We start from the raw sequence: 144,179 nt of genomic DNA, 5'->3' as shown, positions 1-144,179 counted from the left end.
GGCAGTTTTTTCACCATGACAGTGCAGTGCAGTAGTGGTTTATTTTGCAGTCTTACGATCTTTTAGCAGTTCAATTGTTTCTCTCACCGAGACGGTGAGCGGTCTTGTTGCGAGCAACCTGTAGAAGACTACAGTGTCACTTTCAGAGGACACACAATTAGTATAGTGGGTCTGGTCTGGTTCACATTGGACGGACTCTTGGGCTGGGCAGTGAACGTGGCAGGGTTACGGACGGTGGTCAAGTAGACATCGTGGCCAGGTCACCACCATCACTCAGTTTGGGGATAGACATTTATGAACCGTTGGTGGCTCTTTATGATTGTACATGTGAGTAGTAGCTGTTGGGTCATGATTATCATCTTCTTCATATATGGTCCAATGTCGTCGTCTAGAGTAGTGAGTGTATATACACAGAGCGTCTGTACTATCCCTACACATCAAAGCCTCGACACCCCATTGTACCTCTGACTTCTGGGTTGGAGCTGAGTATGCTACCACGCTAGAGTCTGTATCGGTTCTTTGAGATAGTCGAGTTTATATGTTCTGGCATGTTGCTATGTTGATCAGTTGTTATCTGTTGTTTCCTTTGTTTTCATTCTGTCTTGAGTGAGATGTCACACACATTGCACTGAGGAGCACCCACTCTAGAGAGCATGACACACTATCCGTGCTACAATTCTAGATAACATATTTTCCATTGGCACTATCCTTCCCTGCCATATGCTTGAACTCTAGATTCAAGGACTTGTGTAAGCTATCCATTGTAGCATTGCAATCTTAAGAGTTGAGGAATTTGTGATCGTTCCAAGAAGAGAGAAGCAATCAGTTTCTACTATGATGGATGCCCCTATCTAGTACTCCTTGTCGCATCAGATTCATAGTCTACCTTCCTCAAGGTTGGTGATGTAAGAAGTGTAATGGAAATGGACATATATTGATTTATTGCAACCAACAAGTGGCAAAAGCATAAGCGGTCAATGGACTATGCAAAAAGATAGCACATCTATGAATATTTTATTATTAAAGTGCTCTTTATGAGCTATGGTCAATGTACATCCGAACGGACAGTCTGTAATCATTTTGAGCATTCAAGAAATCTATAAATCAATACGTGCAAGACAAAAATGCTCACTCTTGCATCGGGGTAGATTGCACCCGGTGTGTGTGTTCATCTTCTCTCCTCTCCTCTCTCGTCATGCAGGTGGTAGTATTGCATTCTAGGAGGCTCCCTCACACTCTCTCATTCTCTTTCTCTCTGAAATCATGTATAGCTTTGATTATGTGCTTATGAGATTTGACAAGTATGTAGATTCAATGGTTTTATCATCTATTGCGTGCTATTTGCGTATTTTTGCAGGCTCTCTGTGCTCCCGCGGCTGTAGCAGTGGTATCAGAGCCTAAGGCTACACTCTTGCTAATAAACAATCAAAGAGATCCACATTAGGAGAAAGTTGGACTCACTTTTGGGCCTTTCAATTCTAGAGAGAGAGTGGCGCTCGACCAATGAGGAAGAGGCTAATGTTACGTTGAGAATCAACATTTTGGAGCCAAGCTCTTTTAGAAGAAAAGGAGAAAATATTATTTTTGTTCATCAAATTGCACAATTTCATGCTTTCAAAGCATAAATGCCATAAGTCGTACTAACTCTGTACCGACGAATTTCAGAACTTTCATTGAAGACTCTATCTAGTATCTATGTTCCCGCCCAAATATGACTTTGAATAGCTCTACTTCCCTCTCAAAACTTCTTCCCTTTTTCATATTTGCGCTAACCTTTCTGTGTATTCTAGTGCACACCATGACTACTGCTCGAAGGCCTAGCACTACTATTGACTCTGTTAGCATTTTTAATAGTCTTACTATAGATGATCAAGCATGGATACCATCTCGAATAACTATCGAAAGTTGGGTTCTATTGCAAACTAGGAAGTGTGTGCACAAAGCAAGCGGGTGAAAGAGGTCCTCACAACATGCTTTCCAGCATGCAGATTGAAGGTTGCAAACATCTCCTCCAAGTTTTCCACCGCATCGACCCAACTGTAAGTTATTTTGAGCATCTCACTTAGTGCATGATTATATTCGAAGGTTAAGTGGTGGATATCATCTTTGGTATGTTTCAGATATTTATCCATTGAATAGGACGGATTGGCAACATGTTAAGAGCATAGTTGGGATTTTTGATGCTTTCCATGCATTTATTGGTGAGCAAATGTACCGAGGAAGACAACACAAGGAACTTGCTGATAATGGAATATTCTTTTATGATATGTCATATTTGGAACTGAGAACTTCCTTTGGTTGGGGTCGTGTAGCTCCTTTGTCACTTCCATCCTTTGACAGCAAGGATTGGTCTCTGTAAGCTTCGCAAACTAGTGAAAGCTTTAGGAATAGGTTGTTTCAGGATATACAAAAGTCCCTCAAAGTATTCAATTGCCACAAAAATAGTTTGGATCGCACTATTTATGCCTCTTGAAGTGTTTGCAGATTTCTTCTTCGATGAGCAAATAAAAACTACAGCAACAATGTTTATTTGCAAATCGGAGAGTTGTTTGGACTTTTTAGATGATAATTGGGATAGGAAACAGTCACAAGGCAAAATTTGTATTTTGCAAAAGAAGTCCAGAATTTGCAAGTTCATTATAAGCTCTCTAAATCTCATAGTGTCGTTTTACTATTTTAGATATCATCTTCTTAGTGGGCAGCTTATTCCACTCGACCAAGAGACAGAGTCTAGCCTCGAGAACAAACCTTTATCAATGGAGCTCTACTTTTGAGACAACCTACTTATTGTGATGGAGACAATGTCAAGCACAACTCTTGCACAACTTAGGGTAGATCTTACATGTGAAGAACTTCCACTTTTGCCGGAATTGTATGCATTCAGTCTCAACAATAGAAAGGTGCTTACTAAATGGATGAATTTTTATTGTCTTTAATACATTAAGACATAGAATCTAACTTTTTCTTCTTCTCAGATTCCAAGACGCAAGGAGAAAACAACATTGTGCAAGGAGTCACTCTCAAATACACTTCACTTAATTGCTTCCATCGGAAGCTAGGTCACATACCTTGTGCACGCAATGAGCTTTGATGCCATGCAAACCATGATGTACTCTTCAAAATGTCTAATATAGAGACATTTTGTGCCACTCAAACAATGTTTAAAAAATGTACACTTTTCATTGTCTCAAAACTTTACAAATTGTGTTGTTTCTGTCAAGATGTATACAAGTTATTGCTCCCTTCCCCTGCTACTGCTCCCCTGTCCTCTCCCCCGGTTGGTGCCATTGGTCCCCTGTCCTCTCCCCCGGTTGCTGCCACTGGTCCCCTGCACTCTCCCCCGGTTTGCTGCCACTGGTCCCCTGCCCTCTTCCCTGGTTGCTGCTACTTCTACCTCGGGGGACACTGGTCTCGGGCATCCTTTCGCGTCGTTCGAAATTATGGGCCTCTTCCATGGCTTCCCATGCATCTTGCACCTGTGAAGCTTCCCTCTGTTCTTGCTCTTGACGGTGACGTGTAGCCCATTCCTCTACTTCTCCGGCGTCCGCATAATATTGATTTATTGCTTCTTGCATATTTCGAACCTCCTCTTGAGTCTAATTGTAGCACTGCATCATTTCTTCAGTGCGAGCTTGTTCGAACTCCTCAGCTCTCGCCCCTTCCTCTCTTGTACGTCTGTTTATCGAGATTGTAATATGCTGGATGGCCATTACAGAAAAATGTCGCACATCGTTTGGGGTGTAGTTATGTAATTGAAGTTCCTGTAGAAGCGTGATAATAGGAAACTAAGTAAAGATGTTGCTTCTTTTAATACAAACGTTGCAAAAAACAAACAATGAAACAACACGATTACTTACGTTTGATACATCCAAAATTTGGTTGAGGAGCAACAAGGCATTCAAACAAGTTCGCCAGCCACAGCTATAGTCATCAACCTGCGTGGGCACGGTGACCTGTTCGTGCCGGATGGTAGTCCCTAGATCATGTTCTAAAAAAACATGCTCTACACAGCATAAAAGTTTTTTTGTGGCACTACATACGTAACCACTTGAGTCAGTAGCATATTACAAAGAGATACTACTTCCAAATGTACCCAGATGTGCCTTACATTTTTACATGACCGTGAAACAACTTGCTTTGCTCGGAGTTTGCATAATAGACAATCTTATCATCAATGTCAAATAACAACAGACTCCAATGATCACTACACCAAAACCATCAAAGATGAGGAGAAAGATCATAAATCCAACATGTTTTTACAAGGTAAGAAGAAAATCATGATTGATTGTATGGAGCGACCAGAAAACATGCTAGATCAAAATTGACTTTGCTAAACCAGCCCATCAAAGCCAAAAAGAAAACTCCGTCGTTCTGTAGCATAGGCGAGATCAACGGATCTATTACGTACATTTTGTTCTGAACCTCAGTGGGCAGAAGCGAGATAGTGTGCTTAACATGAATCAATGGCAGAGATTAGACTTAAGATATTTCAGCGGGCTGTCAATGCCAGAAACCCATGAGTCAATACTGAGCAATTGGGGTAGCTATCAAATTCCATAAGCCACTGATTCGCTTGGTATTGATCCATGTCTTCTAAGCGGTAGTGATCCATCTAATGAACCAAGCGTGACTTATAAATAAAAACTTGAGACGTAACACATAGCAACGTTGACGACTACCGCAAAGACATGGGTCAACACTGAGCGAGTGGTATTACTATCCAAATCCATAAGCCATTGATTCGCTTGGTATTGACCCATGTCTTAGCAAAAGTGAGCCATTTAATGAACCATGCATGAGTTATAAAGAGCTTGAGAAGTACCACAAAGCAATGTTGACGACCGCATCCATTGCGTTGGAGTTGGAGAAACTGCGCATGCACAGGAAGTCTTGTTGATCGAGGTTGAAAATGCAGGCCTCCTCTGACCTTCCAGGCAACAGTATCTGTGCATGCAGAGGTGTTGCGTTGATCAAAACTTGCAACTCCTCTTCGTTCTCTTCATTGATTTGCTCTAAAATAATCAACTCCTCTGATAAAGGTTCCTTGTTGGATGGCCCTTGTGAAGCAGAGCCTTTTCCTTGCCTTTCTTGAGGTTTATCTGTGGCTGCCTCATTCTCCTCCCTTAATGGCACAGGCTCCTTCCTAACAGGCACAGGCTCCTCTCTAACAGGCACATGCTCCTCCCTTACAGGCATAGGATCCTCCCTTACAGGCACAGGCTCCGGATCCTCCATGCCTTGCTCATTTTTCTTCATAACTGTCTCTGTTTCTTCAATGACCGCCTCAGGGTCCACCCTGGCCTGCTCATGCCCCTCATCGGCTGGCTCAACCTGCCCATCTGTGTCATTCCTCTTGACCCGTGACATGTCCTTCTGCTGTTTAATCCAACTCTAGAAGGCTCTGTCTGTCATGCACGAGGATGGAGAGGGGGGATGTTAAGAATATCCATGGTTCTACTATCCTGGATAGGTACTGGCTGAAGCAGCACATTGTAGCAGAAGCGCAGCCTCTGAAGAGTGTCAAAATCTTGCGGCATGATAGGAATGCGGTGTGCATGGGCAGCCATGATATATCCATCGTTGAAGAATTCAACGAGGTAGTCTTCTGCAATTTCTTGCAGGCAGATAAGTGCACTGCTGGCTCATTGCATGCCCACTCTTCAATGCTCGTAAATCTTTTGCACTACTCGTTGGAAAGGAAGACATGGAATAGTTGGTTGCATGTGTTGTTCGATCCTTCGTAGCTCTTGCAGTACACCTTTGTGCGCCTCATATCGGTGTCTTCTTGCTTAAGCATTCAAAGAGTCACCGGTTGCCCTTCTAGGCGTGGCCTTTGCACGAGGCATCTCTACAAATAGCATAACAGAAACGAAATGTCATTTGTTTCACAAGGGACTTAAGATTTCTAGGGTCAACATGAAGCAAATAAGTGCACCAAATACGGTTGTATTGCCTCTACTTGCTTGGTACTGACCTCAGAAAAGTATAATAGCAAACATCATTAATAAAGATGATGGTCAGTACCAAGCGAACAAGTGCAACGAAGAGAGTTTGCCTTCCCTTATTCGCTTGGTACTGACTTCAGAAAAGTGTAATAGCAAAGATCATTAATATTTTCTGAGGTTAGTACCAAGCGAACAGGTGCAACGAACAGAGTTTGCCTTCCCTTATTAGCTTGGTACTGACATTAAAAAAGTGTAATAGCAAAAATCATTAATAATTTTTGAGGTCAGTACCATGCGAACAGGTGCAACGAACAGAGTTTTCCTTCCCTTATTCTCTTGGTCCTAGCATCAGAAAAGTGTAATAGCAAACATCATTAATATTTTTGAGGTCAGTACCAAGCGAACAAGTGTAAAGAACAAAGTTTTCCTTCCCTTATTCGCTTGGTACTGACATCAGAAAAGTGTAATAGCAAACATCATTAATATTTTTTGAGGTCAGTACCAAGCAAACAGGTGCAACGAACAGAGTTTTCCTTCCCTTATTTGCTTGGTACTGAGGCGGTCCGGGGCAGGCAACAAGAAGAGTGGCCTGTAAGCACCCTTGTAGGCTCCCGTGCTACTCAATTGGGTTGGGGTTGGAAAAAATAACAAACACACACACAAACCCGCAACCTAACCCTACACAAATTTGGGGCACCACCTAGTTTTGGATGCGAACTAGGACGCGTAAAGAGAGAGAGAGAGAGAGAGAGAGAGAGAGAGAGAGAGAGAGAGAGAGAGAGAGAGAGAGAGAGAGAGAGAGAGAGAGAGAGAGAGAGAGAGACTGCTCGGGCTGCTTTGAAATGTATTGGCAATGATCAAGAAAACACAATTATATATGTAAGAAAGAGACAGAAGAGGGAGGGGGTGCTTGTTGCATTAATACCTTCTTACAAATCTGTCACGACCGATCAAAGTGAGATTAGTATTTGTTCAACATAGCTTGAGTAAATTTCACAACAACACATCACAAGAAAAGCCACCCCAATCACTGTCTTAAAGCCAGGGGAGTCCTCTCCACCCTGTCGCCCTCTTACAATATGTGGGATTTATGGCTAAATTGATGACAACACCCAGACACAAGCTATCAAGAACTAAAAATATCACCAAGACACTTACACATCATTGCTTTCCATTACTTCACGTTGGAAGAGAGACAAAGTATCCAAGCTTAGTCCAAATCCACCCTCCTTGATTCAGCAAATGTTGGGCTTACACTAGTAGGAGGAATGATAGATTTTCCACTCTCAATTGAATGATCGCTCTCTCTCTTACAATGGCATAGAGTTCCCGTGCTAATCACCCCTATTACAACACATGCACAAGCCTATGACAATGAGCTTCCACTCAAGAGCTCCTTCTAGAGAGGTTGAGCTTGGCTTCTCAAGCTATAGCATAGTGCTCTTGCTTATGGCTCTCTCTTTGTGCTAGCTACACCCTCCTTTTATAGCAATTTTGAAGGCTAGGGTTACTCCTCTAACCATGGTTGGGTTAGATTTTCAACACTTATCTAATTTCTTTTGCTTGGAATTATCAAGAAGTTGGTGTGGATAGATGAAGAAGAGAGACAGGAGAGAAGTGGAGGTGATAGGACTTTTCATAGTAGGTTAGTGTTAGTAAATTAGTAGAGTTAGTTATTTTATTGATTTACAAATGGAATTGGATATTTACAATGGGAGTATCCAAGTAGGATACAAATAAGGAAGAAAAAACTCTTAATAGGTAAGAAAACATGGATTTATTACAATGTCGATGCTCCAAGTGTCTTGAGTAGGGTCAATTTTGACGCTTGTTGACGGTCCACTAGCTTTGACGGTACGTTTTTTTCACTCTTGACCTTCCTTTGGGAGCCAAGGTAATTGAATATGAGTAATCAATCACCATGATGCTGTCTTTCAAGAGAAGAGGCTGAATTTTATGGTTTTTTGATAGATATGGGTAATATGGATGAGGAAAAATGAGACTAGGTGGTCAATTTTGGAATGGAAGTGTGTGTAGGAGACATGAGTTCACCATGGTTTCTCTTATTCTTCAAGGTTGAGAAGAAGGTGAGTAGGGTGCAGAGAGAAGTGTTGAGAGAGGTGGGGATGATGAGTGGAGAGGTGTGTGTGAAAGAGGAAAATGGTAAAGTGGAAGAGGGAGTGTGGCTGCATAGCATGGGCAAACTGGGGTCCACAAATAAAATCATAGCTCACAGCTCGTAGCTCAAAAAAATATGAAAAAAATTGAGGTGCAAGTTCAGCTCACGAGATACAACTTTTGTTTGTATCAGCCTTTCAAATTCGGGGAGCATGTGATCTTTAAAAATTCGACAAAACCGACTTTTTTTTCCACTGCACAAGGTCCTTGTGAAGTCCTTCTTTGGATGATTCTTTTGAATACCTCCAAGAGTGAGCTCCCCATGGTGCATGCATGCATTGCACATACCCTTGACCTTATTTGGTAGGTCTATAATTGAAGATATTGTTGAGATCATGATATAAGTGAATAGTACAACTAAGAAAATCAAATATTGAGGGGTCTAAGAAAATATGTACATGTCAAATATAAATAATATAGGTGGAAAAAATATAAAGGGGTCAAAATAAATCTCTCTCATTATAAGTCTACCATAAAAAGATGAATATTTTTGGTGTTCTAATTTATGAGAGTAAAAGAGAATAGATGTAGGAAGGAAAAATCACAATAGTGAAAAAATATACACATAAGTAAAACTAGTTTTTTTGGATTTTTGTTGGGATGGAGTTACACCAAAAATAAGAGAAGCTTGCATGAAATTATTTTTATATGGAATAAAGAGTATGCAAAATGGTAAGAAAAAATATGGTAATGGTGAGTCAATGTACATAGCATAAATAACACACACCTAAGTATAAATATTTAAATAAATACCAAAATAATTATGAAAAATCCTTCTATTTAGACCCTATATACAATGAAATATTTACACACAAATGGGCCATAATATACTCTTTTTTTTTTTTGGCTCAACTAGCCCAGTGACTAGCTAATTGAGGGTTTTTAAGAAGATATGGAAAAAGTCCCCTAACTCACACACACCTATATATAGTGAAATGGTAGGGATAGCCACAGTGTTTGGATGATTTTGGTAGGGTGGGTTAACTCACTATGGCATTTACGGAGAGACGAAAAACGTCTATCAGTACTGACCACACAAAATACAAGTGCACAAAAGTGTAGTAGCATACCTCTTCACTGTGTGTAGAGTTCTGCGTCACTAAAGCGTTGCAGAACAGGAGTAAGAGGAGGATGTGCAAAAAGGAGGAGCACTAGAGAGTAAGAAAAGATGCACAAAAAGGGTTGGGAGCACAAAAGAGATGGTTTTCTTACTAAGTAGCATTAACGGGGACAAAGTTAAAATGCTGGGCAGTAGAGGATACGAAAAGAGGTAGAAGAGCGCTGGGGGATATTTCTAGGTGAGCAATTTTTGGTGAGCGCTTTTTAGGAATCAGGTGAGCATATTCTTAAAAATATTCTCTCTTCCTCCTTGTCGACTCTTTCGTCTTTTTCATATCCCTATCTCTCTCTCCCTGAGAGAGAGAAAGAGAGAGAGAGAGAGAGAGAGAGAGAGAGAGAGAGAGAGAGGTATTAGGGAGGTTGAGACATAGACAAAGATAGATAGAGAGAGAGAGAGAGAGAGAGAGGTATTAGGGAGGTTGAGACATAGTCAAAGATATGGAAGCTAAACAAATTGTTTAAAAAATAACAGAGACAAGGGTACTTAAAACAAAAACACCCATTAATAATAGAAAGTTACATTTTATTGCACTTGCATTACATAGGCAAGAAGCGTTCATCTTTTGGAAGGCCCGGTTTTAGGAGTTGATGTGCTGCCTTCGAGTGGCAAATGAAGATTCACCACGTTCCCTAGCTACTGCATCATTTCCTCCTCATCCTCCTCTGTGATGAGCCCAATCTTCTTCCAACAAGAGAAAGCAAATTGTCCCTTCTCGTTCAAGTTGAGTAAGCTCCACATATTGAGTTCCTTGCGGCATTGATAGAGGCGATACACAGTGATTGTTGCCTTTAGAGCCTCTCTAAACCAGTTGGCTCCATACAACGCCTCTTCGTTGGGAATGGCTTCCATGGCATCCCATGCAGACTTGATTTTACTCTCAAGATCGTCGGACATCGTGAAAAGAAAGAGAGGTGTGCTAGGAAGCTAGTGGACTCTTTCACAAAAATAATTCAAGCTATGGCAATTTATAGCCATTGTGGAAATATTATATTACTTTATACACGATTTGACACATAAACAACCAGTTCTCAAATATGAAAAAAATTTGCAAATGAATGTACCAAAATGTGGCCATCATAAGATAAAATTAGAAAGTAGTATAGTTGTCCAGGTGAAGCATATTAAGAAAAAGTGAGAATTGATACATCCATGCCTGGATAAGTCCGGCGTCGGCTCAGTGCCTTGAAGATATCAGCATCTGCCAGGCATGTATGTTGAGCTCTTTCACAATCTGCCTCACCACAAAGAAGGATCAGCATCTGCCTCAGCATCCACCACACACTTGGCCCATGCATGTAGGCACCAACCTATCGGAGGATGAGGTGCAAATATTGTATGAAGGGGGGTATCAAGTGGATAAACATGTTCTCATTTTGTCTTAGCCCTAGCACACCAGATAAATAAAATACAAATGTTTACATGCAAGATATGGTTTTTGCTTTGTCACCCGTTCCATGAAGTCTGGACATGTGCACGATGGCTGGTTGCTAATACAAACTTTTTACATCCCGACATGACCATCTTCACTTTTGGTCTCTACTTTGAAGACCTCATTAACACCATCTGCTGCACATATCTCTTCTGCGACCTTCACTCTCAGGGCTAGTGCTAAAGTGATCTTGCGAGCAACATCCTCAGAAATGGAAGTCTGATACCGTACAGGCACACCATCTCGCACTGTGGCTCTTGCACTGCCTTCAGGAGTGGATGTATCTTTTGACTTGAAAGGAGAGTTTGTTATATTTTGTGCAGGAGCAACTGGCATTACATTAGATACTCCTTCTTTGTTGAGCTCCACTTGATACCCCCCTTCATGCAATATTTGCACCTCATCCTCCGATAGGTTGGTGCCCACATGCACGGGCCAAGTGTGTGGTGGATGTTGAGGCTGCGGCTCAATGTTCTGGTCTACTATATGGCAATGCAAGATATGATCTGGACAAAACCATTGACGCACCACACCATTTGGATGTTTTTGATATCCTTCAAAAGATGGGGCTGGTATACCAAGGCTAGAACCTGCTATACTGCATCGACACCAGCGTCCTCCTCTTGGCGTGCTGCTACATGTGACCCTACTACCTTGTGGAGTTTGGCGTATGGCCCACATTGCCTCATTGACCTTGCACTCAACTACATATTTCCCACCAGGACCTATACTTCGTTTTGGGGTTCGTGATATCCCTTCTTCTGCAAAGTTGATCTTACGTGGTCTTCCACACTTCTTGCGATCTTTGGTGACCGAGTTGTACTCAGGCCTATGCGATGCATCATCTTCCACGTTGATAACCTCATTTGGCTTGCGTTTTTGCCTTGATGTCTCCTTATCTCCTGTCAATGGAGTTGGTTGTTTATACATTGGAGTGCCCTCAATAGCCGCATTCACTGCTCTTATCACTTGGCTGGGACGTTTTTCATGGCGTTCCGTAAGCTTTTGTATTGATGGACCCTTCCCAATGTGTTTTCCATGGCTGTATGAAATGGCCTTTGTGCTCTGTAAGATGGAATTCACAAGGTCGGTTGTACATGCATCATATAATGAAATGCGTTTACGAAAACTCTCCCCTACTAGCCAGCTGCCATCCTTGCTCTCCGCAAGGTTAGTGTGTGGAATGTTTGGTCCATCAGAGCTACTGTTTACGCATGTCGTAATTCCATCCCAATGTGCAATACGAATTTCCCACCAACTAAGCCATGAATCCATGTATGGAATGTTACGATCTATGCAATGACCATTACGCCACCATTGGCGTATCAGATGAGCCTCTGCTGCTGCAGCCTCTTTTGTTGGTGCTTGCCTCCACTTCTCACACATTTCTTTGTGTGTGTGTGTGTTGAGAAGCTGCAACACATACTTCATTGTGTGTTGATTCAAGCTTTGCTTCTAATGGAAAAGACAAGAACGCTCTCGACCGCTCATTGTATTGGTCTTGTCACCACCATTGAAAACTATTCGAACTGCATTCCAATTTGCTTGAGCTTCATCTGCCATGAAGCCAAAGAAATTAGCTTTGTCACACCCACACGATATCATTACATCATTGAGGCACTCCCAAAACAAACATTGCGTTTCCATGTCTTCCTGTTTCATTTCACAAGTTGCAATTGTCAAAAGGTCATACATGCTGCAAACAAATTGTTTTAGAGAGAGTCAAAGGCAAGCCACAAAGCTCTTAAGGTACGCCATGTACCTTGGATCATAGACATGACAGGCCATAGTCACTCATTCGTTAACACATCTGGTGTGATCAAACTGGATCCACGCACGTCGAAGATTGCCATCCCGATCTTGTCTCATTCGGTTCACTAGGTCCACACCAGATGCTAGACCAATTGTGGAAATTTTGAAGACATAACATTTCTCCCCCTCCATACCTTGACCAGGAAACCGTCTTCCATGGAAAAACTCATATGTGCAGTCTCGCCTCAGCTTTAGGAGTGCATCAATGCCGAAAGATTCTTTGTCATCCCCTCTACGTAAAATAGATACTGATCTCCGAAACCTGTCAATGTTAAAAGTGTTTAGATAAAAAAAATAATTTAGCATAGAGTTTTGCATCGAAATAAGAATCTAGGAAATGCTCATACCAATTATCTTGCACCAATGGCCCCAACTCCTCAGCAATTGCAAATAGCTGTTGCTCGCCTAAAATTCCTTTGTTGGTGTTGTTGCAAAGAAGTGTTGTACTTATAATTTCTTTTGCCAAACACATTTGAACCTTCCTGGCTCCTACGTGTGGGTCAACAGTCAAAATCGTTTGCACCATCAGCTTGGTGTTGTCCGTTAGTGTTTTGGATGTGCCGTTGCGCACATCGTGTTGATGTGTGCCACGATGAACCATGACTCTAGTGGCAGTCTCATCCGATGGCATGACATAGTATACTACACAATCACGTGTTGCAATACAGAATTGCCTTACAAAAGTGGCATGTGAAGCTCTTATCTCCAATCTTACAATATTGTCCGGGTGCAGTTGCCTTTTGTATGTACCCGTTGAAATGACTTGTACTGGGAATATGATAATTAACCAAGGGGACACATTGTTCATTCATGCACTTGAGAGATCCTATGCAATGACTAAGATGCACTACACCTGGAAAAACAATATTCGACGTTTGTGGCTTCGACCACAAATAAGGATCATACTCCATCGCATCCATATGGTGCAACTTTCCCATGGTAGGTGGAAATTCTAGAACGAGATCACCATTGTAAGACCTTGGAATCTCTATAACTTGTTCCACTTGTTGTATTTGAATTAAAAGCTTTGTCAATGTGCCCTTCTTTTTGGCTTGTAAGAGTTTTTGTCTTGTACTCCTTTTGAAGCTATTTGAGAGCAAAACTCGAGGGGGGCTACATAGATCTATTAACTCCTTTTGACCGAATTGCACCTTTGACGGACTATCCACAATAACAATGGGAGTCATGCTAGGTGAGCCTGCATATTGTGTTTGATGGGATACGTTGACTTTGTATTTATGTGAAAGCTGTTCATCTAATACATAGATGAATTTACCCAAATTGTTGAGCGTCCTCTCAAGAGGCAAATTCATTTCAATATCACCAACTTCGATGACTGCATCTAAAGTTGTAAATTGCATTGGAGAAATTAATTCTAAAAGAAATGATTCAGATATTATAAACCATTGTAAAAAGGATAAGAAATCTCTTTACCCAGGAAAAATAAAGACCAAGCCATAATAATATGCTAAGCAAATAATTAAGCACAAGATCACATTGTATAAACTAACAAATTGTTTATATACTCACGTCTAATAATATAGCCATTATAAATTTAAATTTAATATTATTTTATTATTTTACAAAATTAATGTAAAAAATACAAAATATTTGCTATAAAATATTTGTTTGTGACTGTGTGATCACGTGAATTTTTTTTATTTTTCAATGTTTAGGTGTAAAGGAGATGTGTGAGTAATCGGTTGTGCTAAAGATAGGGGGCAAGATGTTGTAAGTCGAAGTCGAAGGGTTGGGGAGTCAGGTAATGGGGAGGTTTAAGAGATAGTACTCCCCGCCCCTCCCACGCCATTCAGGCGGCGACGAGGGGGGGGGAGGGGAGGGGGGGGGGGGGGGGGGGGGGGGGGGGGGGGGGGACGTGTGTGTTGCCGCTAGCGGGAGCGGAGGCGGGATATGGAGGGGCGGGGCAGGGCGGGGTTTGTGTGCAGGGCCGCCACTTGGGATGGAGGCGGGAGCGGGGCAGGGGCGTTAACCGGGGGGGGGGGGGGGGGGGGGGGGGGGGGACGGGGAGGGGCGCACGTGGGGCAAGGTGGGTGAAGGCGGGCGGGCCGGAGCATTGGCCATGGGCGGCCAAGTGCCCATGGCACGCGCGTTGGCCATGGGCGGGGGCGGGCACTAACGCAAGGGGGGGCAGAGGAGGGCGGGGCGTTGGCCATGGGTGGCTAAGCGTCCATGGCCAGCGCGTTGGCCATGGCGGGCACACGTCCCCACGCAGGGGCTTGTGTCCGCCTCTGGCCAACGCGTGGCTAGAGGTAGAGTACACAAACATAGTCACACGCATGGTAGTCCACGTGGACACGCAGGGCCACACAGGCCGCCGCGTGTCCACGTGGACTTGCCACGTGTACCATCATTAGCCGACGGTACACGTGGCATGCCACGTGGCCACACACACTGCCACGCAAGCAGCATGTCGGCCACGTTTACTGTCAGTGATTGACAATACGCGTGGCATGAGACGTGGTGCCTTATTAGGCACCACGTCGCGTGCCACGTACACTATCGCCCAGCGGCAGTACACGTGGCCTGCGTGCTCAGCAGCCTGCGTGGCAGTGTGCGTGGCCACTTGGCCCACCACGTGTACCATCGGCCATCGAAGGTACACGTGGCAAGTCCACGTGGACACGCGGCGGCATGCGTGGCCCTGCGTGTCCACGTGGTCTTCCACGTGTGTGTGTCCACACACACACACACACACGTTGCAAAAAGCGTGTGTGTGTGTGTGAACACACACACGCACCCACGCAGGCACGTATGTGTGCACACACACAAACACACACACATGCAGGTTCATGTGTGTGTACACACAGACACGCTGGCGTGTGTGCGCCAACGTGTGTGCGTGTGTGTACACCACACACATGCGTCTGCGTGCAGCGCGTGCACACACACACACACACACACACACACACAAACGCCACCACGTACGTGTGTGTGTGCAGACACACATACATGCCCATGATATGTACACACACACACGTGCACACACACACACACACACGTTCACCCTCCTCTCTCTCTCACACACACAAGGACAAAATAATTAAATTAATGAATAAAAATGAAAGCTTTATAAAGGGCATTGACCTTCTCTTTTCACTTTCAATATTTTTATTTTCTTCTGTTGCACAAATCTCTCTCTTTCTCTCTGTTAAGTTTTCTTTTGCTCACATCTCAAACTCTTACCTACAATTTCTCATAAATCATACCTATATCTATCTTCTTTAATTCTTTAGCGCAAGCATGAGAAGAAGAAATCAATCCAAAAATACTAGTGCCGTGGATGAGGTTGATGTTACTACGTCACAAGAAGTACCTCCGCTATGCACACAGGATACCGAATAATCTCAAGCCTTGAGTTCTTTAGATCGCATTGTGTCCATCGTAACTGGAGCGGATGGAACAACACAAGCAAGTGCCGGACCCAGTCATCGTGTGGAAATAAGTACCGCAATTGAAGATGTAAGAGATAAAGCGTTTGGAAACGTTGTCGACAAGCACATTTCATTGGGCTAGGTGGATTCTCATAGAGCACCATACCATGGAAAACTTCTACGCTTGCCTCTATGTTGACTTCTTTCAAACCGCGCCATCCGCACGCATGATGACCACGTGGCCGATTTGCAACTCTCCATTGCAAACAAAAGCTACCAACCAACCATGGCAAGATTTATTGTTAGTGAACGGATTCCTGGGGAGGATCACAAACAATTTTCTCATCGTGGTCACGCTTTGAGGGATCTTGCAATGTCATATGATTTGGATAAGGAGCTTCGTCAAATCCCCGAGCTTAGTCACATGGTCGAGAGGTACTTTGTGGTTTGGGATGGTAATCACCAATTGAAGGCATGGATGCGGTGGATGAACGAGAATGACATCCCAATTGAGAAGGCCCCAAAGGTGGAGTGCGTTCTAGTTGATTTTCAGCCCCATGAGACAGCGGAGTTTCTATTGGTTTTGGGAATGATCAACAAGTAAGCCCAACTTTTTTTTTGTGAATGTAAATGCATCTTATGTTTTAACTATGTAAATTACAATCGAGTGTTAAACAGAGCCACGAGGGTTTCAATGCTTCACACAACTGCTCATGATATTTTCATGATGAGAAAGCTAGGGTTGGCGGACCCTACTTCACTTTTGCAAAAATTCCCCGAAATAGCGTGTTTGGCAGCAGAAAGGGCTTTGAATTTTAGAGGTACAAACAAGTCAAAGTGGCTAAATTTCCAATTGCTGTCCTTGCGCAACTACTTTGGAAGGTATGCTTTAAACCAATGCTAAATGAGAATATGTTTTGATTGAGAAATCTTATTATGTGTATTTTGATTGAGTCCTTGGCAAATGATAGCAAGAGTTCGATCATATGTTTAGTAGTAAAATGGAAGGGCTGCCATCAAAAGGGAGTTTTGACTACGAGTTGGCACCTGACGCATACGAGGAAAGCATCATCTAGCGCTATTTCAAATGGAGCAATATTTTACGTGCAAAGGGCTTGAGATAGCCACCATTGCAAATCCAGAGAATGGCAACGATTTTTCCAAAAATGTATATCATTTACAGGTTGGGGTGAGAAGACCACGAAAATGACACCCTCGAGAGTGGCAAAGGTTGCGGTGCACGCATTAGCCCGAAAGAGTAAGTAAAAGTCATTTAAATCATTCGATATATTTCTCTTTTTATTATGTTGCAGTAAAAAATAAGTCTCGCTTTTCCTTTGCTAGAAAGTGCCGCTTGCTTGATTTTCTCCAAGGCGAGGATGCATCCTTGAAGGAGAATGGCATCGGTTTGACAGAGAAGGCCTGGATCCAGTGGCTTCGATATCACATGTATTGGTGGCAATTGGAAAGGTTAGATTTAGTGATTATGTGCACTAGCTAGCAATTTGTTGATAATGTAACTTGTGACTTATTATTTGCTGCAGGAGAGTGCTTGAGATGGCCGAGAAAATGGAGGCCGAGAATCATGATGTTGCTATCCAACATGAGAAGGCTGAAGGTAGGCATGGTTGCACACTTGCCCACACATTACTGACATACAGATGCAAGCACTTTGAGAAGGCCTTCAAGAAGTGGAGTGCTCGGATCAAGTCCACACAGGATCCCGAAGAGCAACGCCACTTTGCTTGCACGGCACGACGCTTGTTGTACAGATTTGGCATCTTTAATTGACAAATTAAGAATGTAGTAGGACACACTAATCTTGTTCTTGGTGGCTCAAAACATTATGGTCTGTCTTGTAGATGGTGGAGAGATGCTCTTGTCTTTCCCATTCTCGAGCACCCCACTGATGCATGGTGCATGTCGGAGAGAGAGGAGACGGGCTTATATCCTGACGAGTGGATAGATGAATTGCGGCCAAAGGGAGCGTGGCTCAAGTTTCCTTGGTGGCTAGACTACCCGGACAAGGAGTACCCATCCGAAGAGGAAGAGCTATACATAGGTATCATTCTATATAGTTTTTACCTTTGCCATGCAACAATACAACATGGGCTCAATAACTGTTTTTTTTCAATTAATAGCGGAGCATACTGCATCACGGAAGAAAGCGGTTGTGATAGAGGATGCTCTATCTCCAAACACATCAAAGAAACCGGACAAGAAGAAACAGACATCAAAGAAAGACTCGCAAGCACAACCGGCGGACAAGCAACGTGGGAAGAGAAAGAAGAGGGATGTAGTTTCCAGTGATAGTGAGAGCAAGCATGTGGTTGCGGAGTATTCTGTAGAAGTCAGCGATAGTGATCATAGCCTTGGTGCTATGAGCCACAATGTACCGACACTATCCTTCACTCCACGACCAGTGGGGGGCATCCAGGAGTCCCCTCCATGTTCACCTTCACATGGCAGGGCTGCAGAGGACCTATCAGACATGGCCAGAGTTGTGGGAGATAACCATCCAGGTACGCGAAAATGGTTAATGTTGTGTTGTTCTCTTTAGCATTGCTTGAAAGATATATTTGATCTTATGTTGCTACATACAGATATGCATGTAGAGCCACGCCACCTTGCAGTGCGTGCTAGTGCCAAGGAGTTGGCAAAATCTATTCCAGATGTGTTGTGCAATGACAGGTAAGCCAGGCTAATTTACAATCATAGTTATGTGCACAATTTTAGTGCTAACAAAGATTGCATGCAGTTCTATGTAGTCACTACGTAGATCTTGAGGCTCTCTATCAGGAACAGGGCAGATGAACCCCAGCTTGAGATTGGGTAGCGTATGTTTGGTGTACATGGCCTTTCCCTTACACACTAGGCCTCATGCAACTAGCATGGGTGGGGTTCCTTTATGGAACCAATGGGATAGTGAGCTTGTGGATGTTGCATTCCTTCTGGAAACCGATTTTCTTTTGGTTGACGGCATGGTTGTGGTGACATGTCGTGTAGCACATCTGTCCATTGTCACTTCGAAGCAGAGGGAGCTGGTTTCCAATTGTTGAGGATATTGTACATATAGCTGCCGGAGTCTAGTTGTACGACTGTTCAGGACTATTTAGAGGTGGTATGTGTTTTTTTGTTTTGATAATGAATAGTAACTTCAATGTTTGCATTTCATAATATTAATTTTTTACTTCCATTCGTAGGTTGGTACTTTGTTGCTGGTCATTTTTTCACCCCCTAGAACCGGTGGGTGTCGCTTCCGAGGTATGATCGAGCGGATGGAGAGATTGCAGCAAATGTATGTGGCTTCTCTGCAGATGATGACATGTTGTGGGAGAAGCTACCAGAATCAGATTCCACACAGTGGACGCTTGATCGTATGGGCCGGCCTTATCGTACAGGTATTTAGAGGAGTCCAACGTTTGCCAGGTGGTAGAAACTTTTTGGAAGTTTTTCTGATTGTTCCTATAAAATTATAGGTATAATAAATCTAAAGATTACTTTTTTTTTGTAGATGGATACTAGGTACCTTCACAGACATGGGAGATGTTGTGTTGGATTGTTTTGCAGGAGTTGGGACATTGGCAATACAATGTTTACTACTACGTAGGCATTGCATCAGTTGTGAGAAGGATTGGGCAGTTTTCAGTGCTTGTCTGGAGCCAGCTCAGTGCCTACCTTCCGATTTAGGCTCGACATTGATGTTTCATAGGAGTCTCAGAGCCCAGGTAACTGAGCAACCAAAGCAGGTGTCCGAGTAGCTTCATCCGCTCGAGCCACCTTTCCCGACACCACTCAACAGTCAAAGCGGGGCAGTAGCAGCACCGTATCCCACTTTCACGGCCCCAGTTTTGGCATGGCGTGCAACTAGACCGTCTCCCAGTGCATTCATTGCCTCCACATCTAAATCCCCGCCCGGAGTTGATCCATTGCCTCTTTCACTACCTACAACCCCCCCCCCCCACATATAGTTCGTACCCTCTGCCTTTTGGAGGAGTTCCCCCACCATTTGGTGCACTGCCCTCATTGGCACGACCTTTGTTTCCTCCCAGAGCATATGGCCCCCCACCGCCCTTCTTTCATCCACGTCACCCATGATGTATCCCCCCCCATATGTATTTACTTTTGATGTAATGGAACACATAGATTTGGGGTTTGCTATATGAAATAGACCATAACTGTGTGTGAGGAACTTCTATTTCTCTTATTAATAGTGTATTGAATGAATCCATGGTGTTTTTTGTTTGAATGTAAGTTGGTAGTGAAACGACAATCAAATTTTAGTTGGAGAGAGAGAGAGAGAGAGAGATGGGTAGATTGTCCCTTCTTTTGGGAATCCGCTCACCCGATTTTTAAAAAGTGCTCGCCAAAAATTGCTCACCCAAAAATTGCACCCAAGAGCGCTCATCTAGGGCGAGGGTATAGTTAAAATGTTTGGCGAGGGTACTGCCTCTAAACTTAGAATGCTTACCTTGGCGAGTGTGACAACTTCACTTATGCACATGATTACACCCGAGATTGTAGTTGGTAGATCGTACTGCATGGGAATCTGAGCCCGTTTATTACTGGTTGTCCTTGTGAGCACAACCCACGTGCCTTTTTCGAGTGACCGTTTAGAGTCAGACGCCGATCGTCGTTGCAATCGCCATCTCCATCTCCAGGTATAATAAACAGATCGCCCTTGCCTTCACCTTTTCTGCGCTCTTCCCCTTGGCCACCTCTCGTGATCCTGCATTGAGCAACCTCCACTAGTTTGAGTCCTTTGTTTTGCCGCGTCGCCATCGCCCTTGCCTTTGCCTTTTTGTCCTCTTCCTCTAGGCCACCTCTTTGTTCTTGCTCTTAGCAACCTGCGACATCACCATCCAACTTGGCGCCATTGGATATTGCAGAGACAGGTTCTTTCTCCCCCCCCCCCCCCCCCCCCCCCCCCCCTCTCTCTCTCTCTCTCTCTCTCTCTCTCTCTCTCTCTCTCTCTCTCTCTCTCTCTCTCTCTCTCTCTCTCTCCTGTGTGTTGTTAACTGTGTGCGCACCAAAGCCACTGCGTTACGGGGTTAGCGCACAAGGGGAACAACAATCCACGGGCCAAGAGTGGTTGTTAGGGTAAGATTAGAAGTCTCACACCGCATGGTTGGAATAATTACTCCTTATGTGATCGTGCCTGAGTTGTTATTCAATGCTATGTTTGGGCATAGTGAGTGAGTAGGCCTATATATCTTTTAATGATAACATTAAATGCTTTGTTCCAATCCACCTGTTCCGAACAGATGTGGGTACAATGTAAATTCAACTTGGGTCAAAACCAAGCGAATAGGGCCCTTCGAAGATTATTGGGGCCCTTATTCGCGTGGTTCTGACTCTAGTCACATCACCTATTATGATATTAGTGCGTGGGACAGAACCAAGCGAATAGAGACCTTGAGGGATACTCCAGGCCCAATATTTTCTTGGTTATGATACCAAATACATACCAATTTTGAATAGTAGTTTTTGCTTGGCTTTTCTTTCAGACATGGTGATCATAGTCCTGGAGACAGACAATGTGGGCGAGGATACAGAGCATTTATTGATAACATTAAATGCTCTGTTCCAATCTACCTGTTCCCAATGGACACGGGTACAACGTAAATTCAACTTGGGTCAGAACCAAGCAAATAGGAGCCTTCGGAGATTCTTGGGGCCCCTATTCGCCTGGTTCTGACTCAAGTGACATCACCTATTATGACATTAGCGCACGGGATAGAACCAACCGAATAGAGACCTTGAGGGATACTCGAGGCTCAGTATTCGCTTGGTTATGACACCAAATACAGACCAATTTTGAATAGTAGTTTTGGCTTGCTTTTTCTTTCAATCATGGGGATCATAGTCCAAGAGATAGATGATGTGGGCGAGTATACATGTGAAGAAAAACTATTCACGATCTTATACAATGCTCGTGCTCATCACCGTGCACCAGAACTATCATGAATGTTTAATACAAAGTTTTCTATACAGAGGATCATAGATTTCTCATTTGAGTACCTACAACCCATTTGCAACAGTATGAGGTAGTCATTTGTGACAATTCCGTGACAATTGATGGCATGAGATATGTGCACCCAGCTGACCTTGACCCTGACAAGAGTGCGGCAAGGAGACTGAACTGCTGTCTAGAAAAGTGTCCCTCCAATGGACTGGTTGTACAAGACAGGTGTATGAAGCACTTAAAAAAGTGTCTCTTAGTGGAATTCTACCACGGGTTTGTCTGTTACTTGTACTTGCAGACGGATGGTGAGTCAAAGACTTCCCAGTCAACAACTTTTGGTAGTTGTCCATTGGCGCCGGAGGAAGAGGTAGAGGATGTGGAGGTGCACATTGACCCATAAGAAGAGCAGGTAGAGGTATTAAAGGAAACATTTGATGCGGGCTTAACTCTTGCTTCTCTTGCCAATGCAACATTAGGGTGCAAGCAAGAAAGCCCAAATAAGGAAGTGACTTTGCCTCTGAATTGCGCTCCCAGCTTTGCTATGGGTGACACCCACTACGTTCTGCTCAGAGATATCATGCATGAGTTTAATATATGGGAGGACTATTTCCTAGCTGCAATTGTGAATTTTTGTGAGGCAGACATGGGATTTGTGGATGATGATGGAGTGGACCAACATCTTTTTGCTGACACAGCTGTCCACGACTCACAGTTCACTTCAGGGTGGCAACTGATCAAAGATACATTCAATGAAGCAAAGTCCGGAGAGGCCAATTTGCCAACAGATGAGCAGTTTCAATTGACAACAAAACAACTCGGCTTGGAAAACATGGGTAGGCCCGTGGCACCCAGAGCTCAGGTAATGAATATTCAATCTATTCACTTGTGGCGAAGGTCGATGCTGGAAATGGACGAGAATCAGATGGTAATGTTTAAAGGCATTCATATGGTATTGGAGATGGCCCAGTGATAAAATATCATGATCAATCTTTTTGTTGACAGGTGCTAGTGTATGACGATAGTTTCCTTAGAAGAGCGGGAGGCTCACAGCAAGGGCTTGTCACTGGAGTACAAGGCAAGGATGCGGCGTTGTCTATTGTTTTGTAGATCATAATATACCACAAGGAATACTCCGAGGACAATGCAAAGTTCCCAATGTTTGCAATGAAAGTTATTACAAGATTGTGTGGTGGGCACCCCCTCCCACTAAACGCAGAAAGACTAATTCTGATTGAGAAACAGTTTGCTCTACACATCTTTGGTATTTGGTATGGGTGCCAAGCACTCAGAGCCCCCTATTTCATGTCGTACACAGCTCAAGCTCTGGATGTAGGGGTTGCAGACCCGGAGAGCTTAGATCCATATAACAAGCAGCTGTTTTTGAGGGAAAGAAGACGCCTGATGCCCGTGGGGATGCTTTCATCAACCAGAGGAATGGGCTCGTCTACAAAGCTTGCACACCGAAGAGGTACAAAGTGAGGAAGAAGGAGGTGCATCGAAGAGGATAAAAACGACCGGCTCAAGTCCATTTTCTCCCTCATCTCTATCTTCTCCCGATCCTGACTCGTGACTGTCGCCACCTCGCATGGTGCTCCCTCGCATTTGAATTTCCCCAAGCCATCTGAATCTTCTCTTTGCAGATGTGTTGTAAAGAGCGTGTAATTTCTGAACTCTTAAGAATGTCCTTCTGCCTTGCTCTATGAATTATTCGTTTATAAGTCCATTGATGTAACTCTAATAGGCTATTGGCCTTATCCTTTCCTCCCCCATGTCTAGTGTGCTTAAAGTAACCTAATCTTGCCATGTAGTGGGTTTTTTCCAAGCCTTGTGTGGACCATTGTTAGTGAGCCGTATGTCTTGGCAAAATATGGACCATGGTTGAACAGTATGTGCTGCATTGAAATAAAACAAAACGGTGAGTAGAGTATAGTTTAAAATTTTGTTTGTATACGTAGAATGCTAACCCACCATGTAATGTGTGATATGTTGCCCACCCCACCCTGTAAGGTAAGCCTTCTTCCAATCCAGCAAGGCTGCTTGAAATGATGTGAGCTTACTTTGGTCCCAAGAATGCTGCTCAACGTAGTGGAATATTTTATCTAGTGATTTCCACACGTTCACCTTGTGATTTTGGATTGCCCCACCACTAGCATTGTCTTTAACCACTTTATGTAACTGTTTCCATTTGTTGAACAGGTTTCTCCTCTCTTCTCTATCTGAATCTTTGAGGCTAAACCCAAGAAACCTTTTGGCCTTCACGCTACCTATCGATGCTTTCCTAGGTACCTTGTAACGACTTTGAGACATCTTAGGGTCCCCTTCAATTTTGACATTGCCTCCATTGAAACCAATGTCTGAGAGCACTCCCTCTAATGCTTTGATCACTCTTTTCGACTCACTCTCTGGCTTTAATGTCCATGCAAAACATATGTACAAATGAACTACCTTTTCAATTATTCCACAGAGTGCATGAAGTGTACATACATGAACTCTACTCAGAGGAATATCAAGCACTGGCCTAAAAGTTTTATCTTGAAGATGTCTGTTGGGAGCTCTATTCGATTGCACACTCTCAAGAGATTGTGCATTAGCCATGCAATATAAGCATGGATTTGCAACAACTGCTCCGTGTGTTATGTTGTACATACACTTAAGAGTCTTTAAGTCACCTGCCATGTGCCATTCCACTGTATAGTCACCAAATCCTTCCACTGAAAGAACGACTCCGTTTCTTTGTTCACTAATGATGGAAGGAATTTGGATTTGACTAAAAATCCAATCGAGGATTTCAAAATTTTCCTTATCAACCTGCAATGAAAAACGAAAACACAAGATCAACAACCAAATAATCAATATTTTTGTTATTATAGAATGAACTAAGTATACCTGAAATGATCATAGAGTTAGAATGTTGTTTTCGGATTGCACGCTGAAGTATCGTGGATCCTCTTTCGTTATTAATGGATCCAGAGCTCTGTTCATGAGGGTAATGGTGACTCTCTCTAGCTTCTTGTTCTTCAAGACCTCGCACTCATTGAGCTTCAAAACAAACTTGAGAACCCCACCGCACTCCTCTCGACTGATGTCAAAGAAGTGAACTACATACCTTTGCAATGCTTCAAGATCAACAAAGAGGTTCTTGTGCTTGTTAAATTGTACCTCTCTGCTGTCCTTGCCTAAGAAAGTTGCTTCAATATGGAATGGTGACCCAAGTTTCTCAAACACCTCATCATTTACGTGCCGACGAGCAGCCTTTACATGTGATGGCTTTGGCAGCAATGATCCTCTCTGTAGTTTACTTTGATACTTTTTAGCTAATGCTTTGAAGAGTGCCCTGTATCCCATCTGCGGATGCCACTCTTATCAAGTATTGCTTGCACTTCCATTGGTTCCAACTGATTCTCGTTCATGAAGGAGATAAGGAGCCTCCCTTTCAACTTACAAAATTTTTTCTGAGTTATCATCTCTTCAACTACTTCTTTTGGAACTAGACGGATGTAATGCACTCCGACATTGTAGCCTACACCATTCGAGTTTGGATGCAGTAAAGACCTGCCAAAAAAGCACCATGCGTTATGATCATGTATAGGAAAGTGTATCCATTTCTGAGTGAAGCACATTGAAGATACAAAAGCAGAAACAAAATTTGAGTTACCTTAAAGCTCGTATTCGTTTTTTCAGGCCACCACTACCAATCTTCATGTTCTCAATCTTGCACAGATCTCGTTTTCTTTTCCAACTACCAAGCACGGTGTCTTTCTCTCGCAAACTTGTGTCTTCTTCTCAAGAAGGCCTTGGATTGTCTCTTTGTTTGATGAAAATATTTCAAGAGCATGCTTCATTAAGTTTTTTCAGCTACATGTTCTCCATCGCAAGGAGGTTTCTTTGCCTTTCCGCATTCAATCCTCTCATTTCCAAATGTTCGGTGTATCCCAATAGCCCATCCTTGCCATCGCCTGTGAAATGTAAGAGGTTAGTGATATTAGAAAATGGAAGTGGCGCATTTGTCGTAGGATCCTTTGGATAAATAGACCCATCACTCCACAACTCCAAATGATGTTCCTTGTTTGTCCTTCTAAGTTCTTTCTCCCATTGAGATAAGAAAGGCTTCCTCCTATGTTTTTGCAACGGTGCGTACTCTTGCAATACATCAACATGAAGATGATGTGTGTTCTTTCTTTGGTTAAGTGTTAAAGATGAGGGGTTGAGGATTGCAAGTTCAAATTGGTGTTTTCATCATAAAAAGAAGCGTCTCCATTCCTAGAGTTGATAGAGAAATACACAGACACTCGAAACTCATGAAATATCTTAGTTTTGGGAGGGAAGGTCATATTCTCATGTTTAGAGTTGATAGAGTTCGTGTGGCTTATGTTTCTGGAGGGAACTCTTGTAAGTTGGCATTTCAAATCATTAGTCATACGGTTAGTTGGATTCTTGACAAGAGGTTGAAAGATAAGAATGATAAAGGCGACATTTTTTGGCTTTTTGTTGGCGCAAAAAGTATCACATAAAATGCACAATTTAACATTTTCATTTTCTCTCTCTAAGCCGACGTGGAACTTCTTACAGGGTCCAAAAGTGAGTCGAACTTTCTCCTAATGAAAACTTGGCACCTGAGAAAAATTCCATGATTTCCCTGCTAAGAACATAGATCTTTGTGATTCTACGTTAGAGATAAGTGCCATTATATAGTTCTTTTCTATTCCATTTACTTTTGTTGTTTTATCTCTCTTTGATGTTGGCAAAATATTCAAAGATCTTCACGTTAAACTTTCATTAATTTGTAAAGCCAAAAATTTGCTAATATAGTAGTTAGCACTGCCCAAAAAAAAAAAAAAGTCCATATAACTAGTTAATAACATATTAGTAGAGTGCATATGAGGCTTCATATAATTAAGAGAAGAATCCTTAATTAGATGGAGGATGTGTATAGTAGAAGGAGGAGAAGAGGAAGAATGAAAATTAGATAGTGCATTTTTTTAATATGAAGCTATAGAAGAGGGAAAGGAAGAGTCATAGAAGTTTTACTATCATAGGAACTATTCGACGAGTTGTCGTTGTTGACATAGTTGTTGATCATGGGAAAAGATCCTAGGAAACCACCTTACAAGTGCTTCAAGAATAAATAAATAAACATATATAGATAATTTTTGAAAAACAAAATAAACGATCAAGCTGAGCATGAGCAATATCTCTGCTGCAAAACTTCAAAGCCAAGCACATCTCCTCTTGAATCTTCGTACTTTGCTTATTCTTTTCGAGGAGCGGTGCATCAGATGAAGGTCGCAATGAGAATTTGCTTCAGGAAGTCTTACCTCCTCCTTCAGTTTTTTCATCAATTCTTTGCTCGACATGGATTTTAAACAAATGGAACCTATTTTTGTTTTCTGAAGCTTTATGTAAGTCGCTGGCTATAATGAGCATGCTGCGTATTGATGGTGGGCAAGGAAGGGGCCTATATTGGTTGTGGTGTGCTTGATCTCGATCTGTTGCATTAGAACGTGCTACAACTTACTCGTTCTCCAAGCGCCATGAGCATGACACGAGTCTAGAGACTACATGCATAGATCAACGTGGCAGTTAGCTACAAGGGCGGCGGCCAGGGTTCCAGACTTCCCTCAAAGGCTTTGCACATGCTCTCCAAGCTGAGCTGCAACGTTCAAAAGTGCCTATGCGGCTCCAAGATGCTTACCGCCATGGCTTGTGCATGATAGTAGGGCTCGACACACAGTTGCCCGCTACGTTTCCAAAAATTTCGATTTGGGGAGTGTTCTTGCAACCATCTTGTGTGTTCTCAGTCGCTCAGGAGTTGCTTGTAGAGAGAGTGCCATGTGCAACAAGCCTGGCCGGCAGGGTGCGACTTTGAAGGACCTTCAAAAAGTCGACTGAAGTTTCGTCCATATGTGCAACCTTTCAACCACAACATGGTGCCAAATCCATTCCTAGAATCCCCACCATTCGTGGACTTGTGGGTCAACACTTTTCAACCTAGCTCCTCTTTTGGTTGCTCACTTTTCTGGGTTTTTGAAAACCATTCACATTTGCCATTCGCATGCTTGGACGTAGAGCTTACATTAATTAAAGAAAAGTAGAGCCTCACCTTTTCACACGACACTAAAATTCCTTCCATGACTTCTAGTGAAGACCATGTATTGCTTAATAGTGTCTACCACCAACAATGTTGTTTTCTCTTCCCTACACCGGGCGCCACCATGAAAAAGGGTCATCACCAACCTCATTTGGTTACGTGCATGACAAGCAGCCTCACATGGTGTCAAATGCTTACCAGCTCGACTAGGTCTTTTTGGGAGCTAAACACTTAGTTTATATATTAATCTCTGACTCTCCTGGCAAAGCCTCAACCTCTCCCAACCACTTGTAGGTTACGGTTATCATCTTCATGTAGCTTCATAGCCACCCACACCAATCCAACCATCTTTGGCTTGAGTCGAAATATTGTGTGCTCATGTAGTCCACCATGCAGTGCATCCTAACCTGTTTTGACCCCACCTTTTTACCCTCCCTCAAGTAGGCCAATTGCCAACCATTTACCCACCCACCCTCCTCTACTCGTCTCTCCACCTTTGGCTCATACATGTACCTATGTTCACTACAATTTTCCTCATTTGTCTCTCTCCCTCCCCCTATATCTCTCCTTGTGACCAATGGCAAGCCCCAAAAATGAGATAGCAGATATTGTGCACCATTTGGTATGACAACATTCCTTTAAGCGATAAGATAAAGAGTCATGCCGCTTCTATGCACCCAGTGCGTGTCCCCATCACTACACCATTGATGTCTATGCAGGATTGGAGGATGACATTACTATCTATCAATGATCCCATGTATATTTCAATAATCAAGCTCTCACGCTATAGAAATGCCTCTATGTTTGAACATGATCACATGGATCTGGAAGCCCTTATTGTATTGCGACCATGTATATCCCTAGGCTACAACGTTTCCGTGGACCTAATCATTCTTGAGGATTGCCCTCAACCAAATGGCAGCGTGCTAAAATGTAATAAGCTCAAGCGCAATTTATGTATAGCTATGACAATAGATTAGGTTTATGTTGGAATTTCTAGTGGTTAACACATTCAATCATTGTATTTCCTTCTAATTTGACCTTGAAATTGTTGATTGTGAAAGTATTTCCATTTAATTTCGATGATTAATGATCATTGCTATAGAGCCAAGTGATCATTTTTGTGATCCAATTCAACATTCATAATGGTGCATCAAATCTTCATCATATCGCTATGTCTTTGTATTTTTTTTAATAGGAGTTTGCATTTGACCATGTAACATCTCTAGTTTGCAGTAATTAACAAGAGGTGTTATCATTTAACCTTTAGAATCTAATGCAATTTTAGCACTCAATTATACACATAAAAACCTTCTAAGAATTTTCAAAATTAGATAGTATTAATATATAATGGGAATGAAAAATAATTAAAAGCTGCCTCACATAGCTTACGCAATGATTGTGATTGTTTTTTTAAACAAGTATGTTGCACGTATTCAAGACTCTTTTGCTCCCTTTAGCAACCCTTTCAGCATCATATTTACAGTTAGTTAATGCTTTTAACTTGGACAAGTACATACTTTTAGTTGATCATATCTTCAAGTACTTCCATTATAACCTTGATTTTGTGACCTTGTACAATTCCTAATTAATGTGGACCACACTACATGGTTTTTGCATTACTCCTTCATAAATTGATATCATCAAATGTTATGAATGCATTTGTAGGGCTTAAATTTTATAGCACTCACAAGCTTGTGGAGTTTTTCTGTTTAAATGACTCCTTGTTACTATTTTTGTAGTTGTTATATTTAACTTTATTATCATCCTTAGATTTGCACTTGCCATGAGCCCCTAAAGTACCCCCCCCCCCCCCCCCCCCCCCCCCCCCCTCCTCTTTTGTGACACTTGTAGATGTAATCCACATGGTGGACCTTACTTATTGCACATGATGGACTATTCACCTTTCCCTCTTACTACATGGACACCATCAAGAACAAACATCGTCAAAGAGAAGCAGTCGGATAAGTCCTCTCCTCTTTTTGGGTTTCTTTTATTTTGCAAATGTCAATCCAAAAAATTTGAGGTGATAATATTCTAGCGACATTGTATAAGATTTAAAATAAAGTCCTTGTTTGTTACCAAATCAAATATTTAGAATAGTCTATAATTTATAGTACTTAGCTAGTTCGGCATGCTAACTCTCTCATATATCCCATTCTAAGAGACCAATAGAAATATACAAAGTCCAATTATATGGCTTGCTTATTGATTGCTTACTATCTATTTCTTCACATAAACTGCAGGTACATAATTTCTCAATGTATTTCATCGATATACATTTAACGATACCATTTGAGTTTTCTTTGATGGGTTACCTCTCTCTATAGACCCAAATGCCATATATAAATTATATTCCCTTCTTTAGCTTAAAATTCCATATTATACAATATCTTCTTATACAAAAATCCCATAGTCTTCTATACGCATTTAATAAATAATCACTTTAATTATTTCCTTGTAAGTTACTCTCTTTACATATATACCTAAGTGGCTACACTCAAGCAATTTTGCAACAAGAAAATATATAGTGGACACTTTACCTGCATTGACTTATGGGTTGTGTAATAAAGTTTCTCTAACTTTGTGGCTTGTACTTGCACGGATTGAAATAACTCTTGACATGTTTAATCATTAAGCTATAAAGCTACTCACATGAGCTCAGGTGATTTGGGATGATCAACAACACTTTGTATGTACTTCATTATTCCAACCTACACCAATCTGGTGATAGATAATGTTTTGGGTTTTTATGCCTTGCCTAGTCCATCGGGTTAGCTACACACAAATTTCCCAATTTAGGCAGTGTGTAAATACTCATCTTGGTGTAGATTTGCCAATTTTGACAACACCAATTATCTGTGTAGATTCACCGATTAAGGCAACACAAATGCAGATTTGTTGACTTAGGCAACATAACAACAAACAACAGATTCACTATTTTAAACAATATTGAGTGTAGATTCGTTGGTTTAGGTAGCACAAGTACAAGTTTGTCAATTTAGGCAGCACGTCCCATTGGTGTCGATTCGTCGATTCAGACAACACCGATTACAAAATCATGCTGCAATGGGTGGCCACCATTTCCATTAGTATAATTTTGTTATCTGGATATATATATTGGATGTGATTTTGGATTTGCATGGTTTGTGATGATTGATTGTTGACATTATGTATGGAATATGACATAAAATTTATGAGAATTGCTTATTGACTAATGAGTGTGACCAATGATATCTTGATCCATCGGGATATGAAATATAATACTGCTTATTCTCGTGGTATAGGACACTAGAATATGCAATTTATGGATGACAATAGGCATAAGCAAAATTGTTCAAGTCACGACTTCTACTTTGTTCCATGATATTTTTTACACATAATTTTAACCTTTGTTTTTGACAAGCATGATTTGCAGATCCTTAGCTCAACAATTGATTGAGGACAATTGCTTTTCTAGCGGAGAAAAATATAATGGAAATGGAAATATATTTATTTTTTAAATTGACAAGTGGCAAAAGCATAAGCGTTCAATAGACTATGCAAAATGAAAGCAGGTTTATGAATATTTATTTTTAAAGTTCTCTTCATGAGCTATGGTCATTGTACGTTTAGGAGGACAATCTGTAATCATTTTGAGCATTCAAGAAATCTATAAATAAATATGTGCAAGAGGAAAATGCTCACTCTTGCATGTGGGGAGATTGCACCTAGTGTCTGTGTACATCTTCTCTCCTCTGTCTGCAGGCTGATGGTAGCACTCCGCTTAGGAGGTGCATCTGCACATGCTCTCTCTCTCTCTCTCTCTCTCTCTCTCTCTCTCTCTCTCTCTCTCTCTCTCTCTCTCTCTCTCAAATCATGTATAGCTTTGATTATGTGCTTGTGGGATTCATCAAGTATGTAGAGTTAATGGTTTTTTCATCTATTGCGTGCTATTTGCATATTTTTGCAGCTCTCTGCGCTCTCGACTATAGCAAGAAGTAGCTTCTTTAACTTCCTCATGGATTTTCTATGCCCTTCTTGCGTGAATTTTCAAAATTTGTCAAACTTCATTTACAGAATTGTACATGTTTCTTCCATGTTTTGGATTGCATGCACCTACTGTGGACATGGCTTTCTGCCATACGGACCACACATATGCCCCACAATAAGCACTCGTTTGACTCCAAATATAGAATTTTTCCGTGATAGGGTAAGATCAACTTCTTCCAATCTAGACATGATCTTCTCACAATCTGCTATACGGTCTGCAACAAACTTATGATAACTCCTCAAATCTGTAGATACATCTTTATATTTATCTTCACATCCTTCGATAGGTACATCATCAAGAAATGGCATTGTGATTTGCGGTATGAAGTCACGTAGGACCTTGTTCATTTTGTTTATCATGTGTGCAGTTGAATTAGTTGATCCTTGAGGCAAGGTACACATTCTTACCAATCCTAAGGATGTCTTCATGGTTGTCATATCTTTACTTTCAAGAGCTAGCAAAAATTGGTCATAGCCTCTGTAAATTCTTTTACAATTGGTCCTATACCCACGTTCCTAATGGTAACCTTGGTTAACCACCTGTTTGAATATGGTGCACATGAAGGCTCCAATATACCCATGATAAGTTTTTCATTCAATAGCACTATCAACTTTGGAAAATGAGCTTTTGAAATTGGGATTGTCCGTAGATTCCAAGGTACACGAGGGATAGTAAAAATCACGATAGGAGTGACAACACAAGGATTGACACAACCTATTTCATTTGGCTGGAAAGCAAAAGCCCCTCCCAAGCCTTGAAAGCATCTTTGTGAATCACTTTATTTCTTCTTTGGTCAAAAAATCCTCATAGCCAACCTTCATTTCTTTTAGAGATTCCTTTGTAAAGTTGTGCACAATCTTTCCTGGATCCCTGAGATTTGGCAGCAAAGAATCTTGTTCCATTTTCTCTCTACAGTCTAGTGGTAGCGACAAGGCCACTGGTTTTACCTTCTTTGCCACTAACTTGTCCTTGGTATCAATCCGCACTTTTGGCCTTTGATTGCTATAGAACTCTTTTTCTTCTTCAAAAGCTTCCATCTCCTAGAGAACATACTTTAACAATCTCGCTTTGACATGACTCACTGGAATCTAGTATACTCCTAAGCTCATTCATAGTATCTACAGAAGGAAACCTATTCAAAGATACTAGAAATACACTCATTTTCTTCTAGAAATACACTCATCCATCGTATTTGTTGAAATGTCGAGCTCTACATCTTGAGCTGGCATCCACTACGAGTCTTGGCCGCTTACGACGTTTACTCACTGGCGCGTTAGGTGACCGACACGGAGGATCTCTCCCTTGGATGTGAATGCAAAGCTGAGTGTAGAGAAGGGTGATGTTGTTGAGGATGTCAAGATGTACAGGAAGATTGTGGGTAGTCTAATCTACTTGACTATCACGAGGCCAGACTTGAGCTACATAGTAGGCTTGGAGAGTCAGTTCATGCAGCTTCCGAGGAATCCACATTTGGATGGAGTACGACGCACACTTCGGTATGTGCAAGGGACTCTTGACTACGCATTGTTCTATGCAGCAGATGCGCCATTAGCATTGTATGGGTATACAGATGCAGATTGGGTAGGTAGCATTGTTGATAGGAGATCTATGAGTGGCTTCATGTTCTCTTTTGGGAGTGCTGCTGTTACTTGGAGCAGCAAAAAGCAGCCCACGGTTGCTTTATCGAGCACAGAGGCCGAGTACAGAGGTACAGCAGTTGCGGCGTGCGAGGTAGCTTGGCTACGCACATTACTTGAGGACTTGGGAGTGCAGGTGGACCAGCAGATTTTCATCCATTGTGACAACCTCAGCAGCATGCAGTTGGCTAGGAACCAGTGTTCCATGCCAGGACCAAGCACATAGAGGTCCATTACCACTACGTTCGAGAGCGAGTGTTGGCGGGCGACATCAACTTGGTCTACGTTAGCACAGAGGAGCAGATAGCGGATATATTTACCAAGGCCCTCGGAGCTGAGAAGCTTTGACGTTTCCAGACTATGCTTGGACTCTGCGACATGCAGAGCTCGAGGGGGAGTGTTGAGATGTCGAGCTCTACATCTTGAGCTGGCATCCACTACGGGTCTTGGCCGCTTACGACATTTACTCACTGGCGCGTTAGGTGACCGACACGGAGGATCTCTGCCAGTGATTCTACAGCTGGAATACACTTATAGTGCCAGCCTAGTACGCTTCTAGCGAGTTCACACTTAGCACCGCATGTACATATGTGCTACTTTTCAGTTTTAGCACTTAGTCATTTTGTACTCTCTTTTGTGTGAGAAGAAGAAGAAGCTTTCCATCTGTGTGTGCTTTGTGCTTGTCTTGTGTAGCTCTCTTGCATCCTCATTCTTTACAGTATTCACAAAAGAAACATGCTCAAAGATACCAAAAGTACACTCATTTTCTTCTAGAAAACAATTCTTCTTTTTAAAAAAATTGTACATTATGTACGCATTGTCGTTCACTTCTTTTGATGTCCTCAATCTTTGTCAAACACATTGATTCATGCTATGATAACCCTAGAAGACCTATAAAGATAGAATCTTGCCCTTTTCTATTGAGCGAGAACCTTTATCTTGCCATACCATTGCAATCTTTCTTTACAATGGTACTTCCCAAAACCCCTCATCTCCTTGTAATCCTTGAATTCTTTGTATACCTTTAGTAGTGGATGATCCCTAGGACTATTACAATTCCTCTCATGATCCACACAGGCAATGAGAAATTGGATAGCTCGCTTTCAATCACAACTCATTATCCTTGCATAAGCTGAGCCATCATCCATGAACTTTGTCTCCATTCGAGTAGCTATGACATATGGTTGTCCAAGGATAAGAGGATAGTTTGACATCTCCTACATGAAGAAGTTTTTCTCATCTTTTACATTCCCTATTGTCACCTTCACATTTGGACAAGCTCCAAATCTTCCATTAGCTTGCACATACCTCCTTTTCTAGAATTTGTTCCCAACAGAAAACTTGTTTCCTTCAAGTGAATTTTATCATTTTTTAACAATACAAGGTCCTTTCTCAAAGCATCATTAAAGCTTTGACAATCCCTTCTACCATGATTAGTGATATCACACCATATACACATGTGCATGAAACCTTCTTTACTTTGAAACCTTTGTCCCGATGGTTGTCCTTTATCTTCCAATCTTGCAAGTTTGAGTTTCATCTCGCACATACCTTTGAGAAACTCATCTAGAATGGAAGCCTCATCAGCCCTTTGATTCGCAATAGGTGGCTTGGCTACATTCTCTAGACTAGTAGCAGTAGGAGTTCCATTGTTTATTGCCATTGTATTCCATCTACATTTCCTCTTTGCAAGAAGTAAAACTGCATCCTTGACATCCTTCCATTCCGCCTTCAAGCCTTGTCAGTATTCTTGTCTTCCAAAAGTAGCTCTAATTTCTCTTGGATATTTGTACCTATAGCTTATAGAAACAATTCAACCTTCTCAACATCAAAGGTATCCTACTGTGTTGCTGACAATTGTGCATATCGTCGCTTGAACCCCTTTAACATCTCCATAGCAAATAGTCCCTTCCTTTTGAGAGCAACCCATTCCAAGAAAGTGCTCTTTCTTACTTGTTCAGACTCCTCCTCCATAAAATCTTCTTACTTAAGAGCTTTCTTAAAAGCTTCCCACTCTTCACCAGGTGCATCTCTTGTCTCACTTACATGTGCTAGAAGCTCGAGAATGACTACAAGCTCAAAACTTGTCACCATGTCAATTGATTTTGAACCCCCACCTCAATTGATTACATGTCGGTTTCACCAAGAAGTATGTCAAGAAGTTTGTGAGACAAGCGGGAAGGTTTCAAGCCTCTGGCTGTGAGAGTTTGCAGCTTGGCACATGAGAAACACACTTATTTGAAGAAGAAAAACACAGAAAAACACTCAAACTCCATCCATGGAAGCTCTACTCTTAAATGAACACAAGATCAACACAAAACTCAATTCTCTTTCACCGAACTAGGTAGCCTTGGACCCAATAGTACAAGTACATTGTTAGTTTACCATTCGAAAAACTATAGAATATTCCTCTGATTCACCCATCAATGCACAAACATGGAAGCTTAAGACTTTTACACACACTTCAAATCACCTTTATGAGAATATTAAACCCTAATTATGAGCCTCACATGCTTGAAAACAAGAGGGAAGTAGGATAGGACTGCACTAAACCACCATACAAGAACCCTTTGTGTATGATTGAGTAATAAACTAAAAGTGTAGGTTTTTGTCTATATAAGTTTACCCCCAGCTTGGGAAAGGATGGAACTGTCATTGATGTGGAATTTTGAACCATTTTTTATCCATTCTTGTGCATGATCGGGCAATTTTTTGCCATTTTGACACAAAAATGTCCGTTTTGACCTTAAAAATGCTAAATGGGTTGGGAAAATTTCCTAAATTTGTGGAAAATGTCTTCAAAGACAAAATTTATTTTTTTTTCTTTTTAAGAAGTTTGGACACATTTTCATAGTCATGCATACCACGCATACCATTTGCTATTTTTGGACATTTTTGTTCGCATCAAACTTTCTAGATGAGACGAGTACTCGACCACATTGCATTAGGTCCATCAAAATTTCAAAGCATATTAGGAATCATTTACATTAGAAAAACACTTAAGATGCGGTATCCAAGGCCATAACTCCCTGTTAAGGTATGTACATGGTAGTAAACGTTTCCACACATTGCATACTATGTACATGATGCCAATTATTCCCATTGATCCAAAAAGCATAGAAAGTGAGTTTTTAAAACATTTTCATGTTATATATGTGTGCCACGGCATGACAACAATGTCGAGAGTAGCCAACACGCCAAAGAGAGAGTAAAGATGCAATTCAAATTGTGGGCCCTGCAACAACAGAATATCACCAGTGCTTAAGAAGCGACAAAGATCGGTAAGACCCAATGACAAGGCAATGAAAGTAATAAAAACTTTGTTGAGAGCGGGGATTACTCCTATTGTATGCACTTATGGTACCCCCTATAAAGGAAATGGATATTAGAATATTTGTTTATTGATTATTTAGAATTGATTTTATCGATAATGCATTGATAAATGATATGATTGTTATGATTACATGTTATGGTGTTGTCGTTTAGCAGATCAACAAGTAACTAGATGCCAGACATGTTGGTGAGATGACTTCAAGTATCAACGCAAAGGGTGTGCACCAATTATTATTAGAGTATTTATATCTCTAGTGGAATAGTTGAAGGATAGTTTCTATTTTTACCCAAGGTGGATTGTATTTATTTTGGATTGGATTTTTCATTTATAATTTAATTACGTGAAGAAGGAAGAAGCTCACTTTGCATGGGAGAGGTTATACCCAATTTTATGTATCACTTATCTCCTCTCTCCTCTATCTCTCATGTCCATGCGTAGCACTCCAGTTGTGGAGGTGCACATGCCGCATTCTCTATCCCTCGCGCTTGGTTGCTTCAGTTGTTATCACATTCATAGATTTTCAAGGTCTACAGATTCCATTCATCAATTGCATGTTTTATTTATGTGATTTTGCAAGGCGCCACATTTTTTACAGTTCTAGTGGTATCAAAGCATAGATTATTGTCTTGGTGATGCAACAATGTGTACTTCACTAACTTTAGATTTTTTCTTTCTTTCTTGCACTTGATGTTCGATTTCTCAACTAGGTACTTGGTTTTTTGTGCATTGAATTTCAATTCAAGATACTAATTGAATGTTATAGAATTTTAATGTGGCACTACCGTATAGCAAATGAAATGCGTAATAAGATTGGGAGCCATCGTGTTTTAGAACATTTCATGGTAGTAGTATAGTTGATTAGAAAGTGATGAAAGCTTCCTTGATCATAAAGAGGATGAGAAGAAGGAAATCACAGTGTGATGTGGCTTGTTACATGTCTTAGCGTGGGAAAGAGTCAAGCCTCTGGCAAGAGCTACTTAGTGATAGCTCTCTCTAGTATAAGTGACATAAAAAAATGACAAGAAAAGAGCAAGGCCTTATTTTCTTTGACTTCTCTAAATTTGCATATTTTCAGCGCCACACCATAGTACACACATGTTTTGGTTTTGTTTTCGAGCACATTGAGTCTGACTCTTCGCTTTCGCATTGTCAACTTTGACATGGTATCAGAGCAAGGTGGAGAGAACCTGCACCGTTGAGACGACGAGGAATGCGCCATGAGCTAACTTTTGCCAAAAAAAAATTATGGCAAAATTGTGACATAATGTAGTGTCTTTAGCGCCATATTGGTTATCACCGTGTATTTTACTTGGTGGCACTGGGAGTGGCCCATGTTGTATGTTTGGAAGATTTTGTCTTAGTCTGAAAATGAAACACAAAAGGTATATAAAAACATACAAAAGAGACATTGATTTCAAGGATATCTCATGTGTAGATCCTTAGTGGGGGGAGTGAGGGAGTGGGGGTGTTCGACTGGTAATTGTGTGTGTGTGTGTGTGTGTGTGTGTGTGTGTGTGTGTGTGTGTGTGTGTGTGTGTGTGTGTGTGTGTGTGTGTGTGTGTGTGTGTGTGTGAGTGAGAGAGAGAGAGAGAGAGAGAGAGAGAGAGACGAGCTACTGCAGTGTTCGCTATGTATGTGTGTGTGTGTGTGTGTGTGTGTGTGTGTGTGTGTGTGTGTGTGTGTGTGTGTGTGTGTGTGTGTGTGTGTGTGTGAGAGAGAGAGAGAGAGAGAGAGAGAGAGAGAGAGAGAGAGATAGATAGATAGATTGATTGATTGAATTATCGTCCACGGAGGTCATGTATGACCCATGGGACCAAAGCAAAACATTACAACGGTTCCTTCTAAGTGAAGGAAATCATGATACATATCAGTTAGGGACTGAGGGTCCATTTGAGAGGTAGAAATAAAGGGAAAAGAAAAATCTAAGGAGGGTCGGCTGAGAGGAGGGTTGTTTTGGTGGTTTGAAACTCTTGGATGATGGCTTTGCCAGCTCGATATACTACCCCTTTACCTTGCTTGCATGCTTCATGCATCTTCTTGAGCTCACTTGCTTTGCTCTTGAGTTGATTTGTGGTCAGTTCCTCAGCGATCCATAAGCTTTTACCCTTGAGAAGTCGGGATTGGAGTAGCAGCTTCATCCGCATGTCTTTGTCCTTGAAAGTGAGAATGCAATGCTCGGGTGGCACATGCCTATGTGTGTCAATGATCCAAGAGACCGTTTCGAGCTTGATGTGGATAGGTTGAAGAATGTCATTGAGCTTGTTGATTGCTTCTTCGAGGGAGTCCTCGCTAGTGCACCATGGCGGGTGGAGTCCGCCAATCCTGACCTTCAAGCTAAGAGATTCCTGTAGTCGGATTTCTTGTAATACCTCCTATATCTTGGTGTCAACCTTCTCATGTGCTGCCTCATGGTTTTTCTTTTGAGCTGCCAGAACAGTTTTGATGAGGGTAGTTGCAACTTCATGGGATTTTGCAAGTAGATCTTAGCTCTCTACTTCTTGCGCATCTTCAAGCTTGCATAGACATTGTTTGAGTTGCTCATTCTCTCTGATGAGTTCTTGGATATGAACTTCAAGGGCTGTGATTATCGATTCTTGGCGGGCGACGGGATCTTTCCTTGGTGCCGCTGCCACTGCAAGAAAACTCTTGTGGGAAACAGGAGTGCCAAAGGAAGCCATCAATGCCAAAACCTTCTCAAAAACTGTTCTTGTTGGGGTACTTGAGATGAATGCCTATGTAGCTCAACTCTGTGGTGAGATCAAGGGCTTATTGTCAGGCTTCATAAAACGCCCTAATGTAATGCTTGCTACATATCCTCCTTCAAAAATATTTGCATCTTTTGCTTATTGCGAGCAAGAAGGCCGGATGTTGTGCTTATTGTTTACAGCTTACTGCAAGCAGGCATGAGATGATCTGGGCGCCACGGGTAGAGCTTGAGAGAGAGAGAGAGAGAGAGAGAGAGAGAGAGAGAGAGACTTTAACTTAGAGGCGAGAGAGAACGAGAGTGTATGTGGGGATCTAGTGGCAAGAGAGAAAGATGGTGAGAGCACTATGACTGAGAGAGAGAGAGAGAGAGGTTGGTCCCATAGTCGATGATGAACAAAGGTGAGCAACCCAAGCCGAAAAAATCAAAGCGGGCGGGGAGAAAATCTAGGGTGGATTGATGGCAAGCACCATCTTTGGAATGTATCTCAAGTAATGGGGTTGTTTTTAATAAAATAGCTCACTCACTGTTGTTTTGTATCGTGCACTTTTTTTATTTCCTTGAAGTTAAATGGGTATCACACACACAACCCAAATCTGATGATGCATCACCTCAATTAAAATTAAAAAAAAACATGTCATAGCCACATTGAATGCAAGAGGGGAGGATCCCGCCTAAACATGTTGTTATTCACATTCTGGCCAAACCAACACACTACTCAAAATCATCTCCAAACCTCATATGGTATGCGTATGGTGTTGTTAAGCGACATGGAAACGGTATCTAAACATGTTGTTATTCACATTCTGGCCAAACCAACACACTACTCAAAATCATCTCCAAACCTCATATGGTATGCGTATGGTGTTGTTAAGCGACATGGAAACGGTATCTAAATCCATTAACCTGACCTACTAAGGGGGCTAGTAAAGATTAGTTCATTTAGAGGTGAACACACACCACCAAATAACAGCTTTTGCATCACATGCACGGCATTCAAAGCTGAGCATAATTGTACATCTAGATATGCATATACCCTTATATAAATCAAGCTTCACTTCCTGGTCATTCACGCACCACTGACACCCTGCATGCTCAATCCCGTTGTGAAAACCACACACACTCACCCATTGCCTATTGGAAGCTGTAGGGTGATCCCTAATTAGAACCTCATGTCCTACCTTGGAGGGCCATTTCATCCCGCTCTCGACTGCATGAAGTTGTGCTCCCATCTTCCCTCTAAACACACACTTCCACACACACACACGCACCTGCAACCCATACGTTAACATAGGCTACCATAATTCCTCCCTCGCAATAGTCATCTGCCATCTTGGGCCATACATGTAAGAGCTACTCACCATTTGCTGCATTTTTAGAGACACACACACACATTCACTCCCCCATTTAGACACAGGGAACTCACAAATCCAAGCACACTCAATCTCTCAACCACTTACTGGCATACACACGAGGATAGTCATACAAAGGCCTCCACTCACGTGTGAGGTCCCCACCCCGCCGTCTCAAACGACGGATCTGATGGTAAACGTGGTGGCCACTAGATCTATAGCAGAAGCAAACAAAGTGGTTTAGGGTTCATCTAGCGGACGATCTCTCATCACAAAGTGATTCGAGTTCAAGCCTACTAGCAACAAGATCTAGCTCCACCTCACAGGGGAAGCGTACTTAACTTATCTAGCGATCCTAAGACCCACCTTCCACGAGGAGAGAAATCCCGAGTGCCTTTTTTCCTATGTTTCAGAGGCACGTACACTTGAGACTTCGCCACTCTAGGGGCAATGAGTAATACTAGTGTTGATTTATAACACTATGGGGACGGGAGTTCCCGACCAATCGGGACCACCCTTCTCATAGGCATTGGCAACCTGAGCCAAGCCCCCACTTTCCACCCCCACACTCACACTTCTTCGTGTGTCCTAATTACTACCACAATGGTTGTTCAACATATAAGTTCCTCGATTAGATTCCGGTTCACAGGGTTCGTCAAGACAGCCCTTCAACCAGTATTGCAAAGCAGCACCAAGACAGTAACTCTAGTAAAAATTATACTCAAACTTATTCATTAAAATTCCAATGTTCTGGAGGTACAACACCCCCCCTCAAGCGAGAGTTTACTCCTCCTGTTGTCGCCTAGCTTCCCATACAACTAGGTATGTCCACCGCATAGAAAGCACGACATGGACATTCCCACCGCATAGAAAGCAAGACGTGGGTTCCCACCGCATAGAAAGCAAGTCGTGGATAGAGGCCCTAAGTTAGTAACTCTAGCTACTGCGAAATCATCACGAGCCGCCCCCTGTGATCAGTAGGGGGATCAGGACTAATTCAACATTGGAAATAAAATGAACATGCCGAGCTAAATTTTCCCTAACAGACATTCTTTCCTATTTCAAACAGTATATCTATCAACCATTCTTTCCTACTTAGAATTTAATATACAATTGAATTCAAATGTCGAGGTTTCTGTCGGCTTTCTCCAACATGTTTAGGGATATGTTCTTTCCTAACTTATCGTATGCAATGTTAAATTAAACAACTTGAATTTAAAATGTGACCTACCTCCTCCGTTTTCTCGTCATTGGCCCGTGAGATGGCGGGTACTTGGTCATCCATGGGAGCTTTTCCTTTCCCATTCACGTTGCTTGTTTCCGCCTCGCGGTCATGGGTACCACCGAAGCGAGTTCTCTTTACCGGGGCCATTTTATACTCACTACTTAATTGACAAACTCGGAGAAAAAGAACTAATGTCCGAGAGTACCATAACAATCAAGATGACGGATTAGAATCACTGAACAATTCATTCTATACGAGGGGTTAGATTTCCTTCAAGGCATAATAATTTATGGATAGTACCTCACTTGTTCTATCGGAATTGTCTCTAAAGTTAAGCACTTGGCCTAGGTAATTAGAATTTTCAGATTTTACTTGATCAATTTACTAGAGAGTGAATTAGACATACTCAATTCCCTTCCTAGTGTAAGTAGAGAAAATGCAGAATTGCCATATGCATAGGTGAGAAGACTTTTCCCTTCCTAGTGGATTAATGACGGATTAATTTTCCTTAATTACTTATTAATCTATGAACAGATTGAATCTAATTTAGCTAATCAAACATTGTGTGATAATAGGATGAAAATAACCAATTCCACATCATTACCGGATTGACAATTAATTTACTATGAATACTAGCGGGAGATTTCTGCTTACTAATCATGCATTAATCTATGATTAGGAGAGATTAATGGCTTGCATAATTAACTATTGGATGATGATTATGTGATAGAGTAATGATATGGAGAATTAGAGAGCGTCTATTGAGTAATTTAGCTATGATTAAGCATAATAGTAGAGGAATTAAGAGAATGATGGAGAGGTTTGCAGCAAAGCATGGAATAAATTGATATTACCGTGATTAGGGGCTGAAATCCACTTGAATTTCTGATCCAATGGAGTTCTCGAGATGAGAATCGGGTAGCACTTCCCTCCTTTGCTTCTTCTCCAAAAACTATGTGTGCTGGCAGCACCTCCCCAAGGTGTGTGTGTGTGTGTGTGTGTGTGTGAGCACACTCTTAAATAGGCTCCTCCATGCTGAAAATCGATCTGGCTTGCTATTTGCATCTGAGAGCTACTCCACTTATGCATGGCAAGTCCAGTTACATGCCTACCAAGTGTCTAGTTAGCTAGTGTAACTGACTCTCACACTCACTCTCAAGCTTGGAAACTCTCCCACAACTCCCAAAAGAAGAGAGGGTGCCCCCTAGCTGCTAAAGCAAGCTCTGAGTGTCCTGGGACCTGTTCCCACACAGCCTCGAGCCCCGGTGCCTCCCCGCTCAACCTTAGGAAAAATTGGTTTTAAGCTAAAACGGGCCATACGAGTCGGAATTTAATGCCGTAAATTGCTATACTAAGCTCTCACTAAGGTGTATCTGTCCGAGTGACTGCCATATTTAGCAGCCCTCGGGGTTCGAAAATGCATTTTTTTTAAATTCGGGGTATGGGTGCAGTTTTTCGAGACGGTCAAAATTAGACGGGTCGGGTGACCAAAAACTTACTATTTTTGGAAAATTTTCACAAAAATTATTTTAATTCACATTTTGAAGCTTTATAACATTCTAAACATCATGGCACTGACAGAATTTGGAAAACTGCTAAAAATAGTAACTTTTTTCATTATGTTTATTCCAGGGTACAATGGTGCTCTTTTTGGTCGAGGTCAGAGACCTTACAGCACGGCAAAAGATTGGCCTCAATCTGTCAAGAAGTATTACGAGAAGGTTTCCGGGACAAACACATCAAGCACACCGCAAACGAATAGAAATGGAAATGGAATCCGGCTCGAACACCTAGGTAGGCTCCAATGCCTACTAAGATCCATGCTGTTTCAGAATTCTAAGTGTTTAAAAAATCCAATTATAGTTAAATCTATTAATGATTTAGGAACATACACATATCGGTAATCATGAGCACTATGAAGATTAACGAAGGAATATAATCATCATAGTAGGCATTGGTGACACAAATGATGTTGCAATAACTAGGTAGAGTATGGTTGTGGATGTAGCTTCTTTAGGATTATTAAATATATTCATAGAAACCTAGTCATTGAAGCTTCGCTACATTGGCAAATAAATGATGATCGGCATGATGATCAAGATAACGCAATAAAAGGGAAGTCTTATCGCTTAAATATTTTACCTTAATCACACCTCAACATGGGTAATAGGGTCTGATATATGCTTGTTATAATATTGGCTATGTAACATGCGATTGAAACTATTCTCATGGCCAACCTAGGTGGGTATAAGTACCCAATGATAAAGGATATGTTTTGAGCATCTTATACACAATGGAACACTACTGCTGAATACTTGTAACATAGGGTTCTCTAGGACGGTTTCAAATGGCTTTAATTCACAACCTAACTCACATACCAAATACAAGGTTATGGTAGTAAATATGGCTTGGGCATCTCTACATGAGTAAATATCACCTCTATATAGGCTGGTGACAGTAGACACTCATATAACACTCTTTTTGGACAAACATACATAACACATAAATGTGTGCAGAAGTGCTTTGAGTTTATCATACTGGTAAGAATTCAATGATTATGTACCTCTTATATTTTAAACAATCACATGAAACAATATAGTAGGATCACATATGATCTTTTGATGTGCTGATCATACAAGACACGTGACATATCTAACTGAAGTGTGGAATCATCAAGTATGAATGTTTGGATCTGACTAAAAACAGTATACAAGACATGTCTATTTGAGGTTTGAAGGTGTCAATAAAATGATCATGAATGTTGGGAGTTTTTTTAGTCAAACATGGTACACTAACACAGTGTTGGTAATTATGTTTCTTTTGAAAATATACACATAATACGAAGGAAGCTTTGAATTTTTTTTCAGGGATGGTTGTGGATGATGGCATCAAAGGTATCAATAGACCAAGTCCTGTCACACACCCTAGGCATAGGAAACTTGGCACAACTATTTGCCCTTACTTTTTAATGATTGAATCACATATATTGTAGGAAGGGCATCATGTCTGGGTTACTTCTCATATATTGAACAAGTCACTCAGAGCCGTCTAGTAAGAGCACATATATTCATTGAGATACTGGATACATGACAGGCATTTTCAGGGATAATTTTGGTTGGATTCATCTAATTAAAACATGTTATGTAAATGTTGGCTTGTAAGCAGCATAAGCAAATATATGGATATGCATGTCTCATGAATGGTTTTGTTTACAGACTGACTCGACACCTAAAATTGTCAAATACAAGCAAACTGCTAGGATGTCAATGGTTACTTGCTCAGAGAAATGGAAGCTTATAAACCAAAAACTAGCAATTCACTGTTCAATTGCAAAGTATTCCCCATCTAGAACTAGACCCTTTCTGCCTAGGAAAGCTAAAAACCCTGAATTAAGTACACAATGTGAAGGAGTGGGTGAGTGAGTGATAAATCCAAGGTAAGAGATAAAGATAATAAGCGGCTGGGGCTGCATGGTACATGTCTTCCCAATAGGGTCATTCCAAGTTCTAACTTGATGTTGTTTTTGGATGGTGACAGATATAGGTCTCACTCTTCTTCCTCTAGGGGCAATGGCACCTCTCCTTCATCCATTGTATCAGTCTCGCTGCTTTTTTTGGGAATATAATCAAGGCAGGCTTGGTTTGAGAAGTCTTTGTGAAAAAAAAATTGTATACATGATGTCGTTGATAAAGGTTTTTTGATAAGGTCTTTTTTAGTTATGTTAATTATGCAAATCATATTGATGGGGATAATCAATCATAAACACACACACACACACAATCAATGACTAGTTGCACTGCATATTGAGATTCAACTCTATCACAAACACTCATACACACATATAGCTAGCAGCCAATCTCTCTCTCTCTCTCTCTCTCTCTCTCTCTCTCTCTCTCTCTCTCTCTCTCTCTCTCTCTCTAGCCTCATTTGAAGAGCACAACGCCCTCTATGCATTGATGTAAAAATAGAAATTTTTAGAGTTATGGAAGGCTTTTTTGTACCAGCATTTCTGAAGTGAACAGGTTCGAGGAAGTTGACTCTCATCTTTTATTTCACATATAATGTCTTCACGCACTCGCAAGAGTACTTTTTCTTCAACAAGGTCCACCACCATTGTAGAAAATGATCCAAAATCTCCCAAATGCGGAGATAGAAACACAACCACTCAACCAACGACATCATCAAAAACCATCATCATGGCATACTTGGTATCGTTGCAAGAGACCATGAACAAACAAGGTGAAGACTTACGGGCACTTACAATGGAGAATGGCACGCTAAGGTTTCTTGTGGTTGAGAATGAAAATCTCCTGAGGACACTTGAGATGCAAACAACATGTTTGATGCAACTTGAAGAGATAGTCAAGAAATGTAAACACTCTCTTGTGGACTTAAATGCTTTGAAGGAGCACATGAGCAAAGTAGAGCATGATTATGTATTGAAAAAGGAGAAATTCGACACCATCAACCAAGATGTATGCAACATGAAAAATATATGCACAAACAAGCCTTGGCCTGATGTATGAGGTAGCAATGTGGTTTCTAATTACTCCCTCATGCAAGCTATGGCTCCAACAAAGAATGTTGAGGATGTGGACATAGAGGAGTTGAAGGAACGGGAGCGACATTCCAGGAACATTGTTATTCGTGGAATTACCAAATGGAGGTTAGAAACACCTCCTTCTCTTGCCATTGTTATCAAATATCTTCAAAACCCATTTTGGCATGTCAAGAGTTATGGTTTATGGAGCACATAGATTGGGTAAGCAAAGAGCTCCTCACTTAAGAGAATGGCCAATTGTATGCACCATGCTAGATGAGACCAAACGAAAGATTATCCTTGATAATAGTTGGATCTATTTGAGGGATACAAAATGTTTTGTATGTGAATATCACACTATTAAGCAACAAAATATGCATCACAAGGCAAATGAGGAGAGGAATATGAAAAACAAGGAGATCTCTCATGAAGAAAATGTGCCCAAGAAGGAGGCAAGTCCCTCGAGCACATAGGAATGTGCAACCTATGAGGTCCAGCTACAATTGAAAGTATGCTTTTGGGATTGCAATGTATACCCATGGAATACAAGGGTTGGCATTGATGAACTAACAAGAAAAGTTGATGTTGTCTCCTTGTTGAACCTTGGGAGCATGATACAAAAATTATTAACCGGCTAGAGGATTACAATGTACATTCATTGATGTGGTCAAATAATCTCATAGCAAGTATGGTTAAGAAAGGATTGAAAGATTTTGTATCAATTGAGGACTTCTTAACTCCTTGTCTAATGGCACTGAGGTCAACCTAGTCTGTTTTCCATAAATGCAGTGCTCACATAAAGAAAAATCGAAGTAATATAACACGTGGATATAACCAAACCGTACAGTATCTGCATTCTAGTTTGACCCATATGTCCCAATCAGCTATGCCACAACTCTATAGAGGGTAGCTTGGCTACACAAAAAGAATTCTCTTTCACTGTATATAATGAGCTAGATTTTTGGCCTTTAAGCATGACCAGGTTTCCTTTCTTGATTAGCCAAGAACCATATACAAAAATAGTAGTGTAACCCAAATCTTCTAATTTCCTAACGTAGAGTGAATATAATGAGCTAGATTTTTGGCCTTTAAGCATGACCAGGTTTCCTTTCTTGATTATCCAAGAACCATATACAAAAATAGTAGCGTAACCCAAATCTTCTAATTGCCTGACAAACATCAAGACATACATCAAACTCATTGTCAATTTGGGTACATGTCTAACATTCTACAACATGAAATTGGTGCCATTATGCATGCAAAGTTTTATGTCCCTAATACTGCATATATCGAGCTCATAAGAGATTCCCAGTTTCATTGTAGCATATGTAGTAATATATGTGGAGAATCAATCCTTATCAAGAGTCACATGAAAGCTAGCACCTGAGTCCACTATCCAATTCTGGGCATAACACTTGTCAAGAGCTAACAATGCATCACGACTCAAATCTGAGGTGGAGATCAACACATCTGATGACTTTGTCACTCCAAGAATAGTCTCAACAGTTAGAGACTCAACAACATTCAACTCTTCTATCTTCACAGTGCTCTTAGGTCTTCTTCATGTGTCCCTTTTTATGGCAGTGATAACATTCAACATTCTTCATGTCTGTTCCACGACTCTTGCTATGACTATTCTTACAATCCTGAGAATGATCGCGACTACAACCATGTTGTTTTGTCTTGTTATGGCCGTCACTAGCCATGTACTGTTAGATATGTCAAGCCCGTGGGCATTGTCCCCTATAGCATGCAAGTTAGCTTCACTTAGAGCTCAAGTCTTGCATGGAAAGTTTTGGCTATTTTTATACTTGTAAGGTTTTTTACACTTTAAGAAATTCAATCATAGCGTGAGTTTTTCCTGTGTCGAGATCTCTCTCTCTCTCTCTCTCTCTCTCTCTCTCTCTCTCTCTCTCTCTCTCTCTCTCTCTCTCTCTCTCTCTCTCTCTCTCTCTCTCTCTCTCTCTCGCCTTCTGCTGGATCTTCTTCCCTGCACCGCCATGGTTACATAGCTCCAATTGCACCAACAACTGGTATCAGAGCATCAGGCTCTCAGGCGGGCAAGGAAAGGCGTAGCATATCAAGACACTGAGTGCTGCAGTGGCTGCCCTAGGCAAGGTGGACCTCATCACAGGCAGGCGCTTCTGCGGGCATCTCAAAATGCAAGAGAACTCAGCACTTGCAGTGACAACTTAGCACGCCATTGTTGGAGCAGTACGTAGTGTCAGAGACAACCCTAGGCGGTACCTCCAACAGCATATCAAAACGTTGCATCTGGGGGGCTAGGCCAGGTCGCAAGCTCAACTTGTCAGCGAAAATAGCATCTCAAAACGCCACTGTAAAAGGCAGCAATACTCCACAGTTTCGCAAGCATCTCAAAACGCTGTGCTTCTTGCAGCAGTTCTACAAGGCGGTGAGATCCTTGCATCTCAAAAGGCATTGAAGGCTTTAGGACAGTTTTGCAAGCATATTGAGATGCTGTCTATCCAACTGTAGTAGATGCGATCTCTCTTTTACTTGCATATCAAAATGCTGCTGCAAATCATTGAGCCACCGAGAATGCATTTCAAAATGCTACTATCATTTGGCAGTTTGTATTGCAATCCAACATAGTTTTGGTCAAATTTTTTGGCAGTTTTGCGAGCATATCAAAAGGCTGCTAGCCACATGGTCCCTTGTTAGTGTTTTTCACACATAAAGGGATTCTTGTTCGGCTCTGCAATTCAATATCAAACAAACCCCTGACTCGGAGCACAATTCAAACGACGTCAAATCAAAAGCTATAAAGCTTCAAATATGGCTTCGAAGGTGGATAAATTCAACGGATCTGGTTTCCATACCTGGCAAATTAAAGTCAAAGGTTATCTAATGCGGAAAAATCTTTGGAATGTGGTCAAGCCTCTCGCAGCCGACGAGTCCGGCACATCCGTTGCAGTTACAAGGGCACTATCTGCTGAGCTACAGAGGAAAGACGAACAAGCTTTTGGTATTATCCTAACCTCCTTAGAAGATGATTTTATTCATTACTTGGATGATGTCGATTCTTCAAGTGCTGCTTGGATAGAGTTAGAGAAGCTTTTCGGTGCCAAAGCTAAGTATTCAAAAATGAGTTTAAAAATGGAATTATATTCCATCCGCATGCTTGAAGATGAAAATATTGTAGCTTTAGCCAATAGACTGAAGAGTATTAGAACTCAACTTGTTTATGTCGAAGCTTCAGTACCAGAAGAAGATCTCATAGCCATTTTGTTAAAAAGTTTGACTGACAAATTTCATCAAATTGTTACTATTTTAAAAGAGAAAGATCCGTTGCCCTCCTTGGATGGTATCATCAATTCATTGCAGGAAGAAGAACGTAGGGTACCTAGTACCAATTCTACTATTATTCCCAGGGCATATACAGTCTCGAATGCCGTGTCACCCACCAGTTCTTCTGATACTTCCAATGCATATACAGTCACTAAATGTGCTGCTACAGCAGCTTCATCTCGACCATTCAATGGAACCAGAACTTGTGCCATTTGTGGGCGCAACAATCATCAGACGAAAGACTGTTTCAAGAAGAATCCTTGTGTTCACTGTGGTAAAACAAATCATCCATCAAATAAGTGCTTTCAAAAGGGTAAAACTCAAATTCATGTGGTTGAGGGAGACACTGAATCTCCAATATATTCCGTTGATGAGGAAATTTATTAGATCAACTCTTTTCATGTTATTTAGTCAAAATAAATTGTACGGGCTATAGACACTGCCACCCATAAGTGGTAAGACCTCCCAATTTATCAGTTTTTTGTTCTCAAGTACCATTTTGTCCGCTCCTCATGAGGTTACTGGGTACACCTTAAACCCAAGGTTTGGCAGTGAACCAAAAACTCCACTTTTGGTAGCTAATTTTTTTGACCTACACCCTATCTGTTCAAGGGGGGGTTACTGACCTAGCACCAGGTTATGGATAAACCAAAAATCCTTGGTTGTGAGAAAACCTAAAACTCATGGTTGACGAGTATACCAAAAACTCGAGGTATCATGAGTTGCTTGTCCTAGTTCGGGCTTGAGGGGGGGATTGTTAGATATGTCAAGCCCGTGGGCATTGTCCCCTATAGCATGCAAGTTAGCTTCACTTAGAGCTCAAGTCTTGCATGGAAAGTTTTGGCTATTTTTATACTTGTAAGGTTTTTTACACTTTAAGAAATTCAATCATAGCGTGAGTTTTTCCTGTGTCGAGATCTCTCTCTCTCTCTCTCTCTCTCTCTCTCTCTCTCTCTCTCTCGCCTTCTGCTGGATCTTCTTCCCTACACCGCCATGGTTACATAGCTCCAATTGCGCCAACATGTACTGCATTTAATAGAAAGAGATAGAGAAAAACAATGAATGTACAAATCTAGGATAAGATGTCACAAGTTTACAAGACGTGAAATTGTAACTGAAGTTTCTATTCTTTAACAAGCCTTGAATGGATACAATGCTACTTTAAGTCAAAACTACAATGTCTAATGTTGTGAGGGCTAATATTAAGATCGTGCTTCTTCTATAGTGAATATGTTTTTTATTCCACTATGGATGCTTTGTCAAGCTTGCTTGAATTTGTATACATTGGCCATATTGGACATATAATATACACCTTGTGGAATTTCTTTGGAACAAATTTCACACCAAGTACTATTTTGCATTAGTCTAATTAAGTAAATGAGATGGTAATAGTGGCCACACGTCAAGGTGTAGAAACCACTCCATCCATCAATAGTTTTGTAGCAAATTGTCATTAAGAGGATGAAGTCACATCTAAGTCTAATGCAAGGACTAACTCCAGATGGACCACCAAGTGACTTATGTGTGTCCCTTGGATATGCAGGGGATTTAATAGTTGTTTTAAGCTATAAACATCTTGGCTAAGATGATTAAGACTTTGTTCCATTCTTGCTTGTGACGCTAGAGACATTTTTGATACTTGAAGGAGCCGTGTGATTTTTGCATCCTTCTCTGCCAATACCATTAATGCCAACTCCTCTTGCATGAATGTCACACATCTGTCTCTTATATTATGTGTGGCCATGGTGGTCTCCTTTTTGAGGAAAAATATACCAGACGTTGTGGAGAAAATTGTGTATACACCATTTTTACAAAGTAAAGAGCATATTTGGTAATATGCAAGGTATTTCCAACATTTTCAAGTAGGCTTTTTTGGCATTATCTATAATATTTTGATGTTAACACTTTGACACTTTCCACCTCTCTTTCTTCATTTCAAAGTCTTCACATAGCCATATGGTCTTTATCATTTTCTTAGTTATTTTCTTATTGATATCCTTCCAATGCGTATAATTTGGGTTTGCCCATTTGGATAGCCGATGGGTTATACGTCTTGCTTAATGTGCTGACATGCCATGTGCAAGTGATTTCATGCGTTGAACTGCATTAAATACTGCATGGTGATAATCTGTTGGGAAAGGTTGTGCATCTTGTCCTTGGTCTTGCTCAACCATAGTATCTACAGAACTACATTTCATTGGTAGAGAATATTAAACAATGTTGTCCAACATTTTTCTTTCAAACATCTACTCTATAAAGATTGTAACTCTTCTTTTTGTCAAACATCTACTCTTTAACTCTTTAGTGACAATATTTATCAACCAAAATAAGACCATATCAGACCAGTGAAATCGAGCTACTAATATTTAATGAGAGAGTAGACTAAATCATATACACCATTCAAAAATGTAGTATTCAATGCGAGTTAGCCCAGATGAAAAAACATGTACAATAAACATTGGTAATGTTTATGTATCTAAGCCAGATAAAAATTAGAGTAAGTTCAATGATGAGTGGTCATTGAACAGGGCTAGGATCTGTCTTTAATTGCTCTTTAAAAAATAGTAAAATATTATAAGCATTCCTTCTAGCCTCACGCTCCCTCAATTTCATCCATGTATCCACTTTATATTGTATGGCTCTTAGAGTATCATGGTCAGGATGAAAACACACTTCATCTTTGAAGGAGTAGTCTTCTAGCTACATTCCAAAAATCTGTCATCATCTTGCACATTAAACTGAGGGTATATATGTTACTCGCTTTTGTGTATGCAACATTATAGTGTGGATCATAAATTTCTAGTGCAATCCATGGTTGCTTTGATAGTTCCTCTTCTCTTTCACTTTTTGCTTCCAAAACTACTGTCGAAAATTAGGTTTCATCATATACATAGTTATTCACCAGTCGCTTAGTCAGGATTTTGAGCATAGTGCCCCAGTCTCGATAATGCCGATGCAAGGTTGATTTACTCGTGTGAAATATAATATTACATCGTACGGATATAGATCTCAATGTGCAATGCCAGCTGAGTGAACGATTGTCATACCGTCCACCAATGCATGCAAGATTGATGGGATGTGTTGAATCACCATTCTAAGTTACACATGTTCTATCTTTGATTGTCAAAATTTGTTGGGGTCAATTTCTTCCAACTATGTTGGAGTCTGTGCATTTACGTCAAAATGTGCAAGTTGCAAAAAAGGCGCTTGGCACATCAATCTCTCAAAGAGCCTCCATTATATTATGTGATCCATAGGACCTCTATGGTGAAACCAATGTATTTAAAAATTGATGAATGCAATGTTTGCATGCCTTGCTCTGTCTAAAAACTATCAAACTTTGCTTCCACCCCTCCCTTGTAGGATTTGCCAATGTGACTGATGTGCTCTAGAAAGAAAGAAATGCTCTTAATAGTGTCTAAGCTACAAACACCAAATGAATGTGATCCAATTCTGGCACCTTCCACCAAAGCTTTGTGGGGGATGCCAATCAAATGCGCACACTTAGCATTCATAATTGTGTGCATGATCGTTCCCGTGCCACTTGCATCAGACATACCACCAATGGCTTCCTATGCATCTTGTGCCAACTTTACTCGCTTGGGCAAAGTGGACTGGTTTTGTACTTTCACTCTCTTCATCTTTACACTTTGTTCCTCCCACTGCTTGTCCCACAACCCATCCTTGGTCATATTGCATGTGGGAGGAATGTCTTCTTTCAAATCTCTACAACATATCTTAAAGTTATCAAGCACTACTTTGATTTTGTGATGTGGATCAAATTCTTTCATATATGATGGCCCCAATAACTCATGGTGGGCTTCTTCATGTAGCCTGCACTTTGTATTCATCCACACAATGCTAATGAAATCCTTAATAAAAATGTCTCTCTCATTAATTTGCTAGATTTTGACATCCACACACATTGAGATTGCTAGTATGCACTCTTTGCAAATTGCTTGCATGATGATCTTTTTATGTTCAAGCATTATCTACACAAGGATATTGAAAAAAAAAAATCAAATGTTTAGCATAGTGAACCTAGGTTCAAGTCAAATAGAATGCACGCATGTTACACCATCAAAACATTAATCAATTTATGATGACAAGATATATATTAAAGATATCGATGAATCAAATACATTTCATGCATGTCACATAATCAAAGACATTGATCAAGTCATAACAATAAGCCTTATCAAATACATCGATTCACTCTTCCCAACAATATACATTAAAGACATGTCACACTGTGATAAACCATAAGAATGAGATGTTATCAAAGACATTGGTTCACATTTTGATTGTTAACACTAGTTTAATAAAAATATAGCCACTTTTGTGGCTTATAAAGACTTTTATAAAAAATTATCTAACACTATGTTAGTTATCTAAATAGGAAAGCTTTAAGGAAATTACACCCAACACTCAATATGAGTTGATAAAAAATGGTACAAAGCTAAGTTAAAAGGTGCCTTTCCATGGCCATTTTTGGCAACTAATTTGCAGAGGCAGATAAATTTTTGCTAATCTATTTTGAAAGTAAATCAAATCATTGTTAAGTATGCCCAATTTTTTTAAAAAAATCCCTCAATAGATATGTGATGGATATACCAAGCTTTTTTGACCTATATTCAAAAACTATTGATATTTTTTACTCCTCCAAGTTACCTAGTGAAGTTCAATCTCACAAATAATTTACTAATTTGAGAGAAGTAAAATTTTCATTTTTAAGATTTTCTTGTAAATTGTGTATTTGAAAATTTGTATCATATCTTAATTCCATATATAAGAAGTTTCATGAGGTTTTGATGTTATATATAAAAGTTAAGTCTCATTTACTAGAATCCTTATTTGAGGCATTTTTGTGGCTCATTATAAGTTTTGTACCCTTTAGAGAGAGAGAGAGAGAGAGAGAGAGAGAGAGAGGGGACATATGAAGTTTATTTTTGTGATGAGTTGATATTCTTCTTTCAATATGTTTAGGAAAAATAAGCATTATATCGTGAACGATATATGAGGTTTTAATTTTTAATACAAAAGTTTGTCTCATTTACTAGAATCTTGATCTGAGCCATTTTTGTGGCTTCAACCAATTTTGTGGCTCATTACAAGTTTTCTACTCTTTAGAGAGAGAGAGAGAGAGAGAGAGAGAGAGAGAGAGAGAGAGAGGGGGGGGGGGGGGGGGGGGGGGGGGGACAAATGTAGTTTATTTTTGTGATGAATTGATATGCTTCTTTCAATATAATTAGGACAAAAATAAGCATTATATTGTGAAAATATTACTTAGTTTTTCAATGAAATTTGTTAACACTGTTAACCCTCACGGCTCACGGACACCCCATCACCTACGACGGACGTGTATTATGTATGATTTAGAGTCAGGTACCGGGCTTGTCGGACCAATAGGGAAAGGTAGAGTGATCGTCGATGAGAGGCGCACTTTAACTTGGACATTCAAGGGATTAGTTGGTTAAGCATGGGCGCCCAAGTGTGAATGGGGTGAGCTCCTATAAAAGCCAACTAAACCTAATTTTTACTCATTCTCTCATTTGTGCAATTGAAGAGTGCTCTTGCTCCATCTCCATCTTCTTCTTCTTCACCTCCTTCTGTGTGTGTGTGAGAGAGAGAGAGAGAGGGAGAGTGTGTGTGCGATCGAGCATTACGAAGGCACGACGGCGGCGAAGCGGTTGAGCGCGGCACGACTGCAGCTTCTTCTTCATCGCGGCGAGGAACCCACCACGAAGGCGAGCGTAGAGCGGTGAGTGACACACCCTTTGTTTTCTTGAGCTTGCTAGTTTAGGCTTGTTGTGTGCTTGGAGCCGTTTGTGGCTCGCATACGGTGTATTGGCAAGTCCCTTGCTTCGACAGTGCGGCAAGGAGCGCACATTTTTGGCGCCGTTGCCGGGGATATGCCCTACACTAAGCTCGGTTAGCACTTTACGCTTCCTTGTGGTGCAATTTCTATCATAGGAAAGGCAGGGAAGGAGTGTGTGGAGATTTCTGTTTTTTGCGTTTTCTGCATTTGCTGTCAAGTTTCAATTTCTGCTATTGTCTGCGTTTTTTCAATTTCCGTAATTTCTGCATTTTCAAGTTCGGCGTTTTCAATTTCTGCATTTTCTGCAATCTCTGCGTTTTTTCCTGCAATTTCTGCAATTTTCTGCAATTTTTGCGTTTTTTTAATTTTCTGCAATTTCTGCGTTTTCTGCATTTCTGCGTTTTTCTGCTTTTTTGTTTTTTTTTAATTTTCTGCAATTTCTGCATCAACAAAGAAAAAAATTTGGAAAAAAAAAAGTTTTTTATTTTTTCTCCCAAAAAAAAAATTTCAAAAAAAAAATAAAAAATTAAAAAATTCGGAAATCAAAAACGCAAATTCGGAAATCAAAAACGCGAGCGAGCGGCTAAATTTTTAGAAAATAAAAAACGTGACTCTTAAAACGGACGGGTTGGTTTGTATAAAAGATAGATCGGGATCGGGATCATTTTCCCAAGCCCAAGCCCAAGCCCAAGCCCAAGCCCAGGCCTCAGTCCTCAGTCTTATTATATATACTAGACTCACTCTTATATATATACCCTACTCCCTCAACAGAGAATGAGAGCATGTGGGACAAGTCCTCCACTCTCCTCCCTTCTCTTCCCACTTGCACCCTTAGACTTTCTAGTTTGGGCCTAGTTCCCTACTGGAAATTGACAGTTTTAGGGATTCTGAGGGCATAGAGTGACCAAACGGAGGGCTGTAAAGCACGGCACGACCCTCTGACCGATACGATCGTTTCGAGCTATCACACAGCCCATTCCACGACACGCTCTAAAAAATCTAGCAAAAAAACAAACAAAAAACACGCTAAAAACTAGTCACAAGGCCTCCTAGAGCAGCTTTTTGACACCTTAGGGTATCAAAAGCACATGCACTTACGCTCTGGGCGGGTGCTAGAACACGAGCATATTGAGGGTGCCTCTGTTCATACGGACACCCATTACCCATCCACGATAAGCTCTAGACCCTCAGCGGGGACACAAGGTAGCACCACCCAAGACCCTAAAATAGCCGCTAGTGATTCCTCCTCCGACTCAGAAATCATGGAAGCATACCCTACCCAAAACACTGAGAGAGAAGGCCATGCACCTCCCGAAGCTCCACAGCCTAGTACTAGTATGTTTAGCCGTTTCATGGAAACATTAGGTAGAGCTACTCGCTCGGAACCTGATGCAAATGAAGCACACGAAGGGGGTGGGGAAGTGGACTCTCCTTTCACATCGCACGTGGACCCCACACCCCCAAAGAGTGTCCATGTGGATATCCTGCCAACTTCTTACCAAGAAGGCCCTGTTGAGCTGCCTCCTTCAGAAGGTCCCTCTAGAGTACCGTTGGTGACAAGTAAAACCATGGGGAGCAACATTGCTTCTACCTCACAAGAAACCGTTAACACGTCGACTCTAGAAGGATTGTTCATTAATGATCATTGGACATACGACCTCCACACTGAGGTGTTGACGGATCTACACTCTGGCCACGCCTACCATGTAGGATGGATAGAGATTGTACAATCCACCTCTAGTGCCACGAGCATCGAAGATCAACAGAAAATGATCTGTAATGTTATCCATGGCATTATTCAATCAGAAAGGCAAAACCGAGGGGTAAATATACTCTCAACTGGCCCCATGAGATTTCTGGATACGAGCAAGGCTCAACAGCCTACTCTATCACAAATGGAGACTCCTCTAATGAGTCCCATGGACCCATCTTCCGTCATTTCACCTGGGGTCTCTATGCAATCTGAGCCTCCGAGCGAAAACTTTAGCTTCCCTAACTTGGCTCAACCCTCTATTAAGGAAAACACAGTGCTCACTCCAGGGATAAGCCTGACAGAGAATGTACCGATGACATCTACGGTTAGCGCAGTGCCACTACCTAGTGTCGTAGTACCTAATATGGGGCCTCGACCATATGTACCTCTAGCCCCTTATGCACACATGGCCCCCACACCTCCAATTGTACCACTTGCTTATGCTCCTCGAGTGCCGCTCCCTAGCTCTTATCCGAGTGGACCTATGCCCGGTTATGTTCCATATCCTGCATCATCCACACATATGCCAAGACCGGTACCCGTTCCTCTCCCACATATGATTCCAAGAGTACCTCCACCGGCCCTACCTCCTCACATAGGTGACTTGGCAGCGTTTGCTCAAACCATAGGTCGATCTATCGCGGAAAATATGCGTCATGCATCTGATAGAGAGCCTAGAAGTAAGGCAGTACAAATTGCCAAACTCACGCAAAAATTCAATGGGGACGAAGATGCTAGAAAACACATTGAAGTGTTTGAACAAGTATGTGATTCCTTAGGGGAACGCAACGAACTACATAAGTGCAATGCCTTACGCTTGACATTAAGTGGGAAGGCTGGAGATTGGTATAGGACCCTAAGGGTGGACGAGAAAACAATCTACCCTACCCTTCGAAGGTTGTTTCTAAAGGAGTACATACGAGAAGGTGTGCTTTGGGGTGTAGCATCTCAGCTACAGAAGGCCGAACGTAAGGAAGGAGAGTCAGTAAGGGACTTCATTAGTCGTCTAAAGCACTTAAACTCTCGCTGCCCTGTAAATGAGCGCTTCAACAATAACCAACTGCTTGATCGATTCATTCGAGGGTTGAGGAATGAAGGAATCTATAATGGACTAGTGATTAGAGGTATCACAACCTGGGAAGATGTCACTGCCAGTGCAATCCAATTAGAGGACAACTTGATGATAGCAGGCATGAGGGTGTCTACTGACACGAGATCCACTAGCTCACAAGCCATTGAGTATGAACCCATGACTGCAAAGCCCATTGCCAATGAGCCAAAGGTATTTGAGACATTCTTGACAGACCTCACCAAGGCAATCCAAGAGTCTCTTAAGGATAATCGACCCCCTCAAAATAGTCACATGTATCCAAGAAGGGAGCAACAATGGTGTTCCATTTGCTTAGGTCCACATAGCACTAGTGAGTGCCCTACGTTTAGAGTAAAATTTAATGGAACTTGCAACGCATGTGGTAGGTATGGTCACCAAGCTAAGGATTGTTTAATGATCAAACGTATGATGGCAAATAGACCACCTGTAGCCTGGACGGATGCGCCTCGAGCTCCTGTATTGATGCCTGCTCCACCTGTTGAGCAACTACCGCAACACATGGTCCCTAGATCTCAAAATGTTGTACAAGCTACACCGTTACCACCTCCTGTGCTGGGACCGCAGCCCCCGCATCCAAGAGTCGCCCCTATGAACCAAGTGGGTTGCGAGCCATCAAATGCTTATGCAGATGGCTGTGAGGAGGAAATAGACACTAGTATTGCCTACGGACTTGATACATTGGAAGAGTGTCCTATATACTACATGGAAGATTGTTGGGGACAAGTCAAGCCGGTTTATCAAGCTGCTGCTCTCGCATCCAGAGGTCAAAATATCAACACCCAGGCTAGGAGGCCACCTCTTCAATGCTACGAGTGTGGTGGACCACATCGAGTAGCGGAGTGCCCTATTAGGCTGCAAAAGAATGCTGCACAGATGCAAGTGAATCAAGGGAGCACGTCTGCAATGCCAATACTCACATGTAATCGTTGTGGCATAGATCACTTGATTGCCCAATGCCCCTATAACCCAAATGCGCCTAAAATCACACCCCTGAATTTGGTCGAAATTGCTAGTGTGACGTCGCCAATACCACCCGTCGCACCCGCTTATGCGATTACACGGTCCATGCTTCAAGGGCCAGGACATATCCTCGAAGAGAGAGATACCGCGTCAGTTATCCAAGCAAAGAAAAAGAAGACACGAAGGAAGAAGTCGCAGAATACGGAAAATTCAAAGCCAAGTTCCAAAACAAACATAGGAACAGGAGATGACCCCGTGTATATGAATGACCTCGAGGATGATTCAGATTCAGTCGACACAATGGAGACTAGAACCAATACCACAAAGGGAAAGACCGACAAGGAAAACCGTAACATGGGACCAAATGAAAACCGAATAAGAGAAAATCATAAAGAGCCTCTGAAAACACCACAAGTGTTTCCAAATCCAATCCAAGACCCCCAAGATAAACCGCAGGGGCAAAAAGGGAAGAATCGTAAAAAGAAGATTGGGACGTACCCAAACCCTGTAGAAGAGATTAAGCAGGTGAAACATCTAAGAGGTTTAGTGGAGGAGACTCAAAGGAAACTAGAACCAGAACCCATGCATATCAAAATTCATGACACAGTGTTTCCCACGCAAGTTCATCCACATTTGATAAGCTTTTCTAGTTCTTCTTGAATGATCTTTGCGTACTTAGGATTCATCGGGTAGGGTCTTTGTTGTACGGGCTTCGCAGTGCTAATCATAGGGATTGTATGTTGGACCACAGAAGGCGGAACACCTTTCATATCATGGTATGTCCAAGCGAATACGTCCTTGAATTCCTTGAGAAGCTCTTTGAGGACCGCCTCTTCAACTTCTGTGAGGTCTTGGGCAATAAAAACAGGTTTTGATTCTTCACCGGGGTCAGCTAATTCTATTTCTTTAACTATTGCCGGACCATCATAGATTCCATTATTCCCATCGATAGGTATTCTTTGGGCTTTTGTGTACACAACCTTTGCTTCCCCTGTGGTGTAAGATTTGAAATGTTCTGGTGCAGGATGCAAGTCTGTGGATTCTGGTTGTGTGTTGGTTTGTGCTTCCATTTCTGCTTTCTTGTGTTGTCGAGCTAACTCTTGGTTTTGACGCCTCCTTGCATTGCGGCTCAACTTTGGCTTGTCTATGATCTCTAATTGGGCTATGTCATGGGGTCGTGGTCTACACCACATAACATTTTGGAGATATTCACCCCAATTGTCTACCAATTTTCGATGAGCATCACATGCTCCTATATAACTGATCCATTCTGCTGAGGATCTCTTCTTGTTTATCCTAGCACGTACATTGGCTCGATATCGACGCCTCTGAAGGTTTTTCTTTTTCTTATTTGAGACCTGCTTTTGATTTGCATTTAGATCTGGCTCACTAAAGGAGTCCTCGTTGGTGTCCTCTTCACTCTCGGAGGAGCTATCATCGGTTGATGTGCTCGGTCCTTCCGAATGTTTTGACTGTGAACTTGCTCCACTCTCTAATTCATGAGATTCAGAATCCGTTTCACTCTGGGAGTCAGTGTCCAAGTCGTGTTGGTCAAAGTCTTCTATTGAGCTATCGGTGTCACTGTCAGATTGGTCCACAATTGCCTTGCCCTTAGAAGATGCATGTATGGCACTTATCATGTTCAGAGGTGCAATTTGTGGTACCTCTTCCCCCTCTGGTGTGACCCAAGTGGTTCCTCTATTTCCCAGGTATCTATGGTTGCAGCTAGGTGTACCCAATCCACATTGTCCGACTCAGTCATCCCAGGTAGGATATCCATATAAGGAGAATCTTGGCCAATGTCTGTATCCTTCTTACAAGTGTAACAATATTGTAGTGGGGCCGAGTGAACTGTGGTGTCAGAGCGATGATCAATAATGGTTTTACTCCCTAAGGGGTGTACCTTACCAGTCACCAAATCCACTCTAAGGACAGAGTCTTGGAATTGCAAATAGACATGATTTTTAGACCAATCGTGAACCATTTGTGCTTCCCTCATGAATGGTCGTCCTAAAATCATTTCATATGACATAAGGTGTTTAGAGAAATCCATTACAATGAACGTATGTCGTACCTTGTGTCCTAGAACTTTGATCTTAAGATCCTTGAGCATCCCCATAGGTTTGGCTATGGTACCATTTGCCATCTTTACCACAATGTTAGTAACACTGAGGCGGGGTTTTCCCATGGATTCCCAACAATCTTTTGTAACGATGCTAACTCCCGCACCACCATCAAGAATTCCCTTTATAGTTAATCCCTTGGTAGTGATGGGTAGGGTCGCATTAGACTCGTCGCCTTCAAAATACTGCCCTAATTCGTTAATGGGTACCTCGATCACAGACTCGTGTCCATCTAAGTCAAGTGATTGCACATGATTTTCCTCATCAATCATAATCGAGTCAGGCCTATTTGGTTGCGCAAACTGCGGTAATCCCGTTCGTAGCTCTCCGTTAAGGAATGCTCGAAGTGCAAGGAATAACTCAGGATCTCCATACAGCTTTGCTATGATCGTGGTTCGGACCTCAGAAGACATGAAGTCCACTAGTTTGGCAACATTCATTGGCGTTTTGCAGGGTGTAGGTCCTTCACTAAGAACTGGTGAGGATGGAATCTCATATTCCTCAATGGGATCAGGTATTCCTTCGTTAAACTCAGGGTGTGCGTGGACCTCAAAAAAGTTAATGCAGCTACTAGAAGAGACCATTACCCCCTACCATATTCCGAACATGTACTCGAAAGAGTTGCAGGCAAGGAAGCTTATAGCTTTCTAGATGGGTACTCAGGCTACAACCAAATCACGATAGCGCTAGAGGACCAAGCTAAAACTGCCTTCATCACAGAATTTGGCGTGTTTGCATTTCGTGTGATGGCTTTTGGCTTAACAAATGCCCCTGCTACATTCCAACGATTAATAAACACTGCTTTTAAAGAATATTTGAGAGAGTTTTGTGAAGCTTTCTTAGACGACCTTTGTGTTTACTCTTCTTGGAAAGAACATCTATCATGTTTGCGGAAGGTGTTTGAAAAATGTAGGTTATATCGTATCTCATTGAACCCGTTCAAATGCCAATTTTGGGTCAAGCATGGAGTTATTTTAGGGCATATAGTATCCAAGAATGGTATCTCAACCGATGAGAGCAAAATTAAAGTGATTCTAGAGTTACCACCACCAACCAATTACAAGGGAGTTCAAAGGTTCATGGGACACGTGGGTTATTATCGACGGTTTATTTTATTTTTCGTTGAGATAGCACGTCCTTTGTACAAGCTTCTCATTGAATTTAAATGGACTGAAGAGTGTGACCAGGCCTATGAACAATTGAAGAAAACACTAGCAAGTGCTCCGATTTTAAGGACACCTAACTGGGATGTCATTTTCCATGTGCATATTGATGCATCAAACTTTGCTATTGGGTGTGTTCTCACTCAACCAGGAGAACATAAATTGGACTATCCCATTAGCTTTGCAAGCCGTCAATTGAACGATGCTGAAAGGAACTACACCACTACAGAGCGAGAAGGTTTGGCAATGGTTTATGCAGTAAAGAAATTTCGCTACTACCTTCTGGCAAACAAGTTTGTATTTTATGTGGATCATCAAGCGTTGCTGTATCTGGTAAACAAGCCATGCTCCACAGGAAGAATCACACGATGGTTGTTAATTCTTCTTGAGTTTGATTTCACGATTGTAGTGAGACCCGGTAAAAGGCACGTCATGGCTGATCATTTGTCTCGCATACCCAATGGTGAAGCCCCTACAGGAGTTGATGATGAATTACCCGATACTTCCCTATTCATAGTTGAGACTATGCCTGAATGGAGTGAGAACATTGTTAACTTTTTAGTTAATGGTTTTCCACCCAAGGAACTTCGTAAGGATATCGCTCGAAGGCTAGTAAAAGAATGTGAACCCTATTGTTTGATTGCCGGAACCCTGTATAGATTAGGCAAGGACGATATTCTTAGGCGTTGTGCCCGCGAGGATGAATATTTATATATCTTGCAAGGAGCACATATGGGCATAGCAGGAGGACATTTTTCAGGGGACCTGACTGCTAGAAAGGTGCTGCAATCAGGCTATTGGTGGCCAACTTTATTTAAGGATGCATCACTTTTTACAAAAGGGTGTGATGAGTGCCAACGTTACAAGACCACACAACGCAAGGACAGAATGCCCTTACATCCTATTAAAGTAACCCAACCATTTGAAAAATGGGGCTTAGACTTTGTAGGTCCAATTAGTCCCGCAGCTCGCAACACTCAATCTCGATATATTCTAGTTGCTACGGACTATGTAACAAAGTGGGCTGAAGCTAAGGCTTCACAAAAAGCTGACGCGAGGACAACAGCTAAGTTTCTTTTTGAGAACATTATCACAAGATTTGGTTGCCCTTTTGAAATTGTTAGTGATAATGGTACCCATTTTATAAATGAGGTAATAAGAGAGCTTACCACGACCTTTATGATATCCCACCATAAGTCTACACCTTATTACCCGCAAGCTAATGGACAAGCCGAGAGCACCAACAAGACTCTAATCTCTATTTTAACCAAGACGGTGTGAGCGGGATGAAAACACACACAGCGCCTCTATAACGACCCGACACACACTCTTGGGAAGATACACACACACACTATGGGGCACCACTCGGCTTACACAACACACCTGGCCGAGACAGGGAACACACCTCTGGAGTGAGAGGAGAGAGACTATCCACTTGCCCACTCCACACAAACACACACACACACACACACACCCAAAAACTCAGCTCAAAAGAGGAGAATTTCTGATGTTTAGATACAAATGAGCTTGGGCCAACACCAATGGGGCAAACAGCTCACACAATATGGGTAAAATAAGCCAGATACAATCACAAACTGGAGCAGAAACTTCGCTCATAGGAGAAACTTACACAGAAAAACAGCAGGAAAAGAGTGAGGAATTTGGCAAAATGGACAGCGCCATCGCGTCCGGAACGGCCCAAAACCCCAGTCTACAATGTCAAAGTGCTCAAATCCGACCTCGGATGAGCAGTTTACGGCCAAAACAGGCTCCAAAATGAGCAAAAACACACCTGCGGCTGTTCCTCCTCTCTTCTCCACGTTTTTTTTGGTCTTCTCTCAGTTTTTTCAGTTCCCACACTTAGCTTTATTAGTTGGGCACCCTTGGCCTTTTAGATGACCTCCAACGGACCCCGAACAGGCCAAAAACTGACCTCGCAGTGCATAGTTGTCACCTTTTTGCATCATTCGCACACCTGGCACTCAGCTTTTTTCCAATAATGCATCTCGCCACCACGTGAAGTGGCCCCAAAAAAAAGGTCCTCATGATGACCTTTCTGCATAATTCTCACAAGCAAACACCCACGTTGTGTCCGTCCTCATCTGCGTGCAAATATTGACCTCGTTCGCCCTCCTGACGCCACTAGATGCCATCTGACGCACCTGCTGACCTCACGTCGTCGGCCCGCGGATAGCTTCCTCGAGAAGTTTTATGCGCTACCAACTCCTCCTTATTGTAGAAAAAACACACTGGTACTGGTAATAGTGAAAATCGATGCACTATGTACATGCTGTCCTACCTGTACACATGTGGGCCCCACGTAACCACCTGGCTCTGGAAAATGGGCAATACTTTATTTGATGCACCATGCATGGGTATGTACATATGCGCAATCCCTTGCTCCAAAAAACTCCTGACATAATTTGCCCATCCCCTAGCCTGCTAGATCATTCATGATCAGCAGCAGCAAAGAGAGATATGAGACTCGCCGCATCACAAGTCTCCTCATCCTTCACCAACATTTCTTGCTCCACCGACAACTCATCTTGTTCCACCATCATCAATCTAGCATGATACAATTTAAGACGCAATCCATTTACCCTTGACTTATGTAGAACACCATCCAGGTTAGCCAGCTGATATGTGCCATTTGGAAAACACTCTACTACCTTGAAAGGGCCTTCCCACTTAATTTGAAACTTCTTTTGGAAGGTGTTGTCCAGCTTACTGTTGTAGCGCAAAACCAAGTCATGTTGCTTGATACCCTTACTTTTGACCTTTTCATTTAGCTTTGTCAAAGCCTTATCCTGCCTCTGCCCATAATGCTCCAAAGCGCTCATCCTATCCAACTGGACCTCTTGTAACTGCAAGAGCCTCTCTTTGAATGCATCACTAGGCGGCCCAAGCAACTTCTCTAACATCTTGACCGCAGGCAACTCTACCTCCACAGGCAATAGTGCTTCCTTTCCATACACCAAATGAAATGGAGTAAACCCTGTACCTGTCTTCACCGAAGTACGGTAAGCCCATAATGCACTAGGCAATTCCAAATCCCAATTCTTTCCTTGGTGCTCTGTCACTTTCGAAAGAATCTGTACCAACTCACCATTGAATCTTTCATTCAAGCCATTACACTGCGGGTAATAAGGAGTGGTATGCTGGTGCCTAATCTTCATCTTTGCACATAAAAAATCTAGCAGTTTAGCTCTAAAGCCAGGCCCCTTATCTGAAAGTAACTCCAGTGGCACCCCAAACTTGCAACATATTTCATCATACACAAATTTTGCCACATCCTTTGCAGTGATCTGTTTTACTGTTATAGCCTCTGCCCATCTAGAGAGATAGTCCACTGCCGTCAAGATATAGCTTTTGCCCCTGCTTGTGATAGGTAACGGGCCTATTGCATCAATCCCCCACTTTTCAAACACATCAAACGCCATAATGGTTTTTCGTAGCTCTGGCTTCAACACTCTCTTCCCAAATGCTTGACACCTATTGCAAGACCTACACCAATGGTGAACATCCTTGTGCAAACTAGGCCATACATACCCCTCTTGCAAAATCTTATGCAAGGTGATCTTTAGAGCAAAATGGCCACCACATGCGCCTTCGTGATTCTCTTCCAACACTCTGTAAAGCTCCTCCCGCCAAGGTACACGTCTCAACACGAGATCAGCCCCTTTCATGTATAAGACATCACCAATCAATTTGTACCTGTATGCTCTACGCACAAAGCCATACTTCTTAGACTTCTGAATCTCCTTTGGAATGATTCCTGTTAGCAAAAACTCCTCTTCTTGAGCCAAACTTTCCCGGCCATGATAAAGAGGTAAAGTGGTCCTCAACACAAATAGCTCCCCAATCATGCCTTGAGCTGCTTCATGTGCCTCTCCATTTAGAGCACGTTCAATGTGTCTGATACTCCATGCTTCAAACTTTTTTAACAGGCCTTTAATTCTGAAGCACATTTCCTTCAATGAGGTGTTCTTGCTCTTCCACACACCCAACACTTGCTTCACCACTAACAAGGCATCACCTTTTATGCTCAACCTTTGAACCCCATGCTTCAAACAAATGTGTAATCCGGCTTCCAATGTAGCATATTCAGCCTCATTGTTACTATGCGCATCCAATTTGAACCCTCTCTTGCATACTAGCTTCCCCTCTGGATCATAAAGTGCTATACCCCCTGAAGCTGCATCATGGCTCTTTCTGTATGAACCATCAAAGAACAACACATGTGCATTGCTGATCTGTGGCACTTCTTCAACTACCTTTCTCACCACCTCTTCCTTAACAATAAGGGGATTCTCCTTGTAGGTCAACAAATCAGCTAGGGTAGCCCTTGTACTATCTTCCACTAGAAAAGAGAACTCAAACTCTTGCAGCTCAATTACCCATTTCTTCACCACATTTGACATGTTAATACCATTAATTAACTGTGGCAAAAAGGCATAACTCGTCAAGAAAACAAAAGGCCGTGGTAGCAAGTAATGACGAAATCGTCGACAAGCAAATATTACACTAGCCATCACTAGCTCTACTTCCGATAACTTTCTCTCCGCTACCAACTTCACTCGGCTTGCACAATACACTGGCCTCATATAATGGCTGCCCTTCCCCTTTTGCAATAGCATGGCTCCAATGGCATCATCCCCTACTGATGGATTTACATAAAAAACTTTCTCCCAATCAGGAGCCTGCATGGCTGACAACCCCCCTAACACCTCTTTCACCTCTTGAAACACTTCTTCACACTTGTCATCCCATTGCAATGGATCATGCTTTGCCACTTGTTGTAATGGATAAAGAAGCTGCGAAGACAATGGAATAAACCGTGCCATGTACTTCACTTTGTGTATAAAGGTTGCCAATTGCTTCGTACTCATAGGTGATGGAAGAAGAATAATAGACTTCACCTTATCTGGATCAGCCTCAATGCCATTTTCTGACACCATATGGCCCAATAACTTCACCCTTGGCTGTGCTAGATGACATTTCTTTGGATTTAGTTGTCCTCCACATTCATCATATCGAGCGAATACCATCTGCAGCTTCTCATGGTGTTCAGCCCTACTGCTATAGACACAGAAGTCATCCATAAAAGCTTTAACACAACTACCAATGAATGGTTCCAACACCCAATTTGCTCTCTCTTGATAGAAGGAAGGTCCATTTGACAACCCAAATGGCAATACTGTGTAGCAATAGCAGCCCCATGGCGTAATAAAAGTTGTCTTTGTGCGGTCTTTAAGAGCAATCTTCAATTGAAAATAGCCTGAAAAACCATCACACACACTGTACCTCTGATAACCTGCCACTGAATCCAAGATCTGATCGATGAATGGAAGAGGATATGGGTTCTTCTTAGTGGCTGCGTTTAAGGGTTTAAAATCTACACAAATTCTCCACTTCCCATCCTTCTTTGGACTGACTACTACTGGACTCACCCATTCTGTGGTCTCCACTGGAACTATGAACCCTGCCTTCAATAACTTGTCCACCTCTACCCGCAAGGCTTCCATTTGCTCTTGACCCATCCTTCTTAGCCTTTGCCGCACTGGCTTAGCACCTTCATTCAGCTCTATATGCATCTCTTCACCCTTGAACCCTCTGATCTCTTCATATGAAGTAATGAACAAATCAGGAAAACTAGCCAGCATATGCAAATATATATCCTTCTCCATAGCTGAGAGGTCTCCACTAATCATTTGCGTCATTAATTCCTGCTTTTTTGACAACTCAACCTTGGTTTGCATCAGCCCTTCAATCACTTCATAAGGTCCTTCACTTTCATCTTCAACTTCATTCGCAAATGCGACTAAACCACACTCCTGGATTTCTTTATCCATCAAAAGAAATGCAACATCAGCATCCTCATCACTGCTGGTAGTGCTATCACTGTCCTCATCTGTCACCGTGGAAGAGTCTTCATCACTAGACTCATCCTCATCTTCATAAAGCTCCTCTAATCGTTTCCTTGTGTCCATATTATAAAGCTTCTTGGTACCTGTCTTTCCATAGAGGCTAATTGTACCATGTCGCCAATCTTGAACAGCTCCCACTGCACGTAACCATGGTCTGCCCAGTATAATAGGATATGCTCCCAACCCTGCTGGCATCACATGAAAATCAACCACTGCCTTTGCATCATATGCCTCCACTTCTAAGCTCTTTACAACACCCAAGCATTTTACTTTTTGATGGTTTGCCAATCTGATCCGAAAACCTGACACCCCAGCCACTGTGAGACCCATCTTCTCAACGCATGAGTGTGTTATGACGCATATTTGGGCTCCGCCATCCACATAACCTTGTCCCAAATTTTTCCTTTTATGCCACACATCTACTATTGGACAAATGTCTGGTAGCTCGTCCATTGCCAACACCTTCACTGAACCTCTCTCTGGCTCTTTCTCCATTGGGTTAACCATCCTCTTCCACTGTCGCTTTAGCTTAGGCACCATCTCTATAAGCTGCCCAAAAGTAACATCTGCCTTCCTGCTCGTCAGATCCTCCTTCAAGTCATAGCTTAATTGCCCATCCCCTAGTGGAAAATCTGAAACATGAAACTTTCGACGAGCTCTCCTTTTCCTCTTGGCCTTGACATCCTCGCCTTCATGGCTCTTTCCTTTCTTCTTACTAGGACCTGAGGCACTTCTTCCTTCCTTATCCTCTGTGGTCCTCTTCCCAATAGGCATCACTAATGTATCCTCTAGCTTTGATGCCTTCTCCAAGGTGACTACACTTAGCACTTTTGTCTTTCCCTTTTCCTCCTGGGTCAGTCCACTGGTTCCTTCGTCTCCCTTAATTTCGATGCCATAATCATTTGATCTAGTTAGCACCTGTCTTGGCAATGGATACATGTCTCCCCCCATCCTTAGTGGCTTATCACATTGCGGGCTGATGTGACCCAACTCTCCACAATTATAACATGTGGGCGTCTGCCTCCAAAACCTACTATTACTTTGTCCAGCACCATTCCTAGGTCTTTCTTCACCTCCTGGCTGATTTGCAAACCGCCCTCGACCTCGATTATTTCCCACTTGACCTAGCATGTTTAGGCTGAGATTCTTCATCAGATCAACCACTTGCCTCATGTCTTGCCTTAGGCCATCATCTTGCACTGCTGTAGTGACCACTGCTGGCATAACCTGAGTAGTAACAGGAACCACTGGTTCATGATGAACCCCTGACATGCGCCCTTGTAAAGACTCTATAGGCTGAAATTCAGACCTCATTGGCAAAGACTCCACCCCTAACTGGCTCATTTTCCTCAGCTTCCACTCTTTGTTCCTTGCTACCTCTAGTGCATCTTCATATGTCCTAGGCTTCTTTAGCTCCACTCTCCAACGTATATTCTCCCAAAGACCAGCCAAGAACCTGTCCTTCTTCATCATGTCAGGCGGGGGTACCTGTGGTGCTAAAGCCTTGCACATTCGCTCCCATGCCAATGAAAACTTACGTATGTACGCATCTACTGGCTCACCTTCCTTTTGCACCAAAGCCTGTACTTCTTGCCACACTTTGTCAGGGTCTTCTATCTTCACAAACTCCACTTCCAATCCATGCCTTAGATTGTCCCAACTCAATCTTATAGGTGGATCAGCCATACGCAACTCCTCTTCAAATGCTTTGGACCAAGCTCGTGCATCACTCTTCAAACAAATTTGGAGAAGGCGTAACATTTGCGTAGGGTCATGAATCTGGTTGCTAATGCAGGCAACCTCCATCTTTTCCAAAAATTCTTCCACATCTTCATCACTTCTTCCATGAAACTCGGGATAAGAGAAAGCCATGGCTACCCAAATTATGATGCTTTGAGAACCCCTTCGAACACACGTGCAAGAACCCAAAACTTTTCACTTCCCAATCCCCAGAAACTTCAATGGAGCTCAACTTTAGATAAGGACAAACACATGCACATCAAATGAGTTTTCATAGTTGATCATCGGAATGACAACAGGCAAAGGACATTCCAGGATCTCTCTCAATCTTCTTGGCCCAAACATAAAGACTATGCGCTGCTGGAAAAAGATCTTCCTGGACACATGAACATTAATCTGAATTCTTTGCGTTAAATGAAAAGGAGTGAACTGAGGGCCATTTTGATCATCCATTAAAGCCAACCATGAAGCTCCCAAGAAGGCACACCTGACTCAACCTCTGATTTTGCCAAAATTTCAGCAGCATAACAGCATAAATGGCTCAAAATACCAAAAAACCAGCCATCATAACTTGGGAAAATTTCGACAGAGTTTCCCCAGAAGTAGAGCAGTAGGAACCCAAAATATAGACTGTCTATGTATGCATAAACTGTCAACAATAGAACCCGAGCATCAAGTAGGACTCACTAGTACATAGCCTATGGCGAGGTCACGAAAAGGGTGCTCCAGCTACCTGTATCACCGAAAGGATCTCCACATTTGAGAATCCCCCAGCTCAATAAAAACCTCACGCTATCGACCCTCACACGAAAGCTAATGCAAATCGCGTATAGTCAAGTCTCAGAAATGACTATCTTCCAAACCAAATCTCAGAAATGGCTGGGACTGCCAAATAAAACCATATATGGCTCCACAAAGGCGTACAATGGCAGTTTCCACAAGTAACGTACAATCCAACAGACAATGCGCTCAAATAGGCGCCAAGTGATGCATTCCCACAACAACTGCAAGTGACATCACTGTACTCCAGCTACCTGTACCTGTGTGAATCACCTGTACCTGTCCCTGTAACCTGTAACCTGTAACCTGTAACCTGTAATCCCGAAGCTCGAAGCTCGAAGCTCGAAGCTCGAAGCAGAAGGTACTCGAAGAAGATCCTCCGTGGGGGCGCCAAAAGAATGTGAGCGGGATGAAAACACACACAGCGCCTCTATAACGACCCGACACACACTCTTGGGAAGATACACACACACACTATGGGGCACCACTCGGCTTACACAACACACCTGGCCGAGACAGGGAACACACCTCTGGAGTGAGAGGAGAGAGACTATCCACTTGCCCACTCCACACAAACACACACACACACACACACACCCAAAAACTCAGCTCAAAAGAGGAGAATTTCTGATGTTTAGATACAAATGAGCTTGGGCCAACACCAATGGGGCAAACAGCTCACACAATATGGGTAAAATAAGCCAGATACAATCACAAACTGGAGCAGAAACTTCGCTCATAGGAGAAACTTACACAGAAAAACAGCAGGAAAAGAGTGAGGAATTTGGCAAAATGGACAGCGCCATCGCGTCCGGAACGGCCCAAAACCCCAGTCTACAATGTCAAAGTGCTCAAATCCGACCTCGGATGAGCAGTTTACGGCCAAAACAGGCTCCAAAATGAGCAAAAACACACCTGCGGCTGTTCCTCCTCTCTTCTCCACGTTTTTTCTGGTCTTCTCTCAGTTTTTTCAGTTCCCACACTTAGCTTTATTAGTTGGGCACCCTTGGCCTTTTAGATGACCTCAAACGGACCCCGAACAGGCCAAAAACTGACCTCGCAGTGCATAGTTGTCACCTTTTTGCATCATTCGCACACCTGGCACTCAGCTTTTTTCCAATAATGCATCTCGCCACCACGTGAAGTGGCCCCAAAAAAAAGGTCCTCATGATGACCTTTCTGCATAATTCTCACAAGCAAACACCCACGTTGTGTCCGTCCTCATCTGCGTGCAAATATTGACCTCGTTCGCCCTCCTGACACCACTAGATGCCATCTGACGCACCTGCTGACCTCACGTCGTCGGCCCGCGGATAGCTTCCTCGAGAAGTTTTATGCGCTACCAACTCCTCCTTATTGTAGAAAAAACACACTGGTACTGGTAATAGTGAAAATCGATGCACTATGTACATGCTGTCCTACCTGTACACATGTGGGCCCCACGTAACCACCTGGCTCTGGAAAATGGGCAATACTTTATTTGATGCACCATGCATGGGTATGTACATATGCGCAATCCCTTGCTCCAAAAAACTCCTGACAACGGTAGAAGCTCATCTTACTGATTGGGATTTGAAGTTGACATCTGCTCTATGGGCTTATCGTACTGCTTATAAAGTGGCTATTAATTGTACGCCATTCAAAATGGTATACGGCCAAGAAGCGGTTATGCCTTGGGAGTTTGTCATTCCTAGTCTTAGGGTAGCTTCGCAAGAAGGATGGAATGGTAACCCCTTAACCGAGCGTTTGTTTATCTTAGAAAAACTAGACGAAGAGAGACAGTTGGCTGTGCAAAATGCTCTTGTGGAAAGGATAGGAGAAAGAAGTGGTTTGATCGCCATGTGAAGGACAAGGATATCAAAGTTGGTGATAAAGTCCTTATGTATGGAGTACGTAAAGAGAAGAAAAAGTTAAAATATGCTGGTAAAGGACCATATAGAGTATGTGAAATTACCCCACAAGGTACCCTTCGTGTGGAAACTCTTGATGGAGTTGAAACCATTGGATTCCTCAATGGGAGTAAATTCAAAAGATATTATGATCCTTTAAGCCAAGAAGAACTACGGGCCATTCATCAAAAGAAGGCCGCCAAAGCACAAACCGAGTTAAACAAGATACAAGCTCAAGCTGAGGCTAAGGAGCGACAACAACGTATAAGACAAAAACGAGAGGCTAACCTTGGGGTCACAAATGCATTCCACGTGGAAATCGAAGAGGATGGGTTGGACTCTGACACACCTCTACGATACCCCATTGAGTTAAATAGTGCCTATGGAAAAGTGCTATATAACGCCTTATTGGACACGGGTGCTAAATACAATCTGCTATCCTATGGGGTGTGGTGTCAGTTAGGGAAGCCACCTCTATCTGAGAGTATTATCCAAGTCAAGGGTGTCAACAAGAAAAAAACTACGGTTTTTGGAATCTGGCACACTTCTGTCAGTTATGACAATGGGGTGGTAGCTCAAGACTTTTTGGTCATGCCTACTGGAACTATGGAGGGTAATATAAACCTAGGCCGCACGTGGATGATAGCCACCAAATGCACTATTGATTGGGGGACTGGGGGTGTTACAACGCAAAAACCAACTCTTAGCCCTACCACTCAAGCCATAGTCCCTCAGATATTGCCCAAGGAAATAAAACCCAAGACATTGCATGTCCAGGAGGTTGAACCATACATCCCCATAGCCCAACTCTCTAGAGCTTCAACTGATGTAGTTGAAAGAAAGCTTGAGACACACAAGAACCATCCTAATATAACAGAGAAAACATACAAGTGGGTCCCTAAAACCTCTGTAGTGAGCATGGTTGATGCAAAAAAACGAAAACCTAGTAAGAACCGTACCACTCACTCCAAGAAATGTAAAGAAACGCTGCGTTGGATTCCTAAACGACTATTGGAAGCCCAAGGATACTATGAAGGAAATGATCAAATCTGGGTGCCCAAACGTAAAGTATACTCTTACCTGTCACCTGGCCCATGTAAACCCAATCCTGTGGCTCCAAAACAAATTGAAAATCGCGGAAAGGAAAAAATCATGGAATGTTACACACCCGTTCTAGAGCTAGTTTGGGTACCAAAGAAAGAACGATTTGTTCCACCTAGCTCAGGAACAGGGAAATCAAATGAAGCTTCTTGCTCTTCATGTAGTCCCTATATGCAAATAGAAGCTTCGACACAACCTCCACCTAACACTGTACATATCCATCCAAGCACGAAAGAGTTTGCACCTTCCGGGGTAAGTTCACCACCTACAACAACGTTGCAAATAAAATCCTGGGAGAGTACCTTACCACCCTTACAACTTGACGAGGCACCTAGGGTAATAGAAAACTACTGGAAAAAATCCTCACCTATTACCAACTGGAACAATTGGTTTCAAAGGGTGACAAGCTCATTTCAAACGATATGATCTACCCAAGGAAGGGGGGAATGTTTGTGGACATCCATCATTCACTTGCTTCCCTCTCAACCTTTTTCCCTGACCTCTTAATCTCCGATCTTAGGGAATGTATATATATAGCCTTATACTCACAAAAAAACAAAAATAGTAAAGAGCAAGAGTGCCTAGCAATGAGAGAGCACCCTATCAGATCTTACATATAAGTCCAAATTCACTGTGTCAATTCAAGCAACACACAAAAACAACTCTTATGTTTTAATGGCCTAACCAAATCTATCTGTCTTGTCAGAAATGGCTACTTCACCAGAGGCATGCACTTCTATTTTTGATGAAAGGTACCCCTTGTCTTTTCAACAAGTGTTCTACGTATGCTACCCTATACTTTCTTGCGAATGGGATTTGATAGAGAGCCTTGCATGTGAGAGAAATTTTGAGGAGTTAGAATGGCTAATACGTCTATGGCTAACTAGTGATCCCTACCCAGTAGCGAATGTGTCTCCAATGGCACATGCTTATTCTTTTGCACAAGATGAGTATCCACGCATCACGAGGTTCTTGATTAGCATGCTTGCACAAGAGGATGATGAAGAGGAACTAATAGAGACCGAGGAAGACTATGGCCTCACGGACAACGATTTTATTTATCTAGATGATGAGGATAGAGGCCTAGCCTTAGGGTGGCCACCCGGTTTATATAATATCCTCTTTCCTTGATTCTAAAAGGGGTGACAGATAGGTAGGTTAGGGGTCTAGATTGTGTTTTGAGTTTGTTTTTTAGGAGTTTTAATTTTTCCCACTGATGTGCCTCCTGGAGGTATTCCTTTTGTTTCCTAGTGTGTACAGGAGCGTGTTGCTATTGATAGGATTTGGACCTTCATGGAACCTTTCTCTCGTTCACACTTCAAATCAAGCGCGACCATCAACACAAACAGGTGTTTCTTGTCCATTAGCATTGCCCTTATCTTTTTTGCATCCATGTTTGTCTGCTTTGATTGTGATTGGTAGCATACTATTCAGCGCATTGGCTTAGTATCCAACATTTAATTCAATGCAATCTTTTGTCATAATCACTTGTTTAGGGGTAAAAATCAAGCAGTCCGACTAAGCTAGTTTGACCAAGCTAGGTATTAGAGATCTTCTCTTAATACCATGGGGAATGCCTTCCTAATAATCAATGGTTACTTAGGTTCTTAATCCGATTTAGGCAGCATTGTATGAAATGTACTAGGGCTTTCTAGTGGGCTTAACCCTATTGACCTTTAGCTTAAGTATTATAAAGGGAGTTTACTAATGTGATGAGCCTGGGGAGGGTAACAGTGTTATATGACCCCCCAAAGTTACAAAATTAAAATGTTGAAAATGAACAAACAAAAAATCAAAGTGCCACAATGTAAAATTTTAAGCTGGAAGAGAAATCTCAGCTTGATTTGGTACTTCACTCACATGTATCGCCTATGGTACTAGAGCCCTAGAGGTTCCCAGTGTGGGCGCTTTTCCTTGAGAAGCAAAAAACCCAAGGCATACAAAATAAGCACACACATCATAATTGAATCAATGTGAAAAGACTTTGGGGGGTCAAAGAAAAAGTAATCAGTCAGGTGATGATTTCATGAGAAATTCCTTTTATGGTAGCTTAACTACAAGGTTTTCTAGATATAGCCTCTAGTCAGCCCTTGAACATGAATACTTGGCTCTCGCGATTAAACAACTTAATTGACCACAGAAAATTAAGAAGCTTACCCATGGTATTAATATTTGATCTCTAGTGCCTTTCGATCGTCAAATTAGCGACCCCAGACTTGTTTAATTTTTTGCCTTTACATCTGTTTATGCATTTGATTACATTGCAATTTAATGTTCATTGCTAACAAATTGTTTGAAATTCTTTTACCAATCAATGTGTCTACCTAAAACTGCATATGCTTTTTAAGAGAATGCAATTACTGTGCCAATGTTGTTTGATTTTGCAGTGACTGAAGAAGGCTAAGGACATTCATCTCAAATGCTCTTCCACCTCGACGATCCAGCTTCAACTCAATAGCTTCCGAGGACGGAATCTACATCAGGAAGGGGGGCATGTTAACCCTCACGGCTCACGGACACCCCATCACCTACGACGGACGTGTATTATGTATGATTTAGAGTCAGGTACCGGGCTTGTCGGACCAATAGGGAAAGGTAGAGTGATCGTCGATGAGAGGCGCACTTTAACTTGGACATTCAAGGGATTAGTTGGTTAAGCATGGGCGCCCAAGTGTGAATGGGGTGAGCTCCTATAAAAGCCAACTAAACCTAATTTTTACTCATTCTCTCATTTGTGCAATTGAAGAGTGCTCTTGCTCCATCTCCATCTTCTTCTTCTTCACCTCCTTGTGTGTGTGTGTGTGTGAGAGAGAGAGAGAGGGAGAGTGTGTGTGCGATCGAGCATTACGAAGGCACGACGGCGGCGAAGCGGTTGAGCGCGGCACGACTGCAGCTTCTTCTTCATCGCGGCGAGGAATCCACCACGAAGGCGAGCGTAGAGCGGTGAGTGACACACCCTTTGTTTTCTTGAGCTTGCTAGTTTAGGCTTGTTGTGTGCTTGGAGCCGTTTGTGGCTCGCATACGGTGTATTGGCAAGTCCCTTGCTTCGACAGTGCGGCAAGGAGCGCACATTTTTGGTGCCGTTGCCGGGGATATGCCCTACACTAAGCTCGGTTAGCACTTTACGCTTCCTTGTGGTGCAATTTCTATCATAGGAAAGGCAGGGAAGGAGTGTGTGGAGATTTCTGTTTTTTGCGTTTTCTGCATTTGCTGTCAAGTTTCAATTTCTGCTATTGTCTGCGTTTTTTCAATTTCCGTAATTTCTGCATTTTCAAGTTCGGCGTTTTCAATTTCTGCATTTTCTGCAATCTCTGCGTTTTTTCCTGCAATTTCTGCAATTTTCTGCAATTTCTGCGTTTTTTTAATTTTCTGCAATTTCTGCATTTTCTGCAATTTCTGCGTTTTCTGCATTTCTGCGTTTTTCTGCTTTTTTGTTTTTTTTTAATTTTCTGCAATTTCTGCATCAACAAAGAAAAATATTTGGAAAAAAAAAGTTTTTTATTTTTTCTCCCAAAAAAAAAAAAATCGAAAAAAAAAATAAAAAATAAAAAAATTCGGAAATCAAAAACGCAAATTCGGAAATCAAAAACGCGAGCGAGCGGCTAAATTTTTAGAAAATAAAAAACGTGACTCTTAAAACGGACGGGTTGGTTTGTATAAAAGATAGATCGGGATCATTTTCCCAAGCCCAAGCCCAAGCCCAAGCCCAAGCCCAAGCCTCAGTCCTCAGTCTTATTATATATACTAGACTCACTCTTATATATATACCCTACTCCCTCAAGAGAGAATGAGAGCATATGGGACAAGTCCTCCACTCTCCTCCTTTCTCTTCCCACTTGCACCCTTAGACTTTCTAGTTTGGGCCTAGTTCCCTACTGGAAATTGACAGTTTTAGGGATTCCGAGGGCATAGAGTGACCAAACGGAGGGCTGTAAAGCACGGCACGACCCTCTGACCGATACGATCGTTTCGAGCTATCACACAGCCCATTCCACGACACGCTCTAAAAAATCTAGCAAAAAAACAAACAAAAAACACGCTAAAAACTAGTCACAAGGCCTCCTAGAGCAGCTTTTTGACACCTTAGGGTATCAAAAGCACATGCACTTACGCTCTGGGCGGGTGCTAGAACACGAGCATATTGAGGGTGCCTCTGTTCATACGGACACCCATTACCCATCCACGATAAGCTCTAGACCCTCAGCGGGGACACAAGGTAGCACCACCCAAGACCCTAAAATAGCCGCTAGTGATTCCTCCTCCGACTCAGAAATCATGGAAGCATACCCTACCCAAAACACTGAGAGAGAAGGCCATGCACCTCCCGAAGCTCCACAGCCTAGTACTAGTATGTTTAGCCGTTTCATGGAAACATTAGGTAGAGCTACTCGCTCGGAACCTGATGCAAATGAAGCACACGAAGGGGGTGGGGAAGTGGACTCTCCTTTCACATCGCACGTGGACCCCACACCCCCAAAGAGTGTCCATGTGGATATCCTGCCAACTTCTTACCAAGAAGGCCCTGTTGAGCTGCCTCCTTCAGAAGGTCCCTCTAGAGTACCGTTGGTGACAAGTAAAACCATGGGGAGCAACATTGCTTCTACCTCACAAGAAACCGTTAACACGTCGACTCTAGAAGGATTGTTCATTAATGATCATTGGACATACGACCTCCACACTGAGGTGTTGACGGATCTACACTGAGGAGTTGCATTTCAAGAAGATTGGATTTAATAGATTCCTCATCTCTCTGGTTGTTGTTGACCATTGTGTCGCACTGTAGGGAGGGGTTTAGGGTTTTTAAATCCTTTGTTCTTGGTTGTTGCTGACCATCGCATCACACTGGATTTAATAAATTCTCCATATCTGGTTGTTGTTGACCACCGGGTCGCACTACAAGGAGGGGATAGATATCTTACATCATTCGTCCCTGGCTAATGCTCACCATCGTGTTTCACTGTAGGTTGAGTTGGTTTAATAAATGTCTCATCTCTAGCTATTGTTGACCATCGTGTCGCGAGCATGTCGCACTGTAGAGAGGGGATATGTATTTTAAATCCTTCATCCCTCACTACTGCTGAGTACCACGTTGCACTACAGGGAGATTGGTTTTAATAGATTTTTCATCTCTGGCTATTGTTGACCACCATGTCGCACTGCAGAGAGGAGTTATATATGTTTAGATCTTTTTGTTGCCGGTTGTTATTATTGTCCACAAAATGTTTTTGTTTTTTTCTGTTTACAATCATATATGTTAAATTTATATCTATTCTAGATCTACCTTACTTATATTTGCTTCATGTATTTTTAGGCTTCAGTCATGGTAGAGACAGAGTTAATGCGTCAGCATCACAAAATCATTTGTGATGCTCTAGTTTTATGTCTCTATGGAGCTTCAGACGATCTTTGCACCAGGCATTTGATCCTTTGCAGGAAAATTTTGATGATTTTGTGATTGAACTTGTGGAGAAGGGATGGCTGAAACTGTGTAGTGCATTCCCTGTTTCATTTGACCCAGCTCTACACACTAATGGAGTAATGCATAACATAGTAAAGAAATTATTGGGCCAGGTCACTAGAAGCTTTGAGAGTATGGTTCATTCAGCAATCAAATCCAAACCTTGAATCAAAGAATGAATGCAGCTTGTGGCACATCTACATTCAAAACTGAAGAGCAAGGGGAGGTCGAAGTCTCTTCTAAACGTCCTAGGACAAAAGAGGATGTGCCTCATCCTTCAGGTGCTGAGCCCTTAGCTATACACTTGGATGGTACTACATGTCCTCCTATCCTATACTTACTTGGGGATCATTCTATCTTTAACTTGCAAGCACCCCAATTAGGTGAAGGACATTTTGCAACAAATATGAAACAAGTTTCAGTGGTCCATCCTCTCTTCAAAGATCTTGTCTATGCGGCAAAGATCTACAAGGACCAGATAGGAAGTAAGCCGACTTTACAAATAGTGCTAGAGGAAGCAACTGCTACTACTGTTCAACATCGTGGCATGATATTGCCCCGTACTCTTGTTCATTATAGCAAAAGGCCTATTTTGATCTTCAAGGTTTGGAATGGAGGTCATCTTGAGCAGTGGATTCAGGCATGTCATCATGATGGAAGCAAACCCGCAATCAGAGAGTTTCAGCACACATCTGGAACTGTATAACAGTTCATAGACAACATTTTGCCGATCTGCAATGCTCTTCTACAGACGATGAAATTCATGCAAACTTCATTCACAACGATCTACACACTAGAAATATTCTACTAAATTTTGGTGAGCGAGGAGTGTATGTTGGGATCACGGACTGGGGACAAAGTACACCATCAAACACTTAGGCAACATTTCCCAAGCTTCCAAATCTCAACCCTCAAACTAGTGCTCAGCTCAAGCAAGATTATCTATGGACTACCCCTAAAAATATTAGCACCAATCCTCCTCCTTTCACCAAAGCATCTGATATATATACTCTCTCATATATTCTTAAATGCTTGGATGTGCGTATTTCAGAGCCCTCTGAGGTTCTCAAGCGTGAATTTTTATGAAATGTAAACAAAGATCTTGCCAGTGGAAAATTCTCCAAACCCTTAAATAGGCCTAAAATATGGGATCTAAGCCTTTGTTTGAATGGAGCCCATAATGTTGGCTATCGTGTTGTAACCGAATCTGGCTTAAGGCCTGTTGATGATTAGACCGGTAACAATATTTTTTGCCATTAAGGGTGTGCAATGTGTGGTGATATTTCAAACTAGACCTTTAATTGTATTTTCAATTACGTCTTTAAAGTTCTTCAAGTTAGGGTTTTAAAGTATTTCAATTTGGATCGCCAAAGTCCTCAAAACCATCTCTCTTTTCTAAGTGCTAAGGCTTCGCTCCTTAAAGTTTATTGTTTTGCAATTTAGATATGGAAGATATTGCTCCCAACCAGAATGCACAATAGCCTAATGATCATTTGCTTAATCACGCATTGGCACAACAAATTTACAAAGAGAAAGAGATTCGGGTGGCTCAAGGAGATCTTAGTGCTTTGGCTGTGTCCCAAGAGGACAAATCAGAACTTCAAGGGAAGCCACAAAATTTTAGGCAAGGCAGATAGTTGTGCCCAAATTATTTTGTACACAATACATTATTTTGAGTTAGTGGAAATGCTAAGTCTTCCGCTCCCTTGAAAGTTTCATATTTGCAACACACTGTCCTCGCGAGAAATATCCTTTCAAGATTTATCCAAGTATATAGATCGCCACCAAATAATAATCAAGTGGCAATTTACTTTGTGCAACAATGCTATTGTTATTATGTATTGCGGCTCAAAGTAGATTGGAATGATCGTCCCACTATAGGAGGCATCGAAAAAGGACGCCTGATTGAGAAGATTCATGCACGGGAAGCCAATCAAGAAGACCCTCTTCGCAAAAGAGGTTACACATATTTGCTCAAAGAAACCGTAGTCATTGAGCAGCTCGCAACCCAAGGTGTGGATTTGGAAAGTCAAGGATAAACCCCAGCCATGCTACGTGCTCGTATAGCAGAGCTAGAAAGAAAGTTGGCATGGTACGAGGCAACATATGGGCATGTAATCAAAGAAGAGATAGACAATGCGGCTCCAAGTGATTCATTCGACAATTCATAATTTTGCATATCTGATCTTTTAGGGGATCCATCCCATGATTTATGTTAAATATGCCAAACAATAATGAGCTCTTTTTGTATCTTAAATCTCAAGATAAACATCTTTTTGATATGTAAATCTCTATTTGTTGGAACAAATGAACATTTCGGATGTTGTTGCAATTGTGTAAGTTTTATTCTCTCTCCCTCCCTCTTTTCAACAATAATAGAAAGAAGATGGAGAGAAAGAGAGACAATGAGAGAGAGAGAGAGAGAGATTGTGAAGCTAAACTCCACACAGCTTTTTCATTACAAAATTAATTGAGAACATAGTACAAAATTTATAGCTCATCCTTCCCCTCAATCACAGGTACCATGTTATCAATTTCTTCGACATCTGAACATTTCGGATCAATATCTTTCGGGTTCTATTCCATTTCATCATCGGAGTTGAGCTCATTTGCGATTGCTTCGTGTGTTTGAAAGTGTCCGAAGATTTCTTCAGTGGCATGTGTGGCTAACTTTGCTCGCTTATGCATAAGTTGCATGTTACAAAATACATACACCAAGTCCGTAACTCGTTTAGGACTTAATCAATTTTGTTTTTTAGTATGCATGAAAGAAAATCAAGACCAATTTCTTTCACAGCTATCGCTTGAGGCGGCAGCAGACAATACTCTCATAGCCACATGTTGAAGTTTCACTTTTTCTCCACCATACTCTTTCCACCAAACTGATGTACTCATCGTCTTGATAGCATCTATATGCCAAGGATCCCCAAATGTTCCTTCTCTGCTAGTATAGCCCGTCTTCTGTGTGTATGCCACCTGTCCATCCACATTGCCTAATAATTGGACACACACTTTCTTGAAATCACTGATCACTTCATTGTTTGAAGATTGATCATGCATCTAGAACTTGGGATCTAAGACAAACCCTGCTCCATGTAAAGGAGTATGCAACTGCTCCCATCATCTTTTAACAAATGACATCATCATGGCTTTCTCTTTTCCTGCATAAGATGTACATTATTTTAACTTGAGAGAGGCTTCATGCATGTACCAATAAACCCGTCCAAAGATAGAGGCTTCTTTGTCCACTAATCATATCAAATGAGTGAAGGGTTCTGTGATAGTAACAGTTTTGTCTACATTTCTCCAAAAAATAGGAGAGTTTACAAGCTGATAGCATTTGGAAGCAGCAGGTTCATACTTGGGATATTTATCAAGCCAAATGTCCCATCTTCTATCTGGCACTGTTTCAACAAGGGCTGCTTTAACTTGCTATAGTGTAGAGAGAACGTAATACACTGTCGCAAAACAGGTCACACAAAAAATCTGTAAATTTTTTGTTGGGGACTTTGTTCTTAATAGTATAAGAAAATGAATGCTCTCTTATAAACTTCACCAAGTGGTTTGCATCTAGAAGAGTTTGCTTAATAGAAGGAACTTTTCCAAAGTCCTTTAAGCAGATTCAAAGTGTGAGCAGCACATGAAACCCATATAATCTCTGGATATTTTGCTTCGGTTGCTTTTCCAGCTGCTTTGTAGTTAGATGCATTATCTGTGCATTATCTGTGACAATGGCTGTCAGATTTTTAGGTCCCCCCTACTCTTCTAATCGAACGCTCATATACACCAGCAAGATATCCACTAGTTTTCTCTTTTAGGGATGTGTCGATCGCTTCAAGAAAGATGGAATCTCTTGGACAAATCAACATCACATTAATCATTGGTTTCTTTTAACAATTTGTCCAACCATCTAGAGCGATTGTGCATCCATATTGTGGCACATAATCAAGATTTGTGCGCTTTAAAATATCCTTTGATGTAGTTATCACTTTATCTAGATATTTTGTACACATCTTATTATAATTAAGTACCCAAAAACCCTTCTTCGATGTGCTCATTAAAGAATCTTTGAAGATAGGATTTTGAATGACATTAAAAGGAATTCCACATGCAACAAATGCTTGCGTCCACTTAAGATAGAGTTCAAGGAGCCATTGTTTATCAAATGCTTGATGCAAAGTAGAACAACTTGGTGCAGGTTCTTCTCCAGTCCATGCTTCACTTCGGCTTATGTTAGTAGAGCTTGCGGTAGGATTAGAGCTACAAGCCCCAGCAAAGGATGAATGACACCCTCCTTGACCTTAAGTAGGGGTTGAGGGAGGGTTTTGATCATTTTCGAGTGTCATCTCCACGTCCCTAGTCATAGATGGAGCTATCATTTTGGGACCTCCCTTTTTTTTTCCCTCAAGGTGTGCTCTCTTTGCCCTGAGCGCCCACTCATGAAATTTTTCTTCAATACCTCTTGGGGAGGTTTTGCAAGCTGTCACATTTCCAGGAATTTTGAACATATGTTCTTTTATCCTGTGAGCATTTTTGCTAAAATTATGGCCGCAAGTCTTACACCTCAATTTTGATGTAGTCTTTCCACTGGCCAATTCATCTACGTAGTTCCACTCATATCCTTTCACCATCTTCTTAAGATCTTCAAACTCAAACAGGACTAATTAGTAAATACACACATTATTATTTAATCTACTTAAATTGTCTGTAGTGTGAGTATTACTCTACACATGGCAGACAGATAATAAAATCTTTCTCTCTCTCTCTCTCTCTCTCTCTCTCTCTCTCTCTCTGTGGCCTCACCACTAGTGTACGTGCATGCACATGCATGTCCATGCACACACACACACACACACACACACACACACAAAAAAAAAACTTGTTTTGAAGTCCATATAAAATGAATTAATCAAGTGAATAATACAATGAAAAGTTGCAAATATTGACCGGGAGAAAAAAAGAATGGAAGAAAATGTCTTCATCATCAAATTTCTACAATTAATGTGTAATTTTAATAGCATAAATCTCAATGAAAATAATCTTAAAAGAAATCCAACTATTTTATTAGAGACAAATATGGTAAAGTTAGGATCAATGTACAATGACACAAAGATGGCGGGATGTTGCTTTGCCATTTTCATGACTTCTTTCATGGTCATTTTGATGGAGTCATTTGTTCCCATCATGAATTCCATCATAGTAACCTATCAGACCCTTCTTTCTAGTAGCCCACTTAGAGTGTGCACCTACCTCCCACATCTTTTGCCTATTTTGTTTTCCAATATGTGACATTCTCTATGAACCAACTTCAACAAGAGGAATTTTCACAAGCTTGCCGGTGTGAGGTACAAGATGCAAAAAGTTGTGTTTTACCCAACAAAAAAAGCAAGAAACCATCAACTTGAGCATGTGCCACACTTATTGTCTTATCTTCACCCTCCACTTGGTCATTTTCTTGAGTCTACTTTCACTCATATTACACATTCAAGGGTAGCACTAGTTGCTAGGTACCTCTGGATGTAGTTTGGATCATTGCTTAAACTCTATACTAGGTTGGGTGTTGAGGACTCCTTCCCAATGCAAACGATTTTGCAACTTTGATGTATATTAAAATTGTATAAGAGTGTTAACTGTATAATTCTTGCACAGACCCCTAGGGAGGAGAGATAACTCTCAATACCATATTTCTTGCTTGAGATTTCAGAATTTGTTTAAAAAGAGAAAATTTGGTACAACAAACATATGGGAAAGATGGATGAAGATTGTGTTCGATGTTTAGATGGTTCTCCAAATCTGGTCCAGGGTTTTGATTTATATGATGTTCAAATCTCGTCATCCCATATGTCTCTATATTCCTAGGAGCTGTCACTAGCCTTAAGTAGAATTGGTAGCCTGGGTTTAGCAAACCTATGAAAAAGATGATGGTCTTTGAAGCGTGGTTTTGATATTGTTTGCATTAAAGGGTTGACATGCAAAAAGTTGTCCAAATGGTTGAGATAAGTCTCTAAGATTTGGACAACCATCCAATGCTCAACAAAAGCATAGATTTTGTTTGGGGCTAGTAGCTTGCAAGATAGAATATGGTAGCTTGGACATAGCAAACATATGGGAAAGATGGTATTTTAAGATTGCGTTTGAAGTTTGGATGATTACCCAAATATGGTATGGGATTGAGATTTAAACAATTACTGAAATCATGATCATCACATACGTTTCTGTATTCCTTAGAGATGTTTGTAATAATAAGTAGAATTGGAAAACTATTTGCACTAAATTTATGGTAAATATAATGGCCTTTGAATCTTGGCTCCATGGCCTACATCCCTAATTGAGGTAAGTCTCTGATATTTGGACAACCATCCAAATCTCAATCAGCAACATATTTGTTGCTTGGGGTTTGAGCTTTGGACGGTTGTCCAAATCTGGTTTGGGATTCAATTTGGGATCGAGCATTAAGGAAAAAATAATTTGGTAGCTTGGATACAGTGGAATGATGGCATTTGAATGTGGGGTCTCTAAATAAGCCTAATAACCCTACTCCCAATGCAAAGAATTGAAACAGTGGAAAGATGTCAAAATCATCAAATGAACCTTTAATGCACTTTTTGACTCGGTGAATGTCGCTCTCTCTATTCCCACAATGCAATGTGCACATATATTCACCCTCCACTTACATATTCAGGGGTAGCACTAGTTGTTGCTATGTACCTCTAGATACAATCCATCGGCTCGTAGATTAAACTCTATGCTAGCTTGGGCATTTAGAACTCCTCCCTTGTGTTATCATTTTTGCAGCTCTAATGTATATTGAATTTGTATAAAAGTGTAAATTGTATAATTCTCGCATAGACCCTTGGGGAGAAGTATCTCTCACCTTGAGGGGTCACTATATGTAAAACCTATATATCACATGCATTCAAGGACTATTTGAAAAATCCCTTAGCCGTGAATTTTTCACCAATGAAAGGAACCCTTTTCCCATTCAATTTGTAAACCTTTTTCAGAGAATGTAATTTAAAAAAAGTCCTATTAATGTGATATGCATTTTTTAACTATAGAGATCCTCTCAAGTCTCTCACCTGGTATCAGAGCCAAAGGTTATGGGGATAGCATGAAGCTTGATACTAGCCGGGCTAGTCATGCATCATGCAAGCATCCATGAGTTCTATTTGGAAAAGAGTATTGTATTCATGAGTGTGTATGAGTGACATCGATCGGTGATAATACTTGCTTGAGTCGTTTTGTTGTGCATATTTGAGTGGAATTGGGTTACAATGAATTAATTGGAGTATTAGATAATTGTATACGGTTTTTGATTGCTTTTTTGTAGTTCATAATGGCTCATAAAGATACTTTTGAATGGTTTTGCGAGGGAAGCAAAGTCTTGGCCATAGTATTCAACAATATGGTGAGACAGATACCAAGGGATGCAAGGGAACTCTTCTACCTTGAGATAGAAACCAAAGTCTTCTCAATACCAAGGATGACGACTTGTTAACAGTGTTGACCATAGTTACCTTGCTCATCATCAAGATACTTTTCATTAGTTATTTATCTACATTGAGATGATAACCCAAAGGATTGGTATGTTGATGTAAGACTACTCTAACTTAAGATGTGGTTGGGCCTAGGAGATATGTACTATTACCTAGCAATGCATATAGAGATGCTTAGGATTTCTGAAGTTGCCAAGAAATTCATACCACTTGCAACCGTTATATGGAAGGAAAGATTAAAAAATAATCATAGACCCAAGTGTCAATTTTGATTAGGATAGTCTTCATGGTTTTTTTTGCTACTTTCAACCTATCCATTGCATCTAGGATAATAAGGAGTTGATTTTCAATGCTTGATGAAAAATATTTCAATCAAGAGAGATGTTACTCTTCACAAATTCCAAGGTCATAGAGAACAATAACTTTTGAAGGATTGCATATAAAGTTATGGAATGAAAACTTGTTTCTCCACGAATAACAAGATTTCTTGTAATAGCGTTCAATTTTTAGAGTTTTGGTTAAACCAAAAAGGCTAGACAACACTATACGATCTTGCCCTTTGGGCAAGCCTAAACAAGGAATTTTTAGAGTTTTAGTTAAACCAAAAAGGCTAAACAACACTATATGATCTTGCCCTTTGGGCAAGCCTAAACAAGGACAATTCTCAAATTTTCTTGTAGAAACTGTCCTTTTTCTAGTCCCCAACCTTCCTTGGTTCACCATTTTTACCTTAAACTATGTGGATTCTAGCTTCACGTTCATAAAGCGCTTTTGAGAGAATATGGAGGTTTCATCCTTCCACCAATGCGTACTATCACGGTCCCTCCATAAGGAGGATCCTTATGATGTAAAGCCCTCTATTTTGATAGTCACTCGTAGCCCATAAGATTATATTTAGACTCATGAAGAAAACATCCCGAGTAAGGAGGTGGAAGCCTAATGGCTCAAGTAGGTCCCCATTAAATGAGGGCACTCCACTAGGCACCCGACTCATTTTTTTCTCAGGTAAAATAGCACTCAAGTGCTTACAAAACATGCCCTTAATTTGAATTTTTATCTAACATGGTATTAGAAATTTGGGTGAAAGATGAACCTTTTCCTTGTTCTCTACTGGCCAAAATACTAGATGTCCTTTCAACACCAGTTTTTTTAATCAAACTATGCCCTTTTTTAAAGATGTAATTAATAACATCATGAGTAGATACTATACACTCTGTAAAATAATGAGGGGAATATCCGCCTCGTTGCCACCCCACCTTTCGCCTGTCCATCACCCTCGCCCCCCATCTTGCCAAACCTCCCCCCCGGTCACTAGATGGCATGGCTCTGGTCCAGAGGGGATCTAGGGCCCAAATTTGGGGACGTGAGGCAGCTTTAATCTCAACCATCGGATCACGCAGTGAACTAGGGGTGAACTAGGGATGGATGAACTGGGGGTGAACTAAGGGTGAACTAGGGGCGCCTAAACTAGGGTATGATCATGTGCCATGCTAACATGGACACCGATGCGCGCTAGCGTGGTGGTAAGGCATTCGTGTGGCAACCGAGATGTCTCGGGTTCGCGATCCACACCCTGCGAGGCGGGTGAACTAGGGGTGAACTAGGAGTGAACTCGGGGCGCCATTTTTGCCCCGAGTTCACCCTTAGTTCACTCCTAGTTGACCCCCATTTCACTACGTGATCCGACGGTTGAGATTAAAGCCACCTCGCCCCCGCCCCCCCCCCCCCCTTCTTTCTCTTCTCTCTGTGCCCTTCTTGGTCTTGTGCCTCTCTGGCTGCGCACCTTTCCCTCGTACGCTTGACCCGAATGCTAATATAAGGGCCCTCGACACTTAGCGCAGACACATGCTTGTTGTGTGTGAGAGAGAGAGAGAGAGTGAGAGTGTGATTTCCCAACCTCTCGACCTCCTACAAGCAGAGCTGGTGCGTGCAAGAGAAAGAAAGAGAGATTTTTAATCTCTTTGCCCTTTACTTGCCATAGCCTCTGCCTTTGTCCTGGCTGCCATATCGACCAAGCAGACTCTTTTCTCAAACAACCCTTAATAACAATTCTGAATTCTTCGCGGTCAGGCCACATGCTTTGATGAGAAGGCATGTGAAGAACGGCCTTTCCTTTGCATGCGGATTCTCTTTCTTGAACAGCAAAATGATTCTCTTTGCTGCATGGCTGCATTCATCACTCTTGACTGCTGCTTACCTGCCTGTCAAGATTTTTGGCAATGACGTTTAGAGAGAGAGAGAGAGAGCCTTGCCGTTGTCAAAAAACGTCGCCCACCTTTCTTTTATAAGCACCAGAACATGTGGACGAGAGAGAGAGAGAGAGAGAGAGAGAGAGAGAGAACTTCCATGCAATCCTGGTTGTTGTTCAAAAGGATCCCCCAAGATTCTTCTTTATGTTTTCCAAAAACACGTTGTTCATTTTAATTTTTTTGAAAAGAACACTTCTAATATCAAAACTTGGGTCTTTATGCACCAAAACCTGTTACACTGGTTGGCCAACATTGTGCAAGCTCAAAAGAGGTTCAAATCATTATGTATTGCAAGAGATATCTTATCACTAAACAATCATTTTCTTTTTCTAAAATAAGTAAACGGAGAGCTTTGATTTATTGTCTTTATTGTCCGATTGAAAAGAAGTCTGAACCAGTCATCTCTTAGAGTTGATACGAAAGAATCTTTTTGTGAGCCTTCAAAAACAATTGAAATCGCTTCAAACCAAGGTGAAGAATCACGGTGGCATTAGTGTAAGGCAAAAAGGAAAGAATTAGGTTTCAAATATCAATTTTTACTTAACGAAGCGATTGTTGAGCTCGCAGTGGAAGCCAATGGCTTCTCTCACAGACATGGAGAGGAGAGCGAGCATGGGAGTAAGAAGGAGAGAAGATAAGGAGATAAGGTTGCACGACTGTACAAATGCAAAGAGAAATTTAAATTAGGTTTTAGTGAGTCTTTTAAAGGCTTTACAAAGAGATTCACACATAGGTGGCCGTCCAAGTTGAGATGACCCCAACAATCACCCCCTTCAACAAAGACTTGGCACAATCTTTCTCGCAACACCCCCTAGAACTAGACTCACACTCTCATGACACACAGAGGTTTACTCGGCAACCACGAGTTTTTGGTATACTCGTAAACCGTGAGTTTTAGGCTTTCTCATAACCTGGTGCTACTACCAAGCTACCATCATGCGCCGGCTTTTGGTTTGCGCCCAAACCCTAGAGTTTTTGGTATACTCTAGTTTCAGGTTTAGGTATACCCGTTAACCTCATGAGAATGGGATACAAAGACATGGGGCTTTACATTTGGGAAGATCTTACCGCTTTTACACAATGCGACAATGTCTACTCTTGAAATACAATTCTTGATGGTCATTGTGATAAACATGTGGACGAATGTGGGGTTTTGGCATAATACCGATTGCCGAGAAGACACCGATGGGATGCTTGATGTCGAATCGTGAAATCGAATAGGAATCCCTATGTGTTCGCAGGTCAAAATCACAATCCCTACTTCTGTTTTCTTCCTCTTCGATGTTGTGTGAAGTACGCGTGCGCACACAACCATCCACATCCTTCTCCCCCAAACCAACTGAAAATTGCTAATATGAACCACGGCTAATCCGGAGAGGTAAAACAAGGCTCAAGGCCTGTTGTCTCCCATGTGGCTGGCACTTCCAGCATGAGGGCTCAGGACCACATTGTTCATACTTAAAAGTTTCTTGGGAACATGGGCTAGATGTGGATTTTGGACCTGCAAATCACTTCTCCACAGGACACTTCCACAATATAACGTAATTTTTGTGCAAGTTTTGAATAAAACGTAAGCTTTTTTCGTGAATTTGCAATATAACGTAATTTTTGTGTAAGTTTTTAATGTCATAGAAATAATAGTCAGATATCACAATACTAGAACTTTTAGTTAATAGGTGGCATTTTCCCACGTGGCACATGTACAAGTCTTCCCAATTCCCCTGTAAAGACTTTTGAGACGTTTGTATATGTTCTCCCATACTAGAGATGTTACATCACTATTTTGTTCATAATTGTATCTAATTCCCCACGATGATATATAGATTTTACAAAGAAATTTAGGCACAAAAGGTCTATAAATATGTCATAACTTATGCTACAATTTGAGTTGTAATCCATTTATAAAGTTCTTAATTGCTAGGTAAATTGGTCCAATTTTTAGGCCAAACTCCCCAATGTTTCCATATGATCCATGCTTTGACGCATCTTCATCATACCTATTTAATGAACTTGCTCATTATGATATTAATCTTACATTACAATCCACCTTCACCTTCTCCATATGTCATCATTACCTTTACTTTATGTAGTCCCACATTGTCATACTTTGCCAATTCTACATTTTTTGGATATATAATTTTAAAATTTTATCCGCTTGAATTAGCCAACGGCCACAAGGTAGTGCTCTCTCTCTCTCTCTCTCTCTCTCTCTCTCTCTCTCTCTCTCTCTCTCTCTCTGGTTTTGTCACCACTTTTTTGCTGTTTTTAGGGTTGACATTATTTTTAGGGTTTTGTCATTGTTTTTTGCTGCTTTTTAGAGTTTTGACATTGATGTTTTTCTATTTTTAAGGTTTTGTCAATGGTTTTTGTTGTTTTTAGGATTTTGAAACTGTTTTTTTCTTCTTTTAGGATTTTGTTACTGTTTCTTGTTGTTTTTTTTGTTTTGAAAATCTTTTTTGTTGCTTTTTAGGGTTATGGTGTTTAACACCACCCCACAGTGGGCCAGGAGATGAGCACCCACATTCACATATTGGCATGAGACAGTGAAGTATACAGATGCTTACACTTACCTTGGGGTGGTCTTTAGTGGACCAAAGAGAGCAACACACACTAGACTGACTAGAGCACATGCAGCATTGGGTGGATTAGAGATGATGTGTTCAAAGATTCAGTTTCAGGAGCCTTGGACAAACTTCTGGCTTTTTGACACTCTGGTGGTTTCCGCATTGCTCTATGAAGTTCAAATATGGGGGCCTTCATTGGACCATCACGGGAGGTCGAGTCGCACTGATGGATGGGGAGACATGGAGAAGCCTCTAGTCTCTATGATCTTGTGGCTTATTAGAGTCAAGGCTTCAATACCACATGACATTATTCGAGCAGAGCTAGTTGTCCCCCCCACTAGTGGTTGAGGCGCTTATCACATCAGTCTCCTTTTTACACCACTTGTGGGACCTCCCCAAAGACAGATATGCCCGCCCAACACTTGCGTCCTCTTGATAGTTAAGCTTTGCAGGGAGACACAACATGTTGGTATGGGGAGATGACATCATGGTTTCAAGTACATGAGTTCAGCATGGACAGATTGCCCCCCTTCCAGTACTCATTGGATACACCATCTCTGACTCTTACACAGTTCGAGATCACCAAGCTCATCCGCCAAATGGGGTATGAGGACCAGAGATGTATGGGTATGTTTTTGCTCAAGCTGCGTAGGCACAGAAAGAGCCTGATGAGAGGCGAGGCTAGCCAGTCTCAGAGACGGATCAGAGACTTCTTTAGAGTGGAATGGGTAGCCAGAGGAGCAACTACCACAACAAAGCTCACATTCTCCTCTCACCAGAGGCACGTTGCTCGATTGAGCAACCGAGCTAAGGAGATCTAGACACCCACGACTACAGAGGACTACACAACAACGATGGAGGCTGCATCAAAGGATTCGGATCACTTTGGCCGAACATGCACGACGCTCGGTCAAACTATTGACCATGGAGGAGATTGATGAGATCTGCCAGCAACCAATGACGGATCGCCTATGATTTAGCTCTTTTGAGGATTGTATACCCTGCTCATCTTGTATCAGCCTTTGTATCAACTCTTTTGACGTAGATGCTTGGACTCCTGAACCCTGCATTTGGCACCCCCTCTCTCAAGGCCAAAAATTCAGTGTCGTTGAAATTTGGTGGGCATGAGTGCTTGTGCGACCTTCAGAGAAAAGCATGCATAGGATGAAGATGTAGGAGGAAACAGCAAGAGAGAGAGTCGACAAGAGAGTAACGGGCCAACATCAAGCTTTCCTCATTTCCCATTCTAATCTGCTCAAAGCTCCATGCAACCAAAGATGGTCAAGAAAGGCAACATTAGTCCCTCCATTGTGTATCAACTCCAGCCAATCAATCTCTGGTTCAGTCTTCATATTCTGTCGAAGGCATGAAGTAGCTCCAGAACAACATTCACAAATACACTTCAATTTAGTAAAGGCACAGAGGACAGGAAGAAAGCTTTCTTGATTGGAACCCACTATAGTAGATATGCACCTTCCTTGATTAGGTGATTAGGACATAGCAATCTGATAAACAGGATTAAAAACTCTAATTCGTTCTTGAATTTGTAACATTCAGGGAAAAATCTTATTGAAGCTCATGTATGCCATTTGAGACACAAGCACATTCAACCAAGTGGCATGTTACACTTTCTAGCCATAGAAAGTTGATACGAGTATCTTGCTGCGGGTAGTATGCATGGACCAACATACCGGGATTAGAGGAAAAGGTGTTTCTGAAAAAGGAAGTAAAGACCTGTCGCTGCAGGATGGGAGTTTTGAAGTCTCAATCAAGGTGCACGCGGTAATTCTCCTATTCCATGTGTAATGGAACTGAACATGACATTGATCTTCACGAAGTGTAATCTTGGGGTTCTCTCAAGCTGTTCGTTTGAAGAAAATCGCATCAAACTTCTGAATATATAGAACTGTGGAGAAGTTTTATGCACATTTGAGTCTCTAGTACCTGGACTAGATGGGTTGATGATAAAAGCTTCGCTTCTCCAATAGGATCTAAAAACAAAAGCTTGTTTTTTTACGAACTCGAAAATAGCACAGCTTAGAAAATGGATTTGTTACTGTTCCTTTAAGTTGATCCTTGCATGGCTACATACAATTGTTCGATTGCAACCTTGAATGTCTGCTCAACTACTAAAGATGAAATATAATTATTTTGAGAAAATGCCGCCCAAATTTTCTCATCCACTGCCTGTCCATGAAACACTTGTTTTGAGATCAGAGCATGGCCAGGCTATAATCCAACACATCAACTAAATAATCTGCAAAGTAGATCCAGCATAGCAAAGTGTTCAGTAAAGATGGATCGTCGGATGATGGTGCTAAAATGTAAAGATCAGGATGTAGAAACATGAGCATTGACGAGGCTCACCTGCATCTTGCTTTGTGAAGCACATGGGAGGCTTAATTCTGAAGACATTGCCATGTAAACCACCTTTGCCCGCAAGAACTCCAAGGTCTGTGACATGGATATATGATCACGTTGGGCTGGAAATATGAAAACTAGTAATAGCCATACAAACAAGGCACAAGAACCAAATTGTTACTTACCTTTCATCTTTTCAAGAACTTCAGCAGTCTCAGCCTTTGCAGGCACCTTCGTGCCTCTATCTGTCACTAGCTCAACCCCAATCATGAGCCCTTTCCCTCTGACATCTCCAATGACTACAGAAAATTGTTTAAAAGAATTATTCCTATTAACTCGCATATTAGGAAGAACGAATTCCAAGGCTTGCTGTAAGCAAGACGATTCAAGCCTTACTTGGATGTTTTTCTTGCAACTGTCGAAGCCGTTCTAGCAGATGGCCACCTACAACTGCGCAGTTTTCTTGCCTTCTCTCTTTGTCTATTACTTTTATGACTGCGTGCCCGCCAGCAGAACAGACTGGATTACCTCCAAAAGTATTGAAGTGCAAACACTTGGTCAAAGTGCTTGCAATCTCTGGGGTTGTGACAACTGCAGCCAAAGGAAGGCCATTGCCAATGCCCTATGCATGACCAAAGCTGCAATTTAGCTTGCAGGCATGAGATGGAAACCTGTCAAAAGCATTTTTTCACTAATTAAGTCAGTCATCACTCAACCTTGGCCATTGTTACAATGTCAGGTATAACACCCTGTGTCTCAAATCCCCAGTAGTGGCTGCCCGTCCGCCCAAACCCAGTCTGTACTTCATCGGCAATGCAAACACCACCTGCATTCCTTACATGCTCATACACAGCTGGTAAATACCCAGGAGCAAGCTCCACTGCTCCTCCTGCCCCCTGCCAATAGGGCAAGAACCACAGGTAAGGATACTAAATAAGTATACTCTCAAGGTCTACTATATGCTTCACTTGAATTGAACATTCAGCCACTTGGCCCTACTCTCAAATGCAATCTCCATGGCTTTTGAGAGTGATAGGTCTGACTGGAAGTGACGTGCTAACAATGTCTAGAGTTATACACCTCATCCAAAACTTGGAACATGCATTACACATCATAAAACCTTACTTGAATTGTTTCTGCTATAAACCCAGCCACTTTGCCAGGTGTAGCTGAGCTTATCAAATCTGCGACATCTTCCGCATAGAGCTTCCCATCTGATCCGTGAACTCCTCTGTAAGGGTTTGGATTTAGCGCGTGGTGCACACCAAAGCCCTACAAAAATGATAATCTATCAGTTACTCACTAATAACTAAGGGTGCTTACCACTGGCCTCCTGTACAGCAAAATTACCTGTGCAACTCCATGCTTCCACGTGTGCAATCCAGCAGCCCCCATGGTTGCAGCACTTAATCCATGATAAGCATTTCGCAAAGCAACTATGTCAAAACTACCCGTGTAGAGCCTAGCCATCATCAATGCCATGTCATTTGCTTCAGAGCCTGAATTTACCAGGTAGACCACCTGTGCAAAATTAATCTCTCTCTCTCTCTCTCTCTCTCTCTCTCTCAACTGTTTTTGACTTGATAGACAGCAGTTCACTCTTTCGATCATAACTTCTTCATCCGAACTCCGTTTTGGGTGATCTATAGGCGGAAATCAATTAGGTTATGGCCAGACTTGAAGTCCGTACATGACATTTGAAGCCTTCTAGGCTTACGTTCCTACTACAAGAGGTTCATTCGAAATTTTGCTGAGATTGCTTCTCCACTCCATGCACTAAAAGGGAAAGGAGTTACTTTCAAGTGGACAGCCAAGGAAATTTTAGCCTTCAAACACTCGAAAGAAAAGCTGACTTCAAGAGTAATCTCCATCTGTGTAATAAAAACACATGCTGGAAGTGTCCTCTCCCCCTGCAGCTCGCGCTGCCCCTGTTCCATCCCGCGCGCTGCCCCCTGCCCCTGCTCCTGCACCCGCACGCTCGCGCTGCCCCTGTTCCATCCCGCGCGCTGCTCCTGCCCCTGCTCCTGCACCCCGCATGCTCTCGCTGCCCCAGCCCGCCTCCTCATCTGACTGCCCTCGCGCCCGTTCGCCCTCGCTGCCCCAGCCCGCCCCCCGGTCCTCAGCCCTCTTCCTCACTCCCCGGCTTCCATTCCCCTTTCGCCTTCCGCCTGCCTGTAGGCTGTTTTCAGCCTGCTGATAATCACCTCAACACCAACACCCTTCTCTTTTCAGCAGCAAACACAGAATGGAGGCCTCTGCTCCACCTCCTCCACAAAAGCCCCCTCAACCGACACCGCGGAGCCCACCCTTCGACTTGCTCTTTCGCCAGAAGAGCAAGCGAGCTTGATAGCCGAAGTGGAACGCTTGCAAGCCACCTCGGTTATCTGCAAGATCATTGGTACTCGAACCAGTCTAGGCGAGGTTCGGGATTTACTTCAGGCCCGACTTCTCTCCGATGTGGGCAAGATCATTGATGTCCAGATTCTCGGGAGTGGGTATTACCAGATAGAGTTTGAGTCTCCAGAGATGATGGCCAAGGTGATAACGGTGAGCTTGCTTGGCATCCGAGCAGCTCGAGCTTACTTCAGACAATGGCATCATGGTTTCGGCCCTGCTACAGATGTGCTTGAGGAGGCCACCTTGCCTATTTCGGTCTGCTTCCCAGGCCTGAGGAGAGAGTATCTCCCTTTACTTCCCAGGATTGGTTCCATGCTCGAGACAGTTCTGGAGTCACCGCGCACTGCAGCTTCCGTTGTCGCCAAGGCCGCAGGTTTGCCCACTGTGCGGGTTCTTGTTCGCGACACACACTCCCTCTCAAAGGTGATATTGTTGCCTCGGGTTAGTGGAGGTTGGATCAGATAGAGCGTGGAGTATTTGGGTCTCCCGAACCAGTGTTTCAATTGCAGACAGATGGGCCACTTAGCGAAGGCCAGTCCCCGCAGGAGATCTCGACCCACAACGCCTGCATAGCCTCACAAGGCTGAGCAGGCGCAACAGTCAGATACCCAGGACACACAGGCTGGTACTCCTTTAGACGCCTCCATTCTGCCTCCCCCTCCATCCTCAACCGCACCCCCCGCTCCTCTCTCTCCGATGGGGCCCTCAGCCTCATCTTACAACCCATCCCACGGCCCTCCTCAGGCGCAAGGGACTGGACACACATCTGCCGCGAGGCGCTCTCTCGGTGGTGCTTTCGCTACGAGTCGCATGGCTCGTAAGGGACAACCCCATGTGTTGGGGGGGACTCCAACATGTTGGAGGACCCCTCTTGACAAGATCGGAGGTGGCCATGCTACGGTGCACGGGGCTGAGCTGGCAGCTTGGGCGGCTATGTATGGCCATGAGGGTTTCTGATGTTTGGCAGTACTCAGGTTTTGTGAGACCCCCAAACAGCTTGTCTTTCTCTCGCTCTGATTGCAAGGTAGGAGGAGTGAATCTATCTAGGATAGATCGCTTCTACGCCAGTGACTACATTTCTGACATGGGGGAATCTGTTTGCATCCTTGCGGGGACTACATTTTCCGACCATGCCCCAGTGATTCTCACAATGAGAGATAGACAGAGGAGGGGGGGTGCGATGCTACGCATCCCCGAGTGGATCTCACTGGATCTGACACTTAGAGAGTGAGTGGAGGCAGTTTGGACTGAGAGTCTGGACACACAAGACTCCCCTGCTGGTAGAGTGGCCTCTAGATTGGCAGAGATTAGTCGCTTCTTCCTTCAAGAGTCTGCAGCTCGTATGGCTGTAGCCAGGGAGGATGAAAAGCGTCTTCGACGAGGCATCGCTTCCTATAGAGGATCAAGAGTCTGCAGCTCGTATGGTTGTAGCCAGAGAGGATGAAAAGCGTCTTCGACGAGGCATCGCTTCCTATAGAGGAAGCAGCAGCATCCAGACAGTCCATGGTTGGAGGAGCACATGCAGCAGGCCAGGCAGGAGTTGACTAGCATTGAGGAGCGGCGCCACGAGTTTTTTGAGACAGTGGGGCCACACCATGCACACACCAGTGTTAGTCAGTTGAGGAGACCTAACGGATTAGTTGCTTCAGAGCTTGAGGATATGTATGCAGTTGCTACTGACTTCTACCGCGATCTGTTGTCAGTTGAGACTCAGTCAAAGCACCAGCATGCATGCAGGGAGCAAGTTTGGGCACAGATGCCTTGCCTTGTTACTCACGAGATGCGACAGAGACTTGAGCTTCTCCTCCAGCTAGAGGAGCTCCATGAGGCCCTCAGAGCACTCCCCCGTGGTAGTTGTCCAAGCGAGGATGGTTTGACCCCCAGTTTTTTCTTCGAATGTTTTTCAGCCTAACATCATGAGTGAGGGTTTGATCTACCTGATCCCCAAGGAGGGTGGCTCCTTGGATGAGATTCGACAGTGGTGACTCATTACCATCCTCAATTCATCCTACAAAATTCTAGCAAAGGCTCTGAGTTTGAGGATCCAGCCACTTCTAGACAGCATTATACAAGGGACTCAAACAAGTTTTGTCAAGGCGTGTAGTATCCTTGACAACATCTTCACTTTTTGGGAGGCGTCGGCCCTTAGAGAGACTGTTTGTGGCCCAGATTTTCAGATTACATGGCATGCCTGAGACGATTGTCTCCGACAGGGACCCCAAATTTACGAGTTTGTTTTGGAAGGCAATTTGGGAGAACATTGGCACGCGGTTGCAATTCTCGTCATCTTTCCACTTGCAGACTGAAGGGCAATCTGAGATTGCCAATTCAATGGTTTTAGATTTATTGAAGTCTTATATCTCGGATTAGAAGACTCAATGGGAACCACCCTTCCTAAGCACAAAAGATAAGATTTTTGAAGCTGATGAGTATACGTGCGACTTAGACACGGCTTTTGCCAAGGTCCGCGAGGCTTTGCAGAAATCTCAGGAAAGACAGAAAAAGGCAGCGGATCGCCATCGTCGCGATTTGAAATTGAAGGAGGATGATTGGGTGCTCTTACGTTTTGAGAAGGCACGCTTGAGAAAGAAGAAGGGAAAGGAAAGGTTTTTTTCAAAGCTTAGTATGAGATACTACGGACCTTTCCAAATCTCCGAAAAGATCAATGATGTCTCCTTCCGACTGAAACTGCCTGACACTCGGAGGATTCACAATGCATTGCATGTGAGTCTCTTGAAACCTTTCAAAGGTGATGTGCCTAATGATGGGGAGTCCGATGAGCAACCCGCAGTGGAGGAAAACGAAGAGATCCTTGTTCCTAAACAGATTTTGGCACATAAGGACACAAAGAATAAGGGTAAGGTTAGAAGGCGGTTCTTGGTTAAATTCAACAACTATCCTGCATTGGATGCGAAGTGGATGGAGGAGGAGGACCTAGCAAATACTCCTCAGATTGTGAAACTTTACCTTGAAGCTTTTGGTTTAGCACAAGGATCCGGACGTACGTACGGTACCGTACATCCGTACCGTACGGTACCGTGCCGTACGGATTTGTAGTGTACGGATTTTTTTGGCTAAAAAAAAAAAAACCCTACGTGAGAGGCCTTTTATTTTCGCCTGGCTGGGTTTAGTCTGGGCGCCTTATTTTACTGGGGATTGTCTGCAACAGTGACCTGCAACCTGCAAAGTCCATCTGCAGAGCCTTTTCACGCGTGTTTACCGGCAAGAAAGCAAACCTTCTATCTCTCCCTCGCACATTTCTTTGTGATTCTCTCGCGATAGCACATGCGTTTTAGTCCTACTGCATGTGTAGGTCTACCATGCCTCGCAAACCCAACCCAGTCTAGAGCGCACACACCAATGTCATTGCGGTGGTAAATACAGGAGGGCAAGCAGGATCAGGAACACGCACTTGGACTTGCAAATATTGTGGAAAGCAAAAGACAAGTACGGTGACGCGTGTGTTGAGGCACCTTACTAGCATCGGCACTACTGGCCAATGCGGCGGATGCAAGCTTGTTCCGCGAGAGATCAAGGATGCTTTGATTCTAGAGCACTTTCCGGGAGGGGGTCTTCCCTCGTCCAAGGGTAAGAAAGCAGATGAGGCAACACAGGATGCCTTGCAGGATGCATTGTTTGCAAATTTTCCAGATGCACCTACACAGCAGGAAAAGGGCTCGTTGTTCTCAGGATGTAGATGAGGATACAGATCAGGGGACACACATGTATACGTAGTCTACTTTGCCTTCACGTGTCCATGCACAGTCCTGGGTAAAAGAGAGGCAAAAAATTGCAGAAACAGAGATTGCTCGCACTCTCATAGAGTGCAGCATTGCATTTAATGTTTTGCGGATAGAGCAATGGAAGCGAATCGTCCGAGCCATTGCACAAGTCGGCGCCACAGATTCTTGGAGTGGCTTGGATTATCAGAAGATGCGCACGACAATGTTAGATGAGCAGCGAGAGATCATTGACAGAGCATTGGTCCCAGTGAAAGCTGGGTGGCAACAGTTTGGTTGTACTATCATCTCTGATGGGTGGAGTGATATTCAGAGACACCACATTATCAACATCCTTGTTTCCTCTTGCCTTGGTACATACTTCCTACGTGCTGTGGACGCGGGCAAGGCTGGTGAGCGTATTTCGGCAGAGTTTATTTTTGGGCACATTCGGCAAGCCATCAAGGAGGTTGGGAAGGATAATGTCGTACAGGTACTCTTATCATTCTCGAGAGTCGAATCTCTTGCGCTTTTTAGTTTGTCGAATCTCTTGCTCTTTTTAGAAGCCATAGTTTGTAACTAACAAGATATTGGTCGTACGACGTATAATGGTCACTGGTTTTGCACGTTGTTACAGACAATGCGTCCAACTGCAAGGCCATGAGGGAGATGTTTGAGGCGGAGTTCCCTCGCATAGTTTAGACTCCATGTACTGCACATTGCCTCGACTTGCTCATGGAGGATATTGACAAGTTGACTTGGGTACAGTCTATTGTCTCTGATGCGTCGAAGATGATGACTTTCTTCCGCAAGAAACATCAAGCACTTGCCATATTCAAGAGTCACAGCACACTAGACATGGTGCGTCCCTCGAACACTAGGTTTGCATACATGTACCTAGTACTTCAGAGGCTTTACAAGTTGAAGGATCTGTAACTAAGTCAGACTCTGTAAATAATTAATTTATTTACGAGAAAAGAATTATCTAATTAGTTGTGTGCACATCAGAATAGATTTAGCAGTCTGGGGCCTGAGGTGCGCCCAAGTTTGGGCCAGTGCACCTCAGGGAGACCCTAACAGAAAATACCCTGAAGCCCTAGCGATTGGGAAATCGGGTCTTCAATGAAGGGGTAGATAGTAGCCTCAGATTTCAGGCTCAGAAAATTACGCACGCTAGTGCAAGCACAGGAATGAGATGGGGTCCTTAGAATAATAACCCTAAGGCCTAATTATTTTACGGCCTTAGGATAAGTTAGTTAAAAGTACTCTTAAATGATTTTGCACTGGTCCAAATGGCCAGACAAGTGCGAACAGGTAATGCCAGAGCATTGCTGGTACGGCAATGCGCTAAGGAGTAGATAAAGTTTTCATTTGTTGCATCTATGTGTGCAGTTGTGCACTTAATTGCACATTTCATTAACTAGCATAGGATTTTTAAAGCCAAAAGTTGAATGGTTTTTAAATTTTAAAGTAAGTGTGCCACTTGGCACACTTTCCCATGCAATCTCTCTCTCTCTCTCTCTCTCTCTCTCTCTCTCTCTCTCTCTCTTCATGCTAGCGCCCCCTCTTCTGGGAGGCTATAAGAAAGCAGCCCCTCCCCCTCTTGCGAGGTTGGCCGCGCACTACCCCCCCCCCCCTCCCCAAGTTGACCATCCTCTACGCAGTGAAGCTCTCCATTGAAGCTTGAGAGCAGCACCTTGTGGTGTATGTGGAGCCTCTGAGCACCCATCACCTAGAACAAGGCTTCTCATGGTTGCTTGCAGCTTTGGGAGAAGTTTCATCACGTAAAGTAGTAGAAAACTCTCTTTCTCCCTTGTCTAGCTGCTGCAAATTCCCTGTTTTCAGCCCCTAATCACTTGTATTAGGGTGAATTTCAGCAAAGTCTTAATAGAATCTCATTCCCCACTACCTACTCTACACATACACCAAGTTTGGAGCATTTCCATCGCGAAAAGGACCTCCAATTTGGCATTGGAACACGCTCAGGTAACAAATTCTCGTTATGTGCAGAAAATTACAGCAAACGTATGTGTCTGTGTTTTGCATGTTTCTGTGGTTGGTTAATTGCAGGAATGATTACGTCCAAAGTGGCACAGTTAGCGGAAGATAGACCCTCATTCGTGAGAGCTTCCGATGAGTTTTGTGGAAGGTAGATTCTCCCCTACGAGAGCTTCCCAAAATCTCGCAGAAGAGGATAGATCCTCTCAGTAGTCAGAGAGCAGTTCTTCTACTCTCTCAATCAGAAGCAGAAAAAGGCCAAGAAAGAATAGAGGACGGGCTTTCGCCCCATTCCCGTGCTTGTAAAGATTCTCCCTTAGTAATAAAGATATTCTCTTTATGGGGGAGGACCAGCCCATCTTCTGGTCCCCAATGAAGTGTCAAGCTTTCTCTCTCTCTCTAATTCTCTCGAGTATTTGAAGTACAATTAAAAGTCAGTTTATGCTTCCGTATTTTTGTGATAGTGGTATCAGAGCAAGGTCATCTCTCTCTTCCTTAAGGGATTGACGACTCTTGGCAGACTGCAGAAATGGGAGGACGCGAGATAGAGTTCTCTCTCCTTCAACAGCAGGTGGAAGAGTTGCAAAAAGCTCTCTCCTATCCAGAAGTCCAAAAGATTCTCCATACTCTTGTGAAAGGGAAGGAGAAAATGCCGATGGGGTCGGGAGAAATCCCGCAGAACCCAAAGGCGCCAGACCCAAGGAAAGATCCTTTGATTGGAACCTCCCGCATGCACAAGAGGCAGAGGACACCTCCAGAACGTCATGTGCGGTTTAACCCAAAGGTTCAAGAGCAGGATCCCCCTAATTCCCCTCAGTTCTCTTTCATGAAGGATCTGGATGACATCGTTGCTCCTAAAGACATGTTTCTTGACAATCCGTCGCAACAAGAAGTGCATTCAAGGGAAAAGACTCTTGTCCATAAGGAGTCTAAGCATAGAAAGAAGGAGCACCATAAGAGGAAGCACCACAGGCAGAAAACATTCAAGTCGGGAGATAAAGATGTGAAATTCGACACCTACAATGGACGGCGTGATAATGACAAAGCTTTGGTTTTCATCCGCCAGTTCGAAGTTGCATTTGTTGAAGGGAATTTTAAAGAAAGATCCACGCTTCGCTATGTTAGTATGTACCTGAAAGGCACCGCCAGCATTGCTTCTGCTTCGGAGGCGGTTCTTTTCTTCTTTTGAGAAGAAGTAGAGGTAGGCTGCTCATGGAGAGCCTTCTGCTTGGCATGGTAAGTGCTTTGCTCCATCTTCTTTTGAGAAGAAGTAGAGGTAGGCTGCTCATGGAGAGCCTTCTGCTTGGCATGGTAAGTGCTTTGCTCCATCTTCCTGGGAGTACCCTTGTCATGTATTCCATCAGCTATGCGGGCTGATTCCATAAGTATCTGCAAGTTACCTCGAGGGTAAAGCTTCATAGCCTTTTGCAAGGCTTCATGCAATCCTGCTTCAAACTTGCGCATCTTTTCCGAATCGTCAATTTTCTTGAATGGAGTGGCTTTCAAGAGAACGTCCCAAAACCTATCTACATAGCGTGGAACAGTTTCATTCTTCGACTGTGAAAGTCGATCCCATTCTTTCTTTACCTCTTCCTCATAGTCTGGAGGAAGGAACTGTGCGTAGAACTCCTTGAAAGCAGTCCAATCTTGGGGTTTACGATCTTCCAGGATAAGGGTTAACCACCAGCCAAATCAGCCCAAAAAAGGGAGATATCTCTCTCCTGCTAAGTTGCGAACTTACATTAGTGAAGGAAGATGCTTCAAGTGTGGACAAGTTGGTCATATGAAGGGTGACTGTCCTACCAAACCTCCACAACCACCCTCTTCCAATGCAGTTCCAGATGTACAAGGAAATACAACCAAGGATGGAAAAGAAAGAGCTCTTCTTAAAGCATGGGGTAGCATCAACAACCAACAGACTCTCATTTTGTTTGACCCTGGCAGTACAGACAACTTCATCTCTACCAAGCTAGCTGATGACCTGAACTTGCAGCCCAATCATTTTGGAGTTACTATTCAAGCACAATCTGCTTTCAAAGGGCAGAACTCAAACTCTACTCCAATCATAGGGAAGTTGAATCTAAAGGTCGACGACTACAAGGATCAAGAGTCTTTCTTACTAGCTTCACTTGAAGGATGCGATGTTATCTTGGGAATGCCTTGGCACTACAAGATGCATCCCATTCCTGACTATGTTCAGAAAACCTTATCCTTTGCTCATAAAGGAAAGGAGTATCTTGTACTTGCAGATGCAGGTGATTGGCGTATCCCTATCGCCAATCACACCATCAAGAAAGTAATGAAAAAGTGTGTTTCAGCGTACTTGATTTTTGCAAGAGAGAGAGATGTGTCTGTTTCACAACTTTCTTCCTCTTTAGAGCAAAAAAGACTTAAGTTATTAGAAAATTATAAAGATTGTTTTGCAGATGAACTTCCAAATGAACTCCCACCTCCTCGACCTGAGGATCATACAATTGATTTGATCCCAGAAAGTTCTCCTCCAAATCAGCCCCCTTATCGAGTTAGTCTAATGCAGCAAGAGGAAATTCTCAAGCAGGTTACCGAACTTTTGGAGAAGGGCTTAATAAGGCCTAGTACTTCTCCATATTGTTCACCTGTCTTGCTAGTACAGAAAAAGGATGGCACATTCCGCATGTGCATAGACTATAGATCTCTAAACAAGATCACAATCAAGAATCGATTTCCAATCCCTCGGATTGACGACATTCTTGACAAGTTACAAGGAGCAAGTGTTTTTAGTCGTATAGACTTGAAGAGCGGTTATCATCAAATCCGCATAGCTCCTCAGGATGTGCATAAGACTTCATTTAGAACAACCTTCGGGTTGTATGAATTCTTAGTGATGCCTTTTGGACTCACTAATGCACCAACCACATTCAACAGAATGATGGATAGAATCTTCCACTCATATAGAAGCTTCACAGGCGTTTTCTTTGATGACGTCTTAATCTTCTCAGAGACGGAAGACGAACACTATAAGCATCTCGCCTTAGTGTTTGAAGAATTACGCAAACACAAATTATTTGTGAATGCTAAGAAGAGTGAGTTCTTTCTAAAAGAAATCCACTATTTGGGCCATATAGTATCTCACAATCAGGTGAGAATGGACCCTGATAAAATTCAAGCAGTTGTAGAATGGCCTACGCCAACTACAGTACATGATGTACGAAGTTTCCTTGGCCTCTGTTCTTATTATCGACGTTTCATTCGAGCTTTTGCCGCGATAGCAGGTCCCCTCCATGACCTGACAAAGAAGTGGATTCCATTCCATTGGGGGTCTGGACAAAAACAAGCTTTCGAAAAGCTTAAGTATCTACTCAGTCACAGACCTGTTCTCACCGTCCCTGATCTTCGCAAACGTTTCGAAGTATACTGCGATGCATCTGGAGATTGTGTAGGAGCAGTTTTGAACCAAGAGGGTCACGCAATAGCCTATGAAAGTCGGCGCCTTAAAGATGCACAGTTGCATGTTTCCATATACGAGAAAGAGTTAATGGCAGTAATTCATGCTCTTTCCATTTGGAAACACTATTTGTTAGGAGCTGATTTTATTATCAAGACAGATCATCAAAGTCTTCGCTACTTTCTCACACAGAGAAAGTTATCAGAAAAGCAGATGAGATGGGCCAACTTTCTTTCAATGTTCCATTTTCAGATTTTACATACTTCTGGAACGAAGAATGAAGTTGCAGATGCTCTCTCCAGGCGTCCAAAGATCAATGCACTAACAACAATTTATCATGAGGAACTAGAATCTCTCAACGAGATGTATCCTCAAGATCCAGACTTCGCCACAATTTGGGCAGATCTTCAAGCTGGTCACTCAAGGCCACCTTATTCTATTAGGGATAATACGCTCTATCGTCAACAAGCAATATACATAGCTCAACCCTTACGACAGAAGGTGATGGATGAAGCACATAATTCTCCTTATGCCGGGCATCGGGGAATTGCTTCCACCACTAGTGCCCTCGAAAGGTATTTCTTTTGGCCAACACTCCGTGCGGACATTGAAAAACATGTATGTGAGTGTTTAGTCTGCCAAAAAGTAAAATATGACAGACATAAAGTTTATGGCAAGCTTCAGCCGCTCCCTATGCCTAACACGCCATGGGAAAGTATTGCCATGGATTTTATTACGGATCTTCCTAGATCCAAGAATGGAAATGATGCAGTCTGGACTATAGTAGACAGATTCAGTAAGCAAGCACATTTTCTTCCAGTAAAGAAGACGATAAAAGCTGATCACATGGCTAGAATATTTCTAGCTCAGATTTTTAAACACCATGGATTGCCAAAGACTATTGTCAGCGATAGAGATCCCCGTATGACTAGTCTATTTTGGCAGGCATTGTTCGAAAACTTGGGAACTAAGCTTGATTTTTCATCAGCTTATCATCCTCAAACAGATGGTCAAAGCGAAATCGCTAATGCCATTGTTTTAGATCTCCTCAAGTGCTATGTTTCGGAACGACAATCCGAATGGGAACAGTACTTACCAATACTTGAGTTTGCGTATAATAATACCATACATTCCTCAACTGGTAAAGCTCCCTTCGAAATTATTTATGGGAAGCCACTCTTACTTCCTATTATGGTGACCAAACAAAACATCTTCGCCGCAGATGAATTTGTGCGCAATATTGATATTGCCCATCAACAAGTAAAGCAAGCGATTCTTCGTACTCAAGAGCAACAGAAGAGAAAAGCAGACAAGCACAGAAGGAATCTCAATCTTGAAAAAGGACAATATGTCCTCCTTCGGTTTGAGAAAGCTAGATTGAAAAAGCGGGTCGGCAAAGGGAAAGTTGTCAAACTTTCCCATAGATTTTACGACCCTTTCAAAATTACAGATAAAGTCAATGACGCAATTTTCAGATTGGATTTGCCTTCTAACTGGCGCATCCATAATGCTTTTCATGTCAGTCTCCTCCGACCATATGTGGGACCTCCTCCAATGGCGCCAGTACAAGAAGATCCTCCAGAAGTCGAAGAGACTGAGGAAATCCTTCAACCTGAAAAGATAATACACCACTCGGAGAGACAACTCAAGTCGGGGAGTCTACATCGAAAGTATTTAGTCAAGTTCAAGAATTACACTACTTTAGATGCAAAGTGGATGACTGAGTCCGATCGACTACCCAGACATCTTGCACAGTTATGTTGACGCTCTACAGTTGAGGTCAACTGTTTAGAACCAAGAGGGATGTAACTAAGTCAGACTTTGTAAATAATTAATTTATTTACGAGAAAAGAATTATCTAATTAGTTGTGTGCACATCAAAATAGATTTAGCAGTTTTGGTGCCTCAGGTGCGCCCAAGTTTGGGCCAGTGCACCTCAGGGAGACCCTAGCAGAAAATACCCTGAAGCCCTAGCGATTGGGAAATCGGGTCTTCAATGAAGGGGTAGATAGTAGCCTCAGATTTCAGGCTCAGAAAATTACGCACGCTAGTGCAAGCACATAAATGAGATGGGGTCCTTAGAATAATAACCCTAAGGCCTAATTATTTTACGGCCTTAGGATAAGTTAATTAAAAGTATTCTTAAATGATTTTGCACTAGACCAATGGCCGGACAAGTGCGAACAGGTAATGCCAGAGCATTGCTGGTACGGCAATGCGCTAAGGAGTAGATAAAGTTTTCATTTGTTGCATCTATGTGTGCAGTTGTGCACTTAATTGCACATTTCATTAACTAGCATAGGATTTTTAAAGCCAAAAGTTGAATGGTTTTTAAATTTTAAAGTAAGTGTGCCACTTGGCACACTTTCCCATGCAATCTCTCTCTCTCTCTCTCTCTCTCTCTCTCTCTCTCTCTCTCTCTCTCTCTCTCTCTCTCTCTCTCTCTTCATGCTAGCGCCTCAGTTAGCGGAAGATAGACCCTCATTCGTGAGAGCTTCCGATGAGTTTTGTGGAAGGTAGACTCTCCCCTGCGAGAGCTTCCCAAAATCTCGCAGAAGAGGATAGATCCTCTCAGTAGTCAAAGAGCAGTTCTTCTACTCTCTCAGTCAGAAGCAAAAAAAGGCCAAGAAAGAATAGAGGACGGGCTTTCGCCCCGTTCCCGTGCTTGTAAAGATTCTCCCTTAGTAATAAAGATATTCTCTTTATGGGGGGGGGACCAGCCTATCTTTTGGTCCCCAATGAAGTGTCAAGCCTTCTCTCTCTCTCTAATTCTCTTGAGTATTTGAAGTACAATTAAAAGTCAGTTTACGCTTCCGTATTTTTGTGACAGGATCCACTGTTGCAGACAGTTGTGGACCCTAAGTGGCAGTTGATGCACCGTGCGCAGACGGAGTCTACCAAGTACATACAGAGGAAAGTGCTTGATGAGAGCTCTTGGGTAGAGGTACACTCTTTGGCAGTGTCTCTCCAGCCTCTCTATTTTCTCTTGCGTGTGATAGACATGGAGGGGTCGACTCTTGGCCTTGTGTATCATCTATTCATGCAAATGAGGTAGCACATAGCAACATGTACCTCCGTGACATCAGAGCGGTAAGTCCTTAGTCAATGCTTGATCCTTGGAAAGTTGGATGTTGTATTTGTTTTAAGTCTTGACTGTGAAGTCTTGTGAATTGCAGGCGGGATGACATCCTCGCTATTGTGGAGAGTAGATGGACGTATATGAGTCGTCCTATTCATGGGATGGTTGCTATACTCCATCCTCTCTACAAGACTCGAGAGCTTTTTGCAGAGCGCGGTTTGCTCAACTTGCGATCGGAGTACCTAGACAAGATGTTCACTGAGGATGAGCAACTGGACCTTGACAACGAGATGAGCAGCTACATGAACAATCTGGGACCGTCTTTCTTGAGGAGTGTGTCTTTGAGGCAGGAAGCTACCAAGCTTCCTCTCACTTGGTGGCAGAACTATGGCAGAGTCGGGCTTCCAAATTTGTGCAATATTGCACTACGTATTCTCTCACAGGTATTCTAATTTCTCGCATAAACCAAGCAGTGTTTACTACGCTCAGGGTGTTTCGTGGTTCTCATTTATTCCTTTATCTTGCATGTATGGCATATGACATATGTCTATAGGATTGCTCAGCTGGTGCTTGTGAGCGCAATTGGAGCACCTACTCTCTGATATACACGAAGATTCGAAACCGCTTGAGCACTATGCAATTGGAGAAGTTGGTCTATTATCGAGAGAACATGAAGCTCAAGCGTAGCTTTCATGCTTTGAGGTCAGCCAAGCAGGTAAGTCTTAATAATAGATCATTGCTACATGAGTCTTGGATACGAGAGACTCGATGTTAAAAGTTAATACTTGGCTCCTTAAACTTTTGAGCAGGTAGATCCGACTCAAGTGAAGATGGTTCCAGATCCTACTGCACAGGAGATAGATTGTCGGATCAGAGATGAGCAGGAGGAGATTCTTCGAGAGCTTCATAGAGAGCTTGAGAGCGTGGATCGGCGGGTCACTAGATCACGAGCACGAGCCTTGGCCATCCCTCTTCGCCAGGAGGTTGCAGATCCAGAGAGAGCACGACGGGAGAGCATTTGCAGAGGCAAGCTGCCTGTGCACAGTAGTCGTGGTCGAGCGTATGAGGCAGTGCGTCTCATTCTGACTGAGGAGGAGGATGACCCATTTGAGCTGCTGGAGGCAGGTGCTTCAGGAGATCCCACCATTGTTGAGCGAGAGTTTGATGAGGAGGGCAATGTCTTGACAGAAGGAGACATGGCCTCCTCATCTTCAGAGTCCGATAGGGATGTTTAAGTATCTTGATTGCCATGTAGTAAGTAGTATGTACTTTGCGGCTGTTAGCATCTTAGCATGCTTCCTAGTTTCCTTTTTTATTGAGTCAAGACTCGTGCTTTGTTCCACCTTTGTTTATTGTGAATGAATTATCATTGGATGTACCTTTTGTTTGATGAGATTATGGTTTACCATCTATGAAGTATGTCATGTCAGTACTTTAAACTTTTCGAGTCTCGTCTATTGTGTACTGTGCAATCATGCAGTGTGTAAATACTAAATCAAGATCACAATGAAGTTCTTTGTAGTTTGTTATACTTATGAATATACTATCAAGTACAGACTGTATTGTAGGTTTTTGGCTTTCAAAAAAAAAACCATACAAATTTTATGTACCTAACAACTCAATCTGTTGCCAAATTGGCTTTATCTGACAAAAAAATAATTCTAAATGAATTATTGGATTTATAAGTGAGAGGGTTTTCTCGCTTGGAACACCAACAAAAAATAATTCTAAATGAATTATTGGAATTTTAAGTGAGAGGGTTTTTCTTACTGGAGACATCCGAGTACAGAATATTCCTAGTGCGTCATTCAGAGTAATGACGGGAGCACTGTGAAAGAGAATATCTGTAAGGCCACCAAGAACGGGTACTTTTGATACGTCACATCGGATGGGTGACAGGGAGCATCGGGAAGAAGTATCCGACCATCCGGGAACGGACATCTCTGATGCGTCATAGGATGGGTGACATAGAGCATCGTGAAGGAGATTGTACCGTAAGTTCGGTAGGAAAGGACTAGGTGATGGGTATTCCTGATGCGTCACAAGGTGGGTGACGGGTGCATCGGAAAGGGAATATCCATAGTCGAGAGAAAATTCCGAACTGTGTTAGAATTGTGCACAAGGAAAAAGCAAGCACTTGAATGAAGATGGGTTCAGAGGAAACTTTGAGGAAAAACAGATGCTTTTTGAGAAAGCGGGATTTCTTTTCGGGAAAGCAGATGCTTTCCCGCGAGGAAGTCTATGTCTGCATTGCAACTATGCATGTGATTGCATCCAGGGACGCCAGGGAAGTGCTATGAAAGCATTGGTTTTAACTTATAAGGTTTTATTGAGTCTTTGGGCAGGTTCAGACTATTTTTTTAGATACGCCGGCCACCCACTTAATAAGTGGGCAGCCATCTGATAAATAAGGCAACAGATCAGCCAGCTTTTTCTCTCTCTCTTTTTTTGGCAGAACACAAAAAAATTTGAAAATAAAAAAAAAATTGAAAATAAAAAAAACGGCCACGATCTCTACGCGAGCAGCTATTCGTGCCCATGGCTAGGAGCTATAAAAGCATCACATGCCCTCACTCAGAGGGGAGACCAATCTTTGCAAGGAGGAGATGCTGCTGCAGATTTCAACAGTAAAGAAGACGTTGCCGGTGATGCCCATGGCTGCCCCAAGTGTACCAGATGTCGCCAAGACCCAGTGCGCGAGTTCCCTCGCGAAGAAGTGCCTACGAAGCGTGTTTCCATCGCGACAAGTTGCTGTTTTTCTCTGTTTTCAGCCCATAAACGTCGTAGACGGGGCTGATTTACGAGAAGGAACCCGAGAACACACCTCTTTTGTGTGTAGGATTGGAAGAGAGGATTTTCTATGGAGAGATCTCTTCCGGGGAATTGCTTTTCGAGAACGGAGTTGCGTTTCGAGCGTCAAGACTTTGAAGGTAACGATTTTCATGTTATGAACTCTGAGCATTTGTTTGCAGGTGTACTTCCTCTTAGTGAGGGAGTAGGAGCAGAGGCAGGTATGAGCCTCTGCAGGAGAAAAGCGCTCTGAGGAACTAGAGCCAGATCAGCCCAAGGGTTTCGTACCCGAGTTTGGGAAGTAGATCCACGGATCGGAGAGAGGTAGTCTCTCAAGTTGTGATCCGGAAGTTGGGATTCCCAAGTAAGGACTTCGTGTCCGGGAAAGCAGAGTTGTTCTGCGGGAAGAGGACTCTGGAAAGAGAGTTGGAAAAGAGTTGCAGGGATGCCATGCCCTGAGTCTGGAAGGTGAGATCCAGAGGCGAGAACCTTGATTCTCGAGGAATTGGAATAAGGAACGGAAGCTCCTTGGAATAGGGTTTTGCCTTAGGAATTGGAAGTTGAGGCTTCCGGGAACCATCAAGTCTTATTCTAGAACGAACGTGGTAATACGTTCGGTTCAAGTGCTTGTATAGACTTCTCCCCAGTAATAAAGATACTATTACGGGCGGGACCTGCCCATCTTCTGGTCCCCAGTACTGTGTCGATCTTCTCTCTCTCTCTCTCTCTCTCTCTCTCTCTCTCTCTCTCTCTCTCTCTCTCTCTCTCTCTATCTATCTATCTATCTATTTCTCTCTATATCCTCTGGCTTCAATATTAAATGATAAATTTTATTTATCCAAGTATATTTTATATTGCTATGCGCTCCCGTTTGTGACAGTGGTATCAGAGCATGGTCTCCTCTCTTTCTCTGTAAAGGAGGACGACTCTGGGAAGATACGGGAAGAAGCCATGACAAGCCAAGAGAGAAGTAAGCAGGCGGAAACCTAAGTCCTGCAGGAAAAGCTCGCAGAGTTGGGAAATTTTTTTCTCTCTGCAAGAAGTCGACACGAGACTTGGGATTCTCTGAGAAGGCAACAAGAGCATGATGCTCAAGAATGTAGAGAATCCAAGGAGCGGAATGCTCAAGATCCTTAAGAATCCTCAAAATATCCATGAACATCAAACCATAACCATAGGCAAGAAATCTCGTCATTTCGGAAAGGATATGAAGAAGGTCTCTAGACCTAGGAACACTCCGGTCAAGTTTCATACTTTTGACAGAAGGGAAGATGTTCCGAAAGCTACCGCTTTCATTTGACAGTTTGAAGTTGCCTTTGCAAACGGCAATTTCTGAAAAGCGTCGAAGGTGAGGCATGTGACCAAACACCTCAAGGGGAATTGCAAGTACTTGGTGGTATACCAAAGTTCTGCAAGGAACTTACAATAACAATTCAAGGCTGAATTTTCCGACAAATTTTTTTTCCTCTACGCTTTGAGGAAGGCATCCAAGAAGATTGGGATCGGTTTGCCCAATAGAAATACGATCGAGTCCAAGCAAGTAGTGGTTCACTCTTGCCAAGGTAGCTCCACTCTTGACCCTCTCTGAGGAAGGAAAGATTAAGAAATTCAACAAAGGACTTTTGCCCGAATTTTGTAGACGCATCTGCAAGATACTTTGCAACAGATGGTGGAGTCAGCTATAAAAGCTGAAAGTGTACACCTTAGTGTACATAGACTTTAATCCCCGCAGTGGGACGGGAACCATTGAACACAGAAACAATGAATTTTTGTTACCTCTCCTCAAAGGATACGTTGCTATCCGGAGAAAGTTTGGAGTAAGGGAATTCAATCTAACTCCTAAGTTTTTGAATAGAAGACCCTCAAATTTTAAGTGAGAGGGCAGGTCTTTGATCAAAGTTAAATCTTTGAGGAACTCATAAACTGCGTATTGCTTTTATGCACGAGATATGCATGTGTCCAACCAGGACAATCACTCTCGAGTGTTTATGAGAGTAGAATTGAGTTGAAACATTGCTTTATGTGATGGATTGGTTTGCTCAAATATCCGGAAGGTCAACTATTGATCTCGTATCCGGTAGTTCACCAACAAATTACCTGCTATTGCGGGTAGGACGGCAGAAAGGGAGGAACCATTCCGAGATTTCAACCAAGAACAGCTTTCACTAAGCTTGAGTACCTTATGAACCAACACCCTCTACCCGGTAAGGGAGAACATGGTAGTGCTTTTCGCACAAGTGAATGAACACTCTCTTTATGAGGGAAGGAACAAGCGACGACTACGGACTGTGCTCGAGAATCCAAGGATTGAAATCCTAGTTTGTTTAGAGCGGGTTTTGCTCTAAGATCGAGCCAAGGGATCGTCAGGTTGAGCGTCTTCGCTCTAAGGATCTTACGAACGGAAGGTAATTTCCCAGGTTCATCAGAACTCTAACACAGCTTAAGAATTATGTACACTTTTGAGTACATGGATAACACACGAAGATGCAGACCTATGCCAAGGAACTGGACGAGAGTTTGTTATACTCTCTTGAGCGCCTTTTTGCACGCAAGGATATTCCGACACGAGAATCTCTATTTGAGATGTGTTTGGTAGAATGAATTTGAGTTTCTCTACGGAGAAGAGGTTTTCCGATGGTCGTTGATCATTGAGTACGCTATGTGCTTTTACCATTACAGTAGCAACTTTTGGTTGCGGTCTATGTTTCTCCATGAGCAGGTCAAGTAGCATTTACACGCTGCTGGAATAAATTCGAACTATTATGTTCGTAAGAGTAAAATTCGCCAACCGTTTCAAAATGGTAAGAATTACATATGGGAGAACATCCCTGAGAATCAAAGAGGGTTCGCTCTATTGTGAACTAGGTTTGAATGTACGTTCAGAAAATGCTAAGGCTAGAATCCTATCTGCCTGAGATTTTGCAAGGCGTCATTGATGCTTGCAAGGAGGAAAGATTGGAAGGAAGTACGCCGTGCACAAGGAATCTTCGGATTGGAACCGTCCGCCTACGTTGAGCGACGACCCGAAACAAGAACCTTCTCTAAGGTGATCACACACTTTGTTTGTGAAGGAAGACATCAAGATTAATACTCTTATGATTTGGGCATTCTCTATGTGGGAGGACACAAAAGGTTTAATACCCTCTGGACTAACAGCGCAGGATTATGCGCAAGGACAAATACCTAGATTGATTTCTAGGAAGATTATTCTTCTCGAAACAATTGGCCTACCCAAAGCAAAAGCCCGGAATAAGAACTTACTTTGGTAAGATGACACACTTTGTCTGCCACAGGAAGATTCACAGGAGCTTAATGCTCTCGACATGCCCTATGCGGGAGGACAGAAGAGGTTTAATATCCTCAGGACTAATAGCGCAAGGTTATGCGCAAGGACATAGACCTAGATTGATTTCTAGGAGGAATTATTCTTTTCGGGATTGAGAAGGTGGAATTGAGCTAACAAATTCTCGGATAAGGAAAACTTCCGATCTGTTGGAAAGATGTGAATGACGAGTTCTTACATGGCTCGTAAGTTTGATGATTGGTGAAGGATATCCTCGAGGTACTAGAGGAAGGACATGAACCAGTAAGCTAAGTATTGAATTATTGAATGTTTTGAATTTTTGTTTAATTTAATTTTTAAGTTCTCTTTTGAGAAAGGACTAGCTCAACTCACCATTGAGCAAGATTTGGAATTTTTTCGATTTCTCCTTGGCAGTTCAGTTGGACCTCTACAGTTGAGGACAATTGTTTATAAGTGAGGGATGTTGCCAAATTGGCTTTATCTGACAGAAAAATAATTCTAAATGAATTATTGGATTTATAAGTGAGAGGGTTTTCTCGCTTGGAACACCAAAGAAAAATAATTATAAATGAATTATTGGAATTTTAAGTGAGAGGGTTTTTCTCACTGGAGACATCCGAGTACAGAATATTCCTAGTGCGTCATTCAGAGTAATGACGGGAGCACTGTGAAAGGGAATATCTGTAAGGCCACCAAGAACGGGTACTTTTGATGCGTCACATCAGATGGGTGACAGGGAGCATCGGGAAGAAGTATACGACCATCCGGGAACGGACATCTCTGATGCGTCATAGGATGGGTGACATAGAGCATCGTGAAGGAGATTGTATCGTAAGTTCGGTAGGAAAGGACTAGGTGATGGGTATTCCTGATGCGTCACAAGGTGGGTGACGGGTGCATCGGAAAGGGAATATCCATAGTCGAGAGGAAATTCCGAACTGTGTTAGAATTGTGCACAAGGAAAAAGCAAGCACTTGAATGAAGATGGGTTCAAAGGAAACTTTGAGGAAAAACAGATGCTTTTTGAGAAAGCGGGATTGCTTTTCGGGAAAGCAGATGCTTTCCCGCGAGGAAGTCTATGTCTGCATTGCAACTGTGCATGTGATTGCATCCAGGGACGCCTGGGAAGTGCTGTGAAAGCATTGTTTTTAACTTATAAGGTTTTATTGAGTTTTTGGGCAGGTTCAGACTATTTTTTTAAATACGCCGGCCGCCCACTTAATAAGTGGGCAGCCATCTGATAAATAAGGCAACAGATCAGCCAGCGTTTTCTCTCTTTATCTGGCAAAACAGAAAAAAAAATGAAAAAAAAATTGAAAAAAATAAAAAAAACGGCCACGATCTCTACGCGAGCAGCTATTCGTGTCCGTGGCTAAGAGCTATAAAAGCATCACATGCCCTCACTCAGAGGGGAGGACCAATCTTTGCAAGGAGGAGATGCTGCTGCAGATTTCAACCGTAAAGAAGACGTTGCCGGTGATGCCCATGGCTGCCCCAAGTGTACTAGATGTCGCCAAGACCCAGTGCGCGAGTTCCCTCGCGAAGAAGTGCCTACGAAGCGTGTTTCCATTGCGACAAGTTGCTGTTTTTCTCTGTTTTCAGCCCATAAACGTCGTAGACGGGGCTGATTTACGAGAAGGAACCCGAGAACACACCTCTTTTCTGTGTAGGATTGGAGGAGAGGATTTTCTATGGAGAGATCTCTTCCGGGGAATTGCTTTTCGAGAACGGAGTTGCGTTTCGAGCGTCGAGACTTTGAAGGTAACGATTTTCATGTTATGAACTCTGAGCATTTGTTTGCAGGTGTACTTCCTCTTAGTGAGGGAGTAGGAGCAGAGGAAGGTATCAGCCTCTACAGGAGAAAAGCGCTCTGAGGAACTAGAGCCAGATCAGCCCAAGGGTTTCGTACCCGAGTTTGGGAAGTAGATCCACGGATCGGAGAGAGGTAGTCTCAAGTTGTGATCCGGAAGTTGGGATTCCCAAATAAGGACTTCGTGTCCGGGAAAGCAGAGTTGTTCTGCGGGAAGAGGACTCTGGAAAGAGAGAGGGAAAAGAGTTGTAGGGATGCCATGCCCTGAGTCTGGAAGGTGAGATCCAGAGGCGAGAACCTTGATTCTCGAGGAATTGGAATAAGGAACGGAAGTTCCTTGGAATAGGGTTTTGCCCTAGGAATCGGAAGCTGAGGCTTCCGGGAAGTCTTATTCTAGAACGAACGTGGTAATACGTTCGGTTCAAGTGCTTGTATAGACTTCTCCCCAGTAATAAAGATACTATTACGGGGGGGGGGACCAGCCCATCTTCTGGTCCCCAGTACTGTGTCGATCTTCTCACTCTATCTCTCTCTCTCTCTATCTATTTCTCTCTATATCCTCTGGCTTCAATATTAAGTGATAAATTTTATTTATCCAAGTATATTTTATATTGCTATGCGCTCCCGTTTGTGACACAATCCATTCGGTACTACGTACAGGACGTACCGTACCTTACGTACCTTTCCACCTTGTGTGTGTATGTGTGTGTGTGTGTGTGTGTGTGTGTGTGTGTGTGTGTGTGTGTGTGTGTGTGTGTGTGTGTGTGTGTGTGTGTGTGTGTGTGTGAGAGAGAGAGAGAGAGAGAGAGAGAAATGAAATGATATATTAACGTCTGCAAAAGGCAAAATGACCTATGAGACCAAGCTGTTACAACATAGTGAATCTGATACCATGTCCGGAATCAAAAAGAATTGAAACAAAATACAACTACTACAAACTGGGACTGTATGGATGTGCCAGCTAATACAAGGTGCCCAATACATTGTGTAGTCCAATGAGAGAAGGGGGGGGGGGGGGGGGGGGGGGGGGAAGATAGATATGGTAGAGATCTATCCTCGTCCACACTATGGCCGTCGAGAAAGTATGGCTCGAATCCTCTGCTGTAGTCTCCATCTATACTGTGTAGCTCCTCTCTTCAATCGCGGTCTTCTAGATCTCCCTAGCTCCAATCGCGGTCTAGAGAGAGAATTGTGAAACAGGTTTGGGACGAAAGCTAGAGATAACAATAACTATTAGTAACCAACAGGGAAAGGAGCTTGACTTGAACTCTCCATTGATACTTGCCCCCAAAGGCAAGCATGAGTGCACACTAGGGTGCAGCCTCAAGTTCTGTTGTTCAGAGACACCAAAGCAGAGATTCAAAAAATTAGAGCTCACTCTTTTGGCTCGCTACTATTTCAAAGAGCAATGCATCGTAGAGCCAGAACGTGTCATCTATACAGTTTTTCTCCTCTTCTCTCTTTTTTTATCTCATATCTCTTGTGATCGACTTAATTTGTTGTTTACAATCATCTTCCTGTTATCAGAGTATATTCTTGGTGATTGCGTGCAGGTGCTATTGGAGGTCGATGCGTGTCGGGATTATCCATGATCACTTCCTTGTCAAGTTTTATTGTGAAGAGCAAGCACGAGGCTCCATTCTCCTGGTCCATAAAGCTACAGATATAAGCACTATGGACATTTCGAAAAAAGAAGGAACGATACGTCAAAGTGGTTGGGAGTGTGGGCCAACGCTATCAAGAATGGGCATGGGCATAGCAATGTCAGTGTCTGTCCAATCCCATATTTGTGGTGTCCAACTCTCTCAACATCTCCTCCCAAGTATCATAGCAGATTGTCTGATGGTTGCCCGTTTGGGCATTAAAGTCCCCTAGGAGAATGATATATCCATCCCTAAAGAACTCTCATATATCATCATCAAGCACAGAGAAAGGTGAGTCTTCTCTAGGTGACGCATAAGTGGATGTACTTAGAGCAAAGTAGCATATAGCAATATAGAGAAATCTGTCTGCGTCATCCTTCATATCACCCACATATACCTGGCATGATTGTTTCTCCAAACAATATGTACAAGTGACAATATGTACAAGGCAGTATGATTTATAGTATCATATATATCATCATCAAGAACAGAGAAAGGTGCTCTATGTACATCAACTTATGCTACTTTGCTACTAAGTACATCCGCTTATGCATCACCTAGAGAAGAGTCACCTTTCTCTGTGCTTCTTGATGATATATGAGAGTTCTTTAGGAATGGAGATATCATTCTCCTAGGGGACTTCAATGCCCAAACGGGCAACCATCAGACAATCTGCTATGATACTTGGGAGGAGATGTTGAGAGAGTTGGACACCACAAATATGGGATTGGACAGACACTTACATTGCTATGCCCATGCCCATTGCTGACAGCGTTGGTCCACACTCCCAACCACTTTGACGTATCGTTCCTTCTTTTTTCGAAATATCCATAGTGCTTATATCTGTAGCTTCATGGACCAGGAGAATGGAACCTTGTGCTTGCTCTTCACAATAAAACTTGACAAGGAAGTGATCATGGATAATCCCAACACGCTACCGACCTCCAATAGCACTTGCACACAATCACCAAGAATATACTCTGATAACAGGAAGATGATTGTAAACAACAAATTAAGTCAATCACAAGAGATAGGAGATAAAAAAAGAGAGAAGATAAGAAAAACTGTACAAGTGACACGTTCTGGCTCTATGATGCACTACTCTTTGAGATAGTAGCGAGCCAAAAGAGTCAGCTCTAATTTTTTGAATGGTGTCTCTGAAAAACAGAACTTGAGGCTGCACCCTAGTGTGCACTCATGCTCGCCTTTGGGGGCAAGTATCAACGAAGAGTTTAAGTCAAGCCCCTCTCCTTATTGGTTACTAATAGTTATTGTTATCTCTAGCTTTCGTCACAAACCTGTTTCACAATTCTCTCTCTAGACCGCGATTGGAGCTAGGGAGATCTAGAAGACCGCGATTGAGAAGAGGAGCTACACAGTATAGACGGAGACTACAGCAGAGGATTCGAGCCATACTTTCTCGACGGCCATAGTGCGGACGAGGATGGATCTCTACCATATCTATCTTCCCCCCCCGCCTTCTCTCATTGAACTACACAATGTATTAGGCACCTTGTATTAGCTGGCACATCCATACAGACCCAGTTTGTGATGAGCGCGCGGCGGTGTGTGCAAGTGATAGAGCACGCGAGGAAGTGCAGTGTGTGTGCAGAGAGGAGTGGCGAAGGCCAGCAAGAGAGGAGGCGCTAGCAGAACGATAGGGAGAGAGAGAGAGGGCACGCTATGTTGCAAGGGATAAGTGAGTAAGTTGAATAAAACTCACTTACCCTTTATTATTTGTATAGGACCAATTTATAAGTTAGTGGCCGAGTTCAATGTGAACTTGGCCAAAGGTTAGTACCTTTAAAATATACATTAAAAGGGGGCCATTTGGGCCTTTAACCCAACAACCTCCCACTTAAAGGCATAAATGGCACCTTTAAGCTACGTGACTCCCACCATCTCTATGCATAGATGATGATGTGCTTTGGGTAAGCACTTAGTGAGAGCATCGGCTGGATTTTGTGATGTATGGACCTTAACCAATGTAATAAAGCCCTCCTCAAGCACTTCACGTATGAAGTGATACCGCACATCAATATGCTTTGTGCATGCATGAAACATGGCGTTCTTTGCCAGACATATGGCACTCTGGCTATCACAACCAAGCATAGGTGCCTTGGCAGGCCAACCAAACTCACTGCATAGGCGTGCTAACCAAATAGCTTCTTCGGAAGCCTCAGTGGCTGAATATATTCAGCCTCTGTCGTAGACAATGCAACAATATTTTGCAATCTAGAACACCATGAAACAGCACCTCCCGCAAGAGTAAATACATAGCCACTTGTGGATTTCCGTGTATCCACATCACCAACCATGTCAGAGTCACAAAATCCCTTCAACTCCATTGGTCCTTTACCATAGCAGAGGCATTTGTTTTTAGTCCCTTTCAAGTACCTCATAATGGACTTCACTGCATCCCAATGTAACTTGCCTGGATTAGCCATAAACCGGCTAACAACTCCCACTGCATGGGCTATGTCAGGCCTAGTAGCAACAATAGTATACATAAGTGAACCACAAGCTGAAGCATAAGGCACACTTTGCATGTCATTGGCTTCTTCCTTTGACTTGGGACAATCATCCTTGGAGATTTTAACATATGGCTGTAATGGCACACCAAGAGGCTTTGCTTCAGCCATGTTGAATCTGTCCAGCACCTTTTCAATGTACTTTTCTTGCGACAAGTACAATAGACGCTTGTCTCTTTGCCGTGTAACACGCACTCCAAGTATATGTTCAGCTGCCCCAAGGTCTTTCATTGAAAACGCAGATTTCAGCTGCCCTTTAAGAGCATCCACAGTGCTTCTTTTCTTTGCAACTATCAACATATCGTCGACATAGAGCACAAGAATGATAGGGCTGCCATCCTCATCACGTTTGGTATACAAACAATGGTCTGCATGGCTTCTTTTGTAACCATGTTTAAGCATGAAGCGATCAAACTTCTTGTACCACTGTCTACATGATTGTTTCAGCCCATACAAGCTTCTATTGAGCATACATACCAAATGTTCCTTGCCAGGGATAACAAAACCCTTGGGTTGCTTCATGTAAAGCTCTTCTTCCACATCACCATGTAGGAAAGCGGTATGTACATCCATTTGGTCCATTTCCAAATCAAGAGCAGCCACAATGGCAAACAATACACGCAAAGTGGTCATCTTCACAACAGGAGAGAACACTTCCTGAAAGTCTATGCCCTTGGTTTGAACATATCCCTTTGCAACAAGCCTTGCCTTATACTTGGGTTTTGCATCAACAGTCTTGATTTTATACACCCATTTGTTATGAATAGCCTTCCTTCCTTTGGGCAATTCAACCAAATCCCAAGTATGATTAGCATGCAAAGCTTTAATCTCTTCCTGCATAGCAAGCTCCCACTTGTCGCTGTGCTCACATGTCTTTGCCTCTTTATACGTAAGAGGCCCTCCCTCATCTATCAACATAATGTAATGCAAAGAGGGGTCATATCGACTCATAGGCCGTCTTTGACGAGTAGACCGCTTCACCCAATGATCCACATTATCCGGCAATGGGTTTACATCAGGTGGCACTACAAAATCATCAACAATGGGCTGCTGTACATCATTTTCAGCACCATTTTCAGCCTTGTTTCTTGGCTGCAAATGCCCTTCAGGAGCCTCAATTTGCTGTCCAACATCATCTGGCTCAAACACCACTGGATCATCTACATTTTCAGCCATTCGTGGTGCATCCTGAGGGTCAAAATTAGGCCTAACAGGTGGCTGGTCATGCTGAAATTTCACCCTTTTAAGGTCATGCTTTGAGGCACAATTGTTTTGAAGCAGCCTTGCCTCATTAAAAACAACATCCCGGCTACATACAACCCTTTTGAGCTGAGGTAACCAAATCCTGTAACCCATTTCGCCTTCTTCACCATATCCCATGAAGAGGCCTTTAATGGACTTTGCATCTAGCTTACTCCTCAACTCAGGTCTAACATGCACAAAAGCTTCACAACCAAAAATGTGTAAGTGATCGTATGAAGCAGGCTTGCCAGACCAAACCTCTTCAGGAATGTCACCTTTCAAAGACATGTGAGGGGATCGATTGCATATATGCACTGCAGTTTTCAAAGCTTCTCCCCAAAATCCATGAGAGAGATTAGCTATGGACAGCATGCATCTCACCCTTTCACAAAGTGTCCTATTGAATCTTTCAGCCACACCATTAGAAGAGGGGCTGTATGGCACAGTAAGCTCCCTCTTAATGCCCAAATTTTCACAAAACTTGTTAAATTCAGCACTTGTGTACTCCCCCCCATTGTCTGTACGCAAGCATTTTAGCTTTCTACCAGTTTGGGTGGTCACAAATGCATGAAATCTCTTAAACGCAGCAAAGGCTTCATCCTTAGACTTAAGCAAATAAACCCAAATTTTTCTAGAATGATCATCAACAAAGGAGACAAAATAACATGCACCACCCATAGACTTAGCAGGCATGCTACATACATCAGAATGTACAAGATCAAGCACACAAGATTTATGAGAGACACCAGAGTAATAAAAACGCTTTACTTGCTTGCCATATTGACATTCATTACAAAAATCAAGCTTGTTCAAAGTACAAAGCTTAGAAAGGCCCTTTTGGCTCATATGGCCAAGTCTCTTGTGCCACAACTCCATGTGAGAGTTAATTTCAGCCAATGCAATAAACTTGCCCAACACGGCCTTTCCATACATGCAGTAAAGTGTCCCTTTCTTTGTGCCCTTTACAATCAGCCTTGAGCCTTTGGTCATTTTCCATGATCCTCTCTCAAACAAGATGCTATAACCATGCATATCCATCTAACCAACAGAAAGCAGACTCTTCTTGATTCCCAGCACATATCTAACATCATGCAAGACAAGCTCATTTGTGCCATCTATGGAGAGATGCACAGTGCCAATTGTAATAAACTTGGACACTCAAAGTCAAGAATCAACCGCGACAGCACCAAATAACCACTTCAAAACAATTCACAGATCACAATAGATTTGCACTGGCCCGACGGAGTTCCGTGCCTAGAGATATTGGCCCCAAAGACTGGCGCCCCTTTCGGTATTTCTTTTTGTATTAATCAATCATCAAAGTACAAAAGAGCGGTTAGGGTTTCACTCTCAGACTCTGCGTCCAGATGCTCTGAGAAGTGAGGCCCTCACCACTAATTTAAAGGTTACAAGGGATGCCCAAAAGCAGAGCCCCAAAAGCTTCAAATCAAAAGCAATTGCTCTCTCTCTCTCTCACAGAGAGTCAAAACATGAAAGCAAAAGCATTCTCTCTCTTTCTCATTTAAGTAGAGAAAAAGCAAAATTTGCGTCGCTCATCATTTTCCAAAAAATAAAAATTAAAAAAATTAATAATCCGCCTCCGCGATTTCCGGAAATTAGGGTTTTTGGCAAAAATTAGGGTTTTTGTTGTCCGCCACGTCATCACTTTGTGACATACCCTCCTCTTGAAAGCATTGTAATCGACCGCGATTACGCCTACAAAACCGACAAAAGCCATAAACCGTCTTAGCAGACACTGACTGTTAGTACCTACGTACTAGGAACACACATCTAGCACATGTACAAAATCGACAATCACATCACACGACATCACAGGACATCACATGACATTCAACATTCATTCGGATCTTAGATCATGATTTATCGGCAATGTAGTTAGCAATCACATCTAGGTCCAATCGGGACCTCATCGATGTCCGATTGACTAACCCCTATTGCAACCATGTCTATTCGAGATCAATCAGACCAAAATGCTGCAGTCATTTTGGCTATCAGTTCCTGCACTCACAAGAAGTCAAGAACAAATCAGTACCATAATCAGGAATTCCATTTCATAAAGTCATCCAGTAGAATACTGTCAGCTCTCAGTATCCCTGAAGCTCAAAGAGACATCAGTGACTTTAGTATCAGAATCGAGGCATCTGTTGACAAAGGAGTGGAGTGACTCCCCTCTTGTGCATCCCACTGCACCAGATCTCCGGCCAAGCTGAATTCTGGGTTCCGTTTGGAGTAGACTATGCTAAACCAAAACATCGAGGTAAAGTTTCACAATCCGAGGAGTATCTGCTAGGTCCTCCTCCTCCATCCACTTCGCATCAAATGCAGGAAAGTTCTTGAACTTAACCAAGAACCCGCCTTCGGACTTTACCTTTCTTCGTATCATTATGTGCCAAAATCTGTTCAGGAACAAGGATCTCCTCGTTTTCTTCCACTTTGGGTTGCTCATCAGGCTCCCCATCATCAGGCACATCACCCTTAATAGGTTTCAAAAGACTCACATGCAATGCATTGTGAATCCTCCAAGTATCTGGCAATTTCAATCGGAAGGAAACATCATTTATCTTGTCAGTAATCTGGAAAGGTCCGTAGTATCACATACTAAGCTTTGGAAAAAGCCTCTCCTTTCCTTTTTTCTTTCTTAGGTGTGCCTTCTCAAAAGTAAGAGCACCCAATCATCCTCCTTCAATTGCAAGTCGCGACGATGGCGATCCACTGCCTTTTTCTGTCGTTCTTGAGACTCCTGCAAAGTCTCGCGAACCTTGGCAAAAGCCGTATCCAAAACTCGCGAATATTCATCCGCTTCAAATTTCTAATCTTTCGTGCTCAGGAAGGATGGAACCTTCGCAGCAGTTTCAACAATCTCACATGGCGTCTTCCCCGTCGAAGAGTGTATCGTGTTATTGTAGGCAAATTCCACCAAAGGTAAGTTCTTTTCCCATTGAGTCTTCTGATGCGAGATACAAGACTTCAATAAATCTAAAATCACTGAATTGGCAATCTCAAATTGCCCGTCAGTCTGCAAGTGGAACGATGACGAGAACTGCAACCGCGTGCCAATGTTCTCCCAAATTGCCTTCCAAAACCAACTCATAAATCTGGGGTCTCTGTCGAAGACAATCGTCTCAGACGTGCCATGTAATCTGAAAATCATCGTGATCATTCTGTGTTCTCGAGAGATCAAAAATGAAATCCATTGCAATACTTTCCCAGGGGTGGGTGGGTATGGGTAAAGGCTGTAACAATCCCTGTGCCTTATGCCTGTCAAACTTGACCTTCTGGCATATTGAGCAACTGCGCACAAACTCTTCCACATCCTTTTTGAGTCTCGGCCCAAAGAAGTATCTCTCTACCCCTTTCATGGTGGTAGCAATGCCGCGGTGACCCGTAAAAGGTGGACAGTGGCATTCAGTCATAACCTTTTGCCTCAACGGTTGTGTAACGCACAACAGTCTTTTTCATCAAGTAGCCTTCCCGAAGGGAGTATCCCGCTACTGTCTCCTCATCCCGTATCCGTGTGAAAATATCTGCAAAATCTGTATCTGTGGCATACTGATCGACCATATCCTCGAAGCTCCTATGGTGTATCGCGGAAATAGCCAGAACCAACGGTTTCCGAGACAAAGCATCTGCCACCACATTCTTCTGTCCCTGCACATGGACAATCTGGAAGTGGAACTATGACAAGATGTTTGTCCACCGCATCTGCTTTTCCAAAAGCTACTTCTGTGACAAGAAGTAGCGCAAACTTTGATGGTCTGTAAAGACAGTAAAATCCGCTCCGAGTAGGTAATGCCGCCACTGAGTAAGAGCATGGATAATCACCAAAAGCTCTTTCCCATAGATCTGTGCTGTCATCTCCGGCCTAGAGAACAAACGGCTCTCGTAAGCTATGACATGGCCTTCTTACATCAAGACCGCACCCAGACTACGACCACAAGCATCACAAAAATACTTCAAATGACTTTTGCAAGTCCGGCAAAGTCAAATATGGTCCTGTAGTCAATTTCTCTTTCAATGTCCGAAAGGCAGTCACCTCTGTGGGTCCCCACGAAAAAGGTACTCCTTTCTGTGTCAAGGTATGCAAAGGGGAAGCAACCTCTGCAAACTTTCGTATGAACTGCCTGTAGTACGAACACAGTCCCAAGAAGCTTCTAACTTCATGGACATTCCTCAAATCGGGCCAATCACGGATAGTCTCTATTTTGGCCGGGTCCATTTGCACTCCTGCTGCTGACACAATGTGTCCCAAAAAATGTATCTCTGGTAGGAAAAATTCACTTTTCTTTGCATTAATCACTAATGTGTGATCTCGTAATGCCTGAAAGATTTGAAGCAGATGATCTCTGTGTTCTGCCTCATTCTTGGAGAAAACAATGATGTCGTCAAAGAAAGTGCCAACAAATAGCCTGTACTCTCAAAAAAATCCTGTCCATCATCTGGTCAAATGTCGCAAGAGCATTGGTTAAGCCAAAAGGCATCACCAAAAACTCAAATAACCCAAAAGTCGTTCGAAAAGCTGTCTTGTAGACATCTCTCGGCACTATCCTGATCTGATGATATCCACTCTTCAAGTCAATCCTGCTAAAGCACGAGGATCCATGTACCCTGTCGAGTATATCATCGATCCTAGGAATCGGAAATCTGTTCTTGATGGTGATTTGTTGAGAGTGCTATAATCGATGCACATTCTCCAAGATCCGTCTTTCTTCAAAACCAACAACACTGGAGAGCAATACGGTGAAGTACTAGGCTGGACAAGACTGGGTTCATAATCTTTTCATTCTGTACTCGGCTCACACGGTAAGGTGGCCGATTCAGTGGCGTGCTTCCAAGTATCAGATCAATGGTTTGATCTTCAGGCCCTCTGAAAAGCAATCAGCATGAGTGTGGAGAAAAATCTTGGCGTTCTTTTGATCAGGTCAAAACATATTCAACCTTTATCCATCGTTCAGTTCTCTTCCAAAAGAATGAGTAAGAAATTGAAGTTCATCAAGTACAATCTCTAAGCCCTTCATTTATCAAAGTCGCTTTCTCGGCCCGATAGTCAACCACGGCGTAGTTCTTGTGGTACCAAGGGATCCCGAGTAGAACGTCACTCACGTGCCCTGAACACCCCTGTCATTGCAAACGAAGTTTGCCAATGCTCGGTGTGATGGCAACATCCCATCCGGGTGCCAGTCGAACTACCTCCGCCTGTGGCGTCAGTCTGTCGGGCGTAGTTCCAAATCGAGCCGCCAATTCCAAGTGAAAAGAAGTTGGCCTTGGCTCCTTCAAAAGAGCTTCCTGATCCTTCACTTTGCCCCGAAAGCGGCAAAGTTTGTACTTTCATTCATTAGATTCGGTGCCCACGCCATGTGGTACCAATTCTGCTTTTCTATCTGCCTTTTCTGCCACATTCCTCAGCTGCTCTCGGACGCTCAGGCCTGTCGTCGTCTTTATTATTCTGTTCTTTCTATGCCTTATTAGGGCACTTCGCGGAGATATGTCCCTGTTCCCCGCATCCAAAGCACTTCCCCTCTCTGATGAAGCGAGCTCTCTCCTCAGGAGTAACCTTGGGTCGTGCATCATTTTTCTCTGGGTTGCTCTTTTTCTTTCTACTTTCATTCCCAGAAGTCTGTTCGGCTCGTTGTGTCATGGCCTCATCTGTGGGGTAGGTCAGATTGCCAGAGTGAATGGCAAAGCCCCACTTCGCATGACTCATCAACTCCTGAATAGAAGCTGACTTCTGTTCCAAGCAGTGATCTCGAATCTCTGTCGGTAGACCCAAGGTAAACCGTCAATTTGTTCTCTGAACGAGATCTTCTTGAATGAAGAGGCGGGTAGAAAAGAGCTCCAGAATCTTTCACAGTAAGAATTCACTGTATCGCTCTTGGTCATCCAGAGATGGTTCCAAGCAACTCGTATATCTCGCTCAAACTCTTGAGTCAACCAAGAAGAAATAAAAAGCCTCTTGAATTTCAGCCATGTAACTGGCACAGTCTTGCTTAATAGAAGCGTGGACCACCAAGTGCGAGCATTCCCCTTAAAGTAAGAGGCAACTCTCCGAATCTTGGAGTGCTCTGAATAGCGTCCTCCCGCGAAAGCGATGTCAAACTGCTGTATAAAAGACAAAGCCTTCGAAGCATTTGAGTATCCTGAAAAGTATCAAACTTGATCGAGTGGCCACCTTCCTTAAACTCTCGGACTTTCTTGCTTTTATCTTCGAGAAAGTCATACTGGTTGGCTTTGTAAAAATTCTTCTTGTTCGCATAAAACTTTCCGTCATCGGAATCTGAGCTGTCTGTAGACGAGTCCTCAGTAGAACTGTCAATCTCTGGGCGAGATGTAGCCTTCTTTGCCTTTTTCTTGCCCTTTCCGAAGCTTTGTTTCTTGCTTCGCTTTTTGCTTTTTCTGTCTTCTTCGCTCGAATCCGAGGAGCTAGAAGAACTGTCAGAAGAAGAAGAAGAAGAACTGGGTAGGTCTTCAAACTTGACGCGCTTCTTCAATTTCTTTGCCTTGTCAAATGTCGACCGACGACCCAAATATCCTGGGAAGTCAGTGCCTTTCTTCTGCTTTTTGCCGTGCTTTTTGGCTTTCTTTTGCGTGTCAAAAAGCTGAGCAATCCGTGCATCAACCACGTTCTCCAGTTCCTTCTCCGTATATTTCTTGGAGGCAGAAGGTTTCTTGAGAGCGGGTTTCGGGAGTGGTGTTGTGGTTCTCTGCCACTCCATCTGTACCTCTTCCAAAGAGGTCTGGTTCATACATTTCGCCATCTTTGGATCCTTGGCAAAACTGAGCATCATTTTTGTTGCATCGCCGATCAACTAGCGACGCTCTATCTCTCGCCGCTCCGCCTAAGTAGGCCAAGGCGGGCCGTACTCTCTGCCGGAATCTTCCTTGTGATCCCTGCCCGCATCTCCAAATGCAGAGGGAGTCAATTGATCATTGCCTGAAGCCATAGGTGCCGCGGAAAAAAAAATTCGGGGATCGGATTTCTCGTAGAAGAGAAATCGGCCGTGCTCTGATACCACTGTAACAAACTTGGACACTCCAAGTCAAGAATCAACCGCGACAGCACCAAATAACCACTTCAAAACAATTCACAGATCACAATAGATTTCCACTGGCCCGGCGGAGTTCCGTGCCTAAAGATATTGGCCCCAAAGACTGGCGCCCCTTTAGGTATTTCTTTTTGTATTAATCAATCATCAAAGTACAAAAGAGCGGTTAGGGTTTCACTCTCAGACTCTGCGTCCAGATGCTCTGAGAAGTGAGGCCCTCACCACTAATTTAAAGGTTACAAGGGATGCCCAAAAGCAGAGCCCCAAAAACTTCAAATCAAAAGCAATTGCTCTCTCTCTCTCTCACAGAGAGTCAAAACATGAAAGCAAAAGCATTCTCTCTCTCTTTCTCATTTAAGTAGAGAAAAAGCGAAATTTGCGTCGCTCATCATTTTCCAAAAAAAAAAAAAATTAATAATCCGCCTCCGCGATTTCCGGAAATTAGGGTTTCTGGCAGAAATTAGGGTTTGCAGGAATTTTAGGGTTTTTGGCAAAAATTAGGGTTTTTGTTGTCCGCCACGTCATCACTTTGTGACACCAATACCCTCAATGGAACATGCATGATTGTTTCCAAGGTATACATGGCCACGCTTGCCTACATCAAAAGTAGAGAAACACTCCTTGATAGGAGTAACATGAAATGAAGCACCGGAATCAACAATCCAAGTCTGGGACAATGCATCATTGATAGTCAACAAAGCATCAATAAGATCACTCTTGGTGATCTGCATGTCCTGTGAGAGGCATCAAAGTCATAAGCATCATCATCTGACAAAGTGGCACACAAGGAGTCACATGAAATGAAGCACCGGAATCAACAATCCAAGTCTGGGACAATGCATCATTGATAGTCAACAAAGCATCAATAAGATCACTCTTGGTGATCTACATGTCCTGTGAATGAACATTTAGAGAGTCATCAAAGTCATAAGCATCATCATCTGACAAAATGGCACACAAGATGTCCTCTACATCTGACAGCTCCTCAATCACGACACTAAAAACCACATTGGCCTTCTCTTTGTCCTTTGAGCTATCCTGTGCATCTGCCTTGACTTCCTTCTTCTCTTTCATTTTGTCTCCGCCATTCTTTTTTCTTTCTAACTCAGCTTTATAGTACCTGCAATTGGGTTTCTTGTGACCTTTCCTGCCACATTGATAGCAAGTCACATCACCCTTGCCTTTGCTTGCATTTCCCCTTTCTTTACTCTTACTCTTACTCCTTTGCGCATAAGCATTCTTCTTTTCTGTCCTGCCTCTAACCATGTTGGCAGAGCTGCATCCCTCTCCACTTGCTTTCCTCCTGATTTCTTCATTCAACATAGAACCCCTAACACCATCGAAGGTCAAATTGGGGTTATTGGACAACGAAACCACCAAAGTTTCCCATGACTCAGGTAAGGTCATAAGCAAGAAGATAGCTTTCAGTTTATCATCAAAAGGGGGCAAGCCAGAATCCTGTAACTGCGACAAAGTACCTGCGAACAATGACAAGTGCTCTGCCGTGCTCTTGGACTCATCTAGTTGCATGCCAACAAGTTTTCGCATCAAGTGCACCTGGTTGACAGGCGTATTTGCATACATTCCCTTTAACTTCTCCCACATATCAAAAGCAATTGTGAGACCTTTCACATCAATGACGATCTCATCTGTCATGGCCATTTTAATGTATGTAACGGCCTTCCTGTTCATGCTAACCCATGCTTCATTGGTCATATTCAGTGGCTTCACCTGTTCAAGTGCCCCTTCGCAATCCTTAAGAAATAGGATTCCTTGAATCCTGTCTTTCCAAAGATCAAAACCTGTACCATCGAACCTCCTAATCTCGAAGAGCTTCTTCACATCCAAAGAAGATGAGGCCATAGTTGCACGAAATAAGAGGGATAATACGCTGAATTTTTGGGCAAAATGCGCAAAAATCGGAGTATAGCCTCACAGAGATGTGCACTACAGCTCCAAGTGGTCACGGGAGCAATTTGGGGCAAAGTAGATCGATTTGGGCACAGAATTCAATTTTTGAAATTTATGCGCATGAAATTTCAGCGAGCGAATTTGTGCTCGAAAACAACAAATTTAGTTGTTTTTAGCCTCAGAAGACGTATATACATAAGGCTAATACACAGCCTTTAGAAGCATGTAAGCGCAAAAGCCCTAATTTGTAGCATCAAAATTGCATGAAATTGAGCCACAGATGGTCATACATCGACAAAATTTGTCAAATGTGCATGGATTGCATCTATTTGCACTTTCCCCAATGTAATCGCACCATAAAAACACTTACAAAAACCTGCGCAAATCTGAAATTTGCTTAAAACACCTGTTTTAGGGCTTGTTTTTCGGCAATTTGAGTGTTTTTGGGTAGCAGGGACTTAGCAAAAGTATTCCCACACCTTAATACATCATTTGCAAAACCTGTATTTTGCTGTCATAACCTGTAATTTCCTGTTTTTGACCTAATTTCAACCTGTTTTGGGTCAATTTGGGTTGCCGAGAGCTCTCTAGTGTCCGGGGACGAGTCCTTCGGCGACGAAATTGCAAAATCATGCGTGAAAGTTGACCTTCTTGGCTGAAATTCAGTGTTTGCAGGTTTGGGGCAAACCCTAATCGGGCTCTGATACCAGTTGATGAGCGCGCGACAGTGTGTGCAAGTGATAGAGCACGCCAGGAAGTGCAGTGTGTGTGCAGAGAGAAGTGGCGAAGGCCAGCAAGAGAGGAGACGCTAGCACAACGATAGGGAGAGAGAGAGGGCACGCTATGTTGCAGGGAATAAGTGAGTGAGTTCTACTCCATGGTCCAGGGGGTGCTCAGATGGCACTACTGTCCACCTGTGTGGCTTTTCCCTCCTCCCATCTCTTGATTTAGCCCCATTGTACATATGCTGTTTTTTTCATTGGGAGAGTCTCCCCACCATGCTTGTTGTAGCCCTCTCTTGCAGAGCTGGCTGTAGCCCTATGGGCAATTTTCATTAACTAATAGAAGGATCTTTTTCTTTAAAAAAAAAAAATTTGCCCTACCTACTTTTGTTGAAAAGTCACTTAAAAATAATAAGTGAAAATCCCAATAAATAGGAAAATAGGCTAAATGCACTGGAAAATTCCCCTAACTGATGCGAATGGATTCTGATGGGAATTCCGATGATCATGCTGTGTGCAACCGAAGGATATGCATCTATGCTAAGTGACTGGACATGCACGGTCTATGAATAGACTCACAAAAGTGCCAGATCACTGCTAGTCTAACTTGATCGGACTGACTGAACCCTGCTGTGGTGTAGCTTGTCCACGGACACATAGGGTTGGGATGTGTCACGTGACATCCCCTCCTCTTCAAAGTGAGGTACTGGTACCGAACTGTATGGCGTCGAGGGAGATCGCCAATAGCATCCGGAATCCTGGAAGGGACTCTTCGCCGGCCCACTCTAATGTGTGGGTCGAGCGGTACTTGAACTTCATAAAAGTCTGCAACGCTTGCTTCTTTGGGCCGCGCCGAAAGCGACTCAAAGTCTTCTGTGGCTCCTTCGATGCGTCAACTTCGTCTAGAGTCCTGCTTCTTTCGTCTTCAAGAATCTCCATGGCTGAAAATTCCTGAAACCATCTCCAACACAAAACCATGAACATACCCATTCCATGTTAAGTGAAGGAAAAAAATCTTGTCTTTTCTAAAGACTGTGTATACAATGTAGATGAACATAGAGACGGAGTGACAACCCGTTCATCGAACACATGCAAACGATGGATCTTTTCAGTTTGATCGAAATCAATCAACTGTGGCAAATCATAATGGAAATGCCCATGCTTGGTGCTCATACTATCATGTGCTCGTTCAGAAACTGTCATGCCAAGGAAGAGACATGGAATGTGACTTCCTGACATACATACTTTTCAGCTTTTCATGAACAACCCGCATACATTTGTGCTCATCCATGAGAGAAACGTGCTCAACATGCAATATGTCATGCCTACGAAAAGGGATCACATAACGATGCTGACTAAAATACAGGAAACCTTCACGAATGAAACATTCGAACAATGCGTGCGTATCAATCATGTGAACACATAATACTTCCTATGAGGGTTCTTTGGACCAAGGCTCGAGAGCCAAGATCGCTTCTTCTTGAATAATCGAATCGTCTTGTGGGGTTTCTTTGGACCTCGACTCGGAAGCCAAGATCAAATCTTCGTGACTGCTCGAATCTACAACGAGGTTAGCTTCGTTAGAAAAAGCATCCACTAACACATCATCCTTGTGAACAATCACATCATCTTCATGCAACTCATCATGCTTGTGAGAAATCACATCTTGATCCTGCAAATCATCATGCTTGTCATTGGCATCTAAATCATCATGCTTAGCAATATCATTCAAATCATCATTCTTATCTTTGTCATCCAAATCATCATGCTTGTCATTCAAATCATCATGCTTATCATGGTCAATCAAATCATCATCATGCTTCACACAATCATGCAAATCCTGTGTATCATGCTTTGGAGAAGAAGAGACTGAGAGAGTCTCCTTTTCCCGATTCTGGTGCATCTGTGCCTGAGCCGGAGAAAAGAGTCGCAAGCGCTCTTCCCTTCTTGCTTTGATCTCGCGATCAAATTCTGCTTGTCTTGCTTTGTTCGTTGCTTGTCTTTCTGCTTCCGCTTCTGCGTGTCTGCATTCCATTTCTTTGAATTCACGATCAAATTTGGCTTGTCGTTCTTTGGCTTCCAAGCGTGCTTGCTCGTACTCACGCGCTATGGCTGCCATTCTTGCGGCATGTCTTGCTTTGCGTTGTAAAGTCTGTTCCATAAACAGCAGCTTCAACTCCTCCATTGGAGTTAGTGCAATCGTTGTCGTAGATGGGGAAGGGTCGGAAAAACCTCCTGGTGGGGAAAATTCTTCTTCGCCTCTCTCATGCTCATCACTTCCAAGCGAAGTATCCATTCCGCTTCGCGTGATGATCATTCTGAAGTCGTGGGTTCTTGTAGGGTCTTGTGGGTTCTTAAGTTCACGAGGAACTTGGTTTCTTGAGGTCCTTGATTCGTGAGAATCTTGGGTTCTTGAGGTTCTTGAGTCTTGAGGGTCTTGGGTTCTTGGGGTTCTTGAGGTTTTCTTTCGCTTGCAAATCGTGTTGAGAAGGATCTTCTGTTCACCCGAGTTCTACCCTTTTCTGCGGGCGCACCCCTTGGCGGCCTTAGGCTCACACCAAGGTTGCTTTTTCCCACCTCACGTCGATTGGCCGGCCGCTAAGTGCACGGTCCGCTCTCAATGAGTGAAAAGAGACACAAGGGGAGGCTGGACAAGCCCTTTTTTCTTGGGATTCCTGTCACTCTTCAACAAAACACAATTAGGAATCGCCACGTCCAAGTAAACTTGGGTTCGTGCGATCGCAACAAGCAAAAAAAAAAAAAAAATCTTATGGTTCTTTCCTTGAGTAATGCAGAACACTTCCAAAGCTCTGATACCAATGTTAGGTGCAGCGGAATGAATGTTGTATTTTCTCAAGATTGGTGATCTTTATTGCTCAAGGTTCCTTTTAGTTCTTAGGGAAAGAGAGAGCTTTCCGTCTTATGGAGAGTGCTATGATCACGAACAAAGTGAGTGGATATTGTGCGTGCAAGTGAATGAGACTGAGAGAAGGAGAGAGAAGAGATACGACATCCGAGAGGTTGTAAAACCCTCCTCCGAAGGCCCCACTCTCGTCGGCGAGAGTGGTCTATTCTTTGATTGCACAAAGGTGTACAATGCGTATGCGATGGACTATGCAACTTGGTCTATGCCGATGACGACGACGGTGATGACGATGACGATGATGACGACGACGATGACGATGACGACAATGACGACGATGGCTGAATCTGAGATCTTCTAATCGCTGAATTTCGGGACTGTTTCGGTGGCTGAAAATGACTGTTTTGGCTGCGTTTTCTTGGCTGAAAAATGAGGTTTCTTAGGGCTGAAAACTGATGGTCTTTACGGGCTGAATCTGCTACACTCTAGGTGAATAATGCCGGTCTTAATTTGTTGCTGAAATCCAAAAACGCAAGGGGCTGAAATTGGTCCTTCTGTCGCCGGGGTTCTTCAAATGCAAAAACGCTAGCCTGATCTGCTGTGTCGTCATGACGCCGGGGCTGATCTGCTGTGCACAAATCGCCAAGGCTGATCTGATGCAAAAACGCTAGGTCTTCTGTGGAGAAAACGCCAAAGTAGTCGCGGGGGTTGGTCTTGCTGAGAAGTTGCCTGTTGAGCAAGGTACTCCTGCTGCCTCTTCTACCAGAAAGTGCTAACTTGGGTTTGCTTATATATTAACTTAGCAAAACTGCCCTACCTACTTTTGTTGGAAAGTCACTTAAAAATAATAAGTGAAAATCCCAATAAATAGGAAAATAGGCTAAATGCACTGGAAAATTCCCCTAACTGATGCGAATGGATTCTGATGGGAATTCCGATGATCATGTTGTGTGTAACCAGAGGATATGCATCTATGCTAAGTGACTGGACATGCACGGTCTACGAATAGACTCACAAAAGTGCCAGATCACTGCTAATCTAACTTGATCGGACTGACTGAACCCTGTTGTGGTGTAGCTTCTCCACGGACACATAGGGTTGGGATGTGTCACGTGACACTAGCTCTACCATAGTTGTGCCACCAAGTGAGGGGAAGCTTGGTACCTTCCTGCCTCAAAGACACACTCCTCAAGAAAGACGGTCCCAGATTGTTCATATAGCTGCTCATCTCGTTGTCAAGGTCCAGTTGCTCATCCTCAGTGAACATCCTGTCTAGGTACTCCGATCGCAAGTTGAGCAAACCGCTCTCTGCAAAAAGCTCTGGAGTCTTGTAGAGAGGATGGAGTATAGCAACCATCCCATGAATAGGACGACTCATATACGTCCATCTACTCTCCACAATAGCGAGGATGTCATCCCGCCTACAATTCGCAAGACACAAGAGATCATGTCTGTCACACGCAAGAGATCATAGAGGCTGGAGAGCCACTACCAAAGAGTGTACCTCTACCCAAGAGCTCTCATCAAGCACTTTCCTATGTATGTACTTGGTAGGCTCCGTCTGCGCATGGTGCATCAACCACCACTTAGGGTCCACAACTGTCTGCAACAGTGGATCCTTCAACCTGTAAAGCCTCTGAAGTACTAGGTACATGTATGCAAACCTAGTCTTCGAGGGACGCACCATGTTTGTTGTGCTGTGACTCCTGAATATGGCAAGTGCTTGATGTTTCTTGCGGAAGAAAGTAGTCATCTTCGACGCATCAGAGACAATAGGCTATACCCAAGTCAACTAGCCAATATCCTCCATGAATAAGTCGAGGCAATGTGCAGCACATGGAGTCCAAACTATGCGAGGGAACTCCGCCTCAACCATCTCCCCCATGGCCTTGCCGTTGGACGCATTGTCCGTAACAACCTGCAAAACCAGTGACCATTATACGTCGTACGACCAATATCTTGTTAGTTACAAACTATGGCTTCTACAAAGAGCAAGAGATTCGACAAACTAAAAAGCGCAAGAGATTCGACTCTCGAGAATGATAAGAGTACCTATACGACATTATCCTTCCCAACCTCCTTGATGGCTTGCCAAATGTGCCCAAAAATAAACTCTGCCGAAATACGCTCACCAGCCTTGCCCGCATCCACAGCACGTAGGAAGTATGTACCAAGGCAAGAGGAAACAAGGATGTTGATAATGTGGCGTCTCCGAATATCACTCCACCCATCAGAGATGATAGTACAACCAAACTACTGCCACCCAGCTTTCACTGGGATCAATGCTCTGTCAATGATCTCTCGCTGCTCATCTAACATTTTCGTACGCATCTTCTGATAATCCAAGCCACTCCACGAATCTGTGGCGCCGACTTGTGCAATGGCTCGGACCATTCGCTTCCATTGCTCTGTTCGCAAGACATTAAATGCAATGTTGCACTCTATGAGAGTGCGAGCAATCTCTGTTTCTGCAATTTTTTGCCTCTCTTTTACCCAGGACTGTGCATGGACACGTGAAGGCAAAGTAGACTACGTATACATGCGTGTCCCTTTATCTGTATCCTCATCTACATCCTGAGAACAACGAGCCCTTTTCCTGCTAACATCCTTTTCCTGCTGAGTAGGTGCGTCTGGAAAATCTCCAAACAATGCATCCCGCAAGGCATCCTGTGTTGCCTCGTCTGCTTTCTTACCCTTGGACAAGGGAAGACCCCCTCCCAGAAAGTGCTCTAGAATCAAAGCATCCTTGATCTCTCACGGAACAAGCTTGCATCCTCCGCATTGGTCAATAGTGCCGATGCCAGTAAGGTGCCTCAACACACGCGTCACCGTACTTGTCTTTTTCTTTCCACAATATTTGCAAGTGCAAGTGCGTGTTCCTGATCCTGCTTGCCCTCCTGTATTTACCACCGCAATGACATTGGTGTGTGCGCTCCAGACTAGGTTGGGTTTGCGAGGCATGGTAGACCTACACATGCAGTAGGAACACGACATTGTGACTAAAACGCATGTGCTATCGCGAGAGAATCACAAAGAAATGTGAGAGGGAGAGACAGTAGGTTTGCTTTCTTAACGGTAAACACGCGTGAAAAGGCTCTGCAGATGGACTTTGCAGGTTGCAAGTCACTGTTGCAGACAATCCCCAGTAAAATAAGGCGCCCAGACTAAACCCAGCCAGGCGAAAATAAAAGGCCTCTAGGCTCTCGCGTAGGTTTTTTTTTTTAAGCCAAAAAAATCCGTACGGTACGGTACGGACGTACGGTACGGACGTACGGTACCGTACGGATCCATACGTACGTCCGGATCCTTCCTTGCTCTCTTCACAAAGAGAGATCCAAGATCCTCTTTGTAAGATCGAGAGAATGCTCCTGTAAGCAAATGCAACTGTTGTATTGAGGTCCAACGAAATCTCTATCCACCAGCAAGCAGAGGGTGGTATCTATTCTAGGAAATAAATGTTCTCATTGTCAAAGTCGATGATGCGAAAGCGTATAGACCAAGGGGAGTGAGCACGAGAGAGACAGAGAGAGAAAGAGAGAGAGTCTCCTGAACCAATCAACCTTGGCAATGAATAATTGAATGTATATATAATGGAGGCAAGGGGTTGCTTATATAGCAACCTCACCCAGGGCAAGCGTTTTGAACATAAAGCTAGCAGCCCCTTTGGTGACACCTTGAGCAGAGTCCAGCGTTTTGAAATTGAACGAGTTCGGCATCGACTTGGTTATTTTCGCGGCTTAGTTCGTGCGGCCACCCTTGGAGTGCAAGAAGGATCTCCGGATTTCCAGATCTTGCAACTTCATCATGGCCCTCCCTTGCTCGAGCGCTAGCGACGACAACGACCAAAACCAACAAGTGGTTATGGATAGTAGATCCACCATCCAGTTAGAGGCCTATGCACTAGCACAGATCTCAAGGAACCCCGCAAATTGTTTGGCTCCGCAAATAGTCAAGTTTGCTAGAGGACAGCGGCAAAGGCAAGCTGGACAAGGATGGCAGTATCAGTACTCAGTTAGCTGCCTTGGTACCCACGAGGTACGACCACAGTTGCTTTGAATGTGACATGACGCTTTGTTTGGCTCGGGAGTTGGAAGCCAAAGACACAGTCAAAGGCGAGTTCGACAAAGATTACGGTAATAAAGATTTGACAGAGGAGATTGGCATGGCACACGTGGCGGCGGCCACAGTGGCCTCGACATTAGATTTCTAGTCAAAGTGCAAGTGTCACCACTAGCTTCTGCCAGAGAGAGGCTTGTGAGTGGCAAGGAGGGGCAAGGTGTGCTCTCTATAATTAATTTGGACCCTTTTGTTGGAGTTCAAGTTATCGATCTTTGGACCCGTAGGTCGGAGTTTAATGCACATGCATCTGGTAGGGAACCAATGAGACGTCTAAAACACTATGGATGGGCGTGCGTGCCAATTCATTGTTGTTGGTCGGATCATGGCCAGGATGTGTTCCACAGTTCATTATCCTGGAGTTTTATATTTTGGACGTAATGTGTTCACAATTCACGAATGGGGATTATTGGACGTGGTGTGGTGTACAATTCCAATTTTCTACAAATGCAACCGATGCTCAAGATGGCATTACTTTTAGGTACAAAGTTGAGGAGAGCAACATTGAGGTGTATCCAGTTGGTGGCCACTTCTGGGGTTTCCATGGTAGCTTCTTCATTGACTTGGACTCACTATTGATGTCCACTATGAGTTGCAGAGAGAGTGTTACAGTTTTGACATCTCAAGTGAACTGCCCAATGTGATCCCATTAATTCTTTTGGCTCTTAGGTATTTACTTTACTTAAAAGTAAATACCTAAGAGCCAAAAGAATTAATGGGATCACATTGGGCAGTTCACTTGAGATGTCAAAACTGTAACACTCATATGTCATGAGAACAGCCATCTCTCTCGTAAAAATCACTCGTATAGTATGTACAGGTCAAACCACATGTCATACCCCTCTGGAGTCACAACCGTCAATGCCAAACTGAAACGAAAGGTCCCTCATAGATCTCATGCCCATATGGAAATGATCAAGCCGATGTCGAGGATACCACAAGCTGCAACAATCACCGATAGACAGCACAAACCACCACCAAATGGTGTTCTATCAATGGGTAACCATAGAAGAGGCAAAGTGGCAAACTCCGAGCATACTGTCCATCCAAAAACACACCTACGATGGGCTGAAACTACCGTTATCCGGCCAAAATTAGCGTATTCATACACTCCCAGACCGTATCGGAGGGTTGCAAAGGTCCAAACAGGGTAGATCTCTGTATCAAAAGCCATCAGAATGCTATCTTCTCTCAAAGTAACCATCTTACTACTCCCGTATAGGGAGGAAAAGTTCAATGTTGTAGGGTTTTCATCCATAGTGTTATAGATTTGCAAAACCCTCTCGCAAGGATTTTGGAGACAAGTACAACATTAATGACAATGAATTGTGCACAAAATATTGAACTACAAAATTCATGTGCAATCATCTTTCGTGTCTCTATGACACCCCTAGGTCATAGTGCCTTTGTTAATGCTTTTGTTTTTTATGTAAAGTAGTACACCCTTTGAGTGCATCATGCGACCTGAAGGCATGTGCATTCTTAACATCTATGCAAAGGAAGATTGGAAAAAAAAATTGTCAGTAAATAAAAAATTAAAACCTTAAGATTGCCCGGCATCTTTGAAGCAAGAGCTTCTGCATAGTCGGCAACTGCATGATGCAAGTAAATTGTGGTTGTATGTTGAAGAATCTTTGTCTGATGAACAATGGCATCGACTATTTCTGGGTGGCAATGGCCACATGACACAGTGACAATACCCCCAAATGCATCAAGGTACCGTCGACCTGTCTCATCATACAAATATTGCATCTTCCCTTCAACAATGTTTATCTGCATCAGGCCACATAATCCAGATTGACAAGCTGGAGCTTTATGTTTTGCTCATAGTAGAAGAAAGAAAAAGATTTACCCGGACTTAAAGACTTTCATCATGCTAAAAGCAGACAAAAAGCAGGGGAGAGAAAAACAGAGAACTGAAAAAATAGCTACCGGTTTCTTGTAGTATAGAAAGATTGCAGGGTTAAGGAATTGCTTTCTCTTTTCCAAGATCTCCTGGGAAGAGGGGCCTGTGTAAGGGAGGGGAGTGTGGTCGAAATGGGGCATCTGGGGGGGTGAAGGTGCAGCTGCCTCCGATTCAGCCACTCCACCCAGCATACGCCGCGAGATTGCAGCAGCTGGTGGAGACCATAGAGGGCCCTTCTTTCGCAGCAGCCCATACCGCAATGCCTTCATGTCGAAGTCTTCTTTTAGTTGGGCTCCAGGAAAGAAGAGAAATCACAGGAGTTGGGTTTCCTTTCGCTCTCCCTGCAGCAGCCCGCAAGCAGTTCTCTACGAGTCACAGTTGCAAGAAATTTATTCCTGCGTTCAGTGCAGTGTTTGGGAAAAGTGTGCCTGATTATTATGAAACTTTTCCTACCTTGGTCAGTCCGTCACTGCGTTGGGTTTAATAGAGTGTTATGTCCAAAGAATCTTCTGCACACTGCACAGCAATGCTAGAGAAACAGGTGATAAAATCACAAGGCCTGCCGAAAAATGGAACGACTAAGGCTGTGGTCATGCGGAGCTTAGTTCCTCTCTCTACTTGCTCTGCAGACGGTTCTCGCGTTGAGCTCCTGCCAGAGGATGTCAGGGCTTAGTTCTAACTAAGCCTCGCGTGACCATGCCCTAAGTAAAATGCATAAGTAGGGGCAAAAAAGCTTGGATCGTCATTTATGTCGGCTTTGCATTTAAATCTAAAATTAAAATTAAGAGATTCTTTTGGTAAGCTCTTAGCTCATTAAGTGTGTATTGTGGAAATAATTTTTTATATAAACATTCATTAAGTCCTTGAATGCCCAAGTGACATCTTCTCAGCAACATCCATCAAGTCTCGAAATACCTATTGCCCAATCTAGCTTTCACTTAGCCATTTTGATTAGATACTTCAGTGCATTTGAAGTTAGTGTCCTCAAGCTAAAGCCAATTTGGACAAGTCTGCTATGTAACAAGAGATTGCCATTGGTTTGAACCCATCGTGGTTTTGATTGACACTAAGGTTGGTGGACCCCTACTAGATTATGCTTCCACTCATGACTCTACACATGGGGGGCTGTGTATTTATGAATGCAAAATCATTATAGGTGAGCTCTCGGCTTGGTCCAAATTATTAGGCTTGCCACTCGCATCATCCTTGTGTAGGCCTTGTTGTGATGCCATTCAAGGTCAGTGATGGTCTTAAGGGTAGACATACTCAAAGAGTTTGGTATACAATGTAGAGAACGTAAGGCGACTACCATTATGATACTTGAAATTTCCTCTATATCAGTGTAACCGCCTTGTCTAGAGGACAAAGGGCAAGGATATCAAAAAAGACACAATAGTCCCAATCACAAAACCCCTCTCTACCCAGTCGGACAAAACTCTCTCTCTCTCTCTCTCTCTCTCTCTCTCTCTCTCTCTCTCTCTCTCTCTCTCTCTCTCTCTCTCTCATAGTTGCTTCGCTAGCAAGGCTCGAAAAAAGGTACATTTGCTTTATCCAAATCAAAATATGACCGGCTCAAATTTTAGCAAGAAGGTTTCGAGGCTAGGTCCAATTTGACGATTTTTAGTTGAAAAGTTCAAGTTTATGTAGGTAAAGCTTTCCTTCTCAAATATCTCACAACGGGATGAAAAGGATCCAAATCCGGCTCCATAAAATTATTTGGGAAAATTATCAAAATATCCCTCTAATCTTTGGAAATTCTCAAACTACCCCTCAAATTTCAAAAATTCTCAAAATACCCTTTTACCTATTTTGGTTGGATTCTTCAAGATTTTCTAATTTTATTTCTTTTTGACAATTGAGATCTGTTTTAGCATGTGATTTGTCACAAATTACCTCTCAAAAAAGGTCAATTATGTTTAAAAATTATGAAGTAGATGGTCTCCAAAGCCTACATAACCAACTCAATTCTAGTTTTAGCATCTTGTATTAATAGACAATCAATCTTCTTATGAAAAGCTACAAATTTTTTTATCTTTGGAGAAATTTAATATCAAAACTAGAGGAATTTGAGAATTCATGACAAAATATGGGGGGTAATTTGGGAATTTTTAAATTTGAGGGGTATGTTGGCAACTATCCCAATTACTTTTCAGAGCGATGGTAAATTCTTATAGGAGAAACAAAATAGACATCTATTCCCATATGTGCATTGAAGGCCTCTGTCCTATATTGCAATGGAAGAGCGAAATCACGATCAAATTGCTAGTTGGAGGCTGTTTAAAAAATCCATGTTGCTTGGGCTGTTTTGGCCGGTCTCTGTGCCAGATATGAGGTATCATGAAGTTTTTGATGAGCATGACATTTTGTTATATCTTGGGTCGCATTTATTGATAAAGGAGGAGGGTGGTTTCTTTCAAAAATGAAACAGTAGGATAGATAGATAGTCACTCACAATACCTTTTCTGGGCACTTTGGCTCGTAAGGGACAAATTCTTGGGACCATATTTACAAGAATTTGTGCTTCCAACAGCGCAACATAGAAGGGATGTCTGAGGATAGATTTCGAGCGCTCCTCCAGTGTGGCAGGAGGGTGCCCATTTCCACCTCAGCAACCTTGCTAGCATGGCTAAAAGGTAGCACTGCCAATGAATCTTTTTCGCACGACCTCCGAGAAAACTGCCGCTCCCAGCCTCCCAACGTCGTACGACGTCCGAAAACATATTGATGCTTCCAGCTTTGTAGGACGTCTTAAGACTCGTAACACACAGAGGTGGGGTTTTCAAATTTTCACTTTGCATGCAGGCTCACTTGGGCCCGACTTTATTGAAGGAGGAGAGAGAGAGAGACACACACACACACACACAGAGAGAGAGAGAGAGAGAGAGAGACAAAGAGCCCTGTGGGCTTGGACCAGAAGTTTGACAAAGAGAGAAATGAAATGTTTCTTCAAAACGGCCAAAATGACCTATAAGACCAAACTGATACGATCTTGGTGGATCTAATCCAATGTTTAGGCACAAAAATTAAATTGAAAGACTAAAATCATCATCGTCATCATCAGCCATGCCCGAAGATGCTCGGCATCGGACATTGTCCAAGACTTGATT

General features: G+C 42.7%; 1 protein-coding gene across 2 annotated transcripts; it reads right to left on the bottom strand.

Moving 5' to 3' along the window:
- Window positions 1–94,046: 94,046 nt before the first annotated feature.
- On the bottom strand, window positions 94,047–141,676 carry LOC147446677 (alanine--glyoxylate aminotransferase 2 homolog 1, mitochondrial-like). Of its 2 annotated transcripts, XM_086525870.1 has the most exons (10): window positions 141,526–141,676; window positions 141,099–141,437; window positions 140,709–140,939; window positions 95,907–96,077; window positions 95,682–95,828; window positions 95,273–95,452; window positions 94,953–95,178; window positions 94,742–94,855; window positions 94,563–94,649; window positions 94,047–94,452 (listed from the first exon to the last, which is right to left on the bottom strand). In XM_086525870.1, exons 2-10 carry the CDS (start codon window positions 141,339–141,341, stop codon window positions 94,409–94,411), a joined length of 1,443 nt encoding a protein of 480 aa, XP_086381996.1. In that variant the 5' UTR covers window positions 141,342–141,437; window positions 141,526–141,676; the 3' UTR covers window positions 94,047–94,408. The 2 variants fall into 2 exon arrangements, with proteins under 2 accessions (XP_086381996.1, XP_086381995.1); XM_086525869.1 differs by lacking the exon at window positions 141,526–141,676 and having other exon boundaries at window positions 141,099–141,504.
- Between the last annotated feature and the right edge of the window lie 2,503 nt (window positions 141,677–144,179).

Source organism: Adiantum capillus-veneris, chromosome 12, assembly GCF_014529385.1.
Source record: "Adiantum capillus-veneris isolate H3 chromosome 12, ASM1452938v2, whole genome shotgun sequence".
Classification (NCBI taxonomy): Eukaryota; Viridiplantae; Streptophyta; class Polypodiopsida; order Polypodiales; family Pteridaceae; genus Adiantum; species Adiantum capillus-veneris.
Note: the sequence above shows the minus strand (reverse complement) of the source record. Positions and strands in the feature narration are given on the sequence as shown.

What these genes read in the sequence shown, in the direction of transcription:
- LOC147446677 (XM_086525870.1), bottom strand. Translation starts at nt 141,341, where the DNA reads ATGAAGGCATTGCGGTATGGGCTGCTGCGAAAGAAGGGCCCTCTATGG. An exon ending in AGATGCCGGGCAATCTTAAG is followed by an intron (nt 96,078 to 140,708) that starts GTTTTAATTTTT and finishes AATTTTGCACAG; the next exon opens with GTGGTCTACCTGGTAAATTC. An exon ending in AGTTCTTGAAAAGATGAAAG is followed by an intron (nt 94,650 to 94,741) that starts GTAAGTAACAAT and finishes TCCATGTCACAG; the next exon opens with ACCTTGGAGTTCTTGCGGGC.